This window comes from Hippopotamus amphibius, chromosome 6 (assembly GCF_030028045.1).
Source record: "Hippopotamus amphibius kiboko isolate mHipAmp2 chromosome 6, mHipAmp2.hap2, whole genome shotgun sequence".
Taxonomy (NCBI): Eukaryota; Metazoa; Chordata; class Mammalia; order Artiodactyla; family Hippopotamidae; genus Hippopotamus; species Hippopotamus amphibius.
In genome coordinates, this window is record NC_080191.1 from 13,425,885 (window position 1) to 13,570,063 (window position 144,179).

The window sequence follows — 144,179 nt, forward strand, 5'->3', positions numbered from 1 at the left end:
TCTTTTCTATATACTTTTCCTCTTTGCAGGAAGCCTCTGACTCAGATTCTCTAAAAATCTTTTCAAAAAATGGTTCAGCACGAGTATAAATTATTATAAAACAATTTTTTCATCCTTCAATATTTACTCATTTAGTTTTTTTTTTTTGATTTGGGGCGTGCAAGGTTCTATTGCCTAGAACAAACAAAACCCACATTTTTAAGTGGGAAGCATTCAGTGATCCTACTATTGTAAGACAGAGTTTATCTGTTATTCCTTCTCCATAAACCTGAATTTACAGATCAATGTTTTTAGATGGGAATTTAGGTGTAGTTTGCATAAGTCACCTATAAGTAAGTTCATAAAGAAAAAAAAATTGTATACCCTGTAGCACCTAGCACAATGTAGATGTATGTCAGACGGAGCCCAATAGACACATACAGGTGGACAAAGAGGATATTGATGTACATTATTTTACCTCAGTGAGTTAGGCTTATCTATGGGAGTATATCTTCTGATTTATGGTAAATGTAATTCTAGACACCTCTCTATGTTTATATGTCAATAAAAGTACAGATTGATATTTGGACAAAATATTTTCATAGATTTGTGACAATAATGCACAGTAATTGAGTTTTTTAAATAATATAAAGTATTAGTTTTATTTGTATTCAGTCTGAACAAGAGAAAGAATCTGAATTGAGAATGATTGTTGAACTTCATATAATTTTCACCAAAAAGACATTCTGCCATTCTTCTCATTGATTTATCAGGTCTAGATCTTTTCTCAAAGCTAGGAGAGTTTAGGAATGCTTCAACCCATAGAGTATGCTGTATTACTTCTGGGGTTAGATCATAAAAGGCCATACAGCTTCCATCTTATCTCACTGGGGAAAGTCAGCTACCATGAACAAAGCCCCTTTTTCTGAAGGCAGCATACTAGTCAGCAGAACAGCCTTCTACCCATCTCTAGTCATATGATCCCTCAGGGATTGTTCAGACCAGCCCATCCACCAGCTGATTACCAGGAGTGGTCTCAACCACTGTCATAAGGAACAGAAGAATCACACAGCTCAGCTCTGCCCAAATGTACGACTTACAGAATCTTTGAGATTAAATTAGAATGGCTATGGTTTTAAACCATTAAGTTTGTGGTAGGTTTTTTTTTCCTTTTTTTTTTAAACATAGTAATGTATATTTATTACATATATATGGAACAGTTCAATGAGTTTCAAAAAATTGTGATGTAAAAACCTCTGTGCCAAACCAAGGAATGTAGTATAAGTATATGTAAAGTGGACCCAGACGATATGAAGTCCAAAACAAAAGATAAGCCAAGGACTCTGAGAAGAATGTTTTAAAATATGAAACACAATAATTCTTTGTTATAGGTGATATGATAAAGATGGTGGATAATTTTAACAAGAATAAGAAGGTATATTGTAATACTATATAAAGTAAATATAATCTGCTGCCTTCCTGTCTTTATTCCCCTTTTCCTCTCAGCTTTTCTTAGGTATATTTATTCTTTCCTAGGAAAATAGATAGTAACAGTGGACTGTATTACTTTCTTCATAGGACAAAAATTTAATGTTGCTTTTCGTGCTTTTTTGAAGTGAATAATATATGTATATACACACACATATATACACAATCTATGTGCTAGTTAATAAAATGAATATTACTTTTGTTTCTAAGTATTTTATTTAGAAGCACCTTGTTTTATCCTCAATATCCACAGAAAAGGTTGCAAATTTGAAATATTGTTCATTACAATACGGCATGAAAAATGCAGTATTTTTTGAAAAAAAAAATGTGTTTATCATAGCACCTGCTCCAGTAAATTTTGGTGAGAACTTTGAAGCTATAAATTTAATTCATTCAGTTTGTGGGAAATGACAAGAGAAGGCCAGTCCTTATTGTCAAATCTATCAGTTAAACTATTCCTAGGAATTTCTGTTTGTTTTTGTTTCAAATGACTCACCCTTAGATGTCACTCACTCTTTGACAAGAAAGGCATGGAAAAGTTAAAATTTTCAAAGTATTCCTCTGATAAGTACCCAGCTGTTTCACACCTTGAGGCAGTGCATTAATCTAAGATTCGGAAGTGTTCTAGTAACTACATTCTTTTGTAGGAGTCGGAGAAGGCAGCTTGTGAAAAGTAAGATGGAAAAGAGAGCTAGCCTGAGAGCTACCAAAATGTTGGCACATTCTCAAGTAGAGCAGTTTTAAAAATGGAATATATTTGTAACATGACCACCGTTAAAGGTGATTTGCTTAAAACTCCCTCCCCTTACCTACTCCTCCTGTGAAAATCCAGATGTAAATCCAGGTTTCTAAATATCTTATTTAAAGAACACCAATTCAGACAACAAGAAACACTCCATGTTTTATCCAGATTTAATATAGTACTTAATGTCATGCAGTTAGTAACCTTTACTATCATTATTTTGTTTATATTGATATTTATATTTATGTTTGTAGTATTTACTGTTTGTACTTTACTCCAAAGTCGACTAAATCTACTATTATTTATTGGTTATAAACTCCATAAGTGTGGGAATGAGTCTTGAATAACTTGGAAAATGCCCATTATAAATTCCCAGACCACAGAGGATTAGCTGTCATCAGTCGGCCTATGACACAAACAATTGGTAACATCTTTCATGCTTTATCTACATTATTAATTTGTTACTACAAATTAATAAAAATGAGGGCAGGAGGAAGAAAAATGGCAGCAAAGTAGAAAGACGTGGAATGCATCCCTCTCCACAGATGCATCAGGAATACTTCAAAAGACGCAATAATTCCCACAGAGAACCAGCTGAACACCAACAAACGACCTTGGACACCAGAAAGGACTGCAAAGATACTGACATAAGTGTTATTTATTTGACTCAACACTCTGCCATTAGTCTGGGGCTTAGACAGTCTTCTTTAAACCCCTTTATTACCAGGACAAGCAACCTCTGAAGTCTGGACTACTCCATCACAAGTCAAGTAGGAGGCTCTGGAGAGGGAGCACTGAATCCAGGATGCTAGACTACTAGGGAGTCCTCAGACACAGGGAAGATTAACTGCAGAGAACTCTCACGGAGCCCTGTATCAGAGCCTAAGACCCGGCTTCGTCCGACTGTCTGCAACTGCCAGTGCTGGACACCTCACACCAAAATACAAACAAGACAGGAACACAAACCCACCCATCAGCACACAGACTACCTAAAGCCATATTAACCTCACAGATACCCTAAAACACACCACCTGACACAACCCTGCTCATCAGAGGGAAAAGACACAGAGCCACACACTGGAAAGCAGATACCAGAACCCCAAAAGGAAGCCTACTCAAGACACTGGACAAACCCCACCACAGGAGGCAGAGGGCAGAAACAAGAGGAATTACTACTAGACAGTATAGGGAAAGGAGACAGCAAATCCTATAAGTTAGACAAAATGAGAAAACAAAGAAACACCATGAAGGTAAAGGACTGGGAAAAAAACCCCACAAGACCAAATAAATGAAGATGAAATAGGAAAATTGCCTGAAAAGGAATTCAGAGTAATGATAGTAAAGACGATCCAAAATCTCAACAACAAAATACAGAAAATACAAGAAATAGTTAATAAGGACTCAGAAGAACTAAAGAGCAAACAAACATAATGAACAACAAAATAACCGAAATTAACAATACTCTAGATGCTATAAACAGCAAGATAACTGAGGCAGAAGAATGAATAAGTGAGGTGGAAGATAGAATGGGGGAAATAACTGCCACAGAGCAGGAAAGAGAAAAAAGAATAAAAAGAATGGAAGACAGTCTCAGAGACCTTGAGGACAACATTAAACGCACCAACATTCGAATCATAAGCATCCCAGAAGAAGAAGAAAAAGAGAAAGGGTCTGAGAAAATATTCGAAGAGGTTATAGTGGAAAACTTCCCCAACATGGGAAAAGAAATAATTAATCAAGTCCGAGAAGCTCAGAGAGTCCCATACAGAATAAACCCAAGGAGAAATACACCGAAGCACATATTAATCAGACTAATGAAAATTAAACACAAAGAAAAAGTATTAAAAGCAACAAGAGAAAAGCAACAAATAACATATAAGGGAAAACCCATAAGGATAACAGCTGAAATACAAAAGATCATGAGAGACTACTACAAGCAACTATAAGCCAATAAATTGGATAACCTGGAAGAAATGGATACATTCTTAGAAAAGTACAATCTTCCAAGACTGCACCAGGAAGTCATAGAAAATAATGAGCAGACCAATTACAAGTACAGAAATTGAGACTATGATTAAAAATCTCCCAACAAGCAAAAGCCCAGCACCAGATGGCTTCACAGGTGAATTCTATCAAACATTTAGAGAAGAGCTAATACCTATCCTTCTCAAACTCTTCCAATATGTAGCAGAAGGAGGAACACTCCCAAACTCATTCTACAAGGCCACCATCACCCTAATACTAAAACCAAGCAAAGATGTCACAAAAAAAGAAAATTACAGGCCAATATCACTGATGAATATAGATGCAAAGATCCTCAACAAAATACTAGCTAACAGAATCCAACAGCACATTAAAAAGATCATACACCATGATCAAGTGGGGTTTATCCTTGGGATGCAAGGATTCTTCAATATATGCAAATCAATCAATGTGATATATCATATCAACAACTTGAAGGATAAAAACCATATGATAATCTCAATAGATGCAGAAAAAGCTTTTGACAAAATTCAACATCCATTTATGATAAAAGCTCTCCAGAAAATGGGCATAGAAGGAAATTACCTCAACATAATAAAAGCCATATATGAGAAACTAAAAGCCAACATCATTCTAAATGGTGAAAAACGGAAAGAATTCCCTCTAAGAATCGGAACAAGACAAGGGCGCCCACTGTCACCATTATTATTCAACATAGTTTTGGAAGTATTAGCCACAGCAGTCAGAGAAGAAAGTGAAATAAAAGGAAACCAAATTGGAAAAGAAGTAAAATTGTCACTCTTTGCAGATGACATGATATTATACATAGAAAACCTGAAAGACTCTACCAGAAAACTGCTAGCACTAATCGATGAATTTAGTAAAGTAGCAGGATCCAAAATTAATGCGCAGAAATCTCTTGCATTCCTGTACACTAACAATGATAGAGCAGAAAGAGAAATTAAGGAAACTCTCCCATTTACTGTTGCAACAAAAAGAATAAAATACTTAGGAATAAACCTGCCTAAGGAGCCAAAAACCTGTAAGCAGAAAACTATAAGACACTAATGGAAGAAATCAAAGACAATACAAACAGATGGAGGGACATACCATGTTCTTGGATTGGAAGAATCAATACTGTGAAGATGACTGTACTACCCACAGCAATTTACAGATTCAATGCAATCCCTATCAAATTACCAATGGCATTTTTCACAGAACTAGAACAAGAAATCTTACAATTTGTACGGAAATGCAAAAGACCCTGAATAGCCAAAGCAATCTTGAGAAAGAAAGGTAGAGTTGGTGGAATCAGGCTTCCTGACTTCAAAGTATACTACAAGGCCACAGTGATCCAGACAGTATGGTACTGGCACAAAAATAGAATGGAAGATCAATAGAACAGAATAGAGAACCCAGAGGTAAACCCAAGCACATATGGGCACCTTATCTCTGACAAAGGAGGCAAGAATATACAATGGAAAAAAGACAGCCTCTTCAATACGTGGTGCTGAGAAAATTGGACAACAACATGTAAAAGAATGAAATTAGAATACTTCCTAATACCATACACAAAAATAAACTCAAAATGGATTAAAGACCTACATGTAAGGCCAGACATGATAAATCTCCTAGAGGAAAACATAGGCAGAACACTCTATGACATCCATCAAAGCAAGATCCTTTTTGACCCACCTCCTAGAATCATGGAAATAAAATTAAGAAGAAACAAATAGGACCTCATGAAACTTAAAATCTTTTGCACAGCAAAAGAAACCATAAACAAGACAAGAAGGCAACCCTCAGAATGGGAGAAAATACTTGCCAACGAAGCAATTGACAAAGGATTAACCTCCAAAATATACAAGCAGCTGATACAGCTTAATACCAAAAAAGCATCCCAATCCACAAATGGGTGGAAGACCTAAATAGACATTTCTCCAGAGAAGACATACAGATGGCCAACAAACACATGAAAAGATGCTCAAAGTCACTAATCATTAGAGAAATGCAAGTCAAAGCCACAATGAGGTGTCACCTCACACAAGTCATAATAGCCATCATCAAAATATCTAGAAATAACAAATGTTGGAGAGGGTGTGGAGAAAAGGGAACTCTCTCGCACTGTTGGTGGGAATGTAAGTTGGTACAGCCACTATGGAAAACAATTTGGAGTTTCCTTAAAAATCTAAAAATAGAACTACCATTTGATCCAGTAATCCTACTACTGGGCATATACCCAGAGAAAACCACAATCCAAAAAGAAACTTATACCATGATGTTCATTGGAGCACTATTTACAATAGCCAGGACCTGGAAGCAACCTAAATGCCCATCAACAGATGAATCGATAAAGAAGCTGTGGCACATATATAGAATGGAATATTACTCAGCCATAAAAAGGAATGAAATGGAGCTATATGTAATGAGATGGATAAACCTAGAGTCTGTCATACAGAGTGAAGTAAGCCAGAAAGAGAAAAACAAATACTGTATGCTAACTCATATATATGGAATCTTAAAAAAATTGATACTGATGAACCCAGTGACAGGGCAAGAATAAGGATGCAGATGCAGAGAAAGGACTGGAGGACACTGGGTTGCAGGGGGTGGGGGGCGAAGGGGAAGCTGGGATGAAGTGAGAGAGTAGCATAGATATATATACACTACCAACTGTAAGATAGATAGCTAGTGGGAAGTTGCTGTAAAACAAAGGGAGATCAACTCGATGATGGTGATGCCTTAGAGGTCCAGGACAGGGAGGGTGGGAGGGAGTCACGGGAGGGAGGGGTTATGGGGATACATGTATAAATACAGCTGATTCACTTTGGTGTTCCTCAAAAGCTGGTACAAGAGTGTAAAGCAATTATATTCCAATAAAGAGCTTAAAAAAATGAGGGTCATATATTTTTATTCAAAATAATTCCTGATTTTTTAAAGTATGTACTGTCTGTTTCTTCATAATACTTTTTCATTTCCTTAAGGTCATATTACCAGGCTCAACTTAATTATGCAGTAAGAGCACAGTCATTTACTCATCATATTTCCACTGTAATTTTCTGTACTTGCTCATGTGCATCTCATAATCTGGGCTGCCCTTGTTACCATTTTAGTCCAGCATTTAGTTATGTGCCCTAAGACCCTGTCTGTTTGGTCATCACTATATCCCCCAGCAGTTAACCTAGTGTCTGATTTTTAGATGCTTTTCAAAAAACCTTTGATGAATAAACCAATGAATTAACCGAGGATTGGTAGAAATTTGTCTATTATTAATATTATTAAGCTTGCCATTTATTTTCCAGATTTTTTTCCCCTTTGGAAGAATATAAATTGGCAGCTCTAAAAAAAGTAAGATTGTGTTAACTTGATCCAGGAAACAATGTGTGTGATGGCATATTGGCCAGGCTAAAGTTAAAGAATTTGCATCAATATTAAAGTCTCAGAACATATAAAAAGAGTAATAATAACCATAATCTTAATAATAATCTTAAACTCCCTACTTAACACAATAGCTGTAGTACTTAATCTTTAAAAAGTTCCAAACACTTATTTCACAAATTAATTGTTTTAATGACCAAGATCAAAATTATGCAGATTTTTATTCTCAGTTTAAGCATTTCTTTGATATATGTTATCTTATATTTTCAGAGATAATATCTTTCAGTGTCTTTTGCACTTATTATTTTTGATGATTTTGGCACTAAATGGATCTACATTTACTTTGAAAACTATCACAAAAATTTCATACAATGAAGTATTAATACCATTGAAACCTATTTGTCTTATTGAAGATTTAGTGTTCATTCTATTCTATCACTGTCATTTGAATTCTATTGTTAATTGTCAAGCGACAGTGTCATTTATAAATTCTATGTATCCTTTTAAGAATAAGTTTCTTCAGTATTGCTTAATTTCACACGTATGCATATAGCCTCTCATTTTTGAATGACTTTATTTCCACTGAACGATTGAATTACGTTTATGAGCTTCTGACTGTTTTTATAACCTGCCTTATTAGAATAACCATGGGAAATCTTTTAATTGGCCAATAGTAAATATATTTCATTACTGTTGTAATATTGCTGACCTGTATTTAATGTACTTGAGAAGACAATTCCCTGTGTATTTGATATATCTTCTATAATTAATTCTAAAAAGTAGTTATCAGGATAAACATGTTGATTTCTCTCCAACTGTGCTTGCTTAAAAGACAGTAAACAAATCCTTCTTTGCAATGTTCCCTGAATGCTCTTCTTTGTCTAGCTTCTTGAAAGCTACTCCATCTCCTTTGACATGGGTTGATCCAGACTGACTTTCTAATAATGACCTAATAATTTATGACTAGCTGTCTCCAAGTTAGAGGACTATAATTCTATTTCACAAGCACTTTTATATAGTTCAAGGAGACAACAATGCCAAGGAGGTAAGAGGAAAAGAGCACCTTCTCTGATCCTACAGTCGTAAAAGCTATCAATTTCGTTGTAGTCTGAGGTTTTTTTTTTTTTATCAGAAAACTGAGATAAAATCTTGAAAGTGGAACATCTAATCTATTGCTAGGTTACTGAATTGATGGTTTTTGGTAAAACTTCCCAGTAAAACACCTTAGCAGCTATTTCCTGCACAGATATTTGTGTGCTTAAGTTTATTAAGTTAATTTTTAGGATAAGTTGAAGAAGGCACAGGAAGAAGCCACCTAAACTCCAGCACTTTTCCTGAACTAGAAAAGTCAGATGAAGTTGAGACAGAAAACTCCATTGTGCAATGCAATTCTTTCATGCGAATCAGATCCTAAAGAGCAATAGTAAAAGATGTCTCATTATAAGTAAATAAGAATGAAATAGTAATTCCCTAATTTTCAAGATTAGGTTCCATTATTTGCTTTTCATTTATTATGTTTTTTAAATTTGGGGTAAATATTCTAAAAAACAACTAAAGAAAAGAAAATAGAATATTTAGTATTTCCTGATTGCCGTGTGTACGTGTGCATGCGTGTGTGTGTTGTCTTGATAAACTTAGAAGAATAGCTATAAAATTCTAGAGATATTATCTTCACAATTCTCCCTGGTCATGTTTAGTCTCATGTTAGATTACACTTATATTGGATAATTTGATCTATCGCCTCCCTTTTTCTCCTAACTGTCCATTATTTTTGTCCTGTTTGCCCTTCACTTTCTTGAGTAAAATCCAATCCTCACTATTCTGAACAAGAGCAGAAACTGCTGATGATCATTTCAACATTAATCTCACTCATATTAATGATAACATCGTGTCCTTTTCAATTGTTCTTGACTCTCCTGCTTTTCTCTCTGGAAATATATAAATGACCCCAGAGCGTAAACCTTCAGTCTGGACCTGAATTGGCAGTGAGCATCTCTGGATTTTAAGTTCATTATTCTTTCTGGAAACACAGCCTGTACTTTTTTGAATGACATTTGGGCAAACTCTTTATTATTCATGGTTAATTGCTATTAGAAAAAATACGAGGTCTTTTTTTCTTTTTTTTTTTTTTTTGCTTAAGGGTATTGATAGCAGTGGGTACACATTTATTAGTAAAAAACTAGTTCCTATTTCAGAGATGCTGAATGGTCTGAATTAAAGTATATTTAGAGTCTTTATAAGAATTATTTTTAAAGCCTTCGTTAAGTGGCATTTTGTTCGTCAACAACTTATTAAATTACCTTTCTATTGTACTAATTTTTATACACTTCAAAGGTTTTCAAACTACATTTGTTCTCTTACAGTTATTATTTTTCAAAAGTTTTGCTTAGCTGAATTTTATATAACAGGGCCAACTTAACTAATCGATTCAGTGAAATAGCCAACAGAAATCCATTTTAAAAGTCTTATTATATTCGTAACTACTTTACTACAAATTGGTAAGCAGCTTTTCTTTTACCTTTTAGTCCTTTATGAACCACAAAAATGTAGCTTACTATATATATTAAAGATATATTAATTAGCAATAACTGAAAATGTTTTTCTGAAAATATATTAAAATTTTTATAAAATGTCATATTAATTGTAATTAATTTGTGTTCTGAAAAAAAGTCCATGTATTTAGAAATACAAGTCATCTTAATTAGAGGGTGACCAGTACTTTTCTCTAAGTGATTCATTTATTCATAAATATGTATTTCTCTAAATGATTCATTTATTCAAAAATATGTATTGATCATCTACATTAGGGGTGAATAAGATATAGGCTTAATCTTACATTCTCTGAAAAACATATCTTTGAATATCAGTCATTCCAGCCTCTTAATTAGCAAGGTAACTGTCATACCTTGGTTAAATATATATAATATATATATACTTATTTTTAAAATTACTGTGAATATATGACATTATGATTCCTCAATGTTATGCTTAGTAGGAGTTGTTCTCACCTTCCTGAATCTACTTCTAAGCATCTTTTGTTAGAGTACTATTCATAGTGTGGTCTGAGGACCAATATTGATCTACAAACTGCTGTCAGTCTGCAGTAAGTATAGAAATTGACAGTGAGCATGTTAAAAATTGTATACAATTTGAGAAATTTTAGGTAAAAAATTTTGACCTTATATTTTGTGCCCTTTTAATTTGATTTTTATAATAATCTGGTTTAATTGTTTGCTATAGATTAGAAATTAACATAAAACAAAATGAACAAAAAAAAATCCCCTTTCTCTTCACCGCTGAGTTTTAAAACACTGCATTAATAAATTGTTTTAGAAAGTCTTTGTGGTACAGTAGAGGACCTGGTTATCTTTACAGTTGCTATTTATGCTAACAGAATGAGCTGACTCTTGATTGAAATGGTCAGCTGGAGACAGTGTTGAAAACATAAAATGCAGTCCTAGGAGAATCATGGTCACTAGATGCCATGTTAGGGATTAATTCTAAACTCAGTTTCATACAGAAGGCAGTAAAATGCCATACAATACAGGATGCTTAAGTAAAATTTGAGTAGCATATATTAAATTTATTTTATATATTCTAAGTATGTATAGATTCCTCTGTTTTGAGTTAGCCTCTTATGGATAATAATAATTGTCAAAAAGATACAAAACTAGTTCCGACCTGCTCTGGGTGAGTTCTGGACTTGCAAGGCTGAAGACAGATCCTGAATCCATCCCAGCTGCACTAAGTATAAAGTTGACTGTGTACTTTCAAAAGTCCTTCTAACTGTTACAGACTAGAATTTTCTTTTAAACTATAGTTTGAGGATAAAATTAACCAACCCTCTTCTATTGGGAGTTTATAACTTCATGCACTAATTTGCTTGTGATGTTCAGGAGACACAGAAAAGAACCCTTAAACTTCTTGCCAAAAATAATTTGGATGCCAGAATCTGACTGTTAAGAAACTGGTAAGCTACAACTAGCCTCACTCTTCTGTGACCTTTGAAATGAAGCAGGAGATCCATTGGACGATTCCTGAGAAAGTCTGAACTGGGAAACCAGAAATCAAAACAGTTGTGAGATATTAATGATTAATCCCTAAATTGGTGATCTCCGAATAAAAGCTTTACAGATACAACACAGCTGTTCAAAAAAACGCATGTATCTCACGTTAAGATTCAGCAATTGGCTTCTCAGTAACAAATGTTCAACCAGCTTAAATGAAACTTGAAATGATGAATACTATTATCTTCAGAAAATACTCTTTGAAGTAACATTCTTGAGGCCCATAGATCAGATTGTATTGCACTGGAGTATTTTTTGTACCTTGATTTGAAAAAATATGTATAGTTTACAGTGATTTTTGTAATAATGATAAAGGTACATTAAAAGCATTATTTAAAAAGAGAAACGCATCTTCTTTTAGCCTACATACTTGGCTAGAACCTTTTCAGACCCTTGGGCAAAGCAGGAAAGGTATAGGACACAGCCTGTGGCTTAGGACACAGATTCTGCCTAGGATGTGCTTAAGAATCAAGGATGACTTTCCCAAGGGAGCAGATGTGCTTTATCTGGGAGGGAACTGACCACGAAAATCTTCAGAAAGGAAAGGGAAAAGTTAAGTGTGCTTGTCTCTCAGGAGCAGACAGTTAGAAAGGAGGAATGTTAGGAAATATGTTGGTAGAGGAAGAACTGTAGCACTCATCATTAGAACCCTACATTAGAATCTTAATCTAATTTGCTTTAATTTATGATAGTTTACCGAAAGTAATTGTTACACATTAATTAAACCTTCAATAATATGAAAATTTTAGTGTACTTGTTATTTTTCTTAGAGTTTATTGAAAATAAAAGAATATTTCTGTTGGGTATATAAGCATTTTCCTTATAAGAGAAGCAGAGAAACACATTTGTGGGGGGAAATAATAAATCTATTTTACTAAGGATAATATTTTTTATGAATCAATGTTAAAACAATTTTCTGTTCAGTCTACTATATATTGCTTGATTCTGTGGAGAAAAGAAGAGTTCTTGTCTGAAGTACAAATCCTTTGACTGCAAGTAATCTATGTAACCTGAGCTAACATAACCAAATAAGGGAATTTATTGGAAAGCCAGAGTATCTTGTCTTCCAGAGAAGCAGAGTGAAAGAGACTAGATATTAAACAAAGTCCAAATATAATGTTTCCCCTAGAGTTTCACTTTCTGCTCAAAGTCTTTTCTTATTTATTTGATACCCAAATTTTGAAGTCCTCTGTCAAGGAGAAGATTAGCTTCCCTCAAAGTGTGTGTCTGCTACTTTGAAAGTATTAATGGAGCTCAGAGGTTTCATCACTAACCCATCTGTGTATGGCCACCATCATGCTTTTCCAATCTTGCTCCAGCTTCTTGGATACCATACAGAGGAGAGCTGCCATTGCTCCCATCCTGTGCAGTTCTTCGGATTGGATGCATGACAGCTTTGCTTCTGCTCAGAGTATATGAGACCTCTCAGTAATCATTTCTCAGCATCAGTAATCATCCAGAATTTTATGTTTCCCAAAAAAATTTTACCTTCATTGTTTGGCTCTCATCTTGAAATCAGATAAGCTCAAAACAAGTCTGAGCAAATCAGAAGCCATCTCATTCCTTTAATTGTTTCCTAATTTTCTAGACCCCATACCCTCCTCTTATTAAACTCTGGCATCATCCTCCATATACAAAACAAGGTCCTGTGGTGAACCCTTGTTACAGCAGATACTAGAGGAGCAGGCAAATGCAGTAACCGCTCATAAGGTGCAGATCCTTGCTTGACCAACTAAAATGCTCTGTTAGGATGTAAAAAAAAATTATATGTCAACCTCTTGCAACATTCATTTTTATGTGATAATCACAATGGATTTCTTTGTTTTCCAGTTGAGGTGATGTCATGCATTAGCTGTGTGTCTCCTCTCCTAGATAGGAATGCCCTTGCTCTCAGCCAGCGTCACTTGCTTCACAGACTCACACTGGAATGGTGATCAGTAGTGCTAAGTCCTGACTTCACTGACACTCAGGGTGGGGCTGACGGCTGCCTCAGAGGGCCTTGTTTGTATGTTTCCATCGGTGCTAGAATATGCTCTGCAGATTTATTCTGATCTAGGACGTAGATAACAGGGTATTTTTAATCATTTATTTTGCTTTTTTCTCTGGCTGATAGGTTCTAAAATTGTTTGACTGTGAAGATGTAGAATTCTGACCCATAGGAATTTGGAGACTTAATGCACAGATATGAACTTGGACTCCTTGTGAATGTTTATCAAGGTCTCTGACTGACTACCCTAATCATTCTGTAGCCCACTTCAAATAAGAAAGGGAAAGAGATTTTTTAAAAAATTGACCATCTTAATAGCTTGACCTGTGCTCAGTAAGGTTCAAATAGATAAATACTATTTATTTCCACACTCTCTTTAAAACTGCTCTGTGAATGACTTTTCTCTTGAATAAAATGTTAGATAGGTATCATAACTTCTCTCACCACTTTTGGGTAATAAAAAGTCCTCCAAACATTTTCAGTCCAAGAATACTCTTACTGCCCAGGGTAATTATCAAAATGCAAAACATGTTTGTTGCGCATCACATTTTTTTTGTTTGTTTGTTTTTTTTTTTTTCCCTCACACTAATTACTCTAGGAAGGCTGCAATGGGGTAAGTGATCGTGGGAGACTTCTGCTGTTTTGTTTTGCTTCCCTGCTAGCTTACTGTGGTTTCTGACCTCTCTAGGGTTGGTGCTAAGAGGAGAGAAGAATAAAAGAAAGGACATATGGTCACTGCAGCCATGTTTAGGTGCCACTGTTAAGCAGATGTTTAAAGTTCAGTCTTTTACACAACACATTTTATGTTTTCTTAGAGACTTCCCCAGGGAATATTCAAGAGAAATGCTTGTGGTATGGGCTGGATGGTTCTGAGAGCTGTAGGTTTTGGGAGCTGCAGTTTCTGGGAGCTGCAACTTTCAAGACAGAACAGAGCAATGTTATTCATACTCTACTTTGTGAGGTCTGCCTCACAAAGGCTGTCTCTGTTGAAGCCTCATACCTTCCCCAGGTAGGGTTCTGGGGTGGAATTTCTTATGAGATGGCTTACAGTGTGGGTTCTTGCTCTTTCATTGGGGAAAGAGCAATGTGGTCCCAATGCATCTTTTTCTCTTGCATCGTCTGTTTCAGGCAAATGGTTCCTGTTTCCCAGGCTTGAGTTAGATTTTAATCAATTGTAGCTTCAGATTCTGAGGGACACATAAGAGCTCTCCAAGGGGTACTTTTGGCACCTCTTTTTTTAGACCTGAGGAAGAAAGCAACTTTTATGTTGATAGGGGAGAGTGAAAGTATTAGTAAGTCTAAATATTTTTAGAGGAGACATGCATTCTTTAATCATAAGACACAAATGTTTAGGCTCTTTAGATAAGTTAGAGTGGTTTAGCAGGTCTAGTGCCCTCACTAAGGGAATGTGAGGTCAACTTGGCATTCGTTGTATTCTGCTCAACCCTTGAGTTATCAGCTGAAATTGATCAACATCTCATTTTAACAAGCACTTATACATTATCACTATACATAAGGAACAAACAATGGAAGAGAATTTAATAGTATCAGTGGGAGGAAATAAAAAAGTGAGACTTTAGATAGTGCAGTAAAAAAGGCAACTATTAGAGAAAGATCATAGGAAGATGGCCTAAATAACAACAACAACAACAAAAATCTTTAGCATAAAGGCAAAAGTACACTTGGTTATGTCAAGCTCATTGTTATTATTTATAAAGTATGGGAGAGAGTAGGAATAAAATCATTCAATTTTAATATTTTAATATTTCAATTATATTTTTAATGTTTTGAAACCCCAAAGCAAAGGAGTGAAAGCTGAAATATAATTTAAACATTCTTAAGAAAGTTAAATATGATTATGATATAAATAAAGATTTCTTCAGAAATATAAAGAGACTAGCATGTTTTAAAGAGAGATTGACAAAGCATTTTTGGATGTCTTCTAATGCCTAAAAGCAGTTAGATGTGACTTCAGTCTGATTGAAATGGAGCATAAACATCTATGACCTTGTGGTTTCCTAACTTGTAAGTTGCAGTATTCTTGAAAATTTGTTTTGGTAAAACATGTAATTTTCAATGACTCTGATATATTATGAACCATTATTAGCAATATGTTTATTAGCACCTTTCCTCAACTGACTAAAATTTGAACATATTTTTAAAAAATGAAATTATCTACATTGTAGGTAATTTTTGGTTGTCTTAACACAAATATTAAGGCTTATTTGGATCAGCAATCTGCACAATAAATGTAGAGCAGGGGAGAAACTATATTGATGAACAAGAAGAAATGATGTAGCTTCATGTTGAAGGGTTAACCAGATGGAAATATCACATTGCCATGTGTTTATTTTTTGATATCAGTAGGTCTAATCATGTTCTTTAATTGAAAACACAGACTTACTTTTGCTAATTCTTTAAATTTTCCTACGTGCTTAGTGTCAGTGGTAATCAGTCTCAAGGGGTGACGATTCCCAAATGCATGGCTCAAGCAAGACAGCTGTTCCAATGACTGAAATTTGCAGCAAACAGAAGCTATTGTACAGTTTAAAGCATGTGACGCTGGTATCACTTTGTTTTGGAAATTGTGGGTGAGATTTTTGTTAAAAATGCAGTTGAAACCAAAGGTGGGTGTTTGTATTTATGTATTTATTTCACATATTAAAGCTCTTTATTGGAATATAATTGCTTTACATTGTTGTGCTAGTTTTTGCTGTACAACATAGCAAATCATCTGTATTTATACATATATCCCCATATCCCCTCCCTCCTGCAACTCCCTCCCACCCTCCCCATCCCATCCCTCTAAGTCATCACCCATCATCTAGTTGATCTCCCTGTTTTATGCAGCAGTTTCATACTAGCTGTTTTACATTTGGTAGTGTATATATGTCAATATTATTCTCTCGCTTCATCCCAGCTTCCCCTTTGCCCCCCACTCTGTGTCCTCAAGTTCATTCTCTACATCTGCATCTTTATTCTTGCCCTGGCACTGGGTTCATCAGTACCATTTTTTTAGATTCCATATATATGAGTTAGCATACTGTATTTGTTTTTCTCTTTCTGGTTTACTTTGCTCTGTATGACAGACTCTGTGTCTATCCACATCACTACAAATAACTCAATTTCATTCCTTTTTATGGCTGAGTAATATTTCATTGTATATATGTACCACATCTTTTTCCATTCATCTGTTTGATGGGCATTTAGGTTGCTTCCATGTCCTGGCTATTGTAAATAGTGCTGCAGTGAACATTGTGGTACATGTTTCTTTTAGAATTATGGTTTTCTCAGGGTATATGCCCAGGAGTGGGATTGTTGGGTCATATGGTAGTTCTATTTTTGGTTTTTTAAGGAACCTCCATACTGTTACCCATTAGCGGTACCAATTTGCATTCCCACCAGCAGTGCAGAGGTTTTCCTTTTCTCCACATCCTCTCCAACATTTATTGTTTCTAGTTTTTTTGATGATGGCCATTCTGACCAGAGTGAGGAGATACCTCATTATGGCTTTGACTTGCATTTCTCTAATGATTAGTGATGCGGAGCATCTTTTCATGTGTTTGTTGGCCATGTCCATGTCTTCTTTGGAGAAATGCCTATTTAGGTCTTCCACCCATTTTTGGTTTGGGTTATTTGCTTTTTTGGTATTAAGCTACAGGAGATGCTTGTATATTTTGGAGATGAATCCTTTGTCCATTGCTTCATTGGCAAGTATTTTCTCCCATTCTGAGAGTTGTCTTCTTGTCTTGTTTATGGTTTCTTTTGCTGTGCAAAAGATTTTAAGTTTCATTAGGTCCCATTTGTTTCTTCTTGATTTTATTTCCGTTATTCTAGGAGGCGGGTCAAAAAGGATCTTGCTTTGATGTATCTCATAGAGTGTTCTGCCTATGTTTTCCTCTAGGAGTTTTATAGTGTCTGGCCTTACATGTAGGTCTTTAATCCATTTTGAGTTTATTTTTGTGTATGGTGCTGGGAAGTATTCTAATTTCATTCTTTTACATGTTGCTGTCCAATTTTCCCAGCACCACTGGATTAAATGCTCCAACCAAAAGACACAGACTGGTTTAATGGATGCAAAAATAAGACCCTTATATATGCTGTCTACAAGAAACCCACTTCAGACCTAGGGACACAAACGGACTGAAAGTAAGGGGATGGAAAAAGATATTCCATGCCAATGGAAGTCAAAAGTAAGCCGGAGTAGCAATACTTATATCAGGCAAATTAGACCTTAAAGACTATTGCAAAAGACAAGGAAGGACACTACATAATGATCAAGGGATCAATCCAAGAAGTACATATAACAATTGTAAATATCTGTGCACCCAACATAGGAGCACCTCAATACATAAGGCAAATGCTAACAACCGTAAAAGGGGAAATCGACAGTAACCCAATAATAGTAGGAGACTTTAACACCCCATTTACATCAATGGACAGATCATCCAAACAGAAAATAAATAAAGACACACAAGCTTTAAATGACGCATTAGACCATCTTGACTTAATTGGTATTTATAGAACATTCGATCCAAAAACTACAGAATACACTTTCTTTTCAAGTGCACATGGAACATTCTCCAGGATAGATCACATCTTGGGTCACAAATCAAACCTCAGTAAATTCAAGAAAATTGAAATCATATCAAGCATCTTCTCTGACCACAAGGCCATGAGATTAGATATCAATTACAGGAAAAAACTTTAAAAAATATAAACACATGGAGGCTAAACAATATGCTATTAAACAACCAAGAATTCACTGCAGGAATCAAAGAGGAAATTAAAAAATACCTAGAAACAGATGACAATGGAAATACAACAACAGAAAAGCTATGGGACACAGCAAAAGCAGTTCTAAGAGGGAAGTTTATAGCAATACAGTCCTACCTTAAGAAACAAGAAAAATATCGAATAAACAACCTAAACTTACACCTAAAACAATTCAAGAAAGAACAACAAAAAAACCCCAAAGTGAGCAGAAGGAAAGAAATCGTAAAGATCAGATCAGAAATAAATGAAAAAGAAATGAAGGAAACAATAGCAAAGATCAATGAATCTAAAAGCTGATTCTTTGAGAAGATAAATAAAATTGATAAACCATTAGCCAGACTCATCAAGAAAAAAAGGGAGAAGATGCGAATCAACAGAATTAGAAATGAAAAAGCAGAAGTGACAACCAACACCGCAGAAATACAAAAGATCATGAGAGACTACTACAAGCAACTATATGCCAATAAATTGGATAACCTGAAAGAAATGGATAAATTCTCAGAAAAGTAAAATCTTCCAAGACTGAACCAGGAAGACATAGAAAATATGAACAGACCAATCACAAGCACTGAAATTGAGACTGTGATTAAAAATCTCCGAACAAACAAAAGCCCAGGGCCAGATGGCTTCACAGGCGAATTCTATCAGACATTCAGAGAAGAGCTAACACCTATCCTTCTCAAACTCTTCCAAAATACAGCAGAAGGAGGAACACTCCCAAACTCATTCTACGAGGCCACCATCACCCTGATACCAAAGCAGATGTTTTTAAAAATGAGTAGCCTACTTAAGTAATCTGGATATTAAAGTATCAAAATGTCAAATACTATCAAATATAATTATTGCAAAATTACTATGAAAAGCTTTGAGGAATGGAAAAAAAATATAGAAGAGTTTACATTCAAGTAGCCATTATTTTCTTAATTGAAGAAGATGGATGCTGTAAAGTTATAAGCATAATATAAATTTTGGGAAATTCAAATGAAGAGTTATAAATAGGAAGGTCATAAAGACCCAGAAAGAAAAGCTGGATTTGCAGGTAGGGAGTAGAAGCTGATATGGGCACTCAAGAGAGTGCCCAGTCAGTCTAAACTCATTTTTTTCTGATAAGGATACTATGCTTATAGATATGTAAATTACCATAGGCAATTTTTATTTATCTTTTAGTAAGCCATTTGACACAGACCTATGCAATATTCTTAAAGACAAGTTGAAAAAAGATAGAGTTTCTTTCTGTATTTTCAAAAGTGGCTGGCATATTGTGTTTCTCAATCTCTAGATAGCTGGAGAGGTGACTAATGGTGTTATTCGGGAACTGTGATGTATCTGTCCTGTTGTTTTAATTTTTAACAATTTATACAAACACATGGATTTGTGCATAATCAAAAGTTCAAAGAATTGAATTTGATGCAAGATGAAGAAATACAAATTTTTTTGACAGTTTTGAACAATGGTCAGACACAACTGGAAGCAATTTAATAATTTCCCTTATACTGGAAAACAGTAATCAAAATCAAAATGCAGATGAGGAATCTCAACACTGTAGGTGATTTTTCTTTAATTTTGACATAAAATTCTGAAGTTGATAAAGTAGATGTTGCAATACATAAAATGAAAGTCAGAGCCATAGATAATTTTAGAATTCATTTAAAAATGTACTTTTAACAAATCTTTTTGAACATACATATTTTATAATGTTCTGTACTTTATTTTAGGATAAGACATAAGTTATGAGGAACTCAAAAGATTTTAAATGAAGGATTAAGTTATTAAAAACAATTTAAATTATTTTAAAATAAAGGTCTTTTATCCTTGTAGATTTCTCTTACAACATTCAGAATACTTAAAAGAGAATATATGTAAGTAAGAATATGTGGATCATTCTGATGTTTAAAGGAGACTTTGAAAAGAAAAACATAATTATCCCTGTGGGTTGAAAATATTATCTGAAATGCTAAGGTGCTGATATGGCAATATTCATTTAACCAATATATGTTCTCTTTCTTTTATCATAATGAAGCTATCTAACTACCTGCAGGGGATATTATAAAGATTAATTACTTCATTTTTGCAAGAGTTCATAAAGTTTAATAATATTAAATAAAAGGACAAATGAAACCTTGAGGTAGGAGCTATTAAACATTGTTACAAACCCACCAGTTAGTATTACTTATAAGGATGAAGGTCAGCATTTCACTTGTAACATCTATTAATGTACAGTACAGTGAGAAAACATGATAAAATTTTATTAAAAATTTAAAGAAGCTACTGTATATGTCTGTATGTAAAAAGTTTATGAAGGTTTTAATTAAACCTTGACAAACTCCACTTTTTCACCATTTACTTTCCTTCTCATTTGTGACAATGTACTATCCATTTTTTCGGGGTCTATGAGCCTTTTTCGTTATCTCTCCTTCATTGGTTTCTCCTTAAAAGAAGGTATTTCTCATTGTTCTGGCATATTTAGTTTAATCTTGGAATGTATGCATTCTTTAGGATATATCAGCTATCATCCTCCTTTAACTGCCTTCAAAATCTTTTTTATTAGGCCTTAAATATCTTTTTCATTTCAGATACAAAATCCCAAGTAAGTTAACAGTTCCCCACAGATTTACTCTGTGGGTACCTCAAAATCAACATATTCCAAATAGAGCTCCTTATTTTACTTCTAGAACTTCCCTTTTCTAAGGACTGGATCTATATATTCATTAGAGCACGAGGTCTGAAGCTGTAGTAGGTGGGGTTGTATTACTTATTTTTCAGTGACCAGCTGTGTGATATTTACAAGTGACTTACCTTCTCTGGGTTTCATTCCCAATTCAGTAAGTTACTTAAAACAAAGCCAAACCACAACAAAAATCCTCGATTTCCACTTTACTTATTAGCCAAGACAATGACAATCTCCAATACGTCTCATGCTATTAAAATGTTATAACATCTGGAATTCTCTTCCTACTCTTAATTCTGCAGGTAAACCCTGGTTATCCTTTAAACCAAGGAGTCAGTTACTTTGTAAAACCTTTCTTTACTTCCTATCCTCCACCTCTGTCAGAGAAAATTTATTACCACCCTTCTTGTATTACTGCTACTTAAAAAATGTGTGTGTGTGTGTGTGTGTATGTAAGTTAATGCATGATTTATTCATCTACTTACTACTACATTTGATGATACACTCTAGGAAGACATGGGCCGAACTTATGTATCATTGAATGTATCGAATATTGTCTATTACATGTGTTTAGGAAATATTTATTTAATTTCCATAATATTTAAAGTCTCCACAGTGCTATTTGTGACTTCTTATAATACCACTTTAACAGATCAATACAGTTTTATTTTTCATTACCTGCTTTTACCTGAGAAAAAAGAAAACAAAACAAGAAGAAACAGTCTAAGAGGGCAGACAGCAGGATCAAGCAGTAATCAGCAGTATTTCATCTTGTGGAACTGAAAACCACAGCCACAGAAAGGTAGAGAAAATGAAAAAGCAGAGGACTTTGTACCAGATGAAGGGGCAGGATAAAAACCCAGAAAAACAACTAAAGGAAGAGGAGACAGGGACCCTTCCAGAAAAAGAATTCAGAATAATGATGGTGAAGATGATCCAGGACTTTGAAAAAAGACTGGATGCAAAGATCGAAAAGTTTACCAAAGACCTAGAAGAATTAAAGAGCAATCAAACACAATAACAATTAAAGAGTTATTCAACACAATAACTGAAATGAAAAATACACTAGAAGGAACCAATAGCAGATTAACTGAGGCAGAAGGGCGAATAAGTGACCTGGAAGACAGAATGGTGATAATCACTGATGCAGAAAAGAATAAAGAAAAAAGAATGAAAAGAACTGAAGACAGCCTAAGAAACCTCTGGGACAATGTTAAACACGCCAAAATTCACATTATAGGGGTCCCAGAAGGAGAAGAGAGAGAGAAAGGACCCGAGAAAATACTGGAAGAGATTCTAGTTGAAAACTTCCCTAACATGGGAAAGGAAATAGCTACCCAAGTCCAGGAAGTGCAGAGAGTCCCAGGCAGGATAAACCCAAGGAGAAACACACCAAGACATATAGTAGTCAAATTGACAAAAGTTAAAGACAGAAATGTTATTAAAAGCAACAAGGGAAAAATGACAAATAACATACAAGGGAACTCCCATAAGGGTAATAGCTGATTTCTCAGCAGAAACTCTGCAAACCAGAAGGGAGTGGCACAACATATTTCAAGTGATGAAAGGGAAGAACCTACAACCAGGAGTAATCTACCCAGCAAGGATCTCATTCAGATTCAGTGGAGAAATCAAAAGCTTTACAGACAAGCAACAGCTAAGAGAATTCAACACCACCAAACCAGCCCTACAACAAATGCTAAAGGAATTTCTCTAAGTGGGAAACATAAGAGAAGAAAAGCACCTACAAAAACAAAAACAAAAACAAAACAATTAAGAAAATGGTAATAGGAACATACATCTCAATAATTGCCTTGAATGTAAATGGACTAAATGCACCAACCAGAAGACACAGACTGGCTGAATGGATACAAAAACAAGACCCATATATGTGCTGTCTACAAGAGACCCACTTCAGACCTAGGGACACATACAGATGGAAAGTGAGGGGATGGAAAAAGATATTCCATGCAAATGAAAATCAAAAGAAAGCTGGAGTAGCGATAGTCACATCAGATAAAATAGACTTTAAAATAAAAAATGTTACAAGAGACAAGAAAGGACATTACATAAAGATCAAGGGATCCATCCAAGAAGAGATAACAATTATAAATATATATGCACCCAGTATAGGAGCACCTCAATACACAAGGCAAATGCTAACAAGTGTGAAAGAGGAAATGCAGGGCAGAAATAGAGACACAGATGTAGAGAACAAACACATGGACACCAAGTGGGGAAAGAGGGGAGGATTGTGGGGGGATGAATTGGGAGATTGGGATACCAAATTGTACATTCTAAATATATGCTGTTTATTGCCTATTAACTGTAAAAAAAAAAAAAGTGAAAAGAAGAAGAAACAGTCTATTTGTTGTTTCTCTGCTACATTTTTAGCATATTAACACAAAATTATTACATGAGATACGTATTGTTGCTCCTATACTAGAACATTTGTCACAATCTGCCTGAATTGGAGTTGTTAATTTGGAGTAGACAGATAACAAATTGTGACTTCGGAAGGACTAAAGATGCTTCATTCTTTGGCTGAAAAATGTTAGTTGAATTAATCTAGTATAAACTTATAAAAATGGCTTTTTATCTGAGGTTTATAGCATTTCATTTCCTATAGATAAACATTCAAAGCTAAGGACAATTCCATGTTAGAAGGGGTGTGTGTGTGTGTGTGTGTGTGTGTGTGTGTGTGTGTGTGTGCGTGCCGTGCATGTGCACATGTCTGTGCAAGCTTCCCTTATCGGGAACATAGGAAGCCTCGAAATTGAGTCAGTTTACTCAGTGATAATTGATATGCTCTGTAGAAGACATAGTTTTGAGGTACAGGTGCTTCCTCTATATTCAAAGGGAGCCCTGGTATAACCTTGGTGAGACCTGAACTTCTTGCATACAACTGTAGAGTGTATTTTCTTCAGTATGCTCAACTCTGAAAGCATGGTGATGTTTCTCTTATAGGCTTGTGTGAGTCATTAATTTGAATCATGCATGAAATATAAGTGGCAAAGTTGAATTAAAATCTCAAGCCTGAAGAGACAACCAGGTTTATTATCTTAGTTTCTTCCTCCCATCTACTAGCCTCTCAGTATATATGATTCAAGATTGTGCTCCAGAAATATTGCAAACTAGTCTATTTTTGAGCAAATATAACTGAATGGGTACTTTGTTCTAGGCCAAGAGACATCTCTGAGAAAATAGCTGTGCGCAGGAAAGATAAAGTTCCTGCTGCAATGAATGCACATGTCAACTGGAGGAAATAGGAACTGAACACATAAACACAGAAAATTCTATAATTACACTGTGAAAAATGGTATACAGGAATACACAGAGTGTTATGAGATTCCATAGCAAAAGACTTCGAAACCTAATGAGAAGTGATATTTACAATGACAGATGTCATGGAGGAGTTGATATTTAGGCTGAAACTGGAAAATTATTAAGAGTTGGCCATGTGAAGTGGGTGACATACTCCAAGCAAGAAAATCAGCATGGTTGTGAACTTTATGCAGTGCCACATAAAATAGAATAGCTACAGAATTAAGTACAGTTCATCTCTATTTTATTGTTATATTTTAATGTACATAATAGAATCGATTCTCTACTATTTATGGAAGTGATGAACATACAAAATAAGTAACAGTCCAGTACATGAAGGCCCTAGGATTTCTTTTCAATGTTCATATGGTTTGCTAGAGTTCAGATAGGAGAATCTAAGAAACTTACTTGAGTGGCTAGCATTTGATAGAAAGTTTCTGCTAAGAACTTGTCAGTAGGATAGAATGTTTGGCTCATGTTGATTTGAAATCTAGTGAATCAATTAACATATCTATATTAACAATGCTTCACTCATGTAAGTTTTTTTGGACTGGGAATCGGTCTCTTAGATTGATTTACTCATAATAACTTGCATATACCTATGCAAGCAATGATAACAACTGTGAGGTTGCAGATTCTGCCCTGATTGGCATAGATCTGTGCTTATTTTTCTACCCCAACACATCTCAAAATGTAACTCAGTAAGGTAACGAGGACATATTGTGGGGAGGAATGTGGGGAGGATATGTAAAGAAAGAAGTTTTGAACCAGACATTTCTGGTTGAAATCACATCTTCATTTCTATATATCATGGCAAATTATTTAATTCCTGTGTGTTTCATTTACCTTTTATTTAAAATGCAGCTGATAATATCTCTGGCATCTCCTATAATTAATACTGTTGTGGCCTTTGGCAAGTTAGTTGTGAATATTAGGACCCATTCTCTCAGTGATCACAGTGCTTTATATAATAAAGACAACATTGTCAGGGCAGGATTTTATATTTTATTAGTTAAAATATATTCTGCAGGGTCTAGGATCTGTTCAGTGCCAATAATAACACAACTAAAAAAATTCACAAATCTGTTATAAGCCAAAATTTTTCATTTCTTGTCCTAAATTTTTCTACTTCCAACATAAAATCATAATTATCAGTATTCATTCTCTGATTGGGTAAAAGAAAGCTGAAATGGGCAATATGTTTACCTGTATCCTTTCCCTTTGTCGTGAAAGGTATTATCTTACCGTATCCTTCTAAAAAATAAGAACAAGAACAAAACAATAATATCCTTGATATTTATCACAGTTGTCACTTAAAACTTACAAAACTCTTATAAACCTTAAGAATCAAGAATAGTTTAGATATCTTCATTTATTTTATTCCCCACGTCCAGTATTAAAACAAGTGATTAAGCCAAGACCCCAAATTATTTAGATTCTGTAGATTAAACAAGGGAAAGTGAAAAACAGTGGTTATCCTCACTGACTCTTCTCGATAAAGATATGCAGAGTATAAAATTACTTATTGTAGAATGGGATGAAGCTGAACCATAGCCTAAATCCTGAAGACCTATGGTTTCCAATCCAAGAATTTAAATTAGAAGTACAGATTACTTTTTCAGTTCAAATGAAGCAATTCTAAGACAAGTAACCTGAGCATTTGAACTTAGTTTTCTCATCTGCAACATGAGATTTACCATGTATATCTATACACCCGTATGTCTATATCAGTATTTACACCTGTATCTATATCATCTTTATAAACCTGCTAGGGTTTGTGTGTGTGTGTGTGTGTGTGTGTGTGTGTATGTAGACGCAGAAATGGAATGATGGATATAAATGTATATACTGGAACACAGTGAAGCTTTTCTCTTTGTCATTTTCAGTTTTTCCTTGTTTAAAGTGTCCTGAAATATAAATATATTTTCTGGCATTTGTTCAGTTATCATCTTGAAGTTCAACTACCTTGACGTTTTACTACCTATATCTATTTTAGGTCATTCATAATTGAGGTAATACATAGGCAATATTATCAAATCAGACTCACGTGGATCAGAGATTTCACCCAATATCAGGCTTTAATAATTACTGTCAAGTATAAGAAAAATCAAAAGGCTCAAAGCAGAGAGTTCTAGGGCATCAGGGGTAGCTCCTCAGAGCCCATCTTTCTGCACTGGATATGCACTTCTATTCCAGAATAATAGATTTGACCCATAGGGAAGGCTCATACTAACTATCCTTTCCCACTGCAGGAGCATTTCTGTTTTGAACCATGTCCATTTTTAACTGCAGAATCATACAGATCTCTAGGGAACATGTACTTCATAGGTCCTGAGTACTGTTTACTACAGGGGATTTTTAGGGATGTATCTTGTTAAGGGCAATTCAGAGATAAGGTCTCTTCCTCCTAGAATATAACATTGGTGTATTTTCCCAGTGGTCCAACTGAAAAAAAAGATTCTACTGAGGTATCTGCTTATCTTTCCCCTCCTGGGGGCTTCATTCCTATAGAAGTAGTGACTGAATCCCAGACCAGACGCTTTAACTTCTTCCTGCCAGTTGTTGATACCATTTTTCATTCCTTTATTTTTTATTTTCCTCTAAATTTCATGTGAATTTACCATGACTGTTACATAGCTCAGTGTTTCTATTTATCATAATGCTATATCTGCTTCTAGTATAAATTAACCATTGCTATTTTCATTCTCTCTTCAATTTTTTCAGATATCTTTGTCTTCATTTCTATTAATGAATCATCTTTCCTCCCCACCGCCGACCCCACCGCAGTGTCTTGAATTGAGTCTTTTATAGTCTATATTAAATTTCCGAGAACTTAAAAGACAGGAATCATTCCTCCTTTCCTTCTACCCTTCTCTTCCTTGAATAATCTCCCCAGCAGGTATTTTGTTCTCTTCCATATTGCATCATTGGCTTTTAATTTTTTCAGAATTTTTACACAGGCTCCATAATATTTTATTTTCTTGTTAATCATTTTAAATTTTCTTACTTTCACACTATATGATACAAATAGTTTTAAAAGGCAAATAATGCTAAATATAATAAAATTCACCAGTATCTCTCTTTCTGTGCCCAGGTCTATCTAAAAACTTGTCACTGATTTTGATACTTATCTTCCAATTTTTGAATTATATACTTGTTTAATCTATCTAAACGTATCTTTGCTATCTTATTATTTTTAATTTTATACTTATTTCTATTTTAATTGTTTTTCCATGTACTGTTATTTCTGTTTATTAATTCAGTTATTATGTCTGATATCATATATCTTTTAGGGAGACCTTTCTTAGATGGATTGTGTAGCCTGAATATCTAAACCCATGCCTATCATATTTTCTACCTGAATTTAAAAGCTTTTATGTGTCTTTTGAGCTCAAAGTGAAATTTCTTTGACTTCTCCAGTTTTAGTACCCCATCAATACCTTTATTGTGATGTTCTAAAATGTCTCTGGTTTATGGTAAATACATGTTTCCTAGAGTGGCAGTTACTGAGATTCTGCCGGCTCACCCTTTTCTTGGCCATTTACTCCAGGAGAATATTTACGAAGCTGGAGGTGCTTATTGCAGGTTCTGACTGTCAGATGAAGCTCAGAGGTGCAGGTTCCTTGTCACGGTGCCTTTCCAGTCTGGGTTGTCTGTCACTCTGAGAAGAAGACATTCTTCACTTACTCCCTCTTCCTTGTGGAGGCTAACTCAGTGAGGAAGTTCTTCTACTACATCCATGTTTCTTGTGACTGTAGCTCTACCTTCTAGGATATAGAAAGTGCTAATTGCTTTACCTGCATTATTTACTTATCCCACCCAACATGCCCATAAAGTGGACACTTTTCTAGTGATTCTAATTTACAGGTAAGAAAACTGAGTTTAAAAAGTTAAACTGCCAAATTCACTGTGTTGGTAAGCAATGGAGCTTAAACTTGAGTCTCAACTTGCCTCCTTACAGTGCTCTGAAATAGTAGGTGTTCTCATAGTTTGGTTGTAGGGTTGTACACCTGACTCTGTGTGCTAGGATGTGGGGGAGGGGTGAGTTTCTATGACTTAATGTGTCATCCACTTTGACACAAAACCTCACCCTGGAGACTTTCTGCTTATTGTAGTCACTTTCTTAATGAAAAAAAAAATCTTCACAACAACACTTGCTGTTGCTGCCTCTTTTCCTGTATGCCCCAAGGCTGTATTCACACTTCTAAATAAGGACTCAGAATATGATTTTATTAAGGTGCTCTAGCCTTATTTCCCAGGCATTCTTTCACTGGAGTGAAAAATCAGAGCCCATCCTTTGCCTCCTTTGATCTAGTCCTTTTTGCATTCTAACAACCAAATTATTAATTTTTCTATTAGATAGATGTAAATATTCCTAGCTCGCTATGTTAATGAAAATTTGTTCCTATTTGTATGCATAGTTGATCATTTCATGGATATGTTACAATGGTAAGAGTAGACACCAGTTTTCGTATCACTCTTTTAATCCATTGACTACCTGGTACTTGTTTCATTAGGAATGGTCAAAATGGGGCAAAAGGGAAGGTAGAATTCTTTGATTTTGCCACCTTATGTACCTCTTTTTCTCATAATTTTCAAGCACACATACTCTAGTCAAACAGGTCTACTTTTTTCCTTTTGTGGTAAATATGACCCAGTGCTTTTGTCATTTGTCACTACTATTCCCCTAGTTTTTAATATCTCCTTTCCCCTTCTCTGAATTTATCCTAATTCATCCCCAACATCTAGATTAAGTCATATATATTTTACAAAGCCTTCAGTAGTTACTCTTATTTACATAGACCTTTTCTTTCTGATAATAATTGCCATTTTAGTTTTTTTCACCCTCTAGGTTTTAATATGAACTTCAAAACAATTTACATTTAATTGTGCTTTAATTGTTTTGTGTTTGTTAGTTGAGTCTCTCTATGTTATATGGTCACTAAGAAGGAACCATCCCTCTCACAGTTTGTCTCTGTCTGTCATGGTCTAGCCCAGTGGTTTTCCTTTCTGACTGCCCATTAGAATCTCTTTTGGGGAGGAGGAGGGGTTGAGAGTAGAGGGTTAAAATCACGTATACTTGGGCTCCATCCAAGATTAGTTAAATTAAAATCAGGCATAGAAATTGTGTTCCATTCCCAACAGATTGTAATGTGTAGCCAAGTTTGAGAACCCCTGCCCTAACATTACGTTGAGAATTTGACAGTATTTAGTACACATGTAATTAAGCATCCATTAAAGAATATCCGAGAGCATCCAGGGCAGTTTCCAAGGAAGAAAGTTTTAGACTTCAGCATGGACAAATGAGGCATAAATTGTGAATTGTAAAGGGTAGCTGATTGAAGCAGAAGTAATGATTTAGAGATAATTGATAGAAGAGGTGTAATAATGGAGACATTCAAGTTTTTCAAGTAAAAGAATTAAAATTGAATCGAATTTTATAAGCGTATGTAAGCAGGTCTCAAACCATAGATGTAAAAGATAATTTGGATTCTGTCAATTTGGACTTATCTGAGAAAGGAAAAGGGAAATGCAGCAAGTTGAAGTGTAAAAGATTGACGTATCAGGGTACAGAAAAGGGTCTTTGATAATGGTTATATGAAAATAATAAAATAAAATGAAGGTTGTAAAGTGGAGAATCTATCTATGATAGCTGCAGGCACCTTCCCCTCCTCGGAAGATGGGTGGTTCAGGGTGTTGGAGGGAGTTAAATGGAGCTTAAGTAATTGTAGCTGAAGGAACAGTTCTATCCTGATCTTACTTTTTCTGATGAGTTGACAGGTCCAACTACTGCTAATCAATAAGGTAAAGAATCTAAAAAGCAAGCTTGCGCAAGAGGATGAGGAAGTTAAGAAGTAGACTTGCTCTGGCTTCAGGCATTTAGGATACCAGGCTACAAGTGAAAGATTAATTTGAGATGCCACCAGAAAGAAGCAACAGGACTTTTTGTGTCCTCCTGCATTGTTCAGGTCTAGTTCAGGTCCTGATGGAGCTATGCCTGGCCTGGCTGCTCAGGGATAGAGAAAAATAGAAATTCGTGTGTGTTTACAGTTACTGTGCTTTCTGGCATGCAAGTCAAGGCACAGCATATTGAAGGGGCTGTGATACAGCTAAAGGCAAATTTGAATAAGATAAGTCCTTGGGAAACAATGTGGATGAGTGAGGAATACATTATCATTTCCCTCAACACGGCCAATTTAGTTTTGCAATCCCAGCTCATTTGTAGACCTGTGGATGAGCAGGTGTGATTCAATGTGTTTAGTGATACTCTGAGTTTGTACAGATAAGAAAGGAAGGGGTAAGCTATCAGAGATTTATAAAGATGTGTGATAATACATGCTGTTAAGTACATCTGAATAAATATTTATGTGTTCATTTGCCACCCATACAGACCTTAAGAAAATTTAGGTAAAGTTTTAAAATTGCAATACAGCCATTGAGAAAACTATCATTCTCCTTTTATATGTGAAGACGCTTGAGTACATAGACTTCAGGAAAACAGGTGACCTAAGGTTGCTTAAAAGAATCTCATAAAAATATTTCTAGTATTTAGACCATTTTTAGTTTGGAGTGCCATAAAATAGAGCTATGCATTAGTAAATTCTGACAGTTTTCCAAAGCACCCTTGTTTCAGACTCCTAAATGACAACTGAAATATGAGTTGCCTAGTCCTCTGGTAACTGAGTCATTATTCTGCTCCTTCAGTGACACATTAGTAGTTGCCAAGTTTTAAAACTCTGATAGAGAAAAAGCTAGTATAGATATTAAAAGCTAATAACACACACACGCATATACTTGCTTTTTACTGTTCGTTACTGGACAATCCATTTTTGGAAGAAAAAAAAGATTTTTTCCTCGTCCATGTAATCTGTTCCTGATATTCATTTTCTTTACTTTCTGCAGTGTACTGACTGTCTCCACAGTATAGCCTTAACCAAAGAACAAACTGTAGGGAAGGAAAAAGGCATTAAAAAAACCTACACATCTGCTTTCAGCCCCTCCATTATTACCAAGAATGTTCTAAATCACCAGGTGTCTGATGACATTAAATCAGGGAGAACGGGCAAAGGAGGCCGTGTCAGCACACTGAGAATGCAGCCACTGTACTGTCTGGTCGGTTTATACTCTGTCACTTTCCATTTAAAGGGCACTAAATAGAGCAATTTTTATCCAGGACAAGTTTGTAAAAGTAATTCCACTTTTTGTTTTCTTGTCTGCAACCGCAATTAGTTTATAATAACAATTGCAGTATCATAAGTGTCTGACACTTTTTTGGTTGAATTCACTTCATTGAGTTACTCCTTTCTTACGTCATTTTAATAAGCCTTTAGAAAATACAATATAAAACTGGGATGATTAAAAAAATCTCTCAACCTACGGTTTTTAGCCTTTACATTCCCAATACAGTTGAAATATATTGGATATGTTTTTGTTTTTTAGGCTTAGGAGAGTTTACTAATGCTTTCTGAAATGTTTATGTTTTTAGACTTCATAAGTAATGCATGTTTGTTGTAGAGGATTTAGACAACACAGAAAAGTTACAGAAAAAAGATAGAGTACCCCCAAGCCAAGCATACTGAAATAGTCACTGCTGTCTCAAATAGAACTTTCCAATCCTCTGAGTGTATGTGTGTACATGTGTGCATGCACTTTTATACGTGTGTGTATGTGTGTGTGTGTGTGTGTGTGTGTGTGAATAATGATCCAGCCAGGAGAGAAACCACACACTAATCTAAACAGGGCAGGCTTCCTCTAAAGACTAATTAACTATGTATAGGAGAGTAGCTACTAAGAGGGAATAAGAGAACTCTAAAGAAGAGCCTGGAGCTGAGGGAGAGTAAAGAAGGAAAGCATAAACTTGAAAGTGGGCCCCCTTTTTTAAAGATGGGAGTTAGACTCTATTGAAAAGGCAGGGCTGCAGTCTACTAGATGCTGAAGAAGTCTGTTGGGTTACCTTGGAATGGAGCTGGTCTCCAGATGATGGACCAAGACTAGGGTACTACTGGAAGGTGAGCACCATTGAGTGGCCTGTGGATTTCTAGCTACTGAGTCTCATAGGAGAAAACTGAGAAAAAACACATTGGAATCAGCCAGAGAAACTCCTTTCATCCTGCAGTGTCCCTCCAGCACCTCTACTGACAATGGAAAGATATTTATAACATCAGCTCCATTGTGACAAGTAGGGCAACGATGGGGCGCTCTGGAGCTCAGAGGCAATAAATTGTGATAACTGACACAGGACGTAACCTTGTCTTTTTTAAAGTATTATACTACGCATTCTTTCCTAAAGTTTGCTTTTTTCACTTACCAATTTATATCAAAATATTTTCTATCTTTCCTTTACAACAAAATTTTAAAGCCTACATAGCATATCATAATAAGAATGTTCTATGGAAATTTTGTGCATTCTGTGTCTGTGATATAGACAGGGCATGCCTTAGTAATTCATTTGTCATCTCTGTGGAGAAACACTGTCTTGTTTTCCCTTTGCTTTGTTACTTTGGCAATTTCAACCAGTCCTTTTGTCTGATGGGCTATTTGCCATTGCTCATCAAGATTGTCCTCATATTTGCCCTTGCACTTCAGGGAAAGAAATTTGTTCACTGAAAATTCTTAATTCTGAGGAAAATAAATACTAGTGGGGGGTGTTTTCTTGTATTTTAGATGGGTCACAAAGTCACAAACATCTTTACAGCACTCTATTTCCATCCCTAACAGAAATTACAGTTGACCCTTGAACAGCACAGGTTGGAACTGTGTGGGTCCACTTATACACAGATCTTTTTCAATAAATAACGCCACAGTACTACACTATACATGGTTGGTTGAATCTGCTGATTTGGAACCATGGATACTGAGGGCTGACTGTATAGTTATACATTGCATGGGGGTCAGCGCCCCTAACCCCTGCCCTGTTCAACGGTCAACTGTATAACCTTCCTGTGATAATAGGATCTTACACCATGCACATTAGTTCAAATAGGAATTGTTAAGAGCTTGAATTGGAAATATTCTAAGGGGGTGCTCACCTTCCAGTAGACCTCTACTGAGATCTTTGGCTTGTGACTTGTTACTACAAGGTATGTAGAAAAATTGTGTGTGTGTGTGTATCTTAAAATAGTGTGTTTAATATGTATGTATTAAAAAGGAAATAAATGTACTGAATGAGAGTTGTTTTCTAAAAACTCATAAAGTATCTTCAAGGTATCTAGTTAAACCTATAGTTCTTTCAGATGATGTACAGGATTTATATTTAATTAATTTAAGCATTTTGAAAGAAGTTAAACAGTAGCCATGATAAATATACTTTTGAAAATTTCAATGAAGCAATTTTATATATAAGGATCAATTTCAAAAGAAGCAAAAACAGAAACGATCTGTTTTAATTAGTAATGGGTTACATTAAGTAAGAATTGATATTAAAATTATGATCACACATGACAAGTTTATAAATCTCAGTTTATGACAAGCTTTATGATTAAATATAAAGAAAAAACAATACTCTAGAGCAATCCCTAAAAAGTATAAGTAGAAGAAAAATTATGGTACCTATTATAACTATTACCATTTAATTAAACATGAAAGGCATATATAGTTTATGATTGCATAGATAGGTTTACTATATAAACAAAGGTGTATAAATTTATCCATTTTTCTTCTTTCCTCAAGGAGGGCTCATAATTTATTCATTCATCTATTAAAGGACACCTTGAATGTTTCCAGTTTTTGATGATGATAAAGGATTTAGGAATTTTCAAGATTTAGGAAAATCTGACTCAGTTCCTCCAAATCTGTGATTGGTGGAAGTTTACTTCTTTTCTCCAATAAGACTGCGCTGATCCAATTTACCATCATCTCTCCACAGAGTTTAGCAGTAGCTTTCTAATGAATTTCCTTGAAGTAACTCTAATTCCCCTCCCATGTGTCACCAACACATCAACTTGAAAGACAACAACAGAGCGAAATGAAACATAATTCTACCACGCAGTGCAGAGATGGTGCTCCTGAGTATTTATTCAAATGATTTGAAAAGCACGTCATCACCAAAACCTATGCATGAAAGTTTGTAAATCCTTTATCATCATCAAAAACTGGAAACATTCAAGGTGTCCTTTAATAGATGAATGAATAAATTGTGGTACATCCATACGTTGGAATGTTATTATTCAGTGATAAAGGTAATTGGCTATCAAGATGCACAGAGACATGGATGAAACTTAAATGAGTATTGCTAAGTAAAAGAAGGCAATCTGAAAGAGCTACAGATTGTATAATTCTAGTTATATGAAATCTAGGAAAAGCTAAATTCTAGAGAGAATAAAAAGATCAGTAGTCATCAGGAGTTTGTGGGAAGAGAAGTATTAAACAGATTAAGCACGATGGGTATTTTAGGGTGGTGAAAAAATTTTGTATAGCGATGTGATGGTGGATATATGACAATATTAATTTGCAAAAACCATAGAACTCAACAGAAGAAAGATTGAAACAATGTATGCAAAATAAAAAATAATTTGGAGGTCAAGAGATCCCAGGACGGGATGCAGAGTATGATAAAATGATCTAACTGTACTAAAAATGTATAAAATTGCCTCACCAAGGGGGTGGGAGGAAATGATGCTGACCAAAGTAACTTTGGAAATGAGAGAAGTCCGTAAGGATTAGGGCAAAAGAAACTGTACATAAGGTCTGTACTCCAATTCATAAAGTGGTTTCACATGGAATGCCGGTTAACATTATGAATACTGCTTGAAATGTGTACTGCAATTGAAAAATTAAGTAAATGTGTGGCAGATGGTAGAAGCCAGGTTTTTCACTGTTGAAATAAAAGATTACAAATAAGCATGGGGAGAGCTTAGAATGATCCATGTGGTAATGGATTGAGTTGGAGACATCAGCATGAACTCAGGATTAGCTTCATGTAAATACAGATGGCTACATATAGAACTATTTATAGTTGTGTGTATATATAAGGGTTAGTGTATATTTGCTTGCTCTGTCAGTTAAGAGGGCTTAGAAATAACAATATTCCAGAAACAGAGTGCATCTAGCACCAGATTTTGATTACTAATACCACTCTGCAATAACATCTTTCTTTGGAGAGATGGATGATTCTAGGACTGGGGCTGTGAATATACGTTATTGAGCCTGGTACATCTTTGAGTGCTAGAAAGTAAGGAAGTGTGAGTGGGAGGGAGGGAAGGAGGGAAAGAAAGAAAGGAAAGAAGGAAAGAAAAAGAAAACACAATGATGGGGGTATGTCAAAGGAAGGAACAAAAGAAGCTAACTAAGAGATTTCCTAATGGCCGAAGCTGAAACCACATGAACGAAAAATAAATAAAATAAACTAGTATTGGAATATAACCCAAAGTATAAATTAAATATCCAAATTGCATCCTAATATAAATAATGATGGCATGTATAAACAAGTAAATAGTGGTGAAAGGACAAATCTCCTGTGCAGAAGTCCAAACATTTTATATAGATACTCCACCCTCAAGAAAGTGAAACATAACTCCCCATACTTTAAGTGTGGGTTGCACATAATGATTATCTTCTAATAAGTACAAAATGGAAAAGGGAAGAAGTAATTTTACAGTGAAGAAGCCTCACAAAGGCTACCTCAGCCATGTGAACAAGGTAACAACAATAGTGGTAAGTCAGGTTGATAGTATATACATTTGATATGATGTAATGAAATGGCATTTACCTCCATGATCTTTCCCTAAAAACATAAAATCCCAGTCTAATAGTGAGAACAAAAATCAAGCAAATCCCAATTGAGAAGCATTCTACAAAAAAAGGTGGGTGTTCCTAAAAGACAGATTGTAGAATTTTATAAAAACAGCAAAGGAGGCAAAAGGATTACTAGCACACCTCCCAGCCCAGCAATCACAAGAATGCCTTCCATGTCCCTAGAGGACTGTGGGGGAAACAATGTCCTCAGGAAGAAGCCAGGTATTTTTTTAGCAAAAGAAAATAATATAATCTTTCGAAGAAGAGGTTGAGAAAGTAGAATATTTTGTGCTGACAGCCTTTGAATGCCACAGGGCATGGTTGAAGAATTTCTGGAATTGAGGAGAGGTGTGATAAGGATATAAAATAGGAGATACTCAGAGCTTTATGTAGATTAGGTTATCTGGGTTTCTGTGGGTGAACGCATAATTTTAAAAAAAGGCATAATGGGATTTTTTTTCCTAGTAGAATCAATGTTGAGAATGGTACTCAGACTGACAGTTGAGGGGTAGGAATTGTGGATGTCTAGGCTCCCTCTTCACTCCTGTTAATGGAAACAAGTTGCTCTGAGGAAAGTTGTATGTGGGTATCCTGCTTGATCCCAGATGGCGCAAGTAAAAGGTTTAGGGGAGGTGAAATCTTGTTTCTAGAGTGTGAAGCCTGAATTTGACCTCAACCAGCCCAAGGCCAGATTCTTTGTCCTCTTACCTTAGGTATTTCCATTTCACACTCAAGACTCTCCTCTTGTACTATTCAGGCTGATGACTCTTAAGGTTATGTGCTCAGCCCTGACCTGTTCCTGGCACTTCAGATTGTTTATCAAGCTACACACTGGACATCTTTGCTTGAATGTCTAACGGGTATTTCAAACTTTAATTGCCCTAAACAGACCTTCAGATGTTCTCTTCAAATGCTTCTCTTTTCTGTTTCACATCTCAGTCAAGAGCACCATCCATGCCACATTTCAAGACGGAAAATCTGGATCATCCTTGTTTCCTCCTTCATTTCAGCCTGATATATCAGCACACTCTCTCGGAGTACCTATCAACCCGAGATCAATCTCCTTGTGTTCATCCAAACTGTAATCTAAACAATCACTGTTTCCCACCTAGAGTGATTTAGCATCCTTATAACTAAGAGTCTGATCTTGCCCCTACAGGATGCATTTTATATCAAGAAGCCAGGCTGATGTGTTAAAAATAAAATTAGGTGATTGCGCTATTCCCTGTTCCCACCCCCACTCCCACCATCAGCACACACTCTTCAAAGGCTTCAGATCACTTTGAGAATACAACTCAGTTCCTTACCCCAGTCTGGGCGTCCCTGTGTGATCCAGCTCCTGCCTCTTTCTCCAGTGTCACATCCTGCCCCTCTCTCTCCTGCTCATTATGTTTCGGCCACATTGATCTTTTCTCTGTTCTTTGTAACTTAAGCTTGTTACTTTCCTAAGGTCATCCACAAGCTGTTTCTCTGCATGAAATGCTCTTCGCCTTGTTCTCACCATGAATAGCTCTTCCTTCCTTTTCTTTTTTTCCCCACTAATCACTTCTTCAGGAAAGCTTCTTTTTTTTTCTTAACATTCAGTTTCACTAGAAAACTTGCCATATCCATCCTTTTAGCCTGTTTTAACTCTCTGAAACATAGCTAATATTACATGACATTGTCTTGCCCAGAGAAATTTTCAGTTATGTTCACTGAGCTTAGTCCCAACATATGAAAGCACCCTAGTTAGTGGTCAGTGTATATTCATTGAACTAATGAGCAAATGAATGAATGACTGATGAATGGCCGTCAGCCCTGACAACCTCACTCCTCGCATTCTAAACCCCTGGCCCTCCCCACCCCCACTCCAGCCCTTCAAATGTATTTTAAGGTGTTAGCTGTCTTCTGTATCAGGCCCTTTCACATGTTATTCTCTCTCATAGCAGTTTTCCCCTATATTCCCTCCTCACCTAGTGAACCTGTATTTACACTTCAGATTCTAGCGCAAATACCTCTTCTTCAGGGAAGTCTCGTTTGTACTTTATAACGAGGGAGATGTTTCGTTATAAAGTTTCATAACATCCTGTGCCGTTATTTTGAAGGACTCAGCCATAGTTTTCTTTTCTCAGGTTTTCATTCTTATATTTCTCCTTGACAAAACCGTAAGCTCCTCAGAGGCAGGGCCGTATCTGTTTTTGCACCTGCTGCTCTCATCCTCTAGGCAGGTGTGTATGCTTGCTCAAAATTATTAATTCGATCTCTTTATCTCATTTAATTGTCTAAATAAAAATGAAAATTGTAAATCCTGTAAAAGCAATCAATAAGTACTTTTTTCAGCCAGAGCCCACCGATTTCCCTCCACAACCTGTGACTGAGCTAAGTCAACAATTAGGGCATTTCGAGCTCTAATGTACCATGGATAACAACTGCTTGGTTTAGCTATCAGCTCCCAAAAAGACAAGTGGAGGGCAAACAGTAATTAAATGGCATAGCTGTCCCAGCAGGCCAGTAATCCTTGTCCACAGCTGGGTGCCTCCTATAATAGCTGACAGGAAGATGCTGGAGGTAGTAAGATGGAGTTCATTCTGGTGGCAGTCCAGGAATTTCTAAGGCATATGAAATTTACTCCTTTCACTGTGTCTTTAGTTGCCAACAAGGTAGATCCAATATTTCCATTTCTATCCCTTATTCTATCCTTTGTTTCTTGATCAAGTTATATTTTAAAGGAAACTCAGATTAGAGTGGAAATGGGAGCTCTACCTCTTTTTCAGAACATGCCACCTAGCTGCTTCTATTCTATTGCATTCTGATGGATTTTGTTACTTTGAATGAAATGTGATAATTAATAACTAATGAATCTTTTAAAAATATCAATAGAAATAAATAAATAATGTTTGACCTAGTATTTTTTTGCCACTTTGATTTTCTTTAAATCATTGTAGGCCAGGAGAATAAAAACTGGGGGCAACCTACTATTTTCATGGAAGAGCTCTGGAGACCTGTTTAGGAATTCTGAGTTACTGCAGCTCTGTTTGGCAGCAGGAAATGGGTTTGGAATGGATCAATAACTATTTTATTTTGAGAAAAAATTGGCTTTGTCTCACCTCAAAACAAAATAATGTCTATATATAAAATGAGAACTCCACCAGATGCCAACCTTTTGGTGTACCCCGCACGTGCCAACCACTATTCTAGGCACTTGCCATGTGTTGCTTCAGTTAATCTTCACAACCACTTTATATATTTGTATTTTTCTTATAACAAATTTGAAGTTCAGAAAAAATAAATCTCTTGCCAAAGTAAGTGCCAGAAGTGAAATTTGAACTCCATTTCAGTTTTTCTGCATGAACAGAATGTCAAAAGAAAACAAGTGAAAAACACTGAGATTAAACAATAACCTTTGCTAACATAATTAACATCCGTTGAACAACGAGAAAAAATAAACATTATGATAAGCAAACCGGAGAATTAGGGGATTTATTTCCAAGACACTTGTTGGTATGCATGAGCTAGATAATTCCAGTTTAGCAGTTACCATGGTCAGAGAAGAGCTACTGCTTTCTTTACTTGGCAATTCAAGAATATTTGTGAGATAAAACATCAGATGTTCTAACTGTGAAGTGTATAAACATCCTGCTGTTGTCAATGGAGAACGCCTTCACAGTTGATTGCTGAAGCTTCAGTCATCTGTACCTAGGTAATATTTGACATAGGACTTATGGTCAGGTATTGGACTTCAATTTATAGTTACTGATATAATTCCTGCCAAAGACAAACTTACAGGGTAAATGACAGTAAACAATAGTAATAGAGATTATCATTCAATATGCATTTTGTTTGGTGTTTATGATGATTCAGATGAAATCTACCCAGACAGTTCTCAGCTTCTGTGTTCTATATTCCCCTCATAACTAGCTTTACTTGCAAACAAAGTATGGTCTCAGCCAGGATGGATTCTAGGACCAGCACTGACCTGAGATAAGATAACTGTATGTAGCACTATGTCATCTTTAAAATTTCTAATATTACAGTATTAGATATTACAGCTCTATAATGCATTCAGTAAGCAGTTGAATTATTTTTGGAATTATTGTGTAAAAATATAACTGACTGGGTTTCCTAGGTGGCGCAGTGGTTGAGAGTCCGCCTGCCAATGCAGAGGTCACGGGTTCAATCCCAGCTCCAGGAAGATCCCATTTAAAAAAAAAAAAAAAATAACTGATGGTTTTCATGGAACCATTGTGCTTTAAGTGAAGCATTAGAAAAATGAAGGCTTTAATTTGCATTTGTTTGAGTCTCAGAAGCACTTAAGAGCGTAGCATAATTTTGTTCATTCCCTTTGGTTATTATTTGCTTCAACTTTAAATAAAATATGTTAAGTCCATATATTCAAATGTATTATACAGTTTTAGGAGTTAGAGTAGATACTGGCACAGGAATTGACAAATAGATTGGTGAAACAGAGTAGAAAATCTGAAACAAAGAACATACAGGAATCTAATGTGTAATAAAGTTTTTTATATTTATGAAGAGCTGTTACAAATCAATAAGAAAAAGATGACACTAACAGAAAAATGCCAATGGACATGAGTAGGGATTTACAAAAGAATACATGTGTAACACCAATAAACATGGAAAATAGTCAACCTTAGGAAAAATTGAGTATATGGAAATTAAACCTATCAAATATTATTTTTACTTGTACAACTCAGTGAAGATTTAAAAACCTATAATACTTATTGAGAAAGCTATATGTAAATGGATACTTTCATGTCCTATCAGTGAGAATATAATTTAGTACAAATTTGAAGTTTAGTTTGGAATAATGATCAGAATCCTTAAGACAAGTTTAATATCCGCCCCACATTTTAGTTCACCTGTGTTCAACTCTGAAACCTGGATAGACCCTAAGATAGGGAACAAGGTAAGGATGTCTACTCACACCCCTTTTAGTCAACATAGTACTGGAAGTTATAGTCATTGTAATATGCAAGAAACAATAAATAAAAGGTATGTAGTTTGGAAAGGAAGAAGTAAAATGGCTCCTATTGTATTCAGTAGATGGTATGATTGCCTGTGTAAGAAATCCCAGGGTATCTACAAAATACTCTGAGAACTAATAAATTAGTTCAGAAAAAAGATCAATAAAAATTCTTTACAATCTATATACTGACAATGAACATGAAGAAAATGAAGTTAAAAACACAGTACCATTTATAATTTTTCCAAGGAAATGAAATTCTTAGGTATTCATATATCAAAACATGTATATCTGTATGCTGAAAATTAAACAATTGTTTATAAAAGAAATAACAAACCTAAATAAATGGAGAGATGTGTTCATGGATTGGAAGAATCAACATAAAAAAACTTAAATTCTCACCAATCTCATCTACAAATTTAATGCATTTTCTATCAAAATATTAGCAAGTGTTTTTTTTTTAAATAAATATAGACACACTTATTCTAAAATGTGTATGAAATGGCATAGACCTTAGAAGAGCTAAAAAAGAACAATAAAATGGAAGGAATTATTCAACCCAATATTTCAGATTATTCTGTAGCTATAGTAATCCAGATATTGTGGTGTGGTAATGATGAAAGTGTAGACATATAGATGAATGGAACAAAATAAAGAGCCTAGAAATGGACCCACAGAAATATCTTCAACCCATGTTTTTATAAAGGTGCAAAAGCAATTCAATGGAGGAAGGCTAGCCTTTTCATGAAACAGTACTGGAATAATGGTATTGGGTATCCCATAGAGGAAAAAAAAGTCCTAATCCTTATACTTACACAAAATTTAACTCAAAATGGATCATAAATGTAAAAATATAAAACTTACAGAAAAAGATAGGAGAAAATATTCAGGATTGGGGACGAGGTAGGGTCTTTGACCTGATACCAAAAGTGTTATCCATAAAAGTAAATATTAACAAATTGGACCCAATAAAAATGGAAAACTTTTGCCCCGTGAAAGCCAATGTGAAAGGCATGAAAAGCTGCAGGCTGGGAGAAAATATTTATAAACCAAAATATTTATATTTGACAAAAAACTAGTGTCTAGAACATATGAAGAACTTATAAAACTCAGTAGTAGAAAGCCAACCAATTCAATTAGAAAATGGGGCAAAAGACATGAACAGACATTTTGAGGAAGAAGATGTACTTAGGGCAAATGAAGACATGAAAAGATGTTCAGTATTATTAGTCATCAAAGAAATGCAAGCTAAAGACAAAATGAGACATTATTACATACCTGTTAGAATGGCTAAAATAAAAAATTATAATGGCCCCAAGTCAGGACAAGGATGCAGAGGAAGTGAATCACTCACATGTTGCTAGTGGGAATGTAACATGTTACAACTACTCTGGAAAATTGGCAGTTTCTTACAAAACTAAATATGTAATTGCCATACAACCTAGCATTTGCAATCTTGGATATTTGTCTGAGAGAAATGAAAGTTATATCCACATAAAAATCTGTACGTGAATGTTCATAACAGTTTTATTTCTATTAGGCAACAACTGGAAATAGTCTATATATTTTTCAGAGAGTGAAAGATTAAACAAACTGTGTTGTATACATATAAGGGAATACTATTCAGCAGTAAGAAGGAATGAAATATTTGATACATGCAACAATTTGTATGAATTCCCAAGGAATTATGCTGAGTGAAAAAAAATTCCAAAAATTTACATACTATGTAATTCCATTTATATAACAGTTCGAAGTGAGAAAATTTTAGAAATGAAGGAGAGATTAGTGTTATCGAGGAGTTAGGGATAAGGCAGAAAGGAGAGAGGTGAAAGTAGTTATAAAAGGGCAACTCAAGAAGTCCTTGTGGTGATGGGACTTTTCAGTATCTTTATCATGGTGCTTACGTTACACAAACATATACATGTGACAAAATTTTGTAGACATAAATACACATATAAATAAATATAAATAAAAGTGGGGAATCTGTATAAAATTGATAGATGATATCAATGTTAATATCCTGGTTGTAGTATTGTACCATTGCTTTGTAAGATGTCACCATTGTGAGAAACTGGGTAAAGTGTGCATGGAATCTTTCCATATCATTTCTTACAAATGTAGGTAAATCTACAATGATTTCATTGAAAAATGTTAATTAAAAATCATGAGATCATGTCAAAAAGACACAGGGACTACCACAGGCCAAATCTAAGACATTAAGAGTATCAAAAAATAGTTATAACAATAATAAAAACTCATTAAATGGGTAATTACCCATGAGCCATATTGACACAGATAAATATATGGGGAGATGAAAAAGTTTTTCATTGTAGTAGAATGCCAACTAATAAATACAGAGTATGGAGGCCAAAACATAAATTTTTTCTAAGGGATGTGATATTTACATGATTTCCTCCTAAATTGCTTATTAATTAAAAAATGGAAAATGGTAAGTTTATAGTAGAGAAACCTAGAGGATATCACTGAAAAAAGTGATCAAATCTAGAATCACCAATATTGACAAATGACATCAAGTGCCTTCTTATAAATGCACACAGAAATACACATCACTTCTGCGTTATTCCTGCCAACAATACAAAATCTAAGTTTAGTCACAAGGAAATAGGCAAATCCAAACTGAGGGGCATTCTACAAACTACATGTTCCTAACTCTCAAAGGTATCCAAGACAAGAAACAAGGAAATACTGAGAACATATTTGATAATAAAGGACATTACAGAGCCATGACAACTAAATTCAGGGTTGGTCCTGAATTTGATCTTGGTTCAGGAAAAGGTAGCCATAAAGGAAATTATTGGAACAATTGATGACATTCAATATGGATGATGTTTTATATGATAATTTTGTATCATTGGAATTTTTTTGTTTTTCAAAACTGTACTTTATCAAATATAATGTCTCTATTCTTAGGAAATACATACTGAAGTATTTAGGGACAAAGCGTTTTGGTTTCTCTAACCAAAGTACTCTCAAATAGCTCAGCAAAATATAATAACATATATTTGTACATATACTAGTGTATAGGAGGAGAGAGGAAAAGAGATGGGTGGAGGCAGGGAGGGAGGGAAGAGGAGAGAGAGAAATTTGAACAATTGCTAATGTGGTTAAGAAGTATATGGGAATTATAATGCTCTTGCACCTTTTCTGTAAGTTAGAAATTATATAAATATAGGAACATAAAATGTGAGCTCTTAGACAATGGAATGTTATAAAACCATTAGGAATTCTGTTGCAGAAACATATCTGTTGTCATGGACATATTCTCAAGTACATTTCAGAAATGAAAGGTAGCATGCTATGGTATAATTCACATACAAAATTTGAATACACATTTGGTAGTCAATGATTTGGGGGTAAAATACACTTTTGTTTGTTATTTCTTTTCCTTTTGCTTTTTTCTTCTTTGATTTCTCTGTAAGAAACACATTTTTCTTTTATAATAAAAATAATTAAAAATTATCTTGAAATACCCTTTTAAATACAAAATGCACAACACCCTTTCAGTATAAACATATCCTAGGAGCAAATTATTTTTTAATGTGTTGCTCTTAGCTGTCATTATAAGTATGGAGCCTATCAAACTTTAGAGTGGAGAGCATATTTAGTTGTTTACTGGTGAATTTATTCTACCGACTATTATCTAGTTTTCTCCTCTGAAAGTATTTCATCTTGATTGACTAGGGCTATGTTGGTGTGACATTAAGAGAGAAGAAAAAAAAAAAAAAGATTGTGCTAACTCTAACATAAATCTGCATAGAAACTCAGCAATTGAAACCAGAGTTACAAAAAGATACACAAACACACACCCCTACACACAAATTGGCAATGAATTTAAACCATTTATTCATGACATATGAAAGGGAATAACTACATGTATTCTTAAAATTCCAAACTCTCAAACTAATATATGAAACAATCAAGATTAGTGTTTACAAAAGAAATTTTGCATTGTTCAAGAAAGTGCTAGTATACTACAGTTAATTTCCTGGAATCTGTCGAGTATACAGACTATACAATGTTAAGAGAAGTTCCAGGACCAAGTGGGATTTGAATAATCATTTTTTGGATAAGTGGAATAATAATTCAGTCATTATTTTTTATGAATATGTTAACAAAATTTTAACAACTGCCAAATCCCTTTTGTAATGCCATATTTTAGGTCTGTTAGGTATAAGAATCCATGATAAAGGGATACTGTCCTCTTACCAGAAGGTCACAGTTCATCCCCAGTGTATTATAGTCCTTAGCAATGCATGAAATGTAATAAGTTATAGAGCTCTCATGCACTCGCTAAGAATTTACACATGAAAATTTAAGAGTGACAGTCCACTCAACAGTGGCAGAAATCTGTAACGATATTGAGTGACAAAGTATAAGTTTATCTTTACAGAACTTCTCTAATATGCAGTTTTATACAATCAGCGTAATGTAACTCTCATAACTGGTTTATGCAAAATATTTATACTCTGCAGCCTTCACATAAAATTATTCTTGTTTCCACTAGGTAGTTCTTAAACTGAAAGTTCCTGCTGTAATAATTGATATAAGACCCTGCATTTTCTTCCTTTTTGCTGTTGCTGAGAAGAGCAAACCAGAATTGCTGTTTGTTAGCAATAAACAACCTCTATGATAGTTCCTTAATCGTTTTCTTTCCTTTGACTTTCTGAACCAATTAGACAGTGACCTTGCACTTTATTTTCTTCCAATAATTATGTCAAATTATATAGACAAGAGGGAGGTATCTATTTCAGAGTATGCAAAACACACACACACACACACACACACACACACACACACACACTCTAACTCCCCTTCAAGCAGAGTAATTGGAGTATTAATTCCATTGCTACGTTCTTCATATATAAATAAGTAAAATTTAATGACTCTAGTGAAATAAAAAGAACTTAAAAGAATCATTTATTTGTTTAAGCCAGACAGTGGAGGAGACAGGAAAATTGAAAAATGAATCAAGTCAATAAAATTGTGTAAAAGAGAAACCTATTTTACAAAGAAGCTATGTGATACAATTTAGCATATAGGAAGCATATTTAAAATTTAATGTGGTCTCTAAGCAGCTTGAGATATTGAACTTATTTTTACCTTCTCATGGAATACGAAGAAAATAAATCTAGATTATAAGAGAACCGCTGAAAACTATCACCCGCAGCAGCAGCTATTTATTGAGCACCATCTGTGTGCGTAGATTCACAATTATGGTCATTGAGCAAAAGCAGGTAAAGTTAGAAAATTTCAACATAGTGAAAAAAATTAGTAAACAAACTACAAGTTATCTCCTGTGTTCAAACCCGTATTTCAAACAAGGTATTTGCGGAGGGGTGGGTAGAAAGGGGAACAGATTACTTGGTTTATATGACTAGTGCATGATTAACGTGCTTTCAAGGTATGAGCTCGTGCTTGAGGTACAGCTTCAGCTTCATGTGGCATACAAATTTCAGATTCTGTATCTTTGTCTTTTATTCTTATCAGAATTTTTACATATAAAGTATGATTGAGTTTCTCGATTCCATTATGAGTCATCTCCTACCATCTATTCCTATCCTTCATTATTCAAAAATATTCTTATACACACATCATTCCTTCAGTCTGCTTTTTAATGTATGATTTTATCAGAGAGCACAATTATATTTTTCCAATTAGAATAATAATCTCTTAGCATTGGAAGGTGACTTTAAGTTTCTTCCACACATAGAATTTCTTTTTATAACAATGATAGTATTTAAAATATTACTACTGATAATTATGATCCCACTCAGTAGTGGCATCTTAGTACTGTAATTCTCTATGGGTGATGGGAAAACGATATCCGTCTCTCAAACACAGCATCACTCAACCAGAATCATTTATTCTTAGGACAGGAGTATAAGAAATACTATTAAGAAACAGGTTACAGTAATAACCTATAAAGGAAAAGAACCTGAAAAAGAATGTATATGTGTGTGTGTATATATATATACACACATATATATACACATAATATACACACACACACATATACACATAAAACTAAACCACTTTCCCATACACCTGAAACTAACACAACATTGTAAATCAACTATACTTCAATTGAAAAAACAAACAATAAACCTAAAAAAAAATTGTGTGTGTAAAATATTGAAAGAGCAGTCTCTTCAGAATGGAGGTATTTATGTTTATGTATCTTAGTGCAACTGTGCGAAAAGTATTGTACAATATATGTGGCAGTGTTAAATGAGTTCACTTTTGCCAAAGAGTTAAGAGCCTTTCTCTTGCCAGCAGGCGCACTCAGACTACAGACACATGAAAATGAAAAATGGAAAACAATAAATGCAAATAAAGCAAAAAAAAAACATCAGCTTACGTCATCATAGAGATCACTTCGTTTTTTCAATCTAAAATTTTAAGTGTAATGGTGTCGTTCCCCTGTCCTCTATGATAGTTCCAGTTTTTCTACATCTTTGAATTCCACCACAGTATGTGATAGGTATTAGGATCATTGGCATACTAGCTCACCTATGCGTTTATCAAAACTTGAGAAAAATTTCCTCTCACGTGTATAAAGATCAGAAATCTCTGTTTTTCTGTGTAAGTAATATTATAAATTCTCAAGGAAAGTAAAGAAATTTGGTTTTATTCAAGGTGACTCATTTGATTTTTTAAAGTTTTATCGAAGTATAATTGATTTCCAATGTGTTTAATTTCTGCTGTACCACAAAGTGACTCAATTATGCATATACATTCTTTTTTTAAAAATTATTTATTTATTTATTGGCTGTGTTGGGTCTTTGTTGCTGCACACGGGCTTTCTCTAGTTGTGGTGAGCAGGGGCTGCTGTTCATTGCGGTGCGCGGACTCCTCATTGCTGTGGCTTCTCTTGTTGTGGAGCATGGGCTCTAGGTGTGTGGGCTTCAGTGGTTGCAGCACACAGGCTCAATAGTTGTGGCGCACGGGCTTACTTGTTCTGCGGCATGTGGGATCTTCCTGGAGCAGGGATCAAACTCGTGTCCCCTGCACTGGCAGATGGATTCTTAACCACTGTGCCACCTAGGAAGCCTTACATATACATTTTTTTTCATATTCTTTTCCACTGTGGTTTACCATGGGATATTGAATATAGTTCCCTATGCTATATGTCTGTTCTATGTATATCCATCCTGTGTATAATAGTTTGCATCTGCTAATCCCAAACTCCCAATCCTTCCCGCCCTCACCCACTTTCCCTTTGGCAACCACAAGTCTGTTCTCTGTACTTGTGAGTCTGTTTTTGTTCCATAGATATGTTCATTGATGTCATATTTTAAATTCCACATATAAGTGATGTCATATGATATTTACCTTTCTCTTTCTGATTTACTTCACATAGTATAATAATCTCTAGGTCCATCCATGTTGCTGCAAATGGCATTATTTCATTCTTTTTAATGACTGAGTGATATGCCATTGTATATATATATAGCACATCTTCTTTATCCATTCATCTGTCGATGGACGTTTAGGTTGTTTCCATGTCTTGTCTATTGTAAATAGCGTTGCTGTAAACATAGGGGTTCATGTATCTTTTTGAATTATAGTTTTGTCTGGGTATATGCCCAGGAGTAGGATTGCTGGATCATATGGCAACTCTATTTATAATTTTTTGAGGAACCTCTATACTGTTTTCCATAGTGGCTGCATCAATTTACATCCCCACCAACACTGTAAGGGGGTTCCCTTTTCTCCATACCCTCTCCAGCATTTATTATTTGTAGGCATTTTAATGATGGCCATTCTGACTGGTGTGAGGTGGTACCTCATTATTGTTTTGACTTGTATTTTTCTAATGACTAGCAATAATGAGCATCTTTTCATGTAAGACGACTCATTTCATTTGCTCATAAAGAGAAGGCATTGTTGAAATTTTTTTCATATTGTGTTTTTCTTTCCCGAATATTTTTTTCAGTATATGGGCAGTTCTTACATTTAATGCTGTTAATAAATTCTTTTCCACTGTTAAAGCATCATAACCCATAGACACCCTAAGGCCTTTCTACTGTGAATACTTTAGTTTTAAAATATCATTTTCCATGAGAATAAAATTTTTAGCTATCACAATGCTAAAAAGTGCTCCAGAGACAAACTTTAATTTTACAGATGACAGATTGGGCCTCAGAAAAATAAAGTAACTTGCCCAATGTCATACAGATAATAAATTAGTGGTGTGTTCAGGACTAGCATTGAAATGTATTGCCTCATGTCCTGCTGTTCATTCCATTATACCAGTATTTTCAAAACATTTCTAGACAAAGTTTGACATACGATTCTGAAATCAGACTTCCTTGGTTTTACATTTTTTGGGTTTTCAGAGATGCTCAATACTAGTTGTTTAGAAATGCTTTGGGGGCCTAGGAAAAGTATGAATTTGTGTCTTGCTTCTTTCTAGCTTGACTTAGCCTGCAGAGACTCTCAGGGGCTTAGATTTTATTCTAAATTAAATGAGAAGGCATGGGAGGTTAATGCAGGTGATTAATACATTTGTCATTAGCCTTTGAGAACATTACTCTGCTTGATGAAGAGGAAGAGATCTCTTAACTAAATCGCTCTTCAGTGAATATACAAATATATTTAAGTATCTGAGTTCCAGAAAGTTCTAAGTTGCTGTGAATTCATTTAAAAATCATTACCTAAAGATTCAAGATTGTATGTGACTGGGGTTGCAGAGGAGGACTGGGGGCAGTAGTTGGTAAAATGTACCTACTCCTAGGGCAACCTTGTGACCATACATGGGAGATAATTATCCAATTTTGTCATCTAAAAATGTCTTCTTGACTCTGGAAAAACAAGATGTATTTATGCAGATTATTCTCACGTTTATGCTCTACAAAAATACTAGTGGTTAGCTGTTATCACAATGGCAAAGGTTGCAAAAAGGTGGTGCTAATGTAAGTGACTCACTTAAAATATACTTTAAGAAATTATCTGCTTCTGAGTAACAGGTTAAACATTAAAATTCCATGGATATAAATGTGTTTACAGGAGAAATAAGGTATATAAAACTTGGAGGTGATGGCTATAAGAACAAGGCTTAGAAAGATGAATAGAATAGAATAAAATAAAATAAAATAGAATAAAACCCCAAGGGTTAGAAAAGTAATAGGCATGCAGAGAAAGGAGAGATGTAACCCTATTAATTAGAAATTGCATATAAATTGATGAGAGTATCATATCAAAATTATCTGCTTTACACAGTGTGCTTTATGGTTTGAATTTTTCTCACTGCAGTTTAGTCATGCAACAAATATACACTGAGCTTTGGCTGTGACCCAGAAACTGCTTAATGACACAGTGGTAAAAAAAAGTTGACATCTGCATTCCTAAAGCATTAGTCATGTTGGGAGCACATGACAGCATGCAGGTAAAAGAATTAAATAAATAGAAATTTGATATAGGAATAAGTATTAGAGTTGGGCATTGGGATAGAGAGTTACTTTGGGAGAAGAGCAAGGGATGCTTTAGGTAAGGTTTTTAAAGAAGAATTCTTTGAGAAGACAGCTTTTGATTTGAAACCCAATGGTCAATCAAAAATATCATGGAAAATGGAGTTCCTGGCAAAGAGAACAGAAAGAACCAAGAACCGAAGTGGGAAAGAGGTTCTAAGCAGAGTCATACCTTAAATATCTAGACCTAGTTTTTGAATTAAAGGATTAATGTCAAGCTTAATTAACTGAAAAACAACTCCTTACTTAGGAAAAATCATGAGATTGGTATCATTTTTCATTTCATCATAACTCTGATGCTTTCATTAGCAAAGTGGACAAAAACTAGTCTTTTCATAATACTTTTTATAGTACTGAGGATATCTGTGGTAAAGTGACAGAGTATGTTTAATTTGCTATTTTCCCACTATTAGGTAGGTTCCCTGGGAATGGTTATATATTGGTTACTGTATTCCAGAAACCAGCACAAGGCATGCCTGAAGATGCTCAATTATAATTTATGGCTAAGTGAATGAATGAATGAACCATTGGCTAAGTTCATGTGTTCACAGAAAACCATTTTTATATGCCTTAAGTAAAAACTGCTAAAATCCCAAATCATTGAAGGAAGTCATGTGATAGTAAAATGAAATCTTGATTCATCATTTAAAAAAAAATTAGATTCAAGTGTGTTCTCTGTTACTTTAGACTGTGATTTTGACCAAGGGCAAGTCCAGTAATAGAGGTAAGAAAGGGCTTTCCTGATTCTCCTATTTTGTAAATAGGATGATAGATCATGAAATATCACCAAAAGGTTGTTGAATTATGTTTTTTAAAACTGCATTATATAGTTAGGCTAACAAAAAAAAAAAAAAAGAGAGAGAGAGAAGACACAAATTACTAATATTAGAAATGAAAGAGAGGATTAGATATCATGGACATTAAACAAATAGTAAAGGAATACTATGAACAACTCTATGCCCACAAATTTGATAAATAAAATGGGCTAATTCTTTGAAATAGACAGTCTGTCAAAATCACATAAGAAATAGTTTGAATAGAAATTGGATCAATAATTAATAACTTTCCAAACCAGAAAATACCAGGGCTAGATAGATTGGTGCAGTGGTGTATTCTACCAAATATTTAAGGAAAAATTATAACAATTTTCCACAATTTCTTCCACAAGGCAAAATCAGAGGAGCTACTTCCTGACTCATTCTGTGAGGCCAGGATTACCGTAATGCCAAAAGCTGACGGACATTACAAGAAGAAAACTGTAGCTCAATATCACTTATGGACATAGATGCAGAAATTCTCAGCAAAAATTAGTAAATTGAATGCAGCCATGAATAAGAAGGATATTATACCAGATCAAATGGGATTTATCCCAAGTGTGCAAGTCTGGTTCAACATTTGCAAATCAATTAATTTAATTCATCACACCAACAAACTAAAGAAGAAAAATCATATGGTCATATTAATAGGTACAGAAAAAGCATATGACAAAATCCAACAACCTTTCATGTTAAAAACTCTCAGCTAACTTGGAATAGAGCGATACTTAACTTGATAAAGAATATGTGCAGAATCTCTACAGCTAACATCATACTGACTGGTAAGAATCAAGATGCTTTCCTGCTAAGATCAATCACAAGACAAAGATTTCCCCTCTCATCACTGTAAGCAGCATACTGGAAAGTATAGCTAATGCAAAAAGACAAGGAAATACAAGGTAAACAGACTGGGAAGGAAGATATAAAACTGTTTCTTCCTAAAGGATATGATAGTTTATATAGAAAATCCAAGTGATGCAACAACAACAATAAGAATCCTGGAAGTAATAAGTGGTTATAGGAAGGTTGCAAGATTCAAGGTTAACAAACAAAAGTCAGTTGCTTTCCTATATACCAGAAATGAACAAGTGGGTTTGGAAATTAAAAGAAAAATAAAAACAATATCATTTATGTTAGCATTCCCCAAGCTGAAATTCTTATTCATAAATCACATGAAATATGTACAAGATCTATATAAAGAAAATATCACTACTCTGATGAAAGAAATCAAAGAAGAACTAAATAAATGCAAAGACAGTCTGTATTCATCAATAGAAAGCCTCAATATTGTCAGGATGTCAGTTCTTCCCAGCTTGTTCTATAGTTTCAATGAAATTTCAATCAAAATCCAACAAAGGTATTTTATGAGTATCAACAAGTTGATTCTAAAGTTTATGTGGAAAGGCAGAAAACCCAGAATAGCCAACACAATATTGAAGAAAAAGAGAGAGAACTGATACTATTTGTTTTCAAGCCTTATTATAAAGCAACAGTAATCAAGGCAGTATGATATTGTGAAAGAATAGACAAATGTATCAGTGGAACAGAATAAAGAGTTCAGAAATAGACTCATAAATATATAGTCAATTGATCTTTGATAAAAGAGCAAAGATAACACATGGAGAGAAATTCATCTTTTCAACAAACGGCACTGGTGTAATTGGACATCACATGCAAAAAAAGATGAATCTTAGACACAGACCTTACACCACTCACAAAAATTAACTCAAAATGGATCACAGACTTAAATGTAAATTACAAAACCGTGAAACTCCCAGATGGTAATATAGGAGAAAGTCTAGATAACTGGGTTTGGTGATGACTTTTTAGATACAACACCAAAGGCACTGTTCATGAAAGAAATAACTGATAAGCTGGGTTTCATTAAAATGTAAATTTTATTCTCTACAAAAGACAATGTTAAGAGAATGAGAAGACCAGCTACAAACTGGGAGAAGATATTTGCAAAACACTTATTTGATAAAGGTCTCATTCAAAATATGCAAAGATCTCAAAATATACAAAGAACTAAATAGTAAAAAAGCAACCCAATTAGAAAATGAGCCAAAGACACTTCACTAAAGAAGATATTCAGATACCAAATAAGCATATGAAAGGAGGCTCTACATGGTAAGTCATCATGGAAATGCAAATTAAAACAAAAATGAAATATTAGTATACAATGGATAAATTGGCCAGAATTCTGAACGCTGACAACACCAAATGCTATTGAAGGTGTGGAGCAACAGGAAATCTCACTCTGGAAAAAACATAGAGGTGCCTTAAAAGTCTATGAAAAGACTACATTTTGTACAGTTCCAACTGTGACATTCTGAAAAAGGTAAAACTATAGAGATTGTGAAAAGGTAACTGGTTGCCAGGGGTTAAGGGGAAGGGAGGGGTGAATAGGGAGAGCACAGCGAAGTTGTAGGGCAGTGAAACTATTTGATATGATACAGTAATGGTGGATACATGTCATTATACATTTGTCCCAATGTTGGGGACGTTAGTAATATAGTCTTGTTCAGGCCTCTGACAGACCTGTGACCTGCCTGGACCTTATGCCTGCTTACACACCTAGCAGTTGCTGCTAGCAAGTCAGATGGTGCTTATGATAAGAGAGGGAGTGGGCCTTGGAATTTCTTGAGCCCTGGGGACCTGGCCAGGCCCCCAGGGTCTGGAAAATCTTATAACTCAGGTGGTGAAACCAACAACATTGTTAAAGTGCATCCAGAAGCTCCCAGAACTGCAATCTGAAGTCTCACCCATAGAGTGGACACACTGCCCTGGGCCATTCCCAGTTCGGCTCCAGATTGCTGTTCCAGGGACTTCCCAGCTGCTGTTTGGATCTGGAAGTAGGTGTTGGCCCCATTTGGTGATGTATACCCTGTTATGCCTCTCTAATATTCTTATTTCTTACAATCTAATGATTGTCTATTGAAATTAAGTTAAATCACCTTTCGCATTGTAAACTTTTATATTCAAATGATAATTTTATATGAGTAAAATAAAGATAAAAATATATTAAACTCTCTTGATGTGCCAAGAAATTGGCTAAGAACTTTAATGATAGTTTTATTATATTTTGAACGCTGATGTTATGACAGGTATGGGTCTCTTTGAAGGTGGGGCTTGTTATTCAGCAGGGGTGAAGGCAAATTCCACAAATTGTACTGCATATGTGAGGAATAGGCGTTGTGTGAGAACTTAGATGTCCAGAGCAGTAGAGAGTAAAAGAATGGTACCCTCATCCTCCCACTTTGACCATGTGCTATGTTTAGTGTATTTTGATGGGCATGAGTCACCTATACATCTTAGGGAAAGGACCCTGTTGCCGTATTTCTTTCTTTTTTCTGAGGCAAGCAGAAAAGCAATCTTACCAGTGGGAAAATAAATAATCTGCTTGGTATCATATAGTCTGAATTGGAATGTGAGAATTTTCATAGGGATATTTGGGAAAGCCTGATGCCTGGCACTTAAAGACCTCTGGATACATGGAATGTCCAACTGGTGTAGAATCTCTCCCGTAGTGAGAAGGGAGGACATCCACCCCAGAGACATTAGCCTGGTCAATGAAAAGTGGTTTATTTTCCGGGTCATTTTTACACAGTACTGTTTGTTGCATAGGGTCCAATCCTTTATCCTTGGGGAGCATCATATATATCTAAAATAGGAAAAAGGGAAGATATTTGCAAACCTCCTTTTCCTTTTGTGTTTTGGGATTGAAAAGGTCTATGTCTAATACGCAAGTTCAGTTTGCCAAGCCTGATAGGACATAAGCTAGATTGTCATCTCCTGGAGCAGTAAGATAAGCAGAGACTCAGGGGTTATCACTTGGTCACCAGGGACTTCCTCTGGGAGGAGAAACTGTTGGTTATAAAGGCATTGCTGCTTTTATAAACTCACTGAGGTTAAAGTAGGGAAAGTGTATAGGAGTTCATGCTTCTTTCTAAACCTGTGCCTGAATTTCTTAAGTATTTGATATATGTGCTCATTCCCCAGTATTTCATTTAGATTTGGGCTGAAAAGTTTTCATAATGTTATATAAATAAATAGATAATTAAAGAGAGCCATCTTATATCAATAATGAAATTGAAAATCACCCACGTGAAAACTATATGAAAAGATTCTGGGAAGTTAGTATCCCACATGACAGCATAGTTTTTGGCTCTTCACAAATCCTCACATAAAACCATACAAAGTAAGTAGAGAACAAACAAAACTAACACTGAAGCAAAAACAAAACACAAGCAAATGAAAAACCAAAAACATCAAAAGTCTAATGGAACAACATTCACATAAACCTCAGTGACTAGGGAGCCCTGTGAACTTGAAAATACCAGCAGCTATAGCCACAGGGAGAGCAGTTATTGGTATGAAGACAATAGAAAACAGAGGAAAAGGAAGGGATAGCTGACAGACGTGAAGAAAGAGAGTCCAAAACTAGTTCCAAGTTATTCACCAGGGTACAGAGTGAGACAATTTGAGAACACTGGCTGCACCTAGGTGGACAGTTGCTCATGCTGATAGCAACAGAGGGCAAAGGGCCTGTGGTAAGTACTAAAGGGCTGAAGCAAACAAGCTTCTGTGAACACTCGAAACTACCATCCATGAACCCAGTGACAGGGCAAGAATAAAGATGCAGATGTAGAGAATGAACTTGGGGTGGCAGGAAGGGCAAAGGGGAAGCTGGGACAAAGTAAGAGAGTAGCATTGACATGTATACACTACCAAATGCAAATGTAAAATAGATAGCTAGGGGGAAGCTGCTGCATAACACAGGGAGATCAACTCTATGATGGGTGGATAGGGAGGGTGGGAGGGAGTCTCTGGAGGGAGGGGATATGGGGATATATGTATAAATACAGCTGATTCACTTTGTTGTACAGTGAAAACTGGCACAACAGTGTGAGGTAATTATATTCCAGTAAAGAGCTTAAAAAAAAACACAAAACACCTGACCTACCAGAATCTCTTTTAAATAAAGACCCCCCCTAAAAAATAAAACAACAACAACAACAAAAAAAACAACAAAAAAATAAAGACCCCTACACTGAGGAGAAACTACTGGAAGGAAGAGTAGGGAAGAGGAACAGAACAAGGAAAGCTCAAAGCAACATGCCATATTTTTTTAATACTACACAAAAAGAATAGAAAAGGGGGTTTCTGTGAAGTAGTCGAAGCTATCTGAACCAAGCCTCCTTTTAAAGTGAATGACAAAAACATTTTAGTGTCAAATTCTGTGTGATATTTCCACAGGAAAAAAGATCATGAAGCAGAATGACATTGCAATGAGATATATGTTTTCAAGCATATCAAAACTCTGATTTTCAAAAAAAATTTCAAAACAAACTGAAAGACATTAAGAAAATGATAGAAGACACGAATGCATGAAATATACTACAAGTCGGAAAACACTCAGGAATGAGGTGACATACTCATAAATAACTTGAAATCAAAGAAAAAATCATCTTAGACATGAGGACTAAATGAGAAGAACCAAAAAAGCAAATCAGTAAAAAAAATAAATAAAGCTTTAAGAGAAAAAAACATGGAAAGGCAAAATATTTTTTAAATAAGTAATAATTAAAAAACTTTTATAATTTCATGTTGAAAGAATATACCTTATACTGGAGAATATCTACTCAGAATGACCAATGCAAAAATAGTAAATTTGCTAGAATTGAAAAAAAAAAATGCTTTAAGCATGAGCCACAAAGGGCATGTGATTTACAAAGGAAATAAAATTAAAACATCAAGCTATAAAACACTTTATTCCTCAAAAGTATGAAATAACACATTTAAAAAATTCAAGGAAAGAAAATATGAGGCAATGATTTTATATCTGGAAAAAACTGACATTCAAATATAAAAGGCCTATGCAAACTGCTATTAACACAAAATATCTCAAAGAATATTTTCCTCAGGAGCCCTTCCTATGGAATCTACTAGAGAGCAAGAGTCAGATAACAAAAATGACTACAGACATCAACATGATTAGTGCTGGTGTGCATTAAATATATAATTATACTTGTAGAACTAAGACAAAATGAATCTTTAAAGGAAAAGATTATGGCATATAATGGTTATGCACTCTGACAGTGGGGAGAAATTGGGAATGAGTCATGCAAAATATAATTTAAAACTATTCCTAGTAATTATAATTGGTTGGGATAACATTAGTTTTGTGAGTCTGAGGCTATTGTACAGGAAACAAACTAGATATTAAATATTTCAATATTATTCTTCTTCTTAAGAATCAGGATTTACTGTATAGCAGAAAGAGTTGGCTATAATACATAAGGAGTTATGTTGAAACTCTTTAGTCTTGAAATTTAAACTGGGGTTATTAGTATGAATTCTCAGTGTATTTAATTTTGTGCATTCAGGAATTCTTGAAACATTCCCAGCAAGCATCTCTAGTACCAATATTGTGGACTTGAAATAATATTTCCCGTTGAAAAAGCTAGAGCTTCCTGAAAAATGGCTGATTACAGAACTAGGTCAGGAATAATTTGGCATTTCATATAGGGAGGACTATCAGAGATTTCTTAGGGTCATGTCAAAGAAGGCTTCAAGAAGAGTAAGAGTTGCAATGAACCTAAGCCCATCAAATGTGCTTAAATCCATGAGTTCATAATAACAGAAAAATTAAGTATTGGCAAACTCACAATGATAGGTAACGAGTTAATTACATTAAAAAACTGATTAAATGAAAGAGTGAAACATTTGTCTTTATTTTCCTATTAACTGTATCATTGAGTAACCAAATAGTAGACTAGAGAAAGCATCTTATAAATTTATTCTAGCTACTGAATGAAAACAAAATAAGAGAATTCGAATATTAACATTTTAGAACCCTTGACGATTTAATATACCTAGGTGTTGAGCATCAGTGAATGCTAACACTCAAAAAAAGTGTAAACAGACATTAATTATATTAATTATGTGCTTCTTGATGAAAGAATGCATCACTATTATGGTCTTGGCAAGGGAATCAAGTCTGAAACTGATCAAGCATCTGGATCCAGTTGCCAATTTGCAGGAAATGTAGTTGACAAAGGAATATAGTGAACTGTGAAAAACTCTATAGGTTCTTCAAAAGATTTATTGCAATGAAAAGAAAGGGAGGAGAGAGAACCTGTAGATTAAGAGAGACTTAAAAGTTGATGGACACTTAGGTTGCTTCCATATCTTAGCTATTGTAAATAATGCTGCTGTGAACATTGGGGTGCATGTATCTTTTCAAATTAGTTTCCATTTTCTTCAGATATATACCAAGGAGTGGAATTTCTGAATTATATGGTAGTTCTAGTTTTAGTTTTTTGAGGAAACTCCATACGGTTTTTCATAGTGGCTGCACCAATTTCCGTTCCCACCAACAGTGTACTAGCGTTCCTATATGTCAGTAAAAAAATAAGAATTAAAAAAACAACCTGAGGAGTATATGAAAAAAATTAAGTTTAGCCATGCTTTGGCATTTGGTAAAAGGAAGGGATGATATAGGGCGGAAAAAGAGAGACTTAAAAGTAATATAAAGTTTTTAAAAGCGGGCATGCACTCTTGGGTGATAAAATTACAGTGAAAGCAAGGAAGTGAATGTTATGAAAGTCAGGATAGTGGGTACTTTTGAGGGGAGAAGAGCCATAATTAAGATGGGAAAATGGTGAGACTTCTGGGATGGTTGCTTAAGTTCCATTTCTTGATCTGGGTGATGTTTAAAAGATTATTCACTTTATAACAATTCTTTATTTTCTACATTCTTTTTTTTTTTTTTGGTTTTCTTTATGTTTTATTTTATAATAAAATGTTCAAAAGGTTTCATGAAAAGTAGCAGCTAAATATATAAGCTATTTAGTTCTTTTTGGATAAAATTATACATATAACAATGTCTGAAATAGTATGCCCTAAATAGGATGTTTTTCACTGGGGGGAGAGTGAGAGAAAATAATTGATTATATATTTTCTATTTTATACACTTCTTTTGTGTTTGAATCAATCCTTTAAATCAGGTGCACATATTGTATAACTGAAGGAAAAATATTGAAAAGGAAGAGATTAAAAAGCCTGTTAAGCTACTTGAAACACTGGCAATTTATAATATAAAAAGAAATAAATGTCCATAAATGTCAATCAAGGGATCAAGGATCCCACCCTCATTGTATTTCCTGAGCTATTGTATTGGTTACTTTATCTCTAATCATACTGACTAGTACAACTGACCTGAAACACTCAGATCAAATACTTTCTATTTAATTTTATGCAGCTTGGAAGAAACAGAGGAAAACAAATTGTTCCATTTAAAAACTATAATTTTGGAGACAGAATAGACTAAAAGTTAAATTCTGAACTACAACTCGTTTGTAAAATTTTAATTGTATTATTCTTTTACAAAATATTGGTTCCCACAAAGAGAAATACATAAAATAACACTATTTGCTTTGCTCTGTTCAGTAGCTCAATTATCAGGCATAACGTTAAGGACACAAGAAAGAATGGGCTCATAGAAGTTGAAAAATTTAGTTCCATGTCAAAAAAATATGAACATGAATACCATTGTATCTAAGTTACTTCTAAACAAAGCTATTTTAAATTCTCCTTTTACAATGCAGTTTAAAAGTTTTCTATCTTGACCAACTCTTACTCATCTAAAAGGAAATAAATTATATTTTTTTAGCTGTTGAGTTGTCAAATGTTAGTCAAGAATATGTGGGTGCTGACTTCCATTTCAGGATGCCACTCTTAAATGATGAAGTCCTATTTTAAAATAATTCTTCCCTGATTTCAACAGTGGCAAGTGCACAGGAACTCTATGTATTACTGAGGTTTTTCAATATGAAGTAGTACTGTAGACTCCATTGTAAGAGAATTAATATAGCCTCTTTAAAAAAAAGAAAATATTACCAACTGCATCAGCAGTACAAGTGGAATGTCCTCACAATGAGCCATGGTTAATAGAGAAGGAGAATACAGTTCTGATGTAGATTCACAAAGTAGAAAAGAATTTGTACATTAGGATTCATTTCTGAGACTGTTGTGACAGAGGCCAATAACTTACAAGTGTTCTTCAGAAGACACCAAGCCTAGGTTTTGTAACATTTGAATTGAAATGTAAGTGAAATGTTACTCTACCATTTTTTTAAGTCTAAGAGCTTTCTTTATTTCTAAGAAGACAACAGCATATATAGTATTCAAAGGGAACTTTGAAATTATATAGCCCACTCTACTACTTTTCTTCTTCTCAAACTGAGATTCAAATACACACCCTTATGATATGCAGTATCATAAAGTCCTATTTTAAAATAATGCTTCCCTGATTTCAACAGTGGTAGGTAAATAAAACCTCAATGTTAAGACACTTATCTTCCCCTGATGTGATTTTGGATGTTTACTGGCAGCTAATTACGTAAATTGCTTTATACTGTTTGTCACGCACCTTCTTCGGGGAGGTAGTATGCTAAGTACTAGGAATAGTCTATTGCACAAGGGTCATTGCCCTTATAGACCTTACATTTTAGTAGAGGATATAAATCAATAAGTAAACAAATTAAGAATATAAATTCCAGGTTGTGATAACTGTCTTGAAGTCAATGAAAAGGATATCAAGAGTGGGCAATTAGAGGGAGTACAGCTAGTGCACTGCCAGATCAGCTGATACCTAAAGAGTGAGGCACTAGGCTTGGGGATACCTGTCCACATAGGGCTCTAGGGAGAAGAAATGCCATGTGAAAGGCCTTGAGAACAGTGAGGTTGGAAATTAGTGAGTGCGGAGAGAATGTTGTGATGAGCGAGAGGTAGCCATAGATAAGATCACGTGTGATCTTTTGTCTTTGAAGACCTTTATATCAAGGGTGTGTGACATGACACTGCACTGTCAGGGTGCGGTGGCTCACTTTTCGTGAATGATCCATTCTTATCATTACTTATACTAAGATGTCGTGATTTTTACGCAACAATTTAAAAGTGATACTAATAAGTAGTTGTTTAATATGGAGGTAGAGACTGGGAAAGCTATACTCCTTCCCTTATTCCCCCAAAGATGCTTCACCTTCAGACACATGCATTGGCCCTTGGTCGATATGGATCCCAGCCCTCTCTTAGAAGTGGAAGGTTGGCAATCCATTTTTAGCATTTCTTAAGTGACAGACACTATCTTAGACCCTGGGAATAGAGCAGTGACCAAAACCAGACCCAAATCCTAACATGAATTCTCTCTCATGAATTAGTAAAATATATTCTCTCACACAATTTTATGTGCATATATACATATATTCTCTCACATGAAATATACATACACACAAGTATTCTCAGAGGAACAATACAAAGCAGGGAAGGGAGATGAGGAGGGTTGGTGTGACAAAGGGGGCAGGAGTAGAGTGTTTCAGAAAGGCTTTACTGATGGCAAGATATATAAGCAAAAATACAAAGAAGGTAAAGTTACAAATCCTAGGGATATCTCAGGATTGAAGACAGGTGTGCTCCAAGCAGAGACGATCAAGTGCGAAGGCCATGAGATTAGATCCTTCTGTGTGTATGTGAGTGTTAACCAAAGAGACCTGATTGAAATAAAAAAGGGGTTTATTTGGGGTTTGTTAGGACGGTAGCCAGGGAGGCACAGATTCAAGAAGTCCTTGTGTTGTGTTCTGCCAGACTCCAAATTGGGGAAGGTTTATAAAGGCAAAAACTGCAAGATTACAGTCCATTACAGGTTATTTATCAAGAATTATAACTGGAGCTGGCAAAGAGTAAGGGTGCTTGCTATGTAAAAAAGGGATGGAGTCTGAAATGGTTGCATAGTTACAAGGGGAGATCTTGAGACCATAAGGTTGCAGCTGGAAGATGTATTTCTGAATATGGCTAGTGATATCCCTGGGTCTGGTCCAGTTTAAAGAAAGTTCAAGTTCTCAGTGGTACAGATTTGTTTGAGACCAGATGCTCAATGGTGGCCCGACTCTATTTTTGTATGCCTGGACTATGATTACTCCATTATAATTTCAACCTGTCATCATGAGGAGAAGGAAGGTGTAGATGAGAGAGTGAGAGAGTAGGGAATGAGATCAAACTGGTAACAAGGTTTAGAGGTAAAGGGATTTGAAGAAAAGGAGTCAAGGTATCTATAAAGTTCTCATCCAGAGCAACCAAAAAACAAAGAGGAGGACATTTCTGGTGAATGACATAAGTCAGGATTTGCTTTCATCCATATACAGTTTTAAATGTCTATTAGATATCCAAGTGAAGATATCAGTTAGCCAGTCTGGAGCTGTGGGGATAGGATTCAGGGTGCAGATATAAACTGGGGGCTTATCAACCTATAGATGGTATTTATAATCATAAGACTGGATGAAATTACCTGTTGAGTGAGGATGGCAGAATTCCAACATCTGAGCCCTCAGACATTCTAATATTTATGAATAAGAGTGGTGGAGTTGAATCAGCAGAGGAGACTGAGAAAGAGGATCTAATTCGACAGAGAAAACCAAGATAAGATGTAGGGAGAGAATTAAAAGAATAATCATTTGCATTAAAAAGGTCGAAAAGATAAGGACTTGTCATTTGCCATTGAATTTAGCAACCTACAAGTTAGTCAATGTCAAGAAAATAATAATTTCTCAACATAAGGTTAAAGTTCATGGTCCAAGGACAGCTCTCACGCCCTGAGTTCCCAGAATCTGTCATAATGAAAATATATATTAGTCTGCCTATGACAGACCTTTCTATATGTATCATGATACAGAAATTACAATTAATTTGATCTGTGTTCACCCACAATGCTCTATCCAATTCCACATGGAATAGCAGGAATGTTGATGCCCTGCCTGTTTTCATCAGGCATGAACATTTTAGTGTGAAGTATATAACCTCCACCTACCAATATTTCTATCTCTGGACTCCAGGGCTTTTTCTGGAATGGGAAGATCTTTCTATTCACGTTTTCACACATAGGACAGGCCAGAAGTGCTGGAAATAAACACCTCTGGGTAGCAAAGGTGAGATAGTTCTTTTTTGTTTGGGTTTTGCTTTTTGGCTTTTTGTTTGTTTTTTATTTTTTTGGCTCCTCCATGGCATGTGGAATCTTAGTTCCTCCACCAGGGATCAAACCCACGCCCCCTGTGTTGGAAGCCCAGAGTCTTAACCATTGGACCACCAGGGACGTCCTGAGATAGTTCTGAAGAATGGGTTTAACTACATTTCCCCGTCTCCCTTTTAGATTAACCCCTAGCCAGCCATTCTTATAGCTGTCTCATTTTGCACCCTTTTATTGCTTGTATTCCCTTCACTCTTGGACTTTCTCAGTTCCCTACTAGAGTACCCTCCACCTGTCAAGTAAATCACTGCACTTGAACTTTTGAATTTTACTTCTCCCAGAAAAAATTATTTGCACTCATACATGATATATTTCTTGGGTACCCAATCAGAGAGCAACAAAGCATGGTCATCTGTCTATTTTCCTTATTGAAGTAGGAAGGCTTATTAAGAGGATCTCGAGAGAAAAAGATGGCGGCGAAGTAGAGAGACGTGGAGTGCATCCCTCTCCACAGATGCATTGGGAATGCACGGAAGGACGCAGTCATTCCCACAGAGAACCAGCTGAACACCAGCAGACGGCCTCGGACACCGGATGGGACTGCGGGGAGCCCGACATAGCCGACTGAATATTCGTCTAATCCAATACTTGGACATTAGTCTGAGGCTTGGACAGTCTTCTATAAACACCTCTATCACCAGGACAAGCAACCCCAAAAGCTTGGACAACCATGAGGAAACAAAGAAACACCATGCAGGCAAAGGAGCAGGAAAAAACCCCACAAGACCAAATAAATGAGGAGGAAATAGGAAAAATGCCTGAAAAAGAATTTAGAGTAATGATAGTAAAAATGATACAAAATCTCGATAACAAATTAGAGAAAGTACAAGAAACAGTTCATAAGAACTCAGAAAAACAAACAGCAATGGATAACAAAATAACTGAAATTAAAAATACTCTAGATGCTCTAACCAGCAGAATGACTGAGGCAGAAGAACGAATAAGTGAGTTGGAAGATAGAATGGAAGAAATAAACGCCACAGAGCAGGAAAAAGATAAAAAAATAAAAAGACTAGAAGACAGCCTCAGAGACCTCAGTGATAACCTTAAACGTACCAACATTCGAATTATAGGCATCCCAGAAGAAGAAGAAAACAAGAAAGGGTCTGTGAAAATATTTGAAGAGGTTCTAGTGGAAAACTTCCCCAACATGGGAAAGGAAATAATGAACCAAGTCCAAGAAGCACAGAGAGTCCCATACAGAATAAACCCAAGGAGAAATACACCAAGACACATATTAATCAAACTAACAATTCAACACAAAGAAAAAATATTAAAAGCAGCAAGAGAAAAGCAACAAACAACATATAAGGGAAAACCCATCAGGATAACAGCTGACCTTTCTACAGAAACTCTGCAGGCCAGAAGGGAATGGCAGGATATACTGAAAGTCCTGAAAGAGAGAAACCTACAGCCAAGAATACTTTACCCAGCAAGAATCTCATTCAGATTTGAGGGAGAAATCAAAAGCTTTCCAGACAGGCAAAAGTTAAGAGAATTCAGCACCACCAAACCAGCCTTACAACAAGTGCTAAAGGAACTTCTCTAAGTAGGAAACACAAGAAAAGGAAAACACCTACAAATACAAACCCAAAACAATTCAGAAAATGGTAATTGGAACACACATGTCAATAATCACTTTAAATGTAAATGGATTAAATGCTCCAACCAAAAGACACAGACTGGCTGAATGGATCCAAAAACAAGACCCTTCTATATGCTGCCTACAAGAAACCCACTTCAGACCAAGGGATACATATAGACTGAAAGTGAAGGGATGGAAAAAGATATTCCATGCAAATGGAAGTCAAAAGAAAGCTGGAGTAGCAATACTCATATCAGACAAATTAGACTTGAAAGTAAAGACTATTAAAAGAGACAAGGAAGGGCACTACATAATGATCAAGGGATCCATCCAAGAAGAACATATCACAATGGTAAATATCTATGCCCCCAATATAGGAGCACCTCAATACATAAGGCAAATGCTAACAGCTATAAAAGGGGACATCGACAGTAACACAATTATAGTGGGAGACTTGAACACCCCACTTACATCAATGGACAGATCATCCAAACAGAAAATAAATAAAGACACACAAGCTTTAAATGACACATTAGACCATCTCGACTTAATTGATATTTATAGGACATTCCATCCAAAAACGACAGACTACACTTTCTTCTCAAGTGCACACGGAACATTTTCCAGGATAGATCACATCTTGGGTCACAAATCAAACCTCAGCAAATTCAAGAAAATTGAAATCATATCAAGCATCTTCTCAGACCACAACGCCATGAGACTAGATATCAATTACAGGAAAAAAACTGCAAAAAATACAAACACATGGAGGCTAAACAATTCACTATTAAACAACCAAGGAATCACTACAGAAATCAAAGAGGAAATCAAAAAGTATCTAGAAACAAATGACAACGAAAACACAACAACCCAAAACCTATGGGACGCAGCAAAAGCAGTTCTAAGAGGGAAGTTTATAGCAATACAGTCCTACCTTAAGAAACAAGAAAATGATTGAATAAACAACCTAACCTTACACCTCAAACAACTAGAGAAAGAAGAACAAAGAAACCCCAAAGTGAGCAGAAGGAAAGAAATCATAAAGATCAGAGCAGAAATAAATGAAAAAGAAAGGAAAGAAACCATAAGAAAAATAAATAAAACTAAAAGCTGGTTCTTTGAGAAGATTAACAAAATTGATAAACCATTAGCCAGACTCATCAAGAAAAAAAGAGAGAAGATGCAAATCAACAGAATTAGAAATGAAAAAGGAGAAGTCACAACGGACACCTCAGAAATACAAAACATCATGAGAGACTACTACAAGCAACTATATGCCAATCAATTGGATAACCTGGAAGAAATGGATACATTCTTAGAAAAATACAATCTTCCAAGACTGAACCAGGAAGAAATAGAAACCATGAACAGACCAATCACAAGTACAGAAATTGAGGCAGTGATTAAAAATCTCCCAACACACAAAAGCCCAGGACCAGATGGATTCACAGGCGAATTCTATCAAACATTTCGAGAAGAGTTAACACCTATCCTTCTCAAACTCTTCCAAAATATTGCAGAAGGCGGAGCACTCCCAAACTCATTCTATGAGGCTACCATCACCCTGATACCAAAACCAGGCAAAGATGTCACAAAAAAAGAAAACTACAGACCAATATCACTGATGAATATAGATGCAAAAATCCTCAACAAAATACTAGCTAACAGACTGCAACAGCACATTAAAAAAATCATACACCACGATCAAGTGGGGTTTATCCCTGGGATGCAAGGATTCTTCAATATACGCAAATCAATCAACGTGATACATCATATCAACAAATTGAAGGATAAAAACCATATGATCATTTCAATAGATGCAGAAAAAGCTTTTGACAAAGTTCAACATCCATTTATGATAAAAGCTCTCCAGAAAATGGGCATAGAAGGAAATTACCTCAACATCATAAAAGCCATATATGACAAACCAAAAGCCAACATTGTTCTCAATGGAGAAAAACTGGAAGAATTCCCTCTAAGAACAGGAACAAGACAAGGGTGTCCACTCTCACCACTGTTATTCAACATAGTTTTGGAAGTGTTAGCCACAGCAATCAGAGAAGAAAAAGAAATTAAAGGAATCCAAATTGGAAAAGAAGAAGTAAAATTATCACTCTTTGCAGATGACATGATACTATATATAGAAAACCCTAAAGACTCTACCAGAAAACTGCTAGCACTCATTGATGAGTTTAGTAAAGTAGCAGGATACAAAATTAATGCACAGAAATCTCTTGCATTCCTATACACTAACAACGGAAGAGCAGAAAGAGAAATTAAGGAAACTCTCCCATTCACCATTGCAACCAAAAGAATAAAATACCTAGGAATAAACCTGCCTAAGGAGGCAAAAGATCTGTATGCAGAAAACTTTAAGACATTGATGAAAGAAATCAAAGATGACATAAACAGATGGAGGGATATACCATGTTCCTGGATTGGAAGAATCAACATCGTGAAAATGACTGTACTACCCAAAGCAATTTACAGATTCAATGCAATCCCGATCAGATTGCCAATGGCATTTTTCACAGAACTAGAGCAAGAAATCTTACGATTTGTATGGAAACGCAAAAGACCCCGAATAGCCAAAGCAATCTTGAGAAGGAAAAATGGAGTTGGTGGAATCAGGCTTCCTGACTTCAAACTATACTACAAGGCCATAGTGATCAAGACAGTATGGTACTGGCACAAAAATAGAAAGGAAGATCAATGGAACAGAATAGAGAACTCAGAAGTAAGCCCAAACACATATGGGCACCTTATCTTTGACAAAGGAGGCACGAGTATACAATGGAAAAAAGACAGCCTCTTCAATAAGTGGTGCTGGGAAAATTGGACAGCAACATGTAAAAGAATGAAATTAGAACACTTCCTAACACCATACACAAAAATAAACTCCAAATGGATTAAAGACCTACATGTAAGGCCAGACACTATCAAACTCCTAGAGGAAAACATAGGCAGAACACTCTTTGACATCCATCAAAGCAACATCCTTTTTGACCCACCTCCTAGAATCATGGAAATAAAATCAAGAATAAACGAATGGGACCTCATGAAACTTAAAAGCTTTTGCACAGCAAAAGAAACCATAAACAAGACTAAAAGGCAACCCTCAGAATGGGAAAAAATAATTGCCTATGAAACAACGGACAAAGGATTAACCTCCAAAATATACAAGCAGCTCATGCAGCTTCATACCAAAAAAGCAAATAACCCAATCCACAAATGGGCAGAAGACCTAAATAGACATTTCTCCAAAGAAGACATACAGATGGCCAACAAACACATGAAAAGATGCTCAACATCACTCATCATCAGAGAAATGCAAGTCAAAGCCACAATGAGGTATCACCTCACACCAATCAGAATGGCCATCATCACAAAGTCTGGAAACAACAAATGTTGGAGAGGGTGTGGAGAAAAGGGAACTCTCCTGCACTGTTGGTGGGACTGTAAGTTGGTACAGCCACTATGGAAAACAATTTGGAGGTTCCTTAAAAAACTACAAATAGAACTACCATATGATCCAGTAATCCCACTCCTGGGCATATACCCAAAGAAAACCATAATCCCAAAAGAAACTTGTACCATAATGTTTATTGCAGCACTCTTTACAATAGCCAGGACATGGAAGCAACCTAAATGCCCATCAACAAATGAATGGATACAGAAGATGTGGCATATATATACAATGGAATATTACTCAGCTATAAAAAGGGATGAGATGGAGCTATATGTAATGAGGTGGATAGAACTACAATCTGTCATACAGAGTGAAGTAAGTCAGAAAGAGAAAGACAAATATTGTATGCTAACTCACATATACGGAATCTAAAAATGGTACTGATGAACTCAGTGACAAGAACAGGGAAGCAGATACAGAGAATGGACTGGAGAACTCGAGGTATGGGAGGGGGCGGGGGGTGAAGGGGAAACTGAGAAGAAGCGGGAGAGTAGTACAGACATATATATACTACCAACTGTAAAATAGTCAGTGGGAAGTTGTTGTATAACAAAGGGAGTCCAACTCGAGGATGGAAGATGCCTTAGAGGACTGGGGCAGGGAGGGTGGGGGGGAACCGAGGGGGGGCGTCAAGGAAGGGAGGGAATATGGGGATATGTGTATAAAAACAGTTGATTGAACCTGGTGTACCCCCCAAAAAAATAAAATAAAATAATAATAAAAAATAAAAAAATAAAAAAAAAAATAAAAAAAAATAAAAAAATAAAAAAAAAAAAAAAAGAGGATCTCAACCTTTTCCCATAATTCTGATTAAAATTAACATGAGGAAACATTTTATTGGGGCTTTTTCTACTCTAACCGAGACTTGGATGGAGCTATGTTAGTAGTGTTTATTGCTGTTGTAGTAAATTCCAACAAACTTAGTGCCTTAAAACAATATAAATTTATTATATTACAGCTCAGTAGCTCAGAAGTTTGTGTCAGCATCATTTAACTGGTTCCTATTCTTCAGGTATCACAAGACAAAAGTCCAGATGTCTTGATTAGGAATGAAGTTCGGGGCTTAGGGGATGAATCTGCTTCCAGGTTATTCCGTTGGCCGAATTTCAGTCATTTGTGATTTTAGGGATGAGGTTCTCATTTTCTCGCTGGTTGTCAGTAGAAGGCTGCTCTCAGCTCCTGGAGGTAGACCTCATGCCTTAGCATGTGGCTTCCTGCCAAGACCAGCTCGGCGACTCGGGGCGAAAGATGGGTGCCACAAGCTTAAAGAAACACAGACACAGATTTAAGAGAAAGATGGGACCAGGGGACTCAAGACCTCTAGGATCAAAAGCCCCACTGCTTCATCCCACGTTGTTTTTATTGAGCTCTCCACATTCCAGAAGCAAGATAGCATAAGGTTCTTACACTCCCAGTTTCATCCCACAATCAAGGTATTTCTTTGAAATAACCAAACAAAGGCCTCATATGATTGGGTCTTTTGCAAGAACAGCAGAAGGAGGGCAGCTGCTATTAGCCAGGTCTTTGTTTGCCCCCTGGGTCCTGATCTGAGCTGGGCGTGCGAAGCAAAGCAGCCCTGGGGGCAGGAGACCTCTATCAGAAGGAGTAAGGGTCTGTGCCCCACCCGTGTTGGCCCCTCTGCGACTGTGCCTGTCTTAGGTTGTTCCTCCCCTGAGGAATCTTACCCGTCTCTGGCTAACCAGCCATCCTCCAGGGCCAAACAGGGTGATATGAGGTGTGCAAATGAGAAAGGGGCTCCGCCCCCAGAGAGGGTCAATATTCTGTTTCCATGGTGGCCTATGCCCCCATGGCCTCCACGCCCAGCACCCTTAGTTCCCCCACTGCTCAAGCAGGACATCCTGCACCCAGTCGCTCGGCCCACATACTTTAATTACTTTTAGCCATATTTATCATAACATTTTCAAGGTTTCAGAAAGACTTCTGAATGTTTTGCCACAGCTTCCTTCATCTCCCCACCCAGCAGTGGAGAGTGGAGTTCTTCTCACACCTTGAGTCTCTCTAACTTCCTCCTCTCCTTAACTTTCTCACCCTAGTCGGAGAGATTTCTCTGCTTTAAGAAAGGCTCATGTGAGTCTCATATTAGTCTCATCTGGATAATCCAGAATAATTGCTCTATTTCAAGGTTTGAAGCCTGTTTCATCAGCAAAGTACTTTCACAGAAATACCTAGATTAGTGTTTAATGGAATAAGCAAAGGAGGTGAATCTTGGCAGGACATCATTAGAATTCTGCCTACCACAGGAACCATAGTTCATTTGCCCCTCTACTTTTGAACATATAGAGCTACAAAGAAGTACAACTGTAAAACCAAACTTCTATGCAGTAAGACCAACCTCTAGGTCTTTTATGTACACAGAGGAGGATGGTAGTAGGTCTAGGTCTCTATCCTTGCCCGATCTTTCATGAGGGATAGCGTGTTTCTCATTACCTCTCTTATTTCTACATCATGATTGTTCCAGTCAACACAAAGTTGTACTGACAGTACATTCTTTTAGTCATGAATTGTAAGCGAGGTATATTACACAAAAGGAAATAAAACAAAAAAGACAATAGAGTGCTTCTGAGTAAAATGTCAAAGATCACTGAAAATTCCAGGTGAAAATATCATCTACAAGCTCCAAGTACAGAATAAGATCAGGTACAGAATTTTATGAAGTGGAAAAGTCATCTCTGAAGGCCAAAGAGTTTTTTGAGTCACTTGCTTTTGGTTGGACCCAGGGCTGAAGTTTTGGGCCTGTGTGAGACGTCCAGCTTCTGCTTTACTCCCAGGCTTATTCTCAAGAGAGCTGCTTTATCACCCAGTCTCTCTAAATTTTCCGTGTTCATGCAACTTAAGTAGTCGCTGTGTTTGAGGACAGACACTGGATTCTGTTCTTGATGCCCACCACACCCCCCCCCCCCCCCCCCCCGCCACAAGCAAAGCGAGTATCCACTGGAGCCCTGTGGGAGCTTCCTTCACTCAGAGCTGAAATTTTTACTTCCTGTTTGTCTTGTTTTCTGTATGTTGTCTAATTATGTTTGTTATTTGCTACTCTTTAGGCTTAGTTCAGGGAACAGGGTTCACAGATCTTTTCTTGAGGACCCGTCAACTTTTAAAAACTCACTGCATCCCCTGTAAACGAGTCCTTTTTTCCACCTGAGGGCTAAGGTCATTAGGATTTCCTACTGCTCTACTTTAATTATCACTGTCTGACCAGAGGCAATAAAAACAGAGAGGCATGCTTGGAAAATGCAGAGTGGTGGATGGGAGGTGGGGCAAAGGGGTGAGGAAAAAGGGGAGAGTATTATTTCAAAATCAGTACCCCTCACACTAAGATACTATGTACTGAGATAGTTGAACCAAAGCTCATTAATTAGAGGGTGCTGGACAAAAGGGAGTGTTTAAATTAATCCTTTTTATTATTTAATTTTCCTCTTTCTTCGTGAAAAGAGCATCAGGGATGTTTGTCAGGTAGTACCTTTGCAGGGGGACAATGATAGCAATTCTCTGGAATGGGGTTGATCCATCCAAATGTTTGTGCTCAGGAAAATCAGATACGTCAGGTCATAGATGAATTCTAGGGCAGCAGTGTTCAATAGAAATATAATGCCAGCTACATATGTAATATAAATTTTCTAATAGGCACATAACTTGTAAAAATAAATGGGTGAAATATATTTCAATATGATATTCTATTTCACTCAGCTTATCCAAGTACTATTCAAAATAGAGACTCACACTTGTCTCTTTTTTTTTACTCTGCCAGCTTATGTAGAAATCTTAGGTAGGATTCTCCTCATGTAGAAATCTAGTTACATCCTTCTATGCTTCCTTCATTGCAACTCTTCTACTGTAACTTCTCTGTTGGAAATCAGGTGTTACCTGCCAGTTACCAAATTGGAATAAAGTTATTCAGTTCTCATCTTACTTAACCTTTCCCACTTTAAAAAAAAATTCAATCTGACTTCAGAGCCATTCTCCAAAGAATAAAACACTAACCATGGATGCAAGAACAAGTCTTTTCTTTATAAAACCACACTCTTTTTAAAAATTTTCTTTGGTACACATACCTCATTCAGAGCTAAGTATATTTCAGCTTTGTCTTCAGCCACTTCCTGCTTCTTTTTTTTTTTTTTTTTTTTTTTACAAGAGTGGGCCTTAACCAGAAATCCCACTTTTAAAAATATAAATCCCTTGATATTTACATTTCTGGAGATTTTGATTTAATAATACTGCTGTTTAACTGAGTTATTTGTATATTGAAAAAGACTCAAGACTGATGTTAATGCCCAGGTAGGATTGAGAAACATTGATCAAACAAAACCAACTGCACATGTACTTCCACCCTCTCCATCTTCTTTTATGCCTCAGGATATTGGTCTATTGTGTTTCTTTCACCTGTAACTCCTCAAATCAGACACCTGTGCATATTTAACTGGACTTCAGTTTACTACCAGGGTGCTGATATAGTTCTAGCTTTAAGCTTTATCACCTGGTTTCAGCCTCTTGGTTTGAAAAAGCTCTCATTTTTAAACCAGAAGATAAAGAACAAAAGTCTCATGCTAGGGCATGTATGCTTTCTAATGATTCAGATTAGAAGCCTTTATTATTTTTATAAAAAAATTCAATATACTTTATTGAATTAAAATCTCTAATATATTTGTGTTGGTATACACTTGGTGTCTCTGAATTTTTTGTGCTATTATACACCTATGGCATTTGTATCTAATTTGTACCAGCTTATAATTATATAAACATATTCACATTAGTATTTCAAGTTAAAAAATGAATACTTTCCTCTTGAAATCACTCAGTTTAATTTTTTAATCAAAGCATTGGGTATGTATCATAACTCTAAAATAAATCTTTAGGACATGTAGCTATTACCACATTATAACTCAAGATATGTGCCTTGAGAATATTTTTCATGATTCATTTATAATTAATGCCTTCAGACATTTCCCATATAATGATGATTTAACTTGCTAAGATATTGAAACCAGTCAATATAATTCTACCACACAATACTCAACTAGTTCTATGAAAATGCAAATTAAAGAGCAGAGTATTAGGCAAATCGAATTTGCATGCTTATGGTGTATGTACATAAAATGATTCAGAATATTGGCTATCATTACCCAGTCATTATACTCATAGACCATAATAAGGAACAAGAAGAATTTGCCCCATAAAAGACATTAACGAAATGGAAAATTTTACAGGCATACAATTTATATCCTAAGCCCTAACATGGACCTGAATGCCAAAAATCTATATAGCTAAGAAAAGAAAGGTAAAAGCAACATTTCTTTCAGTATTCTGAAGAATAACTCTATAGGGAATAAACTTAATGAGGCTGGATATTTTCTAGATCTCTTAAAGGGACTTCAAAATACACTATTTTTCTCTATTTAAACATTGGGATAAATCTCTAAAGTGAATGTGAACATATAGTGCGGTAATTTAGAGGTTAAGAACAAGTTTTTGAAATTAGATAGCTGAGGTTTGGGTGGTGGATTTTACTATTTACTAATTATATTATCTTGCATGCATTTCTTAACCTTTTCTTGTACAATATAGAATCTATAGCAGGAGTGTTGTTAGTGTAAATACTATAATCATGAAAATATTAATAGTGTCTGCATATAGTGAATGTAAAGTATGCATTACTTATTATTTTTTCCATTGAAATAAGCAGAAACTCATACTTTTATCTCTTCAAATGATTTTTAAAAAGTATAGTTTAAGCTTAAATCTTCTCATCTTAAATGATAAATAAATGCATTTACTGGGAAAAACTCACATATCAAAACACAATACATTTCATAATGGGGATATTTTGAATGCTTGTTAAATTCCACCTTTAATATTTTGGAATTTGAAGCGTTAGAATACCTACTGCTAAAGTACAAAGAAATTCTTTAATATTTATTATTAAAAAAGCAAATGTGGAAAAACACCACAGCAAGTTTAAAGAGAAAAGAGATGAATTTGCATTCTATCTTGGAGTCTCAAGATGTGAACCCTTAATTTCAGGTTCTGTCTTTTACTTTTTGTGAAATTTTGAACAACTCACCAAACCTCAAAGAGGTTTAATTTCCTTATCTGTAACATAGAAATTATAGCAAATTAATAGATCATTATAATTTTTAACTTAGGTTAATTATAGAAAAATATTTTGTAATGTGAAGACAGTTCTTTAAATATTGTTCACATATACTTCAAATTTGCTCATTAGAAAATGAAATAAAATATAGATTCTTCACTTGGTCTGATTTTACTTAAAATAGAAAGGAAAGAAAAGAAAAACAAATGTAATGACGGAAATCCCTTCAGAAATGGAATTATATTTTATTTCTACCTTAAACTTTTCTAAAGGCTTGTATTGTATTTCTAAAGGCTTGTATTTGTTTCAGAAATTCAAAAGAGTAAAAATATTTCTCATGTAATAAGGCCTAACTTTAAAATAAACCCATGTCTATGGAATATTATAGATCCCTAAGAATGAATTGGAAAAACATCTGAACTATTGGTAGGTAAAAAAGAAAACTCATAGGTTTGCAGAATAATATTTTCAATATGAATTTATCAATTTAAATATACATGTGTATACAAATATATATTTATACCAATGTGAAGGGAAAGAACCAGAGTGGTAAATACCAAAGTATGACAAACTACCTCTGAAATAAAGTAAAAGTGGACCTCATTGAAAAGAATTTTCACCTTTGATTTTATAGATTTCTGAACTGATTGTTTTCAATATATTAATCTTTTACATGTATTATTTGTATAATTGAAACACTAATGAATAGAAAAATATACTTAGTAATTATTAAAGAAGAATAGTCATTCATGGTTAATATCTACATATTGGAATATCAAGCCCAAGGTTCTAATATTCATCAGATAAAATCTCTGATAACCTTGAAAAATCTAACCTCAAACCACAAAGCTGAGTAGTCAAATTCAAAATATATATCCAAGAGATCAAACTTTACACTAATATTATTAGCTAAATCATTATGTCTAAAAATAGAAATGAAAAACTGATTTACTTTTTTTCCATATCCACATGAACACTGTAGCTGGGGCCAAAAGTGGTACTCATTCAGAGCTGGAACTACCAACATTAAAGCTATATCTACTTGCAAAATGAAACTTTTGATCAAACATCCTGATAATATGTGTGTTTATTTTACTCTGGCTCAAATATGTGAGTTCCTGCAAACATGTACATTTAATGTACATGCTGATCCATCTTTGAGTCTGCTTGTATATTTCTTTTAAAAAATTTAAGGTAGTTACATATCTACGATACTATATGTAAAGTATGTATCAAATGCTTTCTTAAATTACCACCTTAAGGATAAATTGGTAACTTTATTAGATTTATGATTATCTATCAGGTGCCTGAAATTAAATGTAGTTGAGATGCTCTGCCTCTATAACAGGGGTCCCCAACCCCCGGGTCTCGGACCAGTACCGGTCCATGGCCTATTAGGAACCAGGCTGCACAGCACGAGGTGAGCCATGGGTAAGCAAGCAAAGCTTCATCCGCCCCTCCCCATCACTTCCCATTGCTCGCATTACCCCCTGATCCATGCTGCCCAATCCCGTCCGTGGAAAACTTGTCTTTCACGGAACTGGTCCCTGGTGCCAAAAAGGTTGCAGACTGCTGCTGTATAATATTTCACTTTTATCACTAGATGTATATGTAGTTTATATATGATTAAAGCACATATGTGATTTTGAACTTTAATGTGTTTTTAGAAGTGGAAGTTGAGATAGGAGACGGAGAAATCATAGATGTAAGAGGAATGGCTAATTGGATAAGAATTTGAAAATGATGCTTTGCTAAATTTCCAGGTAGATATACAATTTTATCTACAGATTAAACAACTAGAATAATTTTATAATTATGTAAAACCCTACTAAAGATAATCTCTTGATAATTAGGGAATTGTTGAGTTGACACCATGGCATTAAAACTTTTGAAGCGTCCAAGAATCTCTACTTATTCCACTGAAATAGACCTACAGACCATTTAAGTGGTTAAAACAAACAAAAAAACTTTGGGATTGTTAAAACTGTGATCAAGTTAAATGTAATTTGAATTATTCTTCCCCAAACACTTTTATTAAAGTTTCAGTGCAAGATTTAAGAAATTAAGCTCAGATATTTATAGTCTTCCTATTTGTTTATCATATTTATTCATATTTACTTAACCAATCTTCAACATAAAATGTATATTTTTGTGTCCATGTGCTAAGTACTGTTTTAGTTGTAGAAATTAGAATACATTTTTAAAAAATCCTTGCATTCTAATAAGGTTAGATGGCCACTGAATATAACACGTTTGAGTTATATAGTAAGTTAAAAGGAGACCAGTGCTAAGAAAACTATAAAATAAAAAACTAAAGTGCGGGGGTTGGGGGCGGGTATGGAGTACTGCATTGCAAAGTAGTCAGGATAGACCTGCAAAAGGGAAAGTGTCAAATTAGCAGACTTTAAAGAGACATACACATATTTGAAGGAGAGTATTTCCAAGCAGAGCAAGAAACCAGTGCAAAGATTCTCGAGGTTGGAACATGGATGTCAAAGGAACTCAAGGAGGCCGTGTGTAGCAAGTGTCCCCTGAGAGGAAAGGAGAGTAGGAAGTAAGGACACTGGGAGCTACTTAAGCTTTGCTCTTGCAGGCATTGTAAGTACATCGACTCATTCTCAGAGCCTTCTTGGGTTCTGCACAAGAGTGGTTTGATCTAGATTATCTTTAAATATTGTAATTACTCTGGTAGATAGGCAGAGCATTTGTTACTGACCAGGGTTCTTGGACTCCTTAATCAATACAGATTGATAAGAGGCCAGAGGAGAAATTCAGGCAACGCTTTTATTGGCACTAGTGCTGCAGTAGGAGGGAGGGAAAATAAATAACAGGTTCCCTTGCTCCATCCCCGAGGAGGAGGGGCGGGGGGGCGAGCTGGTCCATTACATGGGATGAGGTTAGGGGTAGATCCTGAGGGGTGGCTTAGGCAGTGTGCCCACCCCCTTGGTGGTGCTGCATGTAGGGGTCATGTGCAGTACCCCGCTTTCACTCGACACCTAAGAAGTAGCAGTTGGATTTTTGGTCTTTTTATATCTTGTTCATGATTTGCCCCAACTACGTTTGTACACAGTTGTTTTCAGTCCCTCATGGTTTCTTTGTATTCTGCTGCTGGAGGAGTCATTCCTCCAGGTGCAAGCACTGCAGCAAAGGGGCCCAGGCCCTAGGTCCTAGTTGCTCACATTGACCACACGTGCGGGCAAGAGTGGACGGAGGGAAATTAGCTAAAAGGGGCTTTGGGGGCGACCCTATACGACCTCTGCCGTAAAGGCCTCGTGCAGCGCGTGCGCACATCCTTCTCCTTTCGGATTGCCATCACAGTGAGCCGGGTCCTATCTGTGCTGCCTGGGCTGTGTCCATGGTGAAGCTGAGCGAAACTGAGGCCAAGCAGAGGCTGCAGCGGCTCTTTGAGGGTGGTCAGTTTGCCAACCGCTGGGGCTATAGTCCACTCGTGGTTTGCCTGGTCTGCTTTGGGGAGAAACGACTGTTTGGTCATCTGGATTTGGAAACAGTCAATGAACAGGAATGACAGAGAAGGTGGGACATTGTTCAGACATTCACCAGTGGGAGGATATAGGGCTCTTATTTCACAGATGCATCTGTGGCAGAGTGAAACCTGTGCTGACTTATTTATGAAGACTGTTAAAACATTTTTTTTAAGCTGATTTAAAAATACTTTTTTTTTCTTTCAGTAATCCAGGAGAGGATTATTATTATGCTGGGTTGAAAGAGGTTATTAGCAGTGGAGTTCAGAAGTAGTTGGGTTCTCTATGTATTTTTAAGAAATAATCAATGGGATTTTCAGATGGGTTTTATGTGGAAGGCAGGAAAAGGGATAAGACAAAGATGACAATACATTTTTGATCTGAGCATCCAGACAAATGGAATTGTCGTTAATTGCTGTAGGTAAAGCAGTGTTAGCTCAATCACTGGTATTTTGGTTTTAGTCACCTTACTTAGTAATGCGATATTTTGGCACTATTTAAATGTAAACTAACTTTATTAAGGAAGTAGCTAGATATATGACTCTGAACTTGAAAGGCTCGGGCTATAAATCCAAATAATGTGGAGTGTTATCAGGTGAATAGTATTTAAAAACCACAAACCATGGGAATGAGGGCTGATGAGAAGAGAGAACACTGAGCCCTCCCCCTGTGTGAATATGACCACACATAAAATAACCAATAAAGGAGATCAAAAAGGAGCAGCGTTAGGAGAAAAACCAGGAGAGTAAGATGTCCTGAAAGCCAAGTGAAGAAAGAGTGTGGGAGGAGGCGGGGGTCAGTAGCACCATGGCCTACTGGAAGATCAGAACTGAGACTTATCATTGGATTTTGCAATTGGAATAGTATTGGTGAGCCTTTAAAGAGCAGTTTTGGAAGAATGGTGAGAGAGAAAGACAGATTAGAGTGGATTAAAACAAAACAAACAAACAAAAACAGGAGGAGTGGGATTCAGGCAATGTAGAAAACCTGTCAGGATATAAAAGGGAGCAGAGACATGGGAGTATAGCTGGAAGGGCATGTGGGAGTTAAAAAAATAATGGTGTTCTTTTTTGGTGGTTGTTTCTGTTTTTTGCAATTGACAGAAATGATCCACTAGAAAGAGGAAAATTAATGAGCTGGGAGAAAGAAAGAAGATTGCTTCAGTCATGCTTTTTAGTAGATAAGATATAGGATCTATTGCACAGCTGAAAGTGTTGGCTTTAGATTGGAGAATGGAAAGGTAACCTGTAGTGATATGTCCAGATGCTGGTAAATGTCTACATTTGATGGAGGGAGATAATATTTTTTTAAAGATTTCTTCAGTTTTCTAATTGGATTAAGAATCAAGGCCATCTAAGAATCAGAATGGGCTAGGAGGTTTTATCTATTTGAGGAAAGGAAATAATTTACATAATAGCCTAGAACAGGAGTCAGCAAACTGTAGGACATTGTCCAAATCCAGACTGTTTCCTGGTTTTGTAAGTGAAATTATATTGGCACACAGCCATGCTCATTTATCACATGTTGTCCACGGCTTAGCTGAGTAGTTACAACGGAGGCTGTATGGTCCACCAAGAATAAAATATTTAATATCTGGTGTTTATGGAAAAAACTTGCTAACCCCTGGTCTAGAAACTTAAAGAGTGGACCATGGTAATCAACATCAAAGCCCTTCTGGAATTCAAATGAGAATGGGCTACATGGTTGCAGATGTTTTTTCTAGAGTAGTCTACCTATACAGATGCACAGGCAGAGTAGAGGGTGAATTTATTTTAACCAGGACTATGTTTGTGCCAAACAAGTACAATGAAGAAAGAGAAGGCCAAGCAGGGATCAAATGATGAACCATGTTATATGATTATATACCTGGTTACGTGGTTATGGGTTTTACATGAGAAGATTCACTTGATTGGTAATAATTCACCAATCTGTACACATATGGTATGTATGTTCTAGTAAGCATGTTATAATTCAATGAAAAGTTAAAAATGATTAAAAATGGAATTTAAGTTGGGAAAAGAGGGCAGGGAGAAAATCAGGGAAATGAGGACAGTATCAATAGATCTAGGTTGTAGTGGGGTTGAAAAATTGTTGAAGATTATCTAATAAAAGAACTGTGTTGGAACGGTAAGCAGTTGTAGGTATTGTATGTGTTAGTTTGCTAAGGCTGCCATAACAAAATACTACAGACTGGATGTCTTAAACAGTAGAAATTTATTTTTTCACAATTATGGAGGCTTGAAGTCCAAGATTAAGTTACTGGAGGGTTTTTTGTTTTTTGTTTTTTTTTTTTATTCCGAGACCTCTATCCTTGACTTGCAGTAGCCATCTTCTCCTTCTGTTTTTACGTGGTGTGTTTTGTGAAATTCAGATATGTGTGCTACTCTCATAAGGACGCCGTCATAGTGGATTAGGGCCTACACATATGATTTCATTTTACCTTAATTACCTCTTTGAGGGCTCTGTCTCCAAATACAGTCACACTTAAAGGCCCTATCTCCAAATACAGTACTGAGAGTTAGGACTTCACCATATGAACTTGGGTGGTAAGAGCATAATTCAGCCCATAATAGTGAGGGGTGCTTAACATTAAGATTGGAGGAAAATTATTATAAAATAGCAAAGTCTATGGTGTGATTACGGAAGAGAGTAGCTGAGGTAGTATGCAGGGCAAGATCATTGGAAGAGAAGTGTTCAAGGAATGGTCATCTTTGTGTATAATGAAATCACCTATAATTAATACAGGAGCAGTATCAGAAGAATTGACAGTAAGAGGAAGCAAAAATGTAATTGGGAATGATCCGTGAGCAAAGAAAAAGGTATCAATGGAGTGTAATGATATGGACGAATGACATGAAATTCACTGTTGTTTACTTTTGAAAGTATAGGATGATGGTCTGAGAGCAGCAATGGCAAACAAAGAGGGCACTTACCCTCAAATCCAGGACCATTAGTATATAACTTGTGGGAAAAATGGTATACCAGTTGAGAAGGCTACAAGTGGGAAGACTCAGGGAAGTCGTGTACCAAAAGATGTTGGGACTAATCAGAGAAGTGACTGAGGATTTAATGCCTTTGAAATGTGATAGAAATACTGAATACTGTGGTAACACTGTAAATACTTAGAGATATACATATACACACACACAGGTATATATGCGTATATACACATATGTATACAAAACATACAAACAGAAACATATAAATGTCAATATATGTGTATGTGTGTGTATATACACATATAAAATGAGTTTGCATGTGTGAGCCAGAATGGACACTTTTCCAGAATATCTTAACATATGTCCCTATTGTAATTAAATAGTATAGTTAAAGAGCTTCAGAAGGAATATTAACTATTGGGCAGTTTTACAACTCCAGGAAATGCTGAGATGAGTTGGCATAGAGTGACACTTTTCCACAAAAGTCTATTAGGGCTTTTTGTTTCTTCCCACTCTTTCCGTTTATATCTCTGTTACTTCTCAAGCTTGCCACCTCACTGCTAGTATGCTGTTAATTATAGTTCCCTTCTCCCCTTTTTAATTTCAAGGAAAAACTAAAATGTAGAAAGTTAAGAGTAGAGAACAGATGACCACATCTCAGAACTGGGGTGAATTTCAACAATTCAGAACCAGCCTAGACTTTTTCATAGTAAGTGAAGTACCAAAAGATTGTGGCAACATTTTTCTTTTTGTCAAACATTTTAACTCTATATCCTTCAGTGCGTTATGAAGTTTTAGGATCTTGGTTGAATTTGCTGTTTGACCCCTGAATACTATTTAAACCAAAACCAATAAAATCATAAATCAGTATATGTGTTCTGAAATAGCACAAATGAAGTGAAATTCCTCCTTTAAAAATCAAAGCCAATTATTCATTATAGAATTTATATAAAGCACTAAAAAAAAAAGGAAAAATCAAAGATTATTTCAAATATTCAAAAATTATAATTTATATTTCAGTTAAATTGTTCTCAGGAAGCAATTTTTATTTTTTATATGTTTAACAGTTTTTATTGTTTTTTATTGTTTATATTTTATAGCAGCTTTTTACAAAGGTTTTTAAGGCCATCAGTTGTTGCTTAATACATCAGAATATAATTATTTGAGATGACTGAGAGTAGGTATTTCCCTCTTTTTTAAATCCTTTATTGTAGAAAAAGATTGTAATAAGGATATTTATATTTTTATAACTAAAATCAACAATATGCGTTGTTTTAAGGATTTTTAGAATTTATTTAAAACCATGTAATAAGGAAAAATCTTATTGAGACTGCTAAATAAAGTTCTTGGCAAAATGTTAACTTCTTTGACAATTTCTATCTTTCAACTAAGTAATTGGCACTCTAAAATTATTTTTTCCCTTGTTTAGCCTCTACACATGAACCACATGAATCTGCTTGCTCAATTTTTTTTTTTTCTGTTTTTATATCTCAACACAGAAGCAGGCAGCCTTTGAAAGTACAGATGTTCTCACAATAATCATGTCCAGAGATGGGGAGAATGGAGAATCTCAATGGATTTGAAATATTTTCTAAAATTGGATCAGAAACTTTTTTGGGACGTTTTAGTCTCCCAAAGTAGAAGCTTAAAGGATTTGAGAATAAATCCACTTGTCTCCTCTCCTATTAAAATGGCAGCATTCCTGTTGTGCTAAAATAGGTTGCTTTGCTAAGCTGAAAAACTAATTCTGTTTGTTTTGTTTAAAAGAATACACTTAGGGTCAGGATATAGAACTCTACTTTTGATGTTCATTTGGAATTTGTATGCTAGAAGAGAAAAGTGTGAACAATAATGAATGAGTTTTGGCATAAATCCTATCTAATATGCTTTATTCACTTTCTTCTCTGTTTCTTGAACAAGATTTATTTGGCTCAAGTCTACTCTTACCTTTAATCTCTAAATTTTGTTTCTTCCTCCTGAATTTGTTTCTAGTTTTGGGTGACTCTTAGCACAAATCATATTGTGTATAAGTTTTTTTTTTTTAATTTTTGCTCAAATATGTGTTAAAATTTGAAACTCTATATATGTCTGCATGCATAACTATCCCAAATCTGTTTTTCTACACTTAAATCATCAGAAAGATAAATCACTAATTAGTATATATTTTTTCTGTTTGTTGTCTTAACTTTATGCTTTTATAAAAATCTGCTTATCCTTTTTATTTCCTTAGGAGTTTTGACACATGAATATTCTCAAATACTATCTGAAGTGACCTATAGAGGATTGTTGGAGGAGGTCATCAAGAAGACATGACTACTGGTTGACATGAGAGATAGACCTGGGCAATCAGAGGCCCCTCCCCCCTCCCCTCCCCTTGGAATGTACGTTCAGACCACAGTTCCCACAATGGGAGCTATTTTCAAGGATGCAGCCTTGAGAGAGCAATGTGATGTTGAGACCATCTGGACTGAATATGTGACTGAGCCCATTTAAGCCCTCGATATTAAAGTTTTAAGATTCTGGCAGGCGGGTATGGAGATCAGCTCATCTTGCAGCCACCCAAGACAAGCCTGGTAAGTAAGTTTCCTTGCTTGTGAAACCTGCCACCTACCAGTCAGGAGTGGTCTGCCTCTTTGGTCTTTGTTCACCATATACAAGGGTCAGTTTGTGACCCAGCCAGGATAACTACCATTGATTTATGAATCATGCGTCTGCCATGAGGAGAGGTGTTCCTCCACTGATCAAGATACATACGTAGAATAAAACCTGTGTTACTGGGACAGAGTACTTAAATCCTTTGCTCTGACTCTCTCTGACCATAATCTCTCAGTTTACAAGATAAGAAGTTGTATATTTTATGCTGCTGTAACAGTTTGCCAGCTTTTCCTAATGTACAGTGTGTATTTTGTCTTTCCAGCTGATGTATGTAATAGAAGACAGAGGCTATGTATTACTTTTTGTACCTTTAGAGTATCTTCAGAAGCATTCAGTAACTAGGGCTGACTATATTTACATTTTAAAATTTGCCTATTAAAATATCTTATTGGTTATTGATTTCTGTTGGTAAAAATCATATTAATACCTCTAAGGAAATTACACAGTCTGAAGCTATCTGGTAAGTAAAACTGTGACCATTAAGGAGAGTATGCTATCAAAGTCATGCTCTGCAGTACGCTCACCTGGTATTAATACTGCTAGTGAATATATCCTATACCGACTGAATGCATTTCTAAGCAAAGCTGTGGTAATCTCAATAAAAGAAAAATCCTCCCTTTCTGAGAAAACCCTGACTGTAGGATTACATCCGGGCTCCGTGAACACTAGTAATACCAAGTATTAGACATGCTATTAAACCATGTGTATTTATATTATTTAAGTTTTTGTAACATTTTCATGGTTCCAAATAGTTTTTAAATTGGTATTTTTGTGTTTTAAGTATGTTAAAATTAGTTTGATTCCTATCTGCAATATCTGGGGACCTTCAGGGATTCATCTCTAATAGCTTATTCTTCAGTATCTCTGGACTCTAAATAATATACAAAAGTCAAAAATCAATCTTGCAGTATTTTATGCTGTTTATTATGTATATGATACATATATAATACATATTAACTTGTCTATAATAATTTATAGTGATAAGCTATAGTTCAAATATTGCCAAGCCTTCCCTAAAAAGAATGCCTTCTCTTGGGACATGCACAAAATATTTCATCAATAATTCTCTCTATGTTTAGTGGTTTTGTGAATTCTGCAACCTGAGCTGGTTATACAAAGAACAGCAACTTCTTGGATATAGAAGATTCTGCAACTCCAGGTAACATAGTCATGCCAGAAATTAACTATAGGCCATTTTCACTTATCCCATGCCATCTAAATACCTCATTCAAGAGTCTGAAAGAATACAGCAATTATTCTGTATAGTTACAATCAAGGAAAAGAAAGTTACAGCCACCTGAGAAACAATACTCTCCCTTCCAAACCACCCCAAATGTAAAGGTATCTCCAGGTGTAAACAAACATAAATTGTGGTTGGTTAGAACAGGATTTAAATGTAGAGTAGAAGTTTTGTTTTAATATGAAACATGGTTCAAAACCATTGATTGTCAGGGAGGATAGAAAGGGAGGTTTAATTTGCAATGGAGTCTGGGAATCTGATTAGATTATATTGATGGTGCTAGAGGAAATAGCCAGTGAAAAGGCCTAAAAGGGATATTCTGCAGGTGCTGATATGGGAGAAGTGCAGGAGGTCTGGTATGGCCTAAATATTTCATGAGTTATCTGGTAATCCAAGTGAGGCATTGTGTGTGGGCTGCTTTTAGGAAAACAATTTGTTCAAATTGTAGGGAAATCAAGGAATGCTACTCAGACTGCTAGGGGAAGTGTCTTTTGAAAGCCAGCATGGTATCAGGGCCCCAAGAAGCAGCTGGAATTCAGGGCAGAGCAAAGTGGAGAGCATGGTAATTAAAAAGAAAATAAAACAGAGAAACAATGCAACACAGTGTCAGTTATTTCTCAAGTCCCTGGGATTATTATTTAAATGGATATTTTGGCTCCCTTACATATATAATAAGGTATTCCATAGGAGAGGATGGAATGAAAGAAAAATCCTGGTGCTTCCCAGGGTTCACTCCCAATTTGGTAAACCCAGTGAGGTAACATGTGTCTGGGGAAAAAAATAATGAAAATCATCAAAGACATGAGGGATGCCACAGTGGTAATCCATTCACATTCCCATTTAGCTCATCATCTTTTTTAAATTCAGAAGACATATCAGTCCTGGAGAGTGACAACACATTTTTATTAATTAAACAATACCAATTAAGTATTTATGTGCAAGTCATAGTTTTCTGGGATATATACATGAAAACACAAAGACACAATAATATAAAAATAAGGAATTTATGTAAGAAGGCAAGAAGTGCAATGGAAAAATAAGATATGGATGAGATAATAAGGATTAGGAGAGTCAGCTGTTGGAATTTGGGGGAAATATTGGTTTGCAATTTTTTTAAGGATGGATATATTACATAATTATGTTTAAAAGGTTTTTTCATAATAGAAAATTGATATAAAATCCTTATAGAATGTTTAGAATGCATATAAAAAGGAGAAAAAATAAAATTACAAGTTTAGATATCCAAAAACAAACTTCCTGTTTTTTCTTTTTTCCACTTATTCTTTTGCTTGTTTTATTTTAGAACATATTATTTGTAGTCCACTTTTTACAAACCTTCTGCAAATATATTTTATTGGACTTTCAGTGTTACAGATACGTTTTACCATGGGATATTTCTTTTCTCATAAAACATGTTATGATAACGTAATAACCAAACATTTCATTTAAAGTCTCCTTCTCTGCTTTCTTCAGTGGTCTTAACTTACAGTCCTACTCTCCAGAAGTGACCATTGTCATTGATTCCTTATATATCCTTTCAGAATTTTTCTGTGTATATTCAAGCATTATCTGTATAATTTATATATATATTAAACATAGATGTTATCAGATTATATCCATCATGAAACTTTTTAACCACATAATTCTGGAGAATTTTGAACATCCATGAATGTAGATAAGATAGTATCCTGAAGCCTAATATAAACATTATTCCATTGTTACCCATTCACTTTTCCTTTTCCTCTGTTATTTTGTAGCATATCCCAGACATCATACTATTTTGTTTATAAATATTTGGCATGTATCTCTGTAAGACTGAGATTCTATTTTTTGATAACACAAACTCAGTACTATTACTGCATCTAGAAATAAATCTCAATTCCCTATGATTTTCAAAAAATGAATGTAGATTGACAGTTGTATCACAAATGTCATAAACTTTAATTTTAAAATTCAGTATCAAAGTAAGATACATGTTGTCTGCTGTTAAAAAAATCTAATAAGCCCCACTCTATTTTTTGCTGTTCTTTGTACTTTACTAAAGAAAAGGGGCCTTCAGTATTCATTATTAGAAGTAGTATTATGTGGTAGAGTCTTGTACGGGTTTGTTGGTTGACTCACCATTGCAGTTTATTATTTCCATGTCTCTGTTTTCTTTAAGTTGATATTTGATTCTAAAGGTTTGATAATGGATCTGTTCAGTTCTTTTTGGCAAGAGTACTTCATAGAAGGTGTTGTGCTTTTCTGTCACATGATGTTTTGCTGTCCCTCATTTTGTGATATTAGCAATTATTCATATTAAATGCCTAGATCCATTATTTTATTAGGCACAGAAAATTTGTATTATTCTAATTCTGTCATTTATTTTTCATTTATTAGCTGTGGTATTAATGAGAAATTTCCCCCATCTATTTGTGTCTTTAGTTGTACAGTTAGTAAATGCTTGATGCTTTGCTTCTATTTACTAGTTTTAAAAACAATTAGCTATTTCCCGATTCTTCCAGCAGTGCCCAATTGCTCGCTGCTGATTTTAGAATTATTATGAACTAAAAATGTTAAACCTCCTGAATGTGTTTTCAATCAACTAGTTATTATTCTTACTGATGCTTAAATAGTACCATCTTTGGTCAGTGGGTAACTTTTTCAAGATAACTTCGTAGACTTTTGACATGAGTGTAGTAGTTTGTGTGTGTGTGTTTTGTTTCTGTTGCTTCCTGTATGAAAACCTCATCCTATGTTTATTTGTTACATATCATGCTCCACATCTGAAATCAGTCTGATTCTGTTTACCAGAATATTGTTTCTGGAAGCCACAACCTGGGAATTAGGGGTGATTATTGCTTCTTTGTTGATCGTTATTTTTCTAAACCTTCTCAATGGACAGAGGTAGAAATAATTTTTAAAGACAAAATACATTGTGAATTCATGCTAATACTTATAATATTATAAATAAATATATATATATATAAATGCACAAATTATAAAAACCATAGCTTGGTGAACTTAAACGAATTGAGGATAACTAGCATACATATCAAGAAGCAAAACACTGCCAGCACTACAGAAGTCCCACCTGGGTCTTGCCCAGTTACTAACTCATCTTAAAGAGAAGCACTCTCCTGACTTGTAACATAGTTTACTACTTTTTGTATAAAATTAATGTTTGTTTCACCCTAAACTGGAGTCCCAAATGGGTATTCACAGCTAACGGTTGACTCTCTATCTGTAAGTCAGAGATCTAGGATCTTTGCAAGTTGTAGCTCTTCCATTTTAAACATGTGTCCCTAAACGCATTATGGTCTGTAGTCCTCTGGAATAAGTCTTAGGGAATTTTTATAAGCCAGGCCTCTATAAGTAGTACACATTATTTCCATGTACATTACATTGGGCAGAACTCAGTCATATGGCCATCCAAAACTGCATGGAGGCTAAGAGAGTTCAATTGAAGGCTGAGAAGGAGGGGGACCACAGGTGAGTTAATCATTGACCAGTGTCTTCCATAATCAATTTTATGGTTTCTAAATATATGATTTATTCTTCTCTTACATTTAAACACACTCATCTCCACACAATGTAAGAGAATGTAAAGTCCAGGATTTCTGGGGAATCCTGGTAGAAAAGACAACCATCAGATACAGATGTTTGTTTCTCTTCATACCCAGCAATATATCAACTGCAAAGACAAGTTGTCTTCCCCCACACACTTAATGGTGGTGCAGAAACAGAATATGGCATTATAAATTCAAGCTGAAGGAGAATTTTTTTGGCATTATACCTTCAAACTGGAAGAACAATTATAGTGTATAGGGTATTCTTCTGTTAAGATTTCCCCCAATTATATTCTTAGATATATATCATTTTTACTTAGAAAACTTACTTTCAAAAATATGTTTGTAATATAATTGTTTTTAGTCTAATAATATGATAACTTTAATGAATAAATAAATATTTTAAAAATACATAATTTAACTATTTCAGTGCACCTTTAATCCCCAAAGTTCTGTTTGATGGTAAATAATTAATACAAAGTCTTTGCCATGAACAACTAGGAGGATGAATTTATCTTCTACTTATAGAGTGAAAAATGTAGTAGGCAGATTTGAAAGGAAAAATCAAGTGATGGACATGCGGATTTTGAAATGTATATTAAATCCATGAAGTGATATTGAAATGGCAGTTAGATTTATGAGTGTGGAATTTGAGAGAATCAGAGATATGACCAGATACATATATTTGGTAGTCATCAACAAATAGATGGCATTCAGTATCATGAGGAATAATGCATTCACCAAAGAATGAAATGTGAATGGGGAAAAAAAAGGCAGTCAAAAACTGAGCCCTGATGCATTCCAACATTAAGAGAGGGGAGAGGAAAAATTACAAAGGAGAGGGAGAAGGAACAATTAATGAGGCAGAGCTACATTTATCCCATTTATTAGAAGTGAAGAAAATTTATCAACAGGGAGTAGACATTTATATAAAGTGATGTTGAACAAGAAGGCAAGAATTTGGAGTCAACCATTTGATACAGCACATGGAGCTCTAAATAGTAGTTTTAGTGAATTGCTAGGACAAAACCTTGATTGTTGTTAAGTTTGGACAAAAAGAGGGGAGAGACAAAGAGGAACTGAAACCGTAAATTTGTTTTCTATGTCTGTCTGTTTCTGTTTTATTTATAGATTCATTTGTATTATTTTTTAGATTCTATATATGTAATATCATATAACAATTGTCTTTGTCTGACCTGTTTCGCTTAGTGTGATATTCTCTAGGTCCATCCATGTTTCTGTGAGTGGTAATATTTCATTTTTGTTATGGCTGAGTAATATTCCATCATATATATGTGTGTGTGTGTGTGTACTTAAATGAATCATCTGTTGATGGGCATTTGGATTGTTTCTGTGTCTTGGCTATTGTCTTGGCCTTTGTAAATAGTTTGCTTTTACGAACATTGCAGTGCATGGGAATGGGATTGCTGGATCATATGATACCTCTCTTTTCTGCTTTTTAAGGAACCTCCATACTATTTTTCATAGTGGCTACACCAATTTACATTCCCACCAACAGTGTAAGAGGGCTCCCTTTTCTCCACACCCTCTCCAGCATTTATTGTTTGTAGACTTTTTGATGATAGCCATTCTAACAGGTATGAAGTGATACCTCATTGTGGTTTTGATTTGCATTTCTCCAATAGTTAGTGATGTTGAGCACCTTTTCATGTGCCTGTTGGCCATCTGTATGTCTTCTTTGGAGAAATGTTTAAGTCTTCTGCCCATATTTTGATTGGGCTGTTTGTTTTTTTGATATTGAGTTGTATGAGCTGTTTGTATATTTTGAATGTTAACCCCTTGACAGTCACATCATTTGCAAATATTTTCTCCTATTCCATAGATTATCTTTTAGTTCTGTTGATAGTTTCCTTTGCTGTGCAAAAACTTTTAAGTTTGATTAGGTCCATTTGTTTATTTTTGCTTTTATTTCTTTTGCCTTGGGAAACTGAGAGAATATTGCGTCAATTTATGTCAGAGAATGTTTTGTCTATGTCCTCTTCTAGGAGTTTTATGGTGGCATGTCTTATATTTAGGTCTTTAAACCATTTTGAGTTTATTTTTGTATATGGTGTGAGGGAGTGTTGTAATTTCATTGATTTACATGAGGCTGTCCAGCTTTCCCAAAACCACTTGCTTAAGAGACAGTCTTTTCTCCATTGTATATTCTTGCCTCGTTTCTCATAGATTAATTGACTGTAGGTGTGTCGGTTTCTTTCTGGGCTCTGTATTCTGTTCCATTGATCTATATATCTGCTTTTGTATTAGTACCATGCTGTTTTGATTACTGTAGCTTTGTAGTATTGTCTGAACTCTGGGAGGTGTATGCCTCCAGCTTTGTTCTTTTTCCTCAGAATTGCTTTGGCAGTTCTGGGTCTTTTATGGTTCCATGTACATTTTAGTATTATTTGTTCATGTTACCTAAAAAAAAAATGTCATGGGTATTTTGATAGGGATCAGATTAAATCTGTAGATTCCCTTGGGTAGTATGGCCATTTTAAGGTGAGTAGGGACAAATTAGTAGTATTGGAATAACAAATACAAACTACTATACGTAAAATAGATAAGCAACAAATATTTGTTGTAGGGCACAGGGAACTATATTCAATATTTTGTAATACGCTATAATGGGAAATAATCTGAAAAAAGAATCTGTGTATCTGAATCACTTTGCTGTACACCTGAAACTAACACAATATTGTAAATCAACTGTACTTCAATAAAAAATATTTTTAAAAAGAGGAACTGTGAAAGGGAACTAAAAATGGGGATAGCTATCAGGATTTGTAGAACAAGATAAGTTTTTTTAAGCTAGGAAAAATAATACAACTTTTTTTTTTTTTTTTTTTTTTTGTGAGGGAGTTAATTATGTAGAGAGGAACAAAAAGAAATTGTTGGAGATATTGGGATGTTGTTGAGTTGGCAAAACAAATAAGATCTAATTTAAAAGTGAAGTGATTAAGATCTGAAGAGACATCTCACCAAAGAAGATAAATGGATGACAAATAAGCATATGAAAAGATACTGAGATACCACTCCATACCTACTAGAATGGCTAAAATTCCACACACTAACAAAGCAAATTCTGGTGAGGATATTGAGTAAATCATTCTTTGCTGGTGGGAATGGCAAATGATATAGTCACTTTGAAAGGCAGTTTGGCATTTTCTACAAAGCTAAACATAGGCTTCCATAAGATCCAGTAATCTTACTTCTATATTTTTAACCAAATGCAGTGAAAACTTCTGTACACAGAAAATCCTGCATATGAATGTTTACAGCTTTACTCATAACTGCCAAAGCTTGGAAGGACACAAGATAGTATACATGATACTGTAATGGTACATATAGGACACTGTGCATTTGTCAAAACCCATAAAACTGTATGCACAAAGAGTGGACTCTAATGTAAACCATGGACTTAATAATAGTACATTGGTGTTTCATCAGTTACAATAAATGAACCACTCTAGTGCAAGATGTTAATAATACAAGAAACTGTGAGGAGGTGGTGAGTGTATATACAAACTCTTTGTAACTTCTGAGTATTTTTTTTCTGTAAATTTAAAACTGCTCAAAAATTACTATTCAAGGATGAAAAAATGAACATAAAATTATAAAAATATTAAAAAGAAATGGAGAGATTATTCTGATACAGTCAGAAATCTTTGATAACAGTTGGGAAATCAGCACATTCAGGTGTAGATGCTGGTAAATGAGGAGATAGGATGAGAGATAATGGAAATTATGTTTTGATTGGTTCAAATCTCTCAGTAAAATCAGAAGAAAAGATTTAATCTCAGAGTGAGAATATTTAAGTGTTAGAACTTTGAGATAAGAATATATGAAATAATCTCCTAAGAGTAGAAAAATCAATGCATAAGGCAAGTACAGGATAATTGAATGCAATTAAGGGCCAAGTTGACATCTGTGGTTTTCATTTTAAAGCAAGACCAGTCAGTGTGGTTTTGTATGAGGTTCTTCTTTCCTCCAGACTTACTGAGATGTATGTTACGTGTATAGAATGGACAGACTTTGGATTTAACCAGAGTCGTGGTTTTGCAAGCAAATGTGATAAACTGTGAGAGGGAAAGGAAGAAGAAAGTGTATGAAAGAGTAATTTCAATGAATTACCATGTGTATTAGCTTGCTAGGGCTGCCATAACCAAATAGCACAGACTTGAGTGGCTTAAACAACAGAAATTTATTTTTTCACTGTCTGGATGCCAGAAGTCCAAGATCAAGGTATAGTCAAGTTTTGTTTGTCTTGAGACCTCTCTCACGGTTGAGTCAAGTTCTTTGCCACTTTATTACAAGTCGCCCTTCCTTGGGTTTCCAAAAGCATGTTTTGCATTTCCATCTGAGGTTTAAAGAGAATCACCTTTAATTTCCATATTTCTACTAACAGTCTCTTCAAAGCAATCTAGACTTCTTCTGACGTGCAACTCAAAACTCTTCCAACTTCTACCTCTTTCCCAGTTCCAAAGTGACGTCCACATTTTTAGGGATTTGTAAAAGTGCAGTGCCCTGCTTCTCGATACCAAAATCTACATTAGTTTGCTGGGGCTGCCATAACACGATACCACAGACCCGGTGGCTTAAACAATAGAAGTGTATTTTCTCATAGTTCTGGAAGCTAGGAATTCAAGATTAAGATGTTGGTAAATTTGGTTTCTTCTGAGGCCTCTTTCCTTGACTTGCAGATAGCCACCTTTTTGCTGTGTCCTCATAGAGTCTTTCCTCTGTGCATATACCTCCCTGGGGTCTCTGTGTACATCCAGATTTCCTCATAAGGACAACAGTCAAACTGGATTAAGGCCCACACACATGATCTCATTTAATCTTAATTACCTCTTAAAAGGCCGTGTCTTCCAATACAGTCACATTCTGGGATACTGGAAGTTAGGCCTTCAGCATATGGATTTTAGGGGGACACGCAATTTAAGCTTGGAAAGAAGGGGAAAAGGCCATTCAATAGAAGAGTGAGTGAAAAAATAATAGAATCCATGGATTGGAGATCATCTTAATGTCAAAGAATTGGTATTCAGAGTTTGGATACGTGGAGATGAGATTTGGGAATATTTGCAGTTATCGATAATGGGCTGGTCTAAATATTTCTATGGAAATGAGCAGCTGGCATATAGAGAAAGACCAGATCAGTGAGGAAACGAAGCTCAAGGGCCTGAAAAGCCGAAGTCATTGGAAGGACGATGTAGGTGTATTTTGAAACAACAAAGAATTTAAGTGTGAATCATATAGAACATAGTGTTGGTGAGAAGGGTATAAAATCACTGAGTAATCAGGACTAACATCTTAGGGATTATATATGACAAGAGTCAAGTGTATTTGATGATCCAATTTGATGGCATGAGATTCAAAACTGGAGGATTTGGGGATAAAGGAGGAAGAATTATATGAACACAGCAATAAACAGCAGACCTTTGGAGGCCTGAGCAATACACAGGTACTGCTGCAGAGAAATCAGAGTCCTCAGGGAAGAATGAGGTTTCCTTTAGGGCAAGAAGGTATAGAGAATATTTTAAAAAGAGTTTGATGACGATGTATCATTAATTTTTAGTGTTTTAGGAATTGGGAAAGGGTGAAATAATGGGGCTTAATAGGGCTGTACTTGAAGTGTTTCAGAAATTATAGAAGGTTTGAAGGGTTTCAGGAATTGGGGAAGAGTGGCTCAATAAAGGGCCACATGGACATTAGTGCGCAGAAGGTGAGACTTGACCTGGAATTCTAGGCCTGCTGTGATGACTAATGTAACAGATTAAAGGTCCTACTTAAATTAATCTTGATAGATTCAAGACTGATTGTGGTGGCAAGGCTGTACATAGAAGAGAGGATTTCTGTCACTCTCCCTAGACACATGGTAATAGAGGCAGAGGTGTCTGGGAAAGTGCTGCCTTAATCCTTGTGCTCAAACTTGATACTGGAGGTGGAGGTTCTAGGGGAAGCTTGTCTTATTCCCAGTATGGGCTTCATGTTGTTTAGTTGGTTCCCGCTGCTGTTCTACATGACATCTCTTTATGATAGGTAATCAACAGCATGTGCCACCAGACATACAGCTGTTTATCTGGAAGATGTTTCTTTATTACAAAAAATACAGAATAGCAAAAACAGATGTTGGCCTGCCCTGGTCCAGATAGAAGAATACTCTCTCTTGTTTAAGAGGTTTAATGCTGCAGTTTAGTCTAGAGATAAGCTGATTATTTTGCCCTACTAAAAGTTAAGTGTCCCCAGACATATTGATAGGGCAGATTCAAATCTGAGGGACTTTAGAGATATGCTGACAGGCACATCTGAAGGGCAAATCTTAGGCTCTTTAAATGCCTTGACAAAAAAAAAATCATGTAAAGGACAAGTCGTTATTCCTTATATCCACTGCCACTCAGAGAGGGGCATGATTTTTTAGTGGATTTTGATGGACTTTCTATGAATTTTGAATGCAAAATATAACGTTTAGGACCTTTTTACTAAGTGACTTCAAAGTCTGCCTGTTTTCAGTTGGGTCCTTTTTTTTTTTTTTTTAAGCTCTTTTTGGGAATATAATTGCTTTACACTCTTGTACCAGCTTTTGAGGTACACCAGAGTGAATCAGCTGTATTTATACATATATCCCCGTATCCCCTCCCTCCCGTGACTCCCTCCCGCTCTCCCTGTCCTGGCCCTCTAAGGCATCACCCATCATCGAGTTGATCTCCCTTTGTTATACAGCAACTTCCTGCTAGCTATCTATTTTACAGTTGGTAGTGTATATGTGTCTATGCTACTCTCAGTTGGGTCCTTTTTAAAGAAGGGTTTACAAGCTGTTAAGACTACATTGCAAGAATCCCTGTCTTTTGACATTTTTCTGGGCAGGAAGGTCTATGAAACCTATGGCACGTTTTTTTAGGGGAAATATAGGAGAAACGTGGGTTTTAGGACACACAATTATATGTTATTTCAGTAAATGACTTTTTTCCTTTGAGAAACAACTCTTAGTTTGCTGAAAGTTCCTTTGCAAATCAAATGCCTAACCATAAAGCAATAACCGACCATGAAATCTAAGGTGCCTATCATATGATACGAGTTCTATGATTTTCTGAACCCTAAGTATTGTATATGAAGAACATTCCATCTTCAAGTGAAAGTTATATTTACATGTCTCTGTCTCTCTGTGAAAGAGTGGGAATGATCAGATTCTGAAATCATGACTTGATGTTATGTTATACATTGATTTATTTTGTGTCTTTCACGCTAGAAAGGAAGCTTCATGAGAGCAAGAATGCTGTCTTATTTGCAGCTATATCACCAATAATTAGGAAAATATTGACACATAACAAAAAATATATATCTATATATCTGTCTGTCTTTCTGTCAGTCATATATCTATCATGTCTCTATCGTCTACATTGTTGAAGGACTCAGTGAAAGGGGATTACCTAAAACTGATATTCTGGATCTATGTAGCCTGCATTTAGCCAGTAACATGTTACTTTCCCTGCAAATCTCTTCTCCAAATCCCTATTGCTCTTTCTATCTGGTAATCGCTTCAACAGTCATCCTGTCCTATATTCTGCTGAATATGCTAATGAAGGGGTTCTCTGGAAGAGAATAATAAAAAAAAGGAAAAAAAAAACAGAAACAGTGACTGGCTCTTTCTCCAGAGTGAGCATTTCCAACATCCTCAAGAATCAAAGAGAACTCAACTTATTATAATAGTCTAATAAATGTTTTCACATTTTTCTCATCATTATTTAACATAAATGGTTTTATCTGGAATTTCTAATATGCTGATATTGTATAGTACAATTAATATTCAGTTTTTAAAATTTCACACTTTATGAAATTGCCATAGTTTGCAATTACATGGCTTGTGTAGGGTAATTAACTAAGCAGCCGCTTTTGAATCCATATCATATTATTTGACTTACCCTCCAATGATGATGATTCTATTACCTACCATGAAAACTCTTTTCCCTGGGCCTAATTTTACCTTTATTGAAATTTACTCTAACCTTTCATTATTGTATTGTAATATACTGTAAGAACAAACAGCAGATCAATTTTCATTATATTTTTTTAGTAGCAAGGATAAAGCCTTTCCACTTTTTTCAAACAACATAGTCAAAGAGTCCTAGACAGCATTTTTAACAGAGACAAAAAGCTGCCATGATAGAATATGGTATCACGTTCAAACAGCTCCCAGAATTTTCTTTCACTGTTCTCAAATACTGGCCTTATTAGATTTTCTGAGCCCCGGTGAATTCTTGCAACCATAGAGTGTCTTCCTGGGGAATTCATGTCCATCTAACAAAATCCAAAGTCATATTGAGTTCACAAGGAATCTTGTCACATAGGTTGCACTATTCTTCTGGTGTTTCTGTGAGCACACCTATAGTAAATTAGAATGATAGCGTTAATAATAATATCAAATAGCATTTTTGTGAGCGTATTATGTACCAGATGCTATTAAACATTTTACATTTATCATTTTATTATAATACCTACTATGAAATAGGTATTAGGATTGTCTGTATTGCTTAAGGCAGGAAGTTCAGGAGCCCGTGATTACATAACCAACAAGTCATTTAAACAGCATTAAAATTCAGAAGTGACTCTGTGTCTATAATTACTCCAACCCTTTATAGTCAGGGTGAGATCCAGGTGTCCAAGGATTTATTTATCATATAACTAAATCTAATTCTTAATCGTGACCCTTGAAAATAGCAATGAGATAATAAATCTTGTTTAATGAAAGGGAACATTTAACGAAAGGAAACCTGTGTCTAGATAACTCAGGTGTTAAGCACATAATATAAGAACACTATTGTTGATTTTTAACAAATGGCTTGTACTTCATCCTTTATACAAATTACAGACTGAAAATTTGAAGGACAAGTCATTAAAGTTACCCTCACAATTCTAAAGTACAGATTTGGTCATCACTGTCATGATTAATAACAGACTACATGGTGTTTTTAAGAGTACCTGGAAAATGTTCTATTGCACAGATTAGTCCCTTTTGTACCAATATTTGGCATCTTTGAAATCTATTGCACAAGGGTGGTGGTTAGTTCCTCCCAGGAACTGCTGGTCTGACTTCATTTCCAGAATTTCTACAGGCATGGGGGTGATTGGAATAATCACACCTGACCCAATACTCTGAGCTGTCAGTGACTCCAATACAAAATACCATTAAAAAAAATCGACATTGGACTGGTTAAGTTTATATTTCATTCCTGTCATGCTTCATCACCTCCAAAAAATAAAGTATTTTTTCCCCCTATCTTCTTTCTCACTTCTACTAGACAAGAAACCCTTTTGGAGAGAAAGCATATAAATATACAGATCACCATGTCTATATATGGATGAGATTCTCCAATTGTGTATTTCCAGTGAGCTCTATTCCACAGTTTTTAATGCCATCCTAACTTTCACCGGATACCAGGGAGACAGTACATCCAATCATTAAACGATATTACCTCACATTCTCATGTTTGGGCAGAATATTTTCACTACTTCCTTGCCTTCTCTGTGTGGGCACTGCTTCCCTGGGGCTGTCCAGCGTGCTGGCACCATGCAGGAAAAGCTTGCGTGTAAATAAGGTGTCCTCAGACTACCTCATTGCTGCTTCTATCCCTTTGCCATCTTATTTACTAATCACTGCATTACTTGGTTACTGTCATTTACCTCCTGACTGTTGCACTGCTCTTTGAAGACTTGAATGTGAGGGTGCATCAGAAATTATCCGCACTCTGGCTGTAGATTTATTTTAATTAACTTTTAGAAAAGACAAATACATCATTTTTCGGCATAATCTCCTTGCTTTTCAATACATTTTGTCCATCTGTCAACAAGCTTTTAAATCTGTCAACATTTAAAAAATGTTTTAGGCTGAGCTGCGAGCCATGAATGCACCACTGTCTTCACTTCTTCATCAGAAGTGGATCTTCATCCTCATAGGGCTGCTTTCAGGGGACCAAAGAGGTGAAAGTCCAGTGGAACAAGATCACAACTGTAGGGAGGATGCTTTAACACCTCAAAAGGAAGTTTTTGCAGAGTGTTGACAGTGTGGGCAGAAGTGTGCAGACGTGCATTGTCACACAGGATCGCAAAGCCCTTGGAGAGTAGTCCTCTGCATTTAATCCAAAGTTTAGGCTTTAGCTCTTCAATAAGCATCTCTATCCATTCATACACATTTCTTCACGACAAAACAGTTGCTCCATACTGTGCACAAAGTCTTCAATAAATAATGGCACCAGGTACACCCTCAGACCACAAAAAACAAATCACTGCGCGCTGCTCTTCTTTCGTGCAAATCACAAGTGGGGCATCGATTTTTGCTCACACTGAAGTTACAAATGAACTAATATAACACATTCACACGTGCAGATCAGTGACTGGGGAGACAGTCGCCTTAAACGGAAAGCGCTGATAAGATAGTGCGGCCAACAGTTTTAATATAACCAGGGTGCGGATAATTTTTGACTCACCCTCATATATGGCTCATCTTATTTCTACACATAAATTTCAAGGAACTTAATGCTCACATAAATGAGCTTTCTTCCACCTGTCATAATTTCTTGACATTCCCACTGTTAACTTCATTATCTTATTAGACCTGAATAAGAATGCTCCACACACCTTCTGTAAGGTGAAGACAGATGCAGATAACGTTCTCCTCAGAAGGTCTGTCATAAAGAGAGCCATTAGAAAATGAAACAAATGGAGGGAAAAAACCCTCAGATATCTGGTTTGAACTGAGAGATTAGGAAAAAGAGAGATTTTAAAAACCAATCTTCCTAGCAGTTACTGTAAATTGTTTTGTAATTTTAGGACTCAAACTAGTAATCATTAAGCCTCTAATATATTAACACTTTTCCATTTACCAACACAAGTCCTTGGCTATATATGCATCTTATTGTTAATTGAAAAGCTCTACTTTTAACATCTTATATTCTAATATAAACCTGACAATTAGCATCATATCTTTTTATCCCCTTACTCATTGACTCTCAGTTCACCATATTTTCAAAGACATTTTGACATACAGTCTCTTTAGCTTGTTCTAACTACTTGATATTTGAGTGGTCTTGGGCTGCTTATGTAATGCTTTGTGGTTCAGTTATTTCATTTGTAAAATGAGTTAATAATGACATCAACTTTGTTTGTTATAAGGATTCAATAAGAACAGTAAGAACAGTCCCTGACACACAGTGATCACTAAATAATTCTTAGCTGTTCACATTAATCACATTAATTGTACTATTCATATAATCATTACTCTTCTATTATTTTATCTATTCTCCAAATTAGTCCTTTCCTCATTTCTTTTCCTTCCTTCCTTAAGATTCTTCAACATTTACAATATATACACTCTTTTCCTGTGTGTTCAACTGCTCTGCTCCAAGACCCTTTCAGCAAAATTCCAATAAATTAATCCCATAATCACATTCTCTGCTTCTATACCTATACTTTTGAGTGCTTCTGAAGAAAAATCATAAAAACTGCTAGAGTCATTAGAAATTCATGTTTCCCAGTATCAGCTGCCAGTTCAACAGCTTTTCTCAATTCTTCTGTAGGCCACGAGTCAGTATCCTCATTATTCCCTTTGGTAGCTATTAAAAGTCTTTACTGCGCTCTTCAAGTCTCCTTTACCACCTTTTGCTCTCCCATTATCCAGAGATAATCTTGTTTCTTGCTTTACAGTAGAAAATAAAAACAATTAGATGTCAGCTTCCTAAGTTTCCTAACATCTTATATTACAAATCCATCTACACTTGATCTTCTGGACATGTCCTATTTTCCCTGAGGTGGAGGAAAGTGCGCCCTGCTACCTGTTGATGTCGAAGTCATCCACCTGGTTTTACTTTATCCTGGCCTCTGCTGTCCCTTCTGGGAAGCTACTTCATCACCCTTGTTTGATTCTTTTCCTTGAAATAAACAGACTCCAGTTATTCCATTAAGACAAAAAAGAAAGGAAAAATATCCTTTAGCTCTTTCTCCTCCAAGCTCTCACTCCTTCCTGCTACAACCAAACTCTCACTAAATGAAGTCTGTGCTCCTTGTCCTCATGTCCTCAGGACCTACCTACACTCAGTCCTTGCCGTTCCGATTTTTACTTACCTATCCACTAAATCCGCTTTGGTAAATGAGTTTACTGAAGCATTATTTATAATGGTGATAAGGATCATGGCATTTATAGATTTGTATCATATTGATACTAAATATCAGTTTATCCTAGCCTTGACTTCCAGAAGTCATTTAAATTCATGTTGGGAGACAAACAGTCTGCGGAGCAAAAACACAGGGGGCTGTATTCCCCAGCCTGTCTCCTTTCACTGCACAGAATCTCAGGGATCCCCAGGATTGGTATCCTGTTCTCATCTCAATGAAGCATGGCTCACAGGGATTTCTGATGCTGCTTTAGTAAACTGGTTTTTTTTTTCCCCCAGAGTATAGCAGCACTTTTCAAAATTGTACACATCAGGCAAACTTTCTATAGTGTGGTCCCCTTTGGCTTATCCATTGCATGTCATTATAGAACCATATAATATAGTGGCCGTCAGGCTCTTGTGTTGTGCAGAACCCTGTTAATTGCTATTGCAGCAGAGCAGGGCCACAGGTAGAGAGAGTAGGACTGCGTGATTATCTTTTTAATAAACTCTAGAAGCACTGCCTTCAACCAGAGCTGTTCCATCTTAAAATATATTCCAAATATATTTAGCCCCTCCATAATTTTTGTGTGTAGAAAGGTTTCCACAGCCAAATCTAATGAATTGCACTGGGGCTTTGGTGTCTGACACACCTGTGATTTAGTTTTCTTTCTTCCCCTTTGCAGCTGTGCAACCTCAGCCAAATTATTTTTTAAACCTATTTCCTTATCCATAAGAAAAGACTTATAATTTCAAATATCAAGGCTGTAAGACAGACCTAAAATATAAATAATCACTTTTATTAACAAATTTATAAAGTAAGTACCATTATTATCTTCATTTTATAAATAAATAAATTCTGGCTTTATGGTATGATATAAATGCTGAAGATGACTCAACTGGTCACATATAGAACAGAACCAAGATTAGTCTGATTCCAAAGGCCATACCCTCAATCTAGATGTGGTACTTGGTACGTTATTTAACACAGTGAGTGCTGGGCAATAGTAAGTAACAAGCAGGGCCTTATAAAATTTGTCACCTAATTGATTCTTAATTATAAGTATATTCCTTTATAAGTATAAACCATTTATAAAATGGTTTACATTTTACAATGTTTTTCTATGTTCCTGTTTTTATTTGAAGCTTAAAATACTTTATAATGGAGACAGGATAGTTACTGACATCCTTATTTTTCAGATAAGCATACAGAGACTTGTATGACTAACAGGACTTATTTGAACATGATTAACAAGTGGCACAGTTATTTGAGTTTCTGCATTTCCCTTACAACATCACAGATATATGAGATGCAATGTGATATATGAGACACAAATTTTATATTCCACTTGTAACACAGAAAAGAGATATTATAAAATAGTTCAAAGCATTCTTATTTAATACCAGTTAATATTAGCCAAAGAAAATTCTACTCCATCTCTTCATTTCCATTTAGCTTTTAAACAAAATTTTATTTAGAAACAGTTCCATAAAAGAAGCAGTAAAGCTTATAAGATATAGTGCTCTCTCTGAACAGGAAGATTAGCACTTTAAGAAAAAAAATACTGTAAACAGAACACTGATTTTCTCAAGTTTGAGAATCTAATTGATGAAGTTGCCCTTTAATATCTGTAGCTATAAATGCTTCAGTTAGCTTGTTTTTTATAGGACCCATCATATTGTAATTTAGTGTGAACTAACTTTCCGGTCCAGAAGGTTTGTTTTAAAAAAAAATCCTGAGGAACAGACCACCTACTAGTAGACAAATGTCAAAACACAGTAGCTAGAGTTGTTTCCATCCTTATAGACTTCTACTCTGACTGTAATTCTCGTTGGTGAGAGTGGTGCCTCTATAACAGGAAAAAAAACAAAAGCACAAAAATCACTTTGCCTTATGTTTAGAAGACTAAAATATAATTGCCCATATACAATATTGAATACTGCAGGAGGATAAAAAGAGAAAATCTTTTTTGCTAATACTACAGACATTAAATTGCATTCCTTTTTGAAAATCATAAGACAGTGATAAAGATGGAGAATATACAATACCAAATAGAAACAATTAATATAATACCAGAAAAATTACATTGATTGTTAATTGTAGATCAGTATATTGCGATTTCTTATACTAGCACCTTTCCTACGAAACTGTATATTTTTATTTAAATTCTCTTCAGTTAGATGTGTATGCCTGTGTGAATATGTTTATTCTCTCATAAACTGCTATAATTTTAAGTTGGAATGCTGCCTCAGAGTGTTACAGGGTGTCACACCAAGATAGGAAGCACTGAGTGTTCTGTTTATGTTTGAGAGTTTAGAGTGTTAGAAATTTTAATTTGAAGATGTAACAAAAATCAATTACTAAGAGCTGTCTCCCTCCTCCTATAATCAAGGCAGTATGCCATTGGAAAGAATGATCAATTAGATGCGTTGTTGCCATTAAAGTATAGATGTTTCCATTTTAACTCTGGAATTCTAAAAATTAAGGAATTTATTTAAATATAAGCACAAACACACACCTGGGGTAAATGTAGCATAGTAGTTCCAATTTGAAATGAACATTTTCATAGCCTAAAGATTCACATCTCCTTATTCTGGAAAAATAATTCAACATCTCTATACCTTAGTTTTTCTTGCTTGTAAAATGGAAGTACAAATATGGTTGTTTTACACATTAATTAATGACAAGTTCTGAGAAGAGATCATGGGACTATTTACTAACAATATTGCTATAAGATATTCTGATTTTGTTGTTAAGTTCTGCTACTATTACTTTTATGTCATTCATTTTTTTTCCACATCCACTGAGATGACTGAAATTTTTAAAAAATTTTTACTCTATATTGGAGCTTAGTTGATTAACATTGCTGTGTTAGTTTCAGGTGTACAACAAAGAGATTCAGTTATACCTATACATGTATCTATTCTTTTTTCAAATTCTTTTCTCATTTAGGTTACTACAGAATATTGAGCAGTGTTCCCTGTGCTTTTAAGTAGGTGCTTGTTGGTTATCTATTTTAAATACAGCAGTGTGTACATGTCAATCCCAAAATCCAATCTATGCCTCCCCCTCTTCCTCCTGTAACCATAAATTCATTCTCTAAGGCTGTGAGTCTGTTTCTGTTTTGTAAATAAGTTTATTTGTATCATTTCTTAAAGATTCTGCTTATAAGCGATATCATATGATATTTCTCTATGTCTGACACTGCACTTAGTATGATAATCTCCAGGTCCATCCATGTCACTGCAAATGGCATTATTTCATTTGTTTTAATGGCTGAGTAATATTCCATTGTATGTATGCACCACATCTTCTTTATCCATTAACCTGTTGATGGATATTTAGGTTGCTTACATGTCTTTGCTACTGTGAACAGCACTGCAATGAAAACTGGGATGCATGTATCCTTTTGAACCATGTTTTTCTCCAGATATATGCACAGGAGTGGGATTGTTGGATCATATGGTTTAATTTCTACTTGTATTTTACTCCTTCACACGTAATGCTACATACCAATGCAAGAAAAAATGGAATTTCTAACAAACAGTATTATATTTCTTTCTATTTCTTACTTTTATCAGCATTTGATATTTTGCCTAATGTTCTAGGCTGCCTTTCTCTGAAATTCACTATCCATAGAAATACATATGTTGTTCTTCCTTCTTTCCAGCTTATTTTCAAAGCTGTTTTAGTATTCATTGCATATTCCCTAAAATATATGTATGTTACTGGAACAGTAAGTTTTGATCATGCTTAATATATAAAGAAAGCTTTATGTATTTATTGATCTATTTACATATGATTACTTGAGTGAAAAATACATCACATAACTGAGATTATATTTTTTAAAATTTCCCACAAAATTTAAAGTAAAATAACGAGGATTTGATGTAATTAAAATGTTATTTACTTTGTATTTACTATTTAGATCCCACAGTAGGCTAAGAAACAACTCATTTTGGTTTCTGTGCTTTCAGTGACTTATAAAAATAGAAATTTTAACCTGTCCTTAAGGCATGAATTGTTGCTAAAATGTTCACAGGTGAAATTTTGAAATGTGGCAATAGAAATCAAAAGGATAGGCTATATACTCATGTAATAGCAAATAGTGTAACAGATACATTTTTTAAAATAAGGGAAATTGTCTAACACTAAATATTATATAAAGGATCAGTTCTTTAATCTGCAGATTGGCAATAGGAAATACTTAATGAGTTTTACTGTGATGTGTTTTATAATTATTTTATTCACTGACAAAACAACATACTGATTCAAAGCAGTACAACTTTGGAACAGACTACATTACATTGTTGATTCCTTTATCGTGTGAATATTTAGACTAGTGGGAATAATGTCCATCATACTGATATGTACCACAAACAGATGGCTTGGTGGTTAGCAAACATCTCTGCTTTGTTCTGGCCTTCTGTCACCTTCAAGAGCTATTTATTGACTCATATATTCAACTACTATAAACATAATGCCTTATTTAGAAAATGTATTGTGACAGAAAAAAAATAAGTGAGCACTAGTCAAAGAGGGATTTACTGCTTGCAAGAGCTTTATGGTATAATTCAGTGTATAAACGCATTGACATATCTATATTAAATAAGGAAATGTTGTGGACTTGCTTTTTATTTTATTTATTATACTATAAATTATATAAGTAGTTTTAAGCATATGTGGCCTTAAGTTTTCAAGCAGTATAAAAGTTATGTCACCTGCCATAAGATTTTATTCTCATACATATCTATATGACATCTCTTTATCCTGTGGTGAAAATATCCAAGAGAAGCTACTTAGAGATCATTTTAATGTCATGAGGGATCTTTATTACTTGTTTGAAAAGTTAAGGCTGTTGTTGTTGTTTTAGTTCTTTTTAAAAATATTTCATAATTAAAGGTTTTAGCCATTCTTTTGTGTGTGTGTGTGTGTATATATATATTTCATAACAGCCAGATGGTGAAGGGGAAGCTGAGCCTTGGGATCCTCTAGACAGCAGAGAACCAGACTTAGGGACAACAGCAGGCCAGCTTCAACCAAAGGAGGCTCTTCCAGCCTAATAGGGTCTACACAAATAAGATTTTGTAATTTCCTCTGAACAATAGATTCATTTCTACTTGTGAACAAGTAGTACTATGAGGATATTATTCCTTCTGCTTGATGTATGACACTTGTCATTTAATTATCACATCTGCTTTTTAGTCATCAGGGAAGAAAGTAATTAATAACAGCTGTTGCAAACAGTCCATATCTGATCTTTGGTTCAACAAGATTTTTTATTTGTTTTAAGTTCTGGAAAAGTAGCAAATACAGAACATCTAATTTCTTGTGCTACAATTTCACCTTAAAGATGCATTGTAGCCTGACTTGCATACTGTCTTTTTTGGGTAGTATTTTTCACAATGAGGCCTGTGAAAAACTGGTGTATCCTGAAAGTCCATCAGATGTCAAAGAGTTTTAAGGTGAAAAGGGAGTTAAGCAATGACACATTTATGTGACAGATATGAAATATATGATTAATTATTATTAAATATTTAGTATTCACTTTATATTTTTCATGCTTTTATCATCCCACTTGTCACAGCCAGGTTCTTCTTGAAATAAAAAAAAAATAACTATTTAAAAGTGAACTTCCAGAAAAATGTTTAACTATTTTACTACTTAAATTTAAACTTCCAGGAAAGTTGCAAAAAATAATACAGAACTCTCATATACTTTTCACCTAGTAGCACAAAAATTTAGATGCTTTATACGCATATTAAATATGTTATACAAATATATTAATTTATTCAGGTAATGTTTAGTTAATAGAATACAGTGTGTTTTATTAATGTATTCTCACATAATTTCCATGGACTTTTCTTGTGTGTCAATATTGCTTTGCATAATTTATCTCTAAAATACAGTGATTGGCCATTGCCTCCAAACTGAATAATTTAAATATAAAATTAATGAAAAAATAGTAACAAAAAACCTGTGGGTAAGAAGAACTTAGTAAGTGCTTATAATAAACATATTATCACGTTGATGTGGAATGTGATTCTATTGGTCAAGAGAAACATAGCAGACACTTTCAGTGCTCAGCCAATGTACTCGCAGATCCACGTACCATTTCAGTGTCCCTCAGCCTGATATCTGGTGGTCAACACATATATCAGGGTCATTGTCACTGTTGGGTTGCTAGCATACGTTTTGCCTATGAGCATACCTGTTTAGAATTTGCTAAGATTTAATGTCCCTTTGGAGGCAGCCCTTAAGCAATGAATTACTGATAGATATTAAACTATAATTATTGCAGCTCCCTTGCCCCAGGGTAATTTTGAAGCATACTATTTCCAAGATTTTCTCTGAGTTTACGCTTTACTCGCTGTAATAGTTGGCTCTATAACTCTCCTGTTACTGGCTGCCCAAACTTTTGTTTTTTATCATTTCCCCTGTCTCCCTCCAGTGTTCCCTCCATCTTGCACACTGAAGACATGTACTTAATCCTTCTCTCAGAGTCTGTTTCTTGGATGAGGAGAAGGGGCTCAATTAAGATAATAAAGTAATAAAAGATAATAATTATTAATTATTTTAAATCTGTGATGCAGACCTGTGGCATTTTCTGCTAAGTTAAAACAGCTGACATTCTAGATTTCATAGCGATATGCATATCTCTCTTACAAACACTGGATATTTCAGTGAGAATCTTCTTTAATTTATATGAGTTCACTGCTTCTGAAATACCAAAAATTTTCAAATAGAATTAGAAATTCAATTCAATAGAATCCTAATGACTTATAGCTGTTGATATTTTCCAGTTTAGTAGAAATAAACAGAAAAGATTCTGATGGATATGAAATTGAAGTATAGTTCAGGCTATTCATCACCTAAGCAGACATCCATAGATAAGTTTACAGTAAATACAGTGCTTGCCAATGATATGAAACAACTTTACTAATTTTTATCATATCATATTTTTGTCATTTAAAAACTGTGATGCATCCTTCTCTTTATAAATTTACTTAAAATGTTTTCCACCTGTGAACTTATGCTCATTAAGTGGATGTCAAGTGTCAGAACTATTGAGCAAGATAGGGTTAGGGTGCAAGTGCCATGCTTTCAACCATAATTGTCAAATAATGAAAAAACCAGCTATGGCTGTGTGGGAATTTATAAACCTTCAAGTTGGCAGGAGTGCTAGTAATGAGTTGTAATAAGGATTATGAAAAAAGCATTTGCATGTGTCTTTATTAAGCCCATTTATCAACCCTCACATTTCTTTCCCTTTTTTTTTTTTTGGGGGGGGGGTCACTGGAGAAGCAAATGCATTTCTTGGGGAAGTTCATCACCAACATCAGTCTCAACATTCAGGGTAGAGGGATTTTCTGTCCTCAGTAACTAATATGAGATCTTTAAATGTATGTTGTCACTCCCTTCACATTCTCAATACACATACTTTTTAGAGTAAAAATGTAATATTTGGTATAAAAGAAAGTATGAACTGGTTATGCATCTTTGTAACTACCTTATCTATAATCTATATCCCTTTTTTTAATCATTCAGTATATGAGAATTAGACTCTTATTTTCCATAATAGCACACAAAAACTTTCCCTTCCTTCTCATAATAGCCCAAGCCCTTCAGAATTATTTATAGATTAAAGTTGTATAAAATAAATTTAAAAATTCCACATTTCCTGGCCATTGTATAATCAAACTGTCAGTAGGCATAATGGACTTAACACCTACCTGATTAGAATATGTTCTTATATATTGTCAAAGATGGAAAGGATTTTATAAAGTTTATTTTTCACATTCCTTAACATTCTGTCTTTGTAAACAGGGTATATTCTTAGTTGATAAATGAGCTACTGAGATGTTTAAAATTCTACTGTCATACTCTCCTGAATGGCTATTGCTTAATTTATGGTAACCTGCCATTCCTTATCTAACAGTTTGGCATTCAGTGTTTCACTTAATGGACTCCATTTAGCTCAGGAAATTTATGTTTCACATTATCATGGGCTTTGTTTCCCTGGTAAAATCAGCATCAAAATATCATAAAAGAGAGGGGGAAGAAACAAAATTCAAAGGGAAAATGTACTTGCAGTCCTAAAAGAGATTACTGGTTTTGTTTTCCATCCCATAATAAACAAAATGGCAAATATTTTCTTAACTTTGGAGGTGACCTTAGTATACTTTAAATAATGAAAAGGAAATGATTTATGATGATGCATTTTTTGCTATTACATTTGGACATGTATAAATGATGTGCAGAATTTCTATAATGCATCAATTTACCCATGTTATCTAAAGGTACAGTACCTTTCTCTTTTTGGCAGACTGTATTTCTGCTGTATAAAAATTATCCTAAGCCATACTCGGGATAATTCCTTAATTTACCTTAAAGTATAACTACAACATGAAAAACATGTATTTAATTTTGATTAAGTAAAACCAGATATATAGCTATGCTTCATATTTTTAATAAACATGTAGGAAAAACCCAAGCTTCTATCCATATGAGATATTTTCCATAAATTGATTACTGTCCACCTGCTAATTTCATTTTCATGTCATTCATATTACTCATTCTTAGCAGTTCACTTCAAAAATTTACTTCAAGGATGGCTTGTTAGTAAAGTTTAAGCCAAAGATCTTAAAAGTCCAGATCATTTCTTATATTACTAGAACAATAATATATGCCTGTGTATATTACTGTAGTGCATATTACAATGGGGTCTCATGATTTAAATTAGTCTACAGTTAACATGACATACAGGTAGCTAGAAATAGGCATATCTACAAGAGTCAGGCAGCTTTCCTCTGTATTGTATAGGATAAAAAGACTCTTACATAGGAACATATAGTGAGGATCACCAGCCCAGAAGATGCAATAGGGCTTAAGTGTTCTCACCACAAAGAAAGGAATGGTAATTATGTGATGTGATGGAGGTGTTAGCAAACAATTTGGTGGAAGTTATTTGGCAACAGGTAACTGTAACAACTCCACATGTAATTAAACTTACATGATGTCATATATTAATTATATCTTGATAAAGCTGGGGGAAAAAAAGAATATAAAAAAGAGAAACCAAACAATGCTATAAGAATCAAGACTCAATATATCATTATTGCTTAGAGTTAGTAATGGGCATCTAATTAAAATCTGATTCCACATCAGCAAAGTTGATTCAGCTGGCAGGATTAGAAATATAATTTTGAATGTGTAGATCTCCTGCACATTGGTTTAGGTTTATTACTCACTTCAAGAATATATGCGTTTGAGTTCTGAAGATATTTCACTTTTGGAATGCTAGATCATTTTATTTTTCCTGAAAAATTATTGTTTTACTTAATTCTTTGCTTTCTGTGTGCTGTGTTGCATATGTGACATATTACGTTGAAAGAAAATGCCCAGAGTGAGAAAAGTAGCCAATTTGATATACTTTTAAACATTGTCACCTGTTTTAAGTTTAAATATAATTTTAGTTTTAATAATTTAAGTTTAGTTTAAATTTAAGGTCTGTTGGTTAAGGTACCCTGGAGAAATAATTACTTGGTTTTCCAATTAAATGAGTTTTAACATCTTTGTCTATAGTATTGGTTAGCTGATTTTTGTTATGTGAGAAAAACGTAGATCTTTTTATTATTCTGATTATTCAAATAAGAATAACAAAGTTTTTAATTTCTACTTTTAGTTTTCCCCGGAATAAACAGGTCTGGCATTTTGGATAACTCTGAAACAACTCTAAAAAAATCCGAATTAAACTTCTATCCGTACATTTCATATTGGAATAATTTACAACATTTTTATGAGTTTTAGGTTTTTGTCTTTTTAATAAAACATTTCAAAATATGTACAGTGAATGTAAATCAAAACACTATTGAGTCATAAATTTATCAGAAGAGTTGGCTTTAAAAATAGAATCAGAAATATGTGAATGCCCAACTTTTAATTTCACTTTTTTAGTGTGTGTTTTCCCCTCTGTGTGTTGTTTTTCTTATGAAATGAATTTGGGAATACTGATAATTTCCTGGATGTAAAATTTTGTTCTGTTCTCTAAAGTTTCAGAAGATTATTTTTAGTCAGAATTCCACTCGTATAAGATATAGTCTCCTTAACCCAGCTTTAAAGTTGACATTATAACCAACTATGTTGAATGAATTTTGACAATACTCTGAAGCTACCATCCTGTTTGGGAATTTTTTCTCATTAGGGATTATTCAGAGATTAAAAATTACTCAAACTGAAGAATAAAAGGGTGGGTAATTTGGTATACGTGAGAATATCACTGAATCCAGATGGAGTATTATAGCCTACACTACTGGGGATTTGAAAATTCAAATGTCTGCTGGATTCATTTATTTCCTTTCTTTGCCTTTCTGTCCTCTATTCCACTCTCCTTTCTGTGACAGGATTATAAAGATTTTAAATTTATCACTTGAGATGTCTACTCACCACTAATTTGACATACACATGACTTTGGTTTAATGTGCTGTACTTAGGGATGGTCTTTTAGATTTAGCATCCAGGATTAACTGACTAGAGCATCTGTGTCTTTTTTCAGATTCTGCCATTCTGTAGATTGATTTCTCTTAGATTGGTTGAATACCTCCAATCCATTCAGCTGTGTTCTGGTCAGCTCAAGTCATGTGGTTGTAGATAAACCTGGATTTCAGGAATATGTTTTATTTTTTAGGTGGACATTATGGCTAAAGCTGTTGGCATGTTTTTTGTTTGTTTTCATTTTTTTTAATAATCAGTTGATTCACATGAAGTCCATAACATAGGAAAGAAATTGTATCAGCTTTAAGTGAAAGGGTTAATGAGTATTCAATGAAAAGAAACCTTTGACAAATAGGAAGCAAGGTTAGAAAGATACTCATTTGTAGGCCATGCCACTTTAATATAGAAAAGAGGGCTTATACAGAGACTGGAAGCAAGAGCCCAGAGGACAGAGTCAGGAGACATGGAGAACTCAGAAAACACAGATAAACTCTAATCAAGGAAGTGGGAACACGGTCCTAGCTGGATTTTAGAATAGCAATGGTCCAGTGACTACTGTGAGCTTCCAATTTTCCACATTTTTAATAGAAATGTGTAATGGACTGAAGAGCATCCCCTCAAAATTTGTAAGTCCTAACTCCCAAACTGACTGTATTTGGAGATAAAGCTTTAAGGAGGTAAGATTAAATGAAGTCATAAATTTGGGGCTCTAATCCAATAGAACTATCGTCATTATGAGACACCAGAGATGTGTACTCACAGAGAAAAGGCCATGTGAGGACACAGCGAGAAACCAGGAAGGGAGGTCTCAACCAGAAACCAACCCGGTTGGCACCTTGATCTTGGACTTCCAGCTTACCAAACTTGAAAGAGTAATTTTTTTTTTTTTTTTTTTTTTTTTTTTTTAGTTTAAGCCACCTAGTCTGTGGTATTCTGTGATGGTAGCCCAAGCAGACTAATAAGAGTGTCTGTGGTTGTTATTCTATGCCTTTCACACACTGCATGTTGGCTGTAATAGTGGTGGATACATTGTCTTTTTAGTTTACCACAGGAACAATACTTAAGTCTTTTCCACATGTAGACCTGATACAGATCACGAGTATCTGAACTTGGGGCACCAAATTTTCGAACTACTGTTGTAGTAAGCTGAGACTGGTGGCCTTAGGGGAAAGAATGAGAATATTCTACACATGGAAATAATATAAATTGTAGCAAAATAGCAGACTCTGGCAGATTTTCTTTTTTTTTGATGGTGAAAAATTCTGCCAGGCCACATGCATTTGTACACTGCGATCTTCATGGTCCTCCTCTCAAGAGGTGGATCTGTGTTATGTCCTCTTGTATCTAGAACAGCCTTGTTACTTATTTGTAACCAAGAGAATGTGTAATAAATGCTGCTCTCTTTTTGAGGCTAGGTTGTAAAAGGTGATGTAGCTTTCACCTTGTGTGCAGGCATTCTTCGTTTTGGAGCCCTGAACTGCCTTATAAAAAATTTATACAAAATGAGATACTGCTTTACATAATCTCACCTATTGACATTTTAGATTACGTTTCATAAAGACAAGGACGTTTTCCTTAGTGTGTTGAGTGTTTATCATCAGTGGTTTTAATAAAACATTATCCAGAGTATACTGAAATGATCTTTTAATCTGTTAAGATATTTGATAATGTAAACAATTCTCACATTCCGAAGTAATCCAAGGCAAGTTTTTTTTAAAATTTTCCCTTTGATACATCTGAGGCATGTTATGTTACTTTTAATGGTGATATTTTAGCATTTTAGGAGCTTCAAATAATTCTGCTAAAAAGGGTTGGGCTATGTTTTATTTACTCTGAGGAACTCTGAATTAAAAATACAGTCGTTCTCAGCATCTGCGGGAGGACTGGACCCACTGCGAGTATCAAAATCTGTAGATATTCAAATTCCTTATAGTCAAACCTCCCTTTCCTTGGGTTCTGCATCCATAGTTTCAGCCAGCTATGGATCATGTAGTATATCTGATCTGTAGTTGGTTGAATCTGTGGATGCAGAATCTGCAGATATGAAGAATCAACTGTATATTTTTCAAGTTGATTGAAACAGTTGGTGCTAATTAAAGAACTGCTTTAATTTGGATATTTTAAATGCCATGCATTAGCTTAGACAAATAATCCTAAATTTGCATATTAATTATTGCAAACAACAAAACGGAGAAACGCACACATACACACACTTGTATTCGTGAGGAAAGTAACTCTTGTTTATGTTGTTCAGAAAAAACTATATGGGCTCCATTTTCAAATAAAATGTTTATTGATCATATTATATTATAAAAGTCCTTCAAGAGGGCATTCATGTTGTAGTGTGAAGTAGAACATTATAAAATTATCAGCTGGTAAATATCTTGCTATTTAATAAATATGTTTCAATAACACATAGTATGACAAAAGTTTAATCATTTTTCATAGTGCAAGTCACTGTTAATCCACTAACTGTTCTTCTCCTTCATTATTATGCTGACTATTCTGGGTCTCTTGCCTTTCTGCAAAAACTTTAGAATCAGTTTGCTAATTTATGCAAAATAATACATTGAGATTTTGATTGAGATTGCACTGAATCTATAGATAAAGTTTGGAAGATCTGACATCTTGACAATATTGAGTCTTCATGTCCACAAACATGGAATATCTATCCATTTATTTAGTTTGTCTTTCTTTGCTTTCATAAGGGTTTTGTAATTTTCCTCATTTATATGTAAGTAATTTGGGGGTGTAAATGTAAATGGTATTGTTTAATTTCAAATTTTACTTTTTTATTGTTGGTATATGGGAGGGCAATTGATTTGTATAAGAAACTTATATCCTGCAATCTTGATATAACTACTTATTAGTTTCAGGTGTGTGTGTGTGTGTTTCAGTTCTTAAGTGTTTTCTTTGTCGACAAACATGGTGGCATCTGTGAACAAAGCCACTTTTACATTTTCCTTCTAAATATGTATATCTTTTATTTCCTTTTCTTGTCTTATTGCATTAACTAGGGCTTCCAGTACAATACTGAAAAGGAATAATAGGGAAAAAGTTCCTTACCTTGTTCCTGATCTTAGTGGAAATGCTCCTAGTTTTCTCACTGTTAAATAGGATGTTAATATGTAATATTTTAAAGGTGTAAAAATCAGAATTACATACTCTACAGTGTAGCAAGGTGGTGTAGAAGGGGAAAATGATACATAAGAAGAGATGCAGAGAAGTTTGATTATCACATCTGTAAAATTAGTATTACTCTGTGCTTACAAAACACATGATAGTATAACAGTATATAGGTAAACAGAAAATATAATTATATATACTTATTTTAAAGAAATAAAGGAATGTAAAGGAGAAAAAGAGGAGCTCACTTTTCTCTCTTCTTTTTTTCCCTTTTTTGTCTCACAGGGAATTAATAGTTATGATCCTTAAAGAAATAGAAAACTAGGAAATACCCTCATATAGTAACAATTATAAAGGTAACTGCCAGACTCAAAACAAAAACCTTGCTAAATATCAGAAAATATACACATGCAAACAAGAAAATAAAACATAGTATGAGAACATATAGAATATAAAATAAAACACATCTGTCATAAAGTAAATGTAAAATGACTACTGCATTTAAAAAGGATCACATTAGAAAAGAAATCACAGTACAACTCTACATTGTATACAAGAGACACATGTAAAAATAGAATTCAGAAAATATATCAGTGGAAGAGCCAAGTTAAATTATTCCCCCATTATTTACATATAAAATTATTTTCTCATTAATTTTCAAATGTTGAGTATTATCAGTTTTTACAAACTATATTCCAATTTAAGAAGCTGAAAGGGGTATACTATTGTTTCAGTTTGCAAGTACATATATATTCATTTGATCAGATTTAAATTTTCCTTTCTTCTGTGAAGCATTCATGTTCTTCATCCATATTTTATGACTTTATTTTTTTTTTAGAGGAGTTTTAGGTTTTGTAACAGAGTTGAAAGGGAAATAGATTTCTCATGTACCCCTTACTCACATGCATAACCTCAATTATCAGCATCACTCTCCAGAATGGTATTTTACCAGTGATGAACCTAAACTGACGCATCATAATCAAAGTCCATAGTTTAACCTAGGGTTCACTCATAGTGAGTTTGGACAAATGTATGATTACATATATGTTATTATAATACCATATGGAGTATTTTTGCTGCTCTAGAAGTCCTCTGTGCTCTGCTTATTCACCTCTGCCCACCCCTGGCAACCACTGATCTTTTTATTGCCTCCATAGTTTTTTGTCCATTTTTAACAAGGTATTTTAACTTGCCCTTATTGATCTCTAAGAGCTATTTATGGACAGCATGTGCTAAATGTTTTCTTTTTTTTAAGTGTACAATTTCATACTTTTTTTCTTATTAGTAATGTATATATGACAATCCTGTATCAAGAAACGTGAAGGTCAGTAACTGAGCCAGTTATTTCTATAAATGTATGATCTAGCTTTCCCATTTTGTATTGATTAAAAATTGGAATTCTTCCCTGATTCTTTTAGTTAATTCGGCCATGAAAAGAAACAAAAAAGTACATGATAAGCTGGCATGTCCACTAAATATACAAGAGATTATGTAGAAAAACATATTTTCTAGAAATCTAGAAAAACTACTTTCTAAAATACACTCTTGGCCATCCTCAGTGGTTCTTTACTCTCTATTTTTTTCTGTGTTACAATTTTTTTCTTGAAATTTACACTTTCAGTCCAGAGATAAGATGAGGATTTTGAGAATGAGTGTATTCCATTGTAAAAAAACAAAAGATGTCAAGTTATTTATTGTATTTTGGTATTTGAATTTTAATATTTGAAAAATAATTTAAAAATCCTGTTATATCCTCAATTATGCATGTTAAAATTAGTTTTATTTAATCATTTCATATATTTTGTAAATGTGTTTAGAAAACCCATGGGATCTAAAATATGACATTCTGTCTGCTCATAAAATATTCATAAGTTTGATTTCTAAGTTCCTTTTTCCCCCTCGCTTTCTAATGTATGACTATGTACATTAGAGATGAGTATGATTTTATGTATTTATGTTAGTTATGATACATTTCAGATCAAATATAAATTACTGTGATAAAAATTATGGTAAAATCTAATTTTGTCAAGTGAATCTAATTTGAAAAAGACTCTCAGTGGGAAATATATTTAATTTTATTGCCCAATTTTTAGAATAGTGTAAAGCAAATTTAGAAAAAAGAAACAATCTATGTTTTTCTGTTTTTAAAAGTTACTTAAATACAATGAATTGCAATTTGCTAGGCTCTTGATGAAAATATATAATGAGCTGAGAGCAAATAATCCAGTTTTAGCATGATGGGTTTAGGGTTTAGATCTTCTTTACTTACTGAAGATCTTTATATTGTCTGGATGAATTCTTTTTATTAATGTATGATATTTATATTAATATATGTATATGTAATTAACAATTTCTTCTCTGTTTTGGATTAATCAAGTATTTTCATTATGCTACTTGTCCAATAGTAGCTTGTTATTTAGTCCTTTTAAAATTACACTAGAGATAATACTATGCATCCATAGCTTATTACAGTTACTCTAAATTATTACTCGTTACCACCTCACATTATGCATTTTATTGCAATTTAATTCCTTTACTACTATCTCACCTTTTTCTTCACTTGTCATCTGTTTTAATTTCACACATATTTGCCCATTACAACACATTTAGTTACTGTTTTAAATAATTAATATTAATTTCAGTTTACCTCGATATTCACCGTTTCCTGTGCTCTTTATTTCTTCTTATTTTAACCTGCTTTTATTTGGAATCATTTTCTTCCCTCTGCCTAAAAACACTTCCTTTAATATTTTCAATACACTGTTTTTTGCTTATCTGAATATATTTAGTTCTTTATTTTGAAAGATATTTTCTGCAGGGAATAGCAGGGGAGGAGATAATGAAAGCTAGAGATCTTGAAATTTAAAAGTGAAGAAATAAGCCAACAAAATGATGGGATAATATGATATCTTTACTTAATTTTAAACCCAGTGTTGGTGTTGCCAGGAAACACAAGCTACAATAATAATTAGTATCTCCTTCTCCTCTTCTTAAACTTGCTTTTTGCCAGTTTTTCATATTCATTCTCTCTCTCTCTCTCTCCACCTTTCCCTTTCTCTCCCTCCCTCATTTCTTCCTTACTTCCCTCCCTCTCTCTCTCTCAGGAGAACATAAATAAAGTTGTCTGAGTTTGAACATTTTATTCTTCCACATAAATAGCTAAAATCAGAGGTAAATTAATCTGCAGTAGCTAATAATTATATTACCTCTTTTCTATAACAAACTATGTACTAATGTTTCAGAGTTTTTAAAGCATTCAAATATAAGATAAATACTGAACAGTTTTAGAGTACATTTCCTCTTATCTTAAAGACATTCAGCATTTGTAGTCTGTAATGCTATATTGATGGATTACTGTTTGCTGCAGAACACATTTGCACAGAGTAGATTTTATCATAAACAGCTTCAGCTATTAAAATAAAATAGTTCAAATTTTACAATGTCAAAGTTTTGTTTAGAAAAACAATTTTACAATCAATATTCTTGACTTTTAACAAACTTGATTTAAACGGCATTGAAGCCTATCCCAGGTTGCATTCTAAACAAAGCGGAGTTTGCGGTTTTTACTTTGCTTACATCATGCACCATTAATATTACCAGTATTGTATTATGTTGCTTTGGCTTTTAGCTATATGCTATACTAATTTTTTTAAATTATTTATTTATTGGCTTTGTTGGGTCTTCATTGCTGCACGTGGGCTTTCTCTAGTTGCGCTTTCTCTAGTTGTGGCAAGCGGGAGCTACTCTTTGTTGTGATGCGTGGGCTCCTCATTGCTGTGGCTTCTCTTGTTGCAGAGCACGGGCTCTAGGTGCATGGGCTTCAGTAGCTGTGGCACGTGGGCTCAATAGTTGTGGCTCACGGGCTTAGTTGCTCCATGGCATGTGGGATCTTCCTGGAGCAGGGATCAAACCCATGTCCCCTGCATTGGCAGGTGGATTCTTAACCACTGCACCACCTAGGAAGTCCTGTACTAATTTTATTATTACATACCACATTGTTTTTAGACGAATTTGATGCTACATTTATTCAAATAATTCGATCTTGTACAAATAAAACCATGGGAATCCAAGGAATTGGATAGCTATAAAGGGGGAGTAAATTATAAGAAGAATTTCAGAGGACAATAAAATATGTAATTTTCCAGATAACACTGACTTACATTGGTATCTCAAGAACAAACTTTTCAACCCAATGTTCAGTTGCTTCTTTTTCTTTCAGCTTAATATAAATGGTTTAAGTCTAGTTTCGTAGTAAACTATCACCTGAGTTTAGAGCATAAAATCAGTACCTATGAAAGAGTCAGAAAACTATGAAATATCCTAATAGAAGATGAACTGCTTTCCATATTTTTTATTTTAGTGGAATATGTATTACCTGATTTTTTAGAAGCCACGTGGAGTAACAGGGCAAGTGACATACCACTGAGATTCCTTTCCTACTTCTCAAGATTCTTACTTAGTTCAGAGATTGCTGGGGTAATATCTCAGTTATAGCTGTTTGTTCTTCACCACTTAAGTTCAAAGAAATGCCTGCTGAATGAAAAGCTAGTCAGTCTAGCCCAGGAGGGTTTTCAAACCAGGACTTGCACTAGATTCTACTTAACATATACTTTGACTAGATTAAAGAGCTAATATTAAGGTAGACAATGAAGGAGGAATAGCTGGATGAGTTGGCTTAGAAAAAATGAGTTTTATATTTTTGCCATACTTAGTGATTTCCTTCTACTATGTTTTGAATTTCCTTTATTTGTTCTAACTGAAACTGTTGGGTTCTCAGGGACAGGCCCTGGAAATTATTCTTGCCCAGCATACACTCTCTCTAAAGAATGTCATCCTTTCACAAAGATTTAAATACTATGTTTATGTAGGTGACTTCCAAATTCATATCCTCAGCCCAAACCTTTTGTCTGAGCTCAAAACTTGAATATCCATATGACTACTTGCTATCTCCAATCAGAAGTCTTCCAGAGATCACAATTCAGATATCACAAGTGTAACATGTGTAAAACAGAACTCTTGATTTTTTTTCATCAACCTATTTCATACATCATGTTTCCCTCATCAAGTTAAATATCATCCCTATTCATTCAAGCAGGAAACCTAAGAATTGAATTATCTATGAGTCCTCACTGCATCTAATCACATATTCTCCAGAATAAACAGTAATTTTTTCTGTATCATGGGTTTAAATAAGCGTATCACAGAGTTTTATGACAGATGGAGGGGTGAAGTGAGATAATTTCTAAGTCTGTATATCTCTAAAGAAAAGAATCAGTGGTGGGAGGTTATAGTGAGACAGGCTTTGGTTCATTAAGATGAAAATCTATATTAAGTCAGCAATGTCAAAAATAGTATTTTTGTCCTAATCCTATTCTAAAAGGATTTTGACAAGGCAGATATGTTAACAATTAATTCATTACACAGAGCTAATGAAGCCTGATGAATTCCTCATTCATTTATAGTAAATGTTTTTCCTTCTTATCAGCTCCTCTGTCCCTCCTTGCAATATGGCTTCCATAAAGAACTTTTCTCCTGGAAGGTGATCAAAGTTGTGACTGGTTTGAGAGGTGTCACGATTAGGATGATTGAAACAGTGAGACAGTAAAAAGAGAAGTTAAACTCTAGCAAAGATATTCTGATATGTGTGTGTGTATACAGATGATAGATGGTAGACAGGTAGATATACATGTACCTCTATGTCTATGCGTGTGTATGAATGTGTGTGTAATGTTTTATTTCACATGCATACCAAAAAAAAATCAGTAATTAAACCAGTAATTAAAATACAAGTAGGATAGTAAATGATAGAATACAAAAACATCTTAGGGAAAAAGGAGGAAAGAAGGGGAAGACTACCTTGGGAAACATTGGGTAATATATTGTACAACTATGCACACAACAAATTCTTGTGGAAAGGAAAGTAAGTTGAACTTGGCCAAAAATATTCATCAAAATAAAACATATTTTACCCTGTGCCATAATGCTTTGAGGAGGAAGTTATACTTATTTTGTGTGTCTCCAAAGAAAAGGATCAATAGTTGTAAGTTATAGGGAAGCAGATTTTGGGTCACCTGGATGAAGTCCTGATGAGTCAGCACTGTATAAAAAAGTGGATACACAGAGTAGAGGGTTCACCATTGCTGGAAAATTTGGGCCTGAAAAGGACACTGTCTTCTTGGCATAGAGAAGGAATTTCTATGTTGGGAGAAATATATTAGAATAGCTGTTTCTTTGTTCTTATGTTTCTTTCTTTGTTCACTATTCAGCTTTTCTTAGTAAACACTTTTCCCTCCCTTCACAATGTATCTATTCTGTATCAACAGATCACTGCACTTAGGCTAGTTGTCTTTAAAATTTTTATACAGAACAAAGTGCAAAGTACTGCATACCATTAACCTAGTAACATTAGATATCTTAATCACCTACTCCAATATTGCCCCTCCCCCCTTCCCTTCCTGCCTGGTACCACTAGTTAGTTCTCTATATCTGTGAGTCTGTTTCTTTTTTGTTATATTCACGAGTTTGTAGTATTTTTTAGATTCCACATGAGACATATCATATAGTATTTGTCTTTACCTGGTTTATTTCACTCAGCATAACCTCCAAGTCCATCCATGTTGTTGCAAATGGCAAAATTTCATTCTTTTTTGACTGAATAGTATTCCATTGTGTGTATATGTGTATACACACACACATACACCATATCTTCTTTATCCAGTCATTTGTTGATGGACACTTAGATTGCTTTCATATCTTGACAACTGTAAATAATGGTGCTGTGAACACTGTGGTGCATGTATCTTTACAAATTAATGTTCTCATTTTTTCCGATATACACCCAGGAGTGGAATTGCTGGGTCATGTGGTAGTTCTATTTTTAGTTTCTTGAGAAACACTATGCTGTTTTACATAGTGGTTGTATCAATTTACATTCCTGCCAACAATTTACAAGGATTCGCTTTTCTTCACATCCTCAGCAACATTTGTTCTTTGTGTTGATTAGCAACATTCAGTATCTTTTCATGTGCCTGTTGACCATCTGCATTTTTCTCTCTTGAAAAATGTCTTTTCAGGTCTTCTGTCCATTTTTAATGTTAAGTTGTATAAGCTATTTATATATTTTGAATATTAACCCCTTATTGGTCATATCATTAAGCAAATATTTTCTCCCTTTTAGTAGGCTGTCTTCTTGTTTTGTTGGTTTCCTTTGCCATGCAGATGCTTTTAAATGAATATAATTTGTTTATTTTTGCTTTTATTTCCTTTGCTTTAGGAGACAGACCTCCCAAAATGTTGCTATGATTAATATCAAATAATGTTCTGCCTATGTTTTCCTCTGGAGTTTTATGGTTGCTGGTCTTACCTTTAGGTTTTTAATCTATTTTGAGGTTGTTTTTGTATATATGTTAGAGAATGTTCTAATTCCATTCTTTTACACATAGCTGTCCAGTTTTCTCAGCACCACTTATTGAAGAGGCTGTCTTCTCCACTGTGTATTCTTGCCTCCTTTGTCATAGCTGAATTGACCATAATACAAGGGTTTATTTCTGGGCTCTCTTTCTGTTCCATTGATCTATGTGTCTGTTTTGTGCCAGTACCAGAACATTTTGATGGCTGTAGCTTTGAAATATAGTCTTAAGTCAGGGACTGTGATTCCTCCAGCGCTGTTTTTCTTTCTCAAAATTGTTTTGACTATTTGGGATCTTTAGTGTTTCCATACAAATATTTTTTCTAGTTCTGTGAAAAATGCCATTGGTATTTTGATAGGGATTGCTCTGAATCTGTAGATTGTCTTGGACAGTTTAGTCATTTTAACAATATTAATTCATCCAATCTTATAACACAGTATATCTTTCCACCTGTTTGTGTTGTCTTCAGTTTCTTTCATCAGTGTGGCATAGTTTTCCAAGTACAAGTCTTTTACCTCCTTAGGTAGATTTATTCCTAGGAATTTTATTCTTTTTGATGTGATGGTAAATGGAATTGTTTCCTTAACTTCTCTTTCTGATAGTTTGTTGTGAGTGTATAGCAAGGAAGTGGATTTCTGCATGTTAATTTTGTATCCTGCAACTTTATGGAATTCATTGATGAGTTCTAGTAGTTTTCTGATAGCATCTTCAGGATTTTCTATTGTTGTATCGTATCATCTGCAAACTGTGACAGTTTACTTCTTCCTTTCCAATTTGGATTCCTTTTATTTCTCTTTCCTCTCTGATTGCTGTGGCTATGACTTCAATACTGTGTTGAATAAAAGTGGGGAGACTGGGCATCCTTGTGTTGTTCCTGATCTTAGAGGAAATGCTTTCAGCTTTTCACCATTCGAGTCTGATGTTTGCTCTTGGTTTGTCATAGATAGCCTTCACTGTGTTGAGGTATGTTCCCTCTAAGTCCACTTTCTGGAGAGTTTTTATCATAAATGGATGTTGAATTTTGTCAAAAGCTTTTTGTGCACCTGTTGAGATGATCATCTGATTTTTATATTTCAATTTGTTAATGCACTATATCACATTGATTTGTGGATACTGAAAAATTGTTGCATCACTGGGGTAAATCTCACTTGATCATGGTGTATACGGGTGTTAATGTATCATTGGAGTCAGTTTGCTAATGCATTGTTGAGGATTTTTGCATGTATGTTCATCAGTGTTACTGACGTGTGATTCTTTTTCTGTGATATCTTTGGTTTTGGTATCAAGGTGATTGTGGCCTCACAGAATGAGTTTGGGAGTGCTCCTGAAATTTTTTGGAATAGTTTGAGGACAGGTGTAACTCTTCTCTAAATGTTTGGTAAAATTCACTGGTGAAGCCATCTAGTCCTGGACTTTTGTTTGTTGTGAGATTTTAAATTACTGATTCTAATTTATTACTGATAATTGGTCTGTTCATATTTTATATTTCTTCCTGGTTCAGTCTTGGGAGATCATACATTTCTAAGAACTTGTCCAGTTCTTCTAACTTGTCCATTTTATTGGTATATAGTTGTTTGTAGTAGTATCTTATGATCCTTTGTATTTCAGTGGTGTTGGTTGTAACGTCTCCATATTTATTTCTGATTTTATGGATTTGGGACTGCTCCCTTTTTTTCTTGATGAATCTGACTAGATTCAATTTTGTTTATCTTTTCAAAGAACCATCTTTTAGTTTCATTGATATTTCCTGTTTTTTAAAATCTCTATTTCATTTATTATGTGCTCATTTTTATGATTTCTTTTCTTCCACTAACTGTTTTTTTTCTTTTTTTCTTATTTCTCTAATTGCTTTTGGTGTAAAGTTAGGTTGTTTTGAGATTTTTCTTGTTTCCTGAGGTAAGTTTATATCACTATAAACTTCCCTTTGGAACTGCTTTTGCTGTGTCCCTCAGGTTTTTGGATCATTGTGTTTTTGTTTTCATTTATCTCTAAGCACTTCTTGATTTCCTATTTGATTTCATCAGTGATCCACTGCTTATTTACAAGTATATGATTTTAGCCTCCATGTGTTGTTTTGTATTTTTTTCTTGTAGTTGATGCCTAGTCTTATAATGTTGTGGTTGGAAAAGATGCTTGATATAATTTCAGTTTTCTTACATTTACCAATGCTTGTTTTGTGACCTAGCATGTGAACTATCCTGGAAAATGTTCCATATACACTTGAAAAGAATGTGTATTCTACTGCTTTCAGATGGAAGGCTCTGTAAATATAAATTAAGTCCATCTGGTTTAATGTGTCATTTAAGGCCAGTGTTTCCTTATTGATTCTATCTGGATGATCTGTCTGTTGATATAAGTAGGGTGTCAAAATCCCCTACTATTACCATTACTGTAAATTTCTCCCTTTATATCCATTAGTATTTACCTTATGTATTAAGGTGCTCCTTATGTTTAGTATATATATATTTACAGCTGTTATAAATTCTTCTTGGATTGATTTTCTAATCATTACATAGTGTCCTCCTTTGTCTCTTATAACAGTCTTTATTTTGAAGCAGATTTTGTTTGACATAAGCTTTGCTACCCTGACTTTCTTTTGATTTCCAGTTGCATGGAATACCTTCTTCCATCCTCTCACTTTTAGTCTGTGTGTGTCTGGATCTGATGTGAGTTACAAGTAGGCAGCATATATACTGGTCTTGCCTTTGTATCCATTCAGCCACTCTGTGTGTTTTGATTACAACTTTCAGTTCATTTACATTTAAGGTAATTATTGATATGTATGTTCTTATTGCCATCTGTTAATTGTTTTGGGTTTGTTCTTATAGGTCTTTTTTTCCTTTTTTTCTTCTCTTATTTGTGGGTTGCCCACCTGGAGTTATGGGATAGATATATATTTATTATACATCTTTATTGGAGTATAACTGCTTTGCAATGTTGTGTTAGTTTCTGCTGTACAGCAAAGTGAATCAGCTATATGTATACATATATCTCCATATCCCCTCCCACCGCTCTAGGAAGTCATAAAGCACCAGGCTGATATTCCTATGCTATGCAGCAGCTTCCCACTAGCTCTCTAACTAGCTCTCTATTTTGACTATATTCTTAGTCCACCCCTCCTACCTGTCTTGATGTGGTTCCTTTTATGTCTTTAGTTGTATAAGATCTCTTTGGGTAGGATCTCAATTGATGGTTGTTCCGCAAAAGTTTGGTGTACTTGTGGGAAGAGGTGAGCTCAGGGTCTTCTCCACCATCTTGGCCCATCTCCTATCATTGTATTTTTAAATATGTTGGGTTTTCCCCAAGCATTTATTTACCACTAGGAATAATTTTATGTCCTTAGAAAAAAATTAAGCCCATGCCTAATCATGTATAAGAATCAAAATCCAAAATTGCTTTAAAAGTAAAAGAAATATTTTTACTTAGCTATGAAAACATTAATCTTATAATTAGATGCAATGAATCTGCAAGGTAGACTGAATTAATGAAAACAATCTGGCTCTCTGTCCCTAAAAGTAACTAAAGCAATTTTATTAATTATAATTCTCTATCCTAAAACAAATCTAGGGAAAATATTTAAGTCATCATATTCAATTAGCCTGAAGCTTTAGTAAGTATAAGATTCTTCTAATATGTGTCCATGGTCAAGTTTGAGGTGGGTACTTAACTGTAGGGACTGCTAAGGCTTTCTAGTGGAATCAGGATCCCTACATACATTACTGCAAAAGTCTCCTGAGTCAAATTCCATTTATGTAAAGAAGTTTGATATGGCCTTCCTGTCCCTTCTGCCTATGTACTAGCTATACTAGACATTTTTCAGACTATAGAAATATCAACTTATAGATACCCCTGATTTTTAATGAACCTCACACTGTGGCCAGAAAGATTTACCAACTCCTCCACTCACAGGACAAATAGTATTTCACCCTTCAAGATTCAGGGCAAGTCACTTTTTAGATAAAACTTGACTTCTGTCTGGCTCAGTACAAACTCCCTTCCCTATTAGCTGCAAGCTTTTTAAGAGGTTAAAAACCTTTAAAGAAGGTTTACATGTGCTCCTTGGTATTGCATGTATCTATTGTTCTTCTTTATTTGTTTTGCATCAATCTCTCAAATTTACTCATTTTTTTTACTCACAGGCACCCACACAAAATGGAAAGCACGGCTGCATATCTGGTAAAGATGCAAACTTCCACTCATACAAACCTTTACAGAGGGGCCAGAGTAGAAACTGTCTCACTTGGAGTAGGATCAGGATGGGCCCTCGACAGATCTCCCTATGCCACTCTGATTCATTTCTTGATTCATTGGGAATGCTTGGAAAACTTTGCCTAAATGTCTGCCTTCTTTAGTGGCCACATTCTGCTGTAACCCCAAATGTTAAATGAGACTTTTGAATTGATGGGCATTTCCCAGGAGGAACATCCCTTTAACAGACTCCTGTTTCATTAATTTCTGAAGTATCCTACTGTATGACTCTCATAGATGCACTCTCTCACATATGCAATTTATTGAATTTGCTTATTCATATATCTTTCTTAGGCAAGATAGGTACTGGTGATACAATGACAATCCTATCAAAGTGACTGGCAAATAAATATTACTGATTTTGGTTTCAATAAAACACAAGAAGACCTCACTTACTTTTATTTGCATTATTATAGGACTCTACATGTTTGAATGTATGTGGTAATTTTCCATTATATATTTCTATCTTGAAACATCCAGTAAAAGTACAAAGTGCCCTCTCCATGTTAATTGTCATTGGTGATCTCTCATCTTTTCTTACCACTCTCTTTACTCTTATTTTCAAAGAGCTTGTAAATTCCCTTGTTTTATTTTCTACAAACTTGCCCTTCTCTTATAGTTCTATGAATATTCCTCCTTCTCCTCTTTGCATATATTTACTTTTCTCAGGAAAAATTCAAGAAGCTACTTTATGGCTTCTAAAGTTACTGTGATATATAACTTACTAATTTTCAGGTTTCTTTTTCATACTGTCACCCTAAACATTAGAACTACTAGACATTAACCTCTGCATCTCATTCCATAACACTTTCCTATTCCAATATTTATTTTAATATTGTCTCAGCCACCCACACTTACAAGCAGTTGTTTATAATTATTTACAAAATCTTTTCCCTATAACATATTTTTTTCACTTATATTTTAAGCTACTAACTTTTATGGTAAATTGTGTAATAACTTACTTTTGTTGTTATTCTCACAGAATCCATGGTAGGAGAGTTTGGAAAAGAAATGCATTGTGTCTGGGCCCAAGATAATTGGTCTAATGGGGTTTTGGAGTTTGTAAATCCAAACCCAACAATATTATCAAAATTCAAATGGAAGCCATAAAAATGTCCTCAATTTATTTAACACAAAATTAAGAAACGTGATTTTGTGTTCAGTTGTGGTTTTTTCACTAATAAAACACCAATTGGTTTTATTTCACAGGTAATAATGAGAAATGAAAGCCCTATTTATATAAAAGCTATTTCAGATTAACCAGTGTGCATCAGATAATGTGTAATCTTATAGACTTTGTTGCAAATAGTAACATTTGCATTTATCTACAACTAGCATTTATAAGATTGAGTAAAAGGTAATTAATCATGTAAAGCTGTGTAACTCCTGTAGGGTCAAAATCTTGAGATTTCTTTTCCTTTATAAAATATTTTCCTAGCAAAATTTGAAGAGATAACGTGGAAACATGAATCCACTATAGATATCCATGTGTAGTGCTTGAAGGTAAAGCAGACAAATATTTTGTATCTTTTTTGATAATTCATGAATAAAAATAATTTAAGTACAATTAAAATAAAGAGGCAAACACCTCGCTCTTTTGGATCAGGAATATTTCCTTTTTATTTCATGTGTCTTGTTCAAATTTTAATTTCTAAAATATTTTAAGTTTCTTCAGGGAATTGCATTCTGAAAATATTGTTTAATAAAAATATTCAATTTTTATATGTATTTTATAAGTATGCTAAAATTCCTCAATAGTTGGTAAAATCTTTTAGGACTAGAGATCAGTCTTGATCTCTTTACCCATGCTTTACTTATCCCTAGTCCTCTGAACTAGTGAATTGTGTTTTTCCATCTCTTATGAAGGATAAGAAACACTGGACAAATTATAAATTCAAGACACTTTCTTAAAATAGAAGGGCAGGGATTTTGTTACTGTTTAGTATAGTAGAATGATCATACTTCCTGGAAACCTAGAGATTGCCAAGGGAATTGATTCCATTTCTTCTCCCAACTTAGGCATAGCAGACTGAATATTCGTCTAATCCAATACTTGGACATTAGTCTGAGGCTTGGACAGTCTTCTATAAACACCTCTATCACCAGGACAAGCAACCCCAAAAGCTTGGACAACCATGAGGAAACAAAGAAACACCATGCAGGCAAAGGAGCAGGAAAAAAACCCACAAGACCAAATAAATGAGGAGGAAATAGGAAAAATGCCTGAAAAAGAATTTAGAGTAATGATAGTAAAAATGATACAAAATCTCGATAACAAAATAGAGAAAGTACAAGAAACAGTTCATAAGAACTCAGAAAAACAAACAGCAATGGATAACAAAATAAATGAAATTAAAAATACTCTAGATGCTCTAACCAGCAGAATGACTGAGGCAGAAGAACGAATAAGTGAGTTGGAAGATAGAATGGAAGAAATAAACGCCACAGAGCAGGAAAAAGATAAAAAAATAAAAAGACTAGAAGACAGCCTCAGAGACCTCAGTGATAACCTTAAACGTACCAACATTCGAATTATAGGCATCCCAGAAGAAGAAGAAAACAAGAAAGGGTCTGAGAAAATATTTGAAGAGGTTCTAGTGGAAAACTTCCCCAACATGGGAAAGGAAATAATTCACCAAGTCCAAGAAGCACAGAGAGTCCCATACAGAATAAACCCAAGGAGAAATACACCAAGACACATATTAATCAAACTAACGGCAATTCAACACAAAGAAAAAATATTACAAGCAGCAAGAGAAAAGCAACAAACAACATATAAGGGAAAACCCATCAGGATAACAGCTGACCTTTCTACAGAAACTCTGCAGGCCAGAAGGGAATGGCAGGATATACTGAAAGTCCTGAAAGAGAGAAACCTACAGCCAAGAATACTTTACCCAGCAAGAATCTCATTCAGATTTGAGGGAGAAATCAAAAGCTTTCCAGACAAGCAAAAGTGAAGAGAATTCAGCACCACCAAACCAGCCTTACAACAAGTGCTAAAGGAACTTCTCTAAGTAGGAAACACAAGAAAAGGAAAACACCTACAAATACAAACCCAAAACAATTCAGAAAATGGTAATTGGAACACACATGTCAATAATCACTTTAAATGTAAATGGATTAAATGCTCCAACCAAAAGACACAGACTGGCTGAATGGATCCAAAAACAAGACCCTTCTATATGCTGCCTACAAGAAACCCACTTCAGACCAAGGGATACATATAGACTGAAAGTGAAGGGATGGAAAAAGATATTCCATGCAAATGGAAGTCAAAAGAAAGCTGGAGTAGCAATACTCATATCAGACAAATTAGACTTGAAAGTAAAGACTATTAAAAGAGACAAGGAAGGGCACTACATAATGATCAAGGGATCCATCCAAGAAGAACATATCACAATGGTAAATATCTATGCCCCCAATATAGGAGCACCTCAATACATAAGGCAAATGCTAACAGCTATAAAAGGGGACATCGACAGGAACACAATTATAGTGGGAGACTTGAACACCCCACTTACATCAATGGACAGATCATCCAAACAGAAAATAAATAAAGACACACAAGCTTTAAATGACACATTAGACCATCTCGACTTAATTGATATTTATAGGACATTCCATCCAAAAACGACAGAATACACTTTCTTCTCAAGTGCACATGGAACATTTTCCAGGATAGATCACATCTTGGGTCACAAATCAAACCTCAGCAAATTCAAGAAAATTGAAATCATATCAAGCATCTTCTCAGACCACAACGCCATGAGACTAGATATCAATTACAGGAAAAAAACTGCAAAAAATACAAACACATGGAGGCTAAACAATTCACTATTAAACAACCAAGGAATCACTACAGAAATCAAAGAGGAAATCAAAAAGTATCTAGAAACAAATGACAACGAAAACACAACAACCCAAAACCTATGGGACGCAGCAAAAGCAGTTCTAAGAGGGAAGTTTATAGCAATACAGTCCTACCTTAAGAAACAAGAAAATGATCGAATAAACAACCTAACCTTACACCTCAAACAACTAGAGAAAGAAGAACAAAGAAACCCCAAAGTGAGCAGAAGGAAAGAAATCGTAAAGATCAGAGCAGAAATAAATGAAAAAGAAAGGAAAGAAGCCATAAGAAAAATAAATAAAACTAGAAGGGCAGGGCAACCAAATGGGGCAAAACCTAAAGAGAAATTTATGTCCAAATAGAAGAGATAATAATAATGAAATAAAAACCTAAAGTATATCACAGAAAGTGCTGAAAACAAAACGCAACAAGAAACTCTTGAGGACAGAGAAGGACTTTGTACAGAAGAACAAACAATAGCAGACTTGTCAAAAGCTCTGCAAGCCATAAGATGGAGAAACATTTCTCAAGGGCTGATGGGCAGAGATAAACCCAAATTCTCTGTGGTCGATTTGCCATTCATCTATTTCAAAACTGTCTCTAAATAAAAGTTAACAAACTTAAATAAGTCATTCAAAATCAAATAGCCTCCCAATGGTGAGTTCTAGAGGAAACGTTATTTCAAATATTAAGTTACTGTCTATATTAATTCTGTGTTAAGTTTGAAGGAATTCTTTACTATATGCTGTTAGCTTTGGAGGACATTGTTAGTTTTAGTTTGGTGAATTTCAGAAGTCATACTGGATTTTGGTTTGAAATTTCTTTTTTTTTCCTGAATACTATATGTAGTTTCAACAAGGAACTAAACATTTAATGAAGATAAATTTGTATGGCTTACAAGATATATTACCTAACTGTAAAAGTTTTAAAATATATAGTGATGAAAATAAGTGGGAATAAAAAACATACTATCAGGTACTTGTTTGGGTTCAGGGACAAAGACATTTATATCTGACCAAAGTTAAATCTTTGCTTTACTTAATCTTGAGTCCTTTAGCTTAGAATTGAAGTTTATTTCTTTTACTGTATTTTCTGTATCTTCCTCAAAATACATATTCTCTATTGGGTGCCCTTACTTTCTTTTCCTCCCTATTTTGTAAATCCAATCAGCTATTTAATTACTAGGATGATTGCTGGATTATGTGTATATACATAGATGTGTATATGTTTCTCCCCTGCTTTACTAAGCTTATCCTTGTTTCTGATATATTTATGTATATATTCAAGAATACATGATGTCCTCCCCTTATTTTCATCTTCTCCAGTGAACCTTTACTTTTCCCATGTCTATATCTATAGTTACAGCACATGAAATGCCACTAATTCATCTCTACTTAGTGTAATCTTACTTATCCTAAAAGACCTGGATCCTTTGCTAACTTTATTAACGTCCTGGTCACCTCTCATTAGAAATTCTTAGTTTTTGTTTATAACTGAAACCAAGTCCCCTTAAAACAGAGTGCCTCTGCTGAGTTTATGATTAACCTCTCTATCCCAAATTTTATTCCCTTTCTTATCTTGAACCTATTCCTCTCAGGACTGAGGAATATCAACCATAATTCAAAAAGATACATGTACCACAATGTTCACTGCAGCACTATTTACAATAGCCAGGACATGGAAGCAACCTAAATACCCATCAACAGATGAATGGATAAAGAAGATGTGGCACATACATATAATGGAATATTACTCAGCCATAAAAAGGAATGAAATTGAGTTATTTGTAGTGAGGTGGATGGACCTAGAGACTGTCATACAGAGTGAAATGAATCAGAAAGAGAAAAACAAATACTTTATGCTAACGCATATGTATGAATCTAAAAAAACGGTTCTGATGAACCTAGTAGCAGGGCAGGAATAAAGACAGATGCAGAGAATGGACCTGAGGACACAGGGGAGGCTGGGACATAGTTAGAGAGTAGCATTGACATATATACACTACCATGTGTAAAACAGATAGCTAGTGGGAGGCTGCTGCATAGCAAAGGGAGATGAACTTGGTGCTTTGTGATGACCTACAGAGGTGGGATAGGGAGGGTGGGAGGAAGGCTCAAGGGGGAAGAGATATGGGAATATATGTATACATATAGCTGATTCACTTTGCTGTACAGCAGAAACTAACAACATTATAAAACAATTATACCCCAATAAAAATGTATTTAAAAAAAAAAGAAGAAGGGGATTGAAACTGCATACAAACCCCTTTATCCCTGACCTTTGAAGGGAAAGGTTTTTGCTTTAGTATCCCAGGCATCCCCCAAGTCTCAAGAGGCTGGCTCAAGAGTTAATGAGTAGGGAATGTGAAGATGTAGAAACAATACTTGTTGGGCCAGGAAACTGCTAACAACTTCAACTATAAACCAGCCACATAGCAGAATCACCAAACTGCCAATTCCCTAAAACATCTGACACACATTCCTAAGTTGTGCTTTTTTTTTTTTTGGTTTTGTGTGTATGTGTGTGCACGTGCGTATTTAACAGGAAGCAGACACTCAGAAGATGAAAACTACTAACGGCAAGCACCTAGACCCTGGCCTGGTTGAAACCAGAAGATCGGTGATGCTTGAAACTTCACCTCGATGCCAACCAATCCAAGAATTGTACACAAGATCATGTACCCTGAAGCCCCCTCTCTCACAATGCCTTTAAAAACTCTTCCCGGAAAGCCATTGGGGAGTTCGGGTCTTTTGCGCATAAGCTGTCAATTCTCCTTCCTTGGTGCCCTGCAGTAAATGCTCTGCTTTCCTTCACCACAACCCAGTGTCAGCTGACTGGCTTTACTGTTCGTGGGCAAGAAGATCCAAGTTTGATTCAGTAACATAACTGCAGATCTTAATGTTACATAATTATTTTATATGCACTGTTTTAACATTATTTGATAAAATATTCCACCTACTTCAGATGTCCAATGGTAGACTAAGACAACTTAGTCTGTTGGTTGCAGAATATTTCTGGGACAAATAATTTACAGACACAGCTTAAATTCAGTTATTTCCAGTTTATCCTCAGTTTTTGCTGATTTCAACATTCATTAATAAGAATAAAAAATGATACAAAAGTATGTTTGTTGCATGTTATTGACCAAATAAAAGATATTTTGATATCCATCTCCTTTCTTCAAGTTCGGTAGCCACTCAAAGTAATCTTTGATTTTTCTGAGTCCTGTTTGTGTAACAGTGAAATGGATACAGTGATACATGCCCTGTTCATCTTAAATGCTACTATGAAGATCAAAATAGTAATTGTATACACAAAACTCCTTGGGAAATTATCTGTGCTCTACTAATTTAGAGTAATAGACCACAATACGTGCTTTTAAATTGTTTGAAAGCCCCACCTATCAAGTCCTAAGACTCTTCTAGATACATGACTATGTAATATGACTCTAATCATTTAATAAGTGATAGGAAACCAGTGGCTTTGGAGCTGGATATGTCTTTCCATGTAATAACAAGGCTTAGAGATAAGAGACTGAGCTACAATGAAAAGATGCAGTGGCATTATTATTCTGTTTGGATAAATGATTCAATGAATCAGAAGGATAGTCCATTTGTTTCATACTAATTTTAGTCGTTTTTAATCTGTTTTTGGAAGTTCATAATTCTGCTGCTAAAGACTACAAGTTCAATAATGTAAGGTAGAGGTTAATTACTGACTTTCTTATTCACATAAAATTCTGGCATAAAAACAAATACATCCTTTTCATGAATGACAATGACTCTTCATTGAGACATACATAACTTTCTTTTCAAAATGGACACTGGCGTAAACTTTTTTCACCAGGAAGAATAATTATGTTAATATTGTTTGCAGTGACCAATATAGCCTTAAAATTCCCCTCGGCTTGACTAAACTTTAGACAGGATTCTTCCTAAGGGGCTTATGCCCTAACCTCCATTTTCTTATAGCACTTACTTTAGAATACTTGTAATTACATATTGTTTCTCTGCCCTTTGATATGTAAGGGGGCCTCTTGCCAGTTTTATAACCCAAGGAAATCTTTCTTAAAAACCTGGGAGCCATCCCTTTGAAATGTCAAATTTTGAAGACATCAAGAATATGGCACCCCTATCTGCAGGAGGGTAGGAACCTAACTGCATAAAGTGCCAGTTAGCAAATGCAGATGGTTTAACTGCATTGATCAGCCTTCCCGCTACCTCAACCCAACACTGAAAAGTCATCTTGCTTTTTGGTTCAACTGAGTTGAGCTCAGTCTCTCTCCCTAGTGCAATGGTTCTGAATAAAGTCTTCCTTGCCTGTTTAACTGCATCTGGTGCAACTTTTCTTCGACATGAGAAAATATTCATATAACTGAATCATTACATTGTTAGGAAGTTCAAAGCCAGATTTGGAATTTAAAATAATCATGTAAGATACTGTCTTAGCTCTGGGTTCTGTGTGGCTTAACAACAGAAATATGTTTCTCACAGTTCTGCCACCTAAACAGCAGACAAAAATACAAATTAAAAAAAAAAATGAAATCAACATATGAGTTCTACCATATAAAGCATGCCAACCTATGCATTATAGAGGTTCCAGAAGGAGAGGGAAAAAAAAGGGGATCAAAAGTGTATTTCAAGAAATTACATCTGCAAATTTCCCAAACCTAAAGAAGGAAATGGATATCCAGGTACAAGAAGCACAGAGGGTCCCAAAGAAGAGGAACCCAAACAGACACACACCAAGACATATAATTAAAATGGCAAAAGTTAAGGATATAGAGAGGGTTCTAAAGGCAGTAAGAAGGGTCAGTTACAAGTGAACCTCCATAAGGCTATCAGCTGATTTCTCTACAGAAACTTCGCAGGCCAGAAGGCAATGGCAAAATATGTAAGTCCTGTAAGGGAAAAACCTGCAGACTAGGATACTGTACCCAGCAAGATCATCACTTAGAAAAGAAGGAGAAAGAATTTCTCAAATAAGCAAAAACTAAAAGAATACAGCAATACTAAATCTAACCTAAAAGAAATATCGAAAGTTCTCTAAATAGAAAAGGATCAAGAATCTATAGGAAAAAAAAAAAAATCTATAGGAAAGGGAAAAATCACAATAAGAAAAGCAAATATATAAAAGGATTGAAGATCACTTAAATATGCCAGTGTATAGATTAAAAAAATTCTCCCCCAAGTTTTGTAAAATTGATTATAAATACAATTAACAGCAAAAGGATAACTATGAAGATGTAAAATAGGACATTAAAAAAAATCACAGTGTGGGGGAGGGGAGTAAAAAAATATAGGTCTCTTAGAATGTGAATTTATGTGACTATCAATCCAAAGCAAGTAGATATAGTTATGAGTTAGCATACTTGAAAACTAGGGTAACCACAAAAAAAAAAAAAAATAATAGATTCACAAAACAAACAAACAAACAGAACTAAAGCATACTACAACAGGAAACCATCAAACCACAAAAGAAAAAACAAAAAGGAACAAAGAACTACAAAATCAACTGGAAAACTAGATTTACTATGGCAATAAATACATACTTATCAATTATTATTTTAAATGTTAATAGACTAAGTACTCCAATCAAAAGATAGTGGCAGATTGGATTAAAAAAAATATGCTGCCTACAAGAGACCCACTTTAAAAACCAATAAGTCAACAATGAAATCAAGGATGAAACCAGAAAATACCCAGAGGCAAACAACAATGAAAACACAAGCTTAAAAATTCTATGGGAAATTATATCTCAATAAAAGCCCTTAAAAAAAAAATCTATGGACTGCAGCAAAAGCAATCCTAAGAGGGAAGTTTATAGAGGTACAGGTCTCCCTCAAGAAATAAGAGAAATCTCAAACAACCTAATGTATCACCTGAGCAAACTAGAAAGTGAAGAAACAAGAACTAAAGTCAGCAGAAGGAAGGAAAGATCAGTATAAACAAGTAAAAGAAATTAAAAAAACCATTGAAAAGATCAATAAAACCAAGAGGTGGTTTTTTGAAAAGATAAAGAAAATTGACAAACTCTAGCCAGGCTCACTAAGAAGAAAAGAGAGAGGACTCAAATAAACAAAATGAAAGAAATAACCAATACTACAGAAATACAAAAAATTATAAGAAAATACTATGAACAATTGCATGCCAACAAATGGGACAACAACCAAGAATAAATGGCATTTCTAGAAATGTACAGCCTGCCAAAACTGAATCAAGAAGAAACAAGTAACTTGAACAGACCTATTATTAAAAGTGAAAAAAAAAACTGTAATTTAAAAACTCCCTGCAAACAAAAGTCCAGGACCAGACAGCTTCACTGAGGAATTCTACAAAACATACAAAGAAGAACTTATACCAGTCCTTCTCAAACTATTCCAAAAGATTGAAAACAAGAGAACATGCCCAAACTCATTCTATGAGGCTACCATCACCCTGATACCAAAGTCAAATACACTATATATATATATATATATATATAAAGAAAGAAAATTATAGGTCAATATCTTTGTGAATATAGATGCAAATACCCTCAACAAAATATTAGCAAACCAAATCCAACAATACATAAAAAGGATCATACACCATGATCAAGTTGAATTCATTCCAGGGTCACAAGGATGGATCAACATATGCAAAATCAATGTGTTAACACCACATTATCAAAAGCAAAGACAAAAACCATATGATCGTTTTAATAGATGCAGAAAAAGCATGTGATAAAATTCAACATCCACTCACAATGAAAAACTCTCACCAAAGTGGGTATAGAGGGAACGTATCTCAAAATAATAAAGGCCATTTAAAATAAACTCACAGCCAACATTATACTCAACAGTGGAAAGCTGAAAGCCTTCCTGCTAAATCCCGGAAGAAGACAAGGATACCCACTCTCACCACTTCTATTCAACATAGAATTAGAAGCCCTAGCAACAGCAATGAGACAAGAAAAAGAAATAAAAACTATCCAAATTGGAAGGGAAGAGGTAAAACTGTCATTATTTACAGATTGCATGATACTCTCTATAGAGAAATCTAAAGACTCCACACAAAAACACAACACTATTAGAACAAATAAATGAACTCAGAAAGGTAGCAGGACACAAATCTGTTCCATTTCTTTACACTAAGAATGAAATATCGGGCAGAAAAAGTGAAAAAAAAAATCCATTTAAACTCACATCCAAAAATAAAATAACTAGGAATAAACTAAGGAGGTAAAAGACTTATACGGTGAAAACTAAAATATTGATAAAGAAACCTGAAGATGATTCAAAGAAAAGTATAAAACATTGATAAAGGAAGTGGAACAAGATTCCAAGACATGGAAAGATACCCCATACTCTTTGACAGGAAGAATTAATATTGTTTAAATGGCCATAATATCCCAAGCTATCTACAGATTTAATGCAATCCCTATCGAATTACCCATGGCATTTTTCACAGAACTACAACAAATAATCTTCAAAATTATATGGAATCCCACATACAAAAAGAAATGCAAAAGGAATCCTGAAGCAAAAGAACAAAGCTAGAGGCATAACCCTCCCAGACTTCAGATAATACTACAAAGCTACTATAATCCAAACAGCATGGTTTTGACACAAAAACAGACATAGAGATCAATGGAATAGAATAGAGAGCCCAGAAATAAGCCAACACACCTACAGTCAATTAATCTATAACAATGGAGGCAAGAATATACAATGGAGAAAAGACAGTCTCTTCAGCAAACAGTGCTGGAAAAGCTGAACAGCTACATGTAAATCAATGAAATCAGACCACTCTCTTACATCACATATAAAAATGAATTCAAAATGTTTTAAAGCCTTAAATATAAGACATGATACCATATAACTCCTAGAAGAGAACACAGAACATTCTCTGACATAAATCTTAGCAATGTTTTCTTAGATCAGTCTCCCAAGGCAGAAGAAATAAAAGTAAAAATAAACAAATGGCCCTAATCAAATTTGAAAGCTTTTGCACAGCAAAGGAAACTGTCAAGAAAATGAAAAGACAACCTACAGAAGTGTAAAAATATTTGCAAACAATGCAGATGACAAGGGGTTAGTATCCAAAATATACAAAGAACTTATACAATTCAATATCAAAAAACAACCCAATCAAAAAATGGGCAGAAGACTTAGACATTTCTCTAAAGAAGACTTAGAGATGGCTAACAGGCACATGAAAAAATGCTCAACATCACTAATTATCAGAGAGGTTTCATAAAGAAGTATCATCTCACACCTATCAGAATGACTGCCATCAAAAAGTCAACAAATAATAAATGCTGGAGAGGATGTGGAGAAAAGGGAACCATCCTACACTGTTGCTGGGAATGTAAATTGGAGAAGCCACTGGTAAAAAGTATGGAGGTTCCTCAAAAAAATAAAAAACAGAGCTACTATATGAACCAGCAATCCCATTCCTGGGCTCATATCCAGAAAAGATAAAACTCTAATTCAAAAAGATACATACACCACAATGTTCATAGCAGCACCAGTTACGATAGCCAAGACATGGAAACAACCAAAGTGCCTATCAACAGACAATTGGTTTAAGACTTGGTGTACATATATGTAAACAATGGGATGTTACACAGGCATAAAAAAATTGCCACTGGCAGCAACATGGATAGACCTAGAGAGTACCATACAATGTAAAGTCAGACAGAGAAAGACAAATATTGTATCACTTAGATGTGGAATCTCAAAACTAATACAAATGAATCTATATACAAAACAGACTCACAGATATAGAAAAAAATCTTATGGTTAACAACGTGGAAAGGGAAGTAGAGGGAAGGATAAATTAGCAGTATTGTATTAACTGATACAAACTACTATACATAAAATACATAAGCAAGAAGGATATACTGTGTAACACAAAGAATTCAGTATGTTGTAATAACTTATAATTACAGAGAAATAAGCTGAATCAATATACATATATATACACACACACATATATATAACTGAATTACTTTGCTCTATAGCTGAAACTAACAACTTATTGTAAATCAAATATACTTCACAAAAAAAAAATAAGGTACCAGCATATTTGGTGTTGGTCCTAGCCCCTTTTCTGGCTTGCAGATGGCCACCTTCATGCTGTGTGCTCATCAGGCCTTTCTTTTCCTTGGAGCATGCTCATGAAGAGGCAAAGGGAGTGGGGGGAGAGGAAGGAAAGTGAGGGGAGAAGGGGAGAGAGCAAGGTGGGGAGCAGAAAGGTAAAGAGAGGAGGCGGGGGGATACAAGCAGAGAAGGGGGAGGGGAGGGAGAGAGCGGTGTGTGTGTGTATGGAGAGACAAGTGTGTGTGGAAGCAGAGAAAGGGGCGGGGGTGCAGAGGGAGAGACAGGTGTATGTGTCTGTGTATGTGGAGAGGGAGATGGGGAGTTTGTAGGGAGAGACTGGGGGGGTGTGTATGAGTGTGTATTTGTGGAGGGAGAAACAGTATATTTGTGGGTGTGTATGTGGAGAGACTGGTATGTGTGTGTTTGTGGAGACTGGGGAGTGTGTGTGGGTTTGTAATGGAGAGACGTGTGTGTTTGGAGGGAGAGATCAGGGAGTGTGGAGAGAGAGACTGGGGAGGGTGTGTGTGTGTGGAGAGACTGGGGTGAGAGTGTGAAGGGAGAGGGGTGTGTGTGTGTGAAGAGACTGAGGTGGGGGTGTGGAGGGAGCAACAAGGGTGTGGGTGTACTAGTGTGCCGAGACCAGCTCGGCGACTCGAGGCGAGTGACGGGTGCCGCAAGCTTGAAGAAGACACAGACACAGACTGAAGAGAAAAGTGGGACCGGGGGGCTCAAGACCTCTCGGATCAAGAGCCCTGCTGACGCATCCCAGGCTGCTTTTATTGAGTTTGTGGGCTAACATTCTCAGGTTACACTCATAAACAGTCAAAGGCCTCACATGATTGAGGCAATTATCTTTGTTTACTTCCTGGGTCTGAGTTGAGCAGGTGTGGATTTGAGCTGGGGGTGGAGAGCAAAACAGCCCTGGGGGCAGGAGACCTCTCTCAGATATTGGGGGTCTGTGCCCCACCCGTGTTGGCCCCTCTGCGACTGTGCCTGTCTTAGGTTGTTCCTCCCTTGAGGAATCTTACCCGTCTCTGGCTAACCAGTCATCCTCCAGGGCCAAACACGGTGATATAAGGAAGGTTCTATGCACCACCCCTGTTGGCCCCTCTGCGGCTGTGCCTGTCTTAGGTTGTTCCTCCTCTGAGGAATCTTACCCGTCTTTGGCTAACCAGCCATCCTTCAGCACCAAACAGGGTGATATTAGTCTCCACGCCCCGCACCCTCAGCTCCTCCACTGCTCAAGAATCCCATCGCTCGGCCCACATCAAAAAGGTTCCCGAATGTCTTCCCACACTAGTGTGTGTGTGGAGAGATGGGTATGTTTTAGGAGAGACAGCTATGAGTTTTTCTGTGGAGAGTTTGGTGTGTGTGTTTTGAGGGTGAGATGGGGTTGTGGAGGGAGAGAGGGGTGTGTGTGTGGAGGGAGAGATGTGGATGTATTTGTGAAGGGAGAGATGGATTTGCGCATGTCTGTGTGTGGGGGGGGGAGTGAGTGTAGAGAGACTGGGGTGTGTGTGGAGGGAGAGATTAGAGTTGTGGAGGGAGAGTGGGGGTGGCGTGGAATGAGAAACAGGTATGTAGAGGGAGATTTGGAGGGGTATAGAGGAAGAGAGCTGTGTGGGTGTTTTTGTTTGTGGAGTGATGGGTTTGTGTGTGTTTGTATGTAGAGACTTGGGTGTAAATGTGGAAGGAAAGATGGGTGTGTGTGTGGAGAGATGATAGGTGTGTAGAGGGGGAGTCAGGTGTGTGAGGGTGTGTGTGTGTGGAGGGAGAGATGCAGTTTGGGTCTTTGTGGTTGTGTGTGTTTGTATGGAGGGAGAAAGGGATGTGTGTGTCTATGTAGAGGGAGAGACAAAGGAGTTTGTGGAGGAAAAGACAGAGTGTGTGGAAAAAGACGGGGGGTATGTAGAGAAGTGGTTGTTGTACGTGGAGAGAGATGGGGGTGAGTGGAGGGAGAGGTGTGTGTGCGTGTGTGTGTGTATGGGGAGGTTGGGGTGGGTTGTGGAGGGAGGAATGGGTGTGGGTATGGTTGTGTGTGTGGAGAGATGGGGTTCGGGTGTGTTTTTAGAGAGACGGTGTGTGTGTGCGTGTGTGTGGAGGGAGAAATAAGTGTGTGTCTGTGTGTAGGGAGAAATGGGGAGTGTGTAGGGAGAGACAGGGTGTCAATGTGTGTGTGTGTATAGTTGGGTGTGTGTGGGGGGTTTTGGCTCAGGGTAAGACAGAGGTGTGGAGGGAGAGACGGGAAGTGTGGAGGAAGAGGTGTGTGTGTGTGTGTATGTGTGTGTGAAAGGATGGGGGAGTTAGTGGAGAGAGAAATGTTTTTCTGTGTGTGAGAAGACTGGGTTGTGAGTATGGAGTTAGAGGCAGGGTGGTGGTGTATGTGAGGAGAGATGGGTGTGTGTGTGGAGGGAGACAACGGTGTGTGTGTATGTGCATGTGTAGCAAGAAAAGAGGGGAGTATGGGGGTTGTGTGTGGAGGGAGAGATGCAGTATGGGTCTGTGTGTCTGTGTGGAGACTGGGGATTGTGTGTGGGGGGGTGGTTTGTGTGTGGAGAGACTGCAGTGTGTCTGGAGGGACAATGGGTGTATGTGTGGCATGTTTGTGGAGAGACAGAGGTGTCTGGAGGGATAGACAGGTGTGTGTGTGTGGAGGGATTAATGTGTGTGTGTGGAGAGAGACTGGGATTTGAGTGTGGATGTAGAGGCGGGGTGTGGGTGTGGATGGAGAGACATCTGTGTGTGTGCGGAAACGGGTGTTTGGGGGACTTGACTTAGAGAAAGGGGTTGGAAGGGAGAGTAGGGTGTGTGTGTGTGGAGAGACTAGCGTGTGCATGTCTGTGGAGAGACAGGAGGTATGTGGAGGGTGAGATGTTTGTATGTCTGTGTGTCTGTGGGAGGAGAAATGGGTGTGTGAGTGTATGTAGAGAGACTGGGGAGTGTGTGGATGCAGAGACTGTGCATGTGTGTGTGTGTAGGGGTGGGGAGTTTGTGGAGGGAGAGGAGTGTGTTTGTGTGAGTGTGAGCAGACTGGGTTGTGAGTGTGGAGTTAGAGACAGGGTGTGGGTGTATATGTGGAGAGAAGGGTGTGTATGTGAATATGGAGGGAGAGACCGGTGGCTGTGGAAGGAGAGATAAGGGGTGTAGAGGGAAAGACAGGGTGTGCGTGTTTGTGTGTTTGGAGAGATGGGTGTGTGTGGGTGCAGAGACTGGTGGCAGTGTGTATGTGTGGAAGGAGAAACAAGGGTATGTTTGTGTGTGGAGAGACTGGGGTGTGGAGGGAGACACTGGTGTGTATGTGCGTGTGTAGCGGGAGATGAGGGGAGTGTGGGGGTGGTTTGGAGGGAGAGATGCAATATGGGTCTGTGTGTGTCTACCTGTGTGGAGACTGGGGAGTGTGTGTGCACATGCAGAGACTAGTGTGTGTGTGGAGAGACTGGGCTGGAGTGTGGAGGGAGAATGGGGGGTGTGTGTGGTTCTGTTTGTGAAGAGACCAGAGGTGTGTGGAGGGATAGGCAGACGGGTGTGTGTGTGTGTGTGTGTGTGTGTGTGTGTGTGTGTGTGTGTGTGTGTGTGTGTGTGTGTGTGTATGTATGCGCGCATGTAGAGAGATTAATGTGTATGTGTTTGTAGAGAGACTGAGGTTTGAGTGTGGATGGAGAGACACTGTGTGTGTGTGTGTGTGTGTGTGTGGGGAGATGGGTGTTTGGTGGAGCTGACGTAGAGAAGGGGCTTGGTATGGAACATAGGTTGTGTGCGTGTGTGCTCGTGTGTGTAGAGATAGGGTATGCACGTCTGTGGAGAGATGGGAGGTATGTGGAGGGAGAGACGTTTGTGTGTATGTGTGTGTGTCTGGAAGGAGAAATGGATGTGTGTGTGTGCATATGACTGTGTGTAGAGAGCTATTGTGGGTGTAGAGGAAGAGAGGGTTGTGGGTGTTTGTGATTGTGGGGAGATGGGTGTGTGTGTGTGTGTGTCTGGGTATATAGAGACTGGGTTGTGGGTGTGGAGGGAGAGATGAGGGTGAAGGAGAGATGGATGTGTTTGTGTGTGTGTGTGTTTTGTGTAGAGTTGGGAAGTGTGGGTGGTGTGTGTGAGATAAGAGTGGAGGGAGAGACGGATATATATGTGCATTTGTGTGTGTACAGATAGACTGGGGTGTGTGTTTGGATGGTGAGATGGAGGTGTGGGTGTTTGTGTGTGTGGAGAGAGGGTGTGTGTGTGTGTAAGAGACTGGGGTGTGAGTGTGGAGGGAGAAACGGGTGTGAATGTGTATGGGGAAGCTAGGGCTTAAATGTGGAGGTAGGTGTGTGTGTGTCTAAGGATGGGGGAATTTGTGGAGGGAGAGAAGTGTGTGTGAGAAGACTGGGTTGTGAGTGAGGAGTTAGAGACAGGGTGGTGGTATATGTGTGGGAGACGTGTGTGTGTGGAGGGAGACAATGGTGTGTGTGTACGTGTGTGTGTAGCAAGAGAAGAAAGGAGTGTGGGGGTGTGTATGGGGGGAGAGATGCAGTATGGGTCTGAGTGTGTATCTGTGTGGAGACTGGATTGTGTGAGGGGAAGTTTTGTGTGGAGAGACTGAGGTGTGTTTGGAGGGAGAATGTGTGTACGTGTGGCTATGTTTGTGGAGAGACTAGAGGTGTCTGGAGGGATAGACAGGTGTGTGTGTGTGTGTGTATGTGTACACACTCACATGTGTGGAGGGATTAATGTATGTGTGTAGAGAGACTGGGGCTTGAGTGTGGATGGAGAGATGAGTGTGGGTGTAGATGGAGAGATATCTGTGTCTGTTTAGAGGAGTTGACAGAGAAAGGGTTGGAAGGGAGAGTAGGGTGTGTGTGTGTGTGTGGAGAGACTAGGGTGTGCATGTCTGTGGAAAGATGGGAGGTATGTGAAGGGTGAGACATTTGTGTGTATCTGTGTGTGTGTCTGTGGAAGGATAAATGGAATGTGTGTGTATATGCATGTACGTAGGGAGCTATTGGGTGTGGTGGGAGAGACGGGTGTGGGTGTTTGTGGGGAGATGGGTGTGTGTGTGTGTGTGTTCATATGGGTATGCAGAAACTGCATTGCAGGTGTGGAGGGAGAGATGGGTGTGAGGGAGCCATGGGTTTGTGTGTGTGTGTAGTGCTGTGTCTTTGGGTGTTGAGGGTGAGATGGGGGTGGCGGGAGAAACAGATGTGTGTTTATGTGTTGTGTGTGTGTGTGTGGACAGACTGGGGTGTGTGGATGGAGAGATGGGTGTGTGGGTATTTGTGTGTGTGGACAGATGGGCTTAAATGCGGGGGGAGAAATGGGGGTGTGTGTGTGTGTTTGG